We start from the raw sequence: 143,350 nt of genomic DNA, 5'->3' as shown, positions 1-143,350 counted from the left end.
CAGACTTCCCTCAACCTGATCCCAGTCCTTTCTGCAAAATTATAGATTCTAGTTCCTCTAAAATGAGTTTTTATTGGCTCCCCCAATCTCTCTACCACTGTCCCCAACCACATCCTTCAAGAACAGTTTGGGGATTTTGGACATGGGGCAAGAAGAAGATTAGAAAAGGACAGAACTTGATGGGGAGGGGATTTGATCAAAGGTTGTCTCCAGATTGATTGGCTGCCCTTCTAAGAAACAGCTCAAAAATTTGGAAAGCTCCCCCTCTTGAGATAAGCCCCTCTGTGCTCTATATAAACCAAAAGTGCCCATTATAGGCTGCAGCGATGGTGGAAGGGGGTAGAGAGTTGTGGGGTGCAGTAGGGGAGTGATGGGCATACTAGGGAGGACTCAGCTGAAACCCTAAACTTGACCACACATTTGAAAGGTCCAACACTTCCCCAAGATACCATCTCTGTGGTGGTGTTGGGCATTGTTCTTTAGGGACCCAGCTCAGCCAGGAGAATCATAGCAGCATTTCTCATCCTCCATCATGACCACAGTGAGTGCACCAAGGTATATAAGCTTTGTATACAATATAGGCTGAGGATCTAGGAGGGGGAGATTTTCTGGGAAGCTAGGTCTCTGACAAGACCATGTTCCAGAACGAGTCGGGATGCTCTACCCTTCCTGTCTGTATGACTTAGGCTTCCTTTCTCTCTCCTTCCCTATCCCCCTATCCTGATTTTACTAACCCTTGAAAAAGCTGTCCCTTTTATTCCCAGCTTCAGCCTGCACCTGTGGGCTATCCATGGCTACTGATCCCAAGGTCTATCACAAGCTGCTAAATCCAGACAAATCCTGGAGAAAGGGGAACAAGGGGAAAGTGGGAGTTGCCATGAATTAAAGTTAAAATGTCCCCTGATTCTAGGGGCTACATCAGAGTGCAGGTGGGTAGGATGTGGAGGGATTCCCTTCCTGGTGTAAAGAGGGAAAGAAAATGAGTGAAATGGGCCGAGATCGATCTTCTGTCAGAGGGTCAGACTTTCTGGAATGTATGACTGTCTTAGAGTTAACTCCAATCTACCCTGATGGTAGAAAAAGGCTCCATTGAAAAGGAAAAAGCCGGAGATGAGAGAAGGGGTGAAGCAGGAGGAAACTTATTGCTTAGCTCCTTCCAAAGTCTGCCCTTTTAAAAATAAAGCCTCATTAATCTCACAATAATCTTTTTCCTGTTTTCTGGGAACCAACTCAAAAGATTCCCCTTATTCTGCCCTCCAATTTTCTCTGTTGATTTAGGACATGAAGGAACCCCCACATCTGTGCAACCCTGGTCCCCTTAAGTTTCTCCAAAAGAAAGCATTAGAAAACTTTACCTTCAAATTTCTGCCAAAGTCACCCTTGATTCCCTATTCTTCCCCATGCAAACTAGCCTGGAGGTTTCCTAGAACCATCCTGAAATGTGGCTGCTTCCCAATTGGTGCTCTGGGTCTCCTCAGGTTTCAGCCAGTTCTAACCTTACTCTATTTGATCACTTAAGGAAATGGTTGCCTGTAACTTCAAATTACAACTCTGAGGTACCACTTTACATTTCTCAGATTGGCTAAAATAACAGAAAAAATTAATGATAAATATTGAAGGGGGTGTGGGTAAATTGGGATACTGATGCATTGTTGGTGGAGTTGTGATCTAATCCTACTATTCTGAAGAGCAATTTGGAGCTATGCCCAAAAGGCTACCAAACTGTATACCTTTTGATCCAGACATGTCTGTGTCATGAAGAAATCATAAAAACGGGAAAAAAACTCACATGTGCAAAAATGTTTGTAGCAGCTCTTTTTATGGTGGCAAAGAATTGAAAACTGAGTGGATGCCCATCAATTGGGGAATGGCTGAATAAGTTATGGTGTATGAATGTTATGGAATATTATTGTTCTGTAAGAAATGACCAGCAGGATGAATACAGAGAGGCTGGAGAGACTTACATGAACTGATGCTGAGTGAAGTGAGCAGAACCAAGAGAACATTGTACACGGTAATAACAAGATTAACTGTGATAGACTTGGTTCTTCTCAGCAATGAGGTGATTCAAGGCAGTTCTAATAGACTTAGGATGGAAAATGCCAATCCCATCCAGAGAGAGAATTATGGAGACAATATGGATCAAAGCAGAATAGTTTCACTTTTTATTTATTTTTTTCTTTCTCGTGTTTTTTTTCCTTTTATTCTGATTTTTCTTGCACAATATGACAAATATAGGAATATGTTCAAAAGAATTGCACATATTTAACTTATATCAGATGACTTATTGTCTTGGGGAGGGGGAAGATAAGGGAAAGAGAAAGGGAGGAAAATTTGGAATACAAAGCCTTACAAAAACAAATCTTATAAACTATCTTTATATGTATTTGAAAAATAAAATACTACTAAAAATAAAAATAAAACCTTCACAAAATGAAAAAACACCACCACCACATGATTCATGAGCTTGCCCAGAATGTCATGAACCCAGGCCATAACATACCAAAAAAAATGAGAAGGACTTAGAAACCTCCACAGTCCCTGACTACCAATGGGGATGAGGTTTCCCAGACTAGTAATTGCGGAGAAACCTCTGTTATATTAGGAAAAAGAGGGAACTAGATCATAGACCCTGGCAAATCCACAGGCTGGAAATCTACTGAATCCAAACCAGTGAATCTCTGCGTCCCTTTGAGGACCAGCCAAGGAAACTCAGAGAGATCTGCAGGCATGATGGGAAGAGATTGGAAAGGCACTCCCTGGCTCTTCTCTAGGAAACCAGTTCTTAAGCTTCCTCTCATCTGTTCCCCAGTTGCTTCTCCAATGACTCAGAAGAGGAAAGGACCACAAATACGTGCTACTTGGGGTCCATTACTCTTCTCCAAAGGAAAGGACAGGAGAAGCTTAGTGTATCTGCCAAGGTCACCCTTGATCCCCCTGGCGGGCAGTGCCAGAAATTGGCTGGGTGGCTGAGACAGACCTGATTTCCTCTCTGAGCCTGGTTTTTTGAGTTTTGGGTCATAACATTCACTCAGAAAACACTGACTCCCTCTTCTTGAGCAGAGCCCAGCTCTGGGAGAGAGACAGAGAGGAACTGAGGGGGCCCCACAACTCCATGGACAGTCTGGCAGGCTTGTTAACAGGAGGAGAGACTGAGGCAGGCTGACCAGATGCAGGACAGCCAAGAGGACTAGCTTCCATCTTACTGCTGTTTCTTCTCCCCTGATTTCTTTGACCCTGGGGCCATGAGAGGACTCCATCTCAAATTTTGATGCTTCTCTGCTGCCCAATACTACCACAACACATGTAGACACACATAGACACACACACACACACACACACACACACACACACACACATCCCAATTGGTTGATCTTGAGACCCAACTGAGCCAATCAGGCTGGTTCAAACTTCAGGAGCATCCACAAGTGTGGGTCATTGGGTCCTTTCTCCAAAGGGACTAACCAGGGCTGGCATTCATTGAAGCTCCAATTTCTAGAAAGCCAATGAGAGGGGATACCCTGAGTGACAATTTAAGGGGCCCTGTGGCTCCTGGCCAGATTTTAAATGGAAATGGGACCCTGTTCCCCACATGCTGTAAAGGATATGGTGGGATCCTTGACCACTTTGCCTGGGACTGCTTTTGTGCTTGTCCCCTTGCCCCAGGAATTATTTACTAATTTATTTATTAAAGTTTTAAGGTGCTATCAGAGGGGCCACCATGAGCCCTTTAATTGTACCCAACTATCCCCTCCCTAGCTCCCCACCTAGGAACTTGGAACTGAATAAATTTTTATTCCTATGCATGGATATGTGCCCATATCCATGCTGAAGTACTCTTGGGGATGGAGGCTTTCCTCAGGGCTGTCCTGCCCATACTCAGCTGCCCATGTTCTGGCCTACAGTTGTTACTCCCTTCCCCTCAAATGCTGGAAAACCCTGGAGAGGGAGAGATTTGAAAGAAGCAGAGAAAGCTAAATAGAACCATAAGTGGAGGTAGGGCTATGGGCAGGCTACCAAATCTCAGCCTTGAATAAATTGAGTCCTGGAGACATATTAGATCTTACAGAGGCTCCATGGTCATCCTAGATAGGCTGGGTAAACACAGGACAGGTCATCCAATGCCTTATTTAGAGAGAGCTTATTGTCATTTCCTAGGGGAATGGATGACTAGAACCAGAGAACCCAGAATAGGGACAGTCATCAATCAGAGAATTTGGGTGACCACCCAGACTCCCTGTGGCTTCCCTGTCTCACCCTGTAAGGAAAGAGAAGGTAGGAGAGACCTGGCTTAGAATTCTGGCACTGCCCTGCCTGCTGTGTGGCCCAAAAATATCACATGCCCTCATAGAACCTCAGTTTCCTTTTCTGTAACATGGGGCTCATGACCCATAAAGGGAGAGAGGTTTCAAAGCCAAAGTTCTGGACTCAGAAAGGTACCTTTACCACAGGTCAGGTACAAGTAATCTATATGAGCAACTCCTAGAACTAGAAGGAGGTAAAGTTTGCAAAGTACTTCTCTTCAAAGAACATTATATTTTCCCATTTTAAAATTATCTATGAGTGGATGTCCATCAATTGAGGAATGGCTGAATAAGTTGTGGTATTTGAATGTAATGGAATACTTTTGTTCTAGAAGAAATTATAAACAGGATAATTTCAGAAAAGCCTGGAGAGACTTACATGAACTAATCCTGAGTGAAGTGAGCAGAACCAAGAGAACATTGTAGACAATAACAACAAGATTGTATGATCTTAACATATTTAACATATATTGATCTACCAGCCATCTAAGGGAGGGAGTGAGGGGAAGGAGGAGAAAAGTTGGAACAAAAGGATTTGCAACTGTCAATGCTGAAAAATTACCCATGCATATAACTTGTAAATAAAAAGCTATAATAAAAAAAGAAAAGAAAAAAAGATTGTATGATGATCAATTATGATAAAATTAGTTCTCAGTAATATAATGATCCAAGATGATTCCAATAGACTTAAGAGGGAAAATGACATCTGCATCCAGAGAATCATGGAGATGGAATGAGGATCAAAGTATCCTTTTTTCATTTTTTGTTTTTCTTTCTCTTAATCTTTCCTTTTTGTTCTGATTTTTCTTTGCCAACATGACTAATATGAAAATATGTTTTAAAAAGTGATTGTACATGTATAACCTATATCTGATTGCTTCCTGTCTTGGGGAAAGGGGAGGTAAGAGAGAGAGGGAGAAAAAAATTGAAACTCAAAACCTTACAAAACGAATATTGAAAACAATATGTGTATTTGGGAAAAAATAAAATAACATTAAAATAAAAAATCTACTTGATCATTTTAAAAGACAAAATGGTTCATTATACAAAGCACACCTTCATTAATTTTTTAAGATTCTTATATCAGATACATGACTGAAGTAAAGAAAGAAATAGCAAGTGGTATATACAAACATATTCTCTGAAGATTCCAGATTGGAAAACCAAATGCAAAAGACTGTACTAAATTGTATGAAATTTTGTTACTGGCAGATTTTAGCAAAATTGTCTAGGAACCTTCTACAAATATGGAACCAGAGGAGCACAGCCTCTTTCAGAGCTGCCTTGAGAATGAGACCTGTTCCAGAACGTCCAAGAGAAGATATTTCCTGGCACCAGAGGATTACATGAGGCTTTGGGGATTCAAAATATGGTGATTAAATGGACATTGGAAGTGGTTTACTAGGATACAAGGACATTTGATTTTGTTAATAATGATGAGGGAAAAAAACTATGTCTTTGCTCTGGCATTTTGTTTCATGGAGTCTCTTTTTGTGTTGAAGTTTCCTTGGTTACTTTGGTGATATGTATATCTTCCTTCTCAAAATTAGAGTTAGTCAGTGGTTCTCAAACTTTTGTTTTCAGTATCTTTATCTTATTAAAAACTATTGAGGATTTCTCCAAAGAGTTTCTGTTTATCTGGATTATATTTATAGACATTTACCATATTGGAAATAAAAACTATTTTTTGAATTTGTAGACCCTCTAAAAGGGTTTCAGAGATCCCCAAGATTCTCTAGACCATACTTTGAGAACTACTGGTCTAAGTGGTACATAATCTACAACCTGATAGGCAATTCTGATTATGAATTTATGAAAATCCTTATGGATTTAATTTGTACCAGGGAAGAATGGATTTTCCACTTTGGTATCAATTAAAGGGGGAAATGAAGAAATTGAAAGGATTAGTACAGCGAGTGATTAATTCTGGGAACTGAATGATTTACCCTGACTCTATCTTGGTAATCAGTTCTGGAGGCAGCAAAATTCCCTTACTATTCAATTATGGATCTAGTCCATATTCTTCCTCAGGAGAAATTTTTTTTTCCAATCGTGGGGATTGGGAGAAATCTTTGTTGTATAGTTTCAACCTAATCCTCAATGACAGGAAAGATGAACCACCTCTTCCTGATGCTTAGAGACCTTAACTAAAGACCTAATTTGGGCTGACCTGAAAGCTACTCAGATCTAAAGATTAGTGCACAAATTTTCTCACAAATATCTTTCTCAAGCAAACTATATGTCTTATCTGAAAACTGGCCCTGTATTGATCAATCAACACTTGAGGAAGTGGGACATCTCTTTTTCTGAATTCAGGAAATTGCACCTGAAGAATCCCCCACCCAATTTGAAAAATTCCCATTTTTCATCCAATTGGAAATCAGATTACCCATTATGGTATTAATTCCTCTTAATTAATTGACTTCATTTGATTTATTATATTTCATATATAAAAATCTGTCTCCCCACCGTATTTGAGATGCAGTCCTAAAATGAGGAAGCGACCTGGTCCTGGTTTGTTGGGCAATTGTTAGGCAATGTTCAATATATCAATAATCTTGGAAGACAGTTTCTTTGTCTTCTCAGTCAATTAATCTTTCATCCATAACGATGAGGAAGTGGGTTGGGGCAAGGATTTTTATCTCCTTTTTATAGAGAAGGAAACTGAGATTCAGAGTGAGGATATAATATGCCCATGAGTCACACAGCTGGCAGAGCACAGATGTAGAAGTGGTGTGGTACCGGGATTATGGGGGAGCTGAATGTTCTGGAATCAGGCTCAGGATGTGAGGCATTGAGGTTGGTGGGGAGCTTGGGAAGAAGGGAGCTGTGTGGCAGTTCTCTCCCACTTACTTCTGGGAGGTCCCTCCACCTGGTGATCATGTTTTTTTTTTTGTTTTTCCAAACTCTTCTTGACTTTTCGTGACTCTTTACTTTTGAAATAGATAGTGGGAGAAGGAATAGTCAGGGATGTTGGACTTGGGTACCTGAGTTTTGCCTACAAATACAGAAAGACTGAACAGAAAACATTGTACACGGTAACAAGATTATATAATGAATAACTGTGAAGGACTTAGCTCTTCTCAACAATGTGATGATCCAAGACAATTCCAACAGACTTAAGATGAAAAATGCCATCCACATCTAGAGAGAGAACTAAGGAGATTAAATGTGGATCAAAGTATATTTTCACCTTTTTTGTTGTTTTTTTCCTTTTGGTCTTATTTTTTCTGCACAACGTGCCAAATATGAAGATATATTTAAAAGACTTGCATATATTTAAGAAAGGAAGGAAGGAAGGAGGTAGAGAAACAAAGAAAAAGGCAGGGAGGAGAAAGAAATGAAGGGAGAATGAGAGTCCCTTCCTTTTTTTTCTTTCCTTACTTCCTTCTTTCCTTTATTTTCTTTCCTTCCTTTCTTTTTTACTTCCCTCCTTTCTTCTTTCTGTCTACATAAGGTATATACCCTTATTTACAGATGCTCTTAAAAGCTTTTTTTTCTTTTAGACCTCTGAACCCTGCCAAGATATCTTGAGATTTACTGGTTAGACTTCTTTCTTACGGACTATACCTTAAATCAAATCCCTCCGATTCTCATTGAGTGGCTACCAAGGGGTCCCAGGCCAAACCTCATTTGATCATGTTTCCATTACCTCTGAAAGGAAGCAGTTTAAGGTGAAGCTTCCTGAGAGCCTCGAGTTCCCTTTCTCTAATGTCTTCACTTGCAAACAATAAAAGTCTTAGAAATTACTCAAGACTTCAGGCTCAGATAATTGATCTTCAACCTAGTCCTCGAATCAAGTTGACTTCAGAACCCATTCTTGATTCTTGGGGTTCTTTTAATGTGTTGATGATGATAACAGCTGACATTGTCTCTGTTATTGTGATGTAGGGGATAGAGTGCTGGATATAAAGTTGGGAAGGATGGCTGAGTGACCCTGGACAAGCCTCTTTACCTCGATGGTCCTTTGATGACTCTATAAGAGAAGAGTTCTCTATCTGGAATAGATTTTGACTATGGGAGGGGAGGGGAGAATGACATCTTCATTGTCAGAAAATGGTTTTCAGAGCATTTCTTGGTATTTTTATATATTTAAAAATAACATAATTGATCTCACATTGCTTGCCTTCTCAAAGTAGAGGGGAGTGGTAAGAGGGAGGGAGAGATTTTTTCAAATGAATATTAAAAACAATTTTTTTTTAAATAAAATGTTCATAAAATGAAAAAACAACATCAATTCTACCACATTAGTGTGAGAAGTCCACAGGCTTGCCCAGAATATCAGGAGTCCATTATTGGAAGTCTTCAAAGGGAACTTAGTGACCATTTGGGGGAGGAGGATTTTTGAAAATGGGCAAGAAAATCACAGGCTCAGCCTCAGGCACATTTCAGTCTTAGTTTTTTTACAATTTAGGGAATACGGGCTCAGTAAGGCTGGAGATCCCTGGGGAGCTGTCCAAAGGCTTTGAAAAGACTCACTAATCCCTCTGGCCAGATAGAGACCAACCAGATATAGACCAAACTACTTCCATTGTATTGGATTGCTTGCCATCTAGAGGAGGGGATGGGGGAAAGGAGGGGAAAATCTGAAATACTAGTCTTATTCGAGGGTCAGTGTTGAAAAATTACCCATGCATATGTTTTATAAATAAAAAGCTATAATTTAAAAAAAAATTAAGATCAAAAGAAAAGAAAAATTATCCATGCATATGTTTTGAAAATAAAAAACTTGGGGCAGCTAGGTGATAAGGTAGAGAGAGCACCAGCCCTGAAGTCAGGAGGATCTGAGTTCAAATTTGACCTTAGATACTTAACACTTCCTAGACGGTCACAACCCCAGTTGTTTTAGTGAGACAGAGAGAGAGACAGAGACAGAGACAGAAGCAGAGAGACAGAAACAGAGGGAGACATAGAGGAAGGAGGAAGGAAGAAAGCTTTAAAAATAAATTCTATTTGGCAACTGTTAAAAAGAAAAAGAAAGAAAGAAAGAAAGAAAGAAAGGAAGGAAGGAAGAAAGAAAGAAAGAAAGAAAGAAAGAAAGAAAGAAAGAAAGAAAGAAAGAAGAAAGAAAGAAAGAAAGAAAGAAAGAAAGGAAGGAAGGAAGAAAGAAAGAAAGGAAGGAAGGAAGGAAGGAAGGAAGGAAGGAAGGAAGGAAGAAAGAAAGGAAGGAAGGAAGGAAGGAAGGAAGGAAGGAAGGAAGGAAGGAAGGAAGGAAGAAAGAAAGAAAGAAAGAAAGAAAGAAAGAAAGAAAGAAAGAAAGAAAGAAAAAGAAAGAAAGAAAAGAAGAAAGAAAGAAAGAAAGAAAGGGAGGAGGGAGGGAGGAGGAAGGAAGGAAGGAGGAAGGAAGGAAGGAAGGAAGGAAGGAAGGAAGGAAAGAAGGAAGGAAAGAAGGAAGGAAGGAAGGAAGGAAGGAAGGAAGAAAGAAAGAAAGGAAGGAAGGAAGGAAGGAAGGAAGGAAGGAAGGAAGAAAGAAAGAAAGAAAGAAAGAAAGAAAGAAAGAAAGAAAGAAAGAAAGAAAGAAAGAAAAAGAAAGAAAGAAAAGAAGAAAGAAAGAAAGAAAGAAAGAAAGGGAGGGAGGGAGGGAGGGAGGAAGGAAGGAAGGAGGAAGGAAGGAAGGAAGGAAGGAAGGAAGGAAGGAAGGAAGGAAGGAAGAAAGAAGGAAGGAAGGAAGGAAGGAAGAAGAAGAAAGAAAGAAAGGAAGGAAGGAAGGAAGGAAGGAAGGAAGGAAGGAAGGAAGGAAGGAAGGAAGAAAGAAAGAAAGAAAGAAAGAAAGAAAGAAAGAAAGAAAGAAAGAAAGAAAGAAAGAAAAGAAGAAAGAAAAGAAGAAAGAAAGAAAGGAAAAAAGAAAGAAAGGAAGGAAGGAAGGGAGGAAGGAAGGAAGGAAAGAAGGAAGGAAGGAAGGAAGGAAGAAAAGAGAGAGAGAAAGAGAAAGGAAGGAAGGAAGGAAGGAAGGAAGGAAGGAAGGAAGGAAAGAAAGAAAGAAAGAAAGAAAGAAAGAAAGAAAGAAAGAAAGAAAGAAAGAAAAGAAAGAAAGAAAGAAAGAAAGAAAGAAAGAAAGAAAGAAAGAAAGAAAGAAAGAAAGAAAGAAAGAAAGAAAGAAAGAAAGAAAGAAAAGAAAGAAAGAGAAAGGAAAGGAAATCAATCGGTTTCCACGTTGGGTCATGCTCTGATTAGGATTTCCCCCTTTCGATGGACTCTTTGGGGGTCAGGAGGCTGACTGTCAGCCAGACCAGAGCAGGGCCATCCATCTAGAGGGTGGCCCCCGGCCCCTTCCCGCCAGCATCGGATTCTTGGTGATTCTCAAAGTACTTTTCCATTCCACTCGCCCCACTCCCCTCCCCAAAGGATAGTGTTGGGGTTTGGATGTGGGAGAAAAGTCTAGTAAGGGACAGAGCTCGATGTGAAGGGAGAGTCCCCAAAAGCTTGGCTCCCCTTCCCAGAAAAACTTCCAAAACCCGCCGGCCCTGCCTCTGCGATGGCTCCGCCCCCTCCGTGGTCCGTCCTGGGGCAAAGTGCCAGCGGGGAGGACTGGAGGTGTGTGGAGATGGGGCAATCAGGAACCCGGCAGCTATTTGTAGGGTCCCACACCGCCCGAGTTTAGCATCTCGCGGTTGGGATTGGACGTTATCCTTGGGGGACCCAGAGCAGCCGGGAGAATCGCCAGGGCCTTTCTCACCCTCCAGTATGCAGGGAGTGAGTGCATCACACTATAAGCTGTGGATGTTCCTGTCCCGGGTATAGGTTAAGGGTTCGGTGTTGGGGGGGACCTCTGGGGTTGGAGCTTGGAAAGCATCGCGGAAACTTGCGAAGAGCGTGCTCCTAGCTCCTGGCCGGGGTGGGGGTGAGGGGTGCTCTATCCTCGCTCTCTGAATGAGCTGGGGTACCTTTTCCTTCTCTCTAATCCCCAATTCTAACCTCTCCAGCCCTTCAAGGACTGCTCTCCCTCTTGCGACTTGTTTTTGACAAGCTGCTAAATCCAGAGAGATCCTTGAGAGAGGAGAGCTGGGGGGGGGGGGCGGGAATCAGTATGGACTATGGATTATAGATTAATGGATTATGGACTATGGATTAATAGACTCTGAGGGGCAACGTCTCAGACCGTGGGGCTGAGGGGCGACCGGAGGGGGAAGGTGTGTTAGGACGTCGGGGAATTCCCTTCCTTGAATGAAGAGGATAGAACAAGAGGCAGAGTGGGATTGTGGGGTGGGGATGGAAATAGCAAGGGCTCAGACGTTCTGAAATGAATGACTGTCTTAGAGGTAACTCCAACCCAGCCACAGGTAGGGAAAGAGTCCAGCCTGAAAAAGCTCCGTTGGAAAGAGAGAAGGTTGAAGGTGGGAGAGAAGAGATGGGGCACAGGGCCCCAGAAGGATTTTTAGGCTCCCCCTAATTCTAGTCCCGGCCCCTTTAAATATGACTGAATTTACCTATAAATACACTTCTTGTCTCTTTTCTAGGAAACCAGTTTATAAGATTCCCCCTTCCCCTTGAGTACTCCATTGTAAGGGACCACACATCTGTGCTATCCTAGTCCAATGTACTTCTCCAAAATAGGATGAGGGGACAAGAGAAGCTAAGGTCCTTGGCTTTAATGGTTCTGCCAAGGTCACTCTTGATTCCCCCTTCTTTCTGAGTCTCCCCCTTCCTTGCCAACTCCTGTTTCCCTGGACATCGATGGATCTTGTGTGGGACCAAGACTTGGCTGGAGAGAATGGGAGAATCTCTTCCTGAAAACTTTCCCCAGAGAGGAATTACTTTTTGCTTAGTGAAATGAAGAGAGTTCTGGGAAAATTAAAGAAAAGGGTAGGACAGTGGATGGGGAGCATGGGGAAAGCAAGGGAAGATTGAACTAACACAGAGGTTCCCCACTGAGGTACAATGTTTCTCCAAACTTTTGGATAGAAACACTTTGTCCAAATGTTAGGATTCGCCTGATATCCATCTAAGATGGCATTGGCTTAGCCAGTGGGACAGACAGAGCATGGGCCTGGTACCCGGGAAAAACTTGGCTTCCAGTTCAGATTCTGTTGCTCACTTACATCATTTGGGACAAGTTCTTTGTGCCTCAGTTTTCTGATGTAGAAAATGAGACGGGACGGAATCAATCATCTTGGCTAGTTCCTCATTTAACAGATGAGGAAACTGAGATCTAGAAAGATGAAGAGGTTTCCCCAAAGTCACAGAGCTGGGATTGACTCCCATGTTAGCCCTAACTAGCCCAGAGGAGAGTCTGCTTTCCTAGAACATTTGTAAAACATGTGTAGAGGGTGGAATTTCCCCAACTGGAAGTTCTGGGTCTCCAGCTCCAGTCCTGAACTTTCTGTGCGTGGTCTCTTCAGGGCACAGTTTTCCATGATTTAAACCTCTCACCTGGAATGTGCATAAAAATAGCAGGATATATCCTACCGGATGCCAAGCAGTAAGTGGGAGATGGGGAGGAGAGATGCAATTTAGCCCTGGGTGAGAGCTGAGTCCCTTACACACCTGCTTGCCCTTGACCCCCGATGAGAAGCACCAAGCTGATACTTCATCAGCCTCAGAGGCAGGACTCAGCATCAGGAAAAACTTCCCAACCCAAGCTGCCCATTTCCTGAAAGGGACAGTCCCAGTGGACAGTGAGCTCCCAGCTGTCAATCATTGAACAGGGTGGGTTCCTGCAGAAGAGAAGCCGGGATGCTTCAGGTCCAGGATTGGGTGAGAGTCCCTTTGAGGGTCTTCTAGTTCAGGAATTCCTTGAGTGGGGGTTGGGGAGTTAAGGTTCTGGACTCCACGCTAATGACAGAGACATGTTCTCAATTCCAGCTTTAGCATAAACCTGGGAAAGAATGAACTTAACGTTTCCTTGCACTTAAACCCACACTTCAGTGCCTACACGGATACCAATATGTTAATCATCAACTCCCTCGATGATGGTCATTGGAAAACAGAAAATAGGGAAACTCACTTCCCTTTTGTTCCAGGGAACAAGACAGAGGTAAGTCTCCAGAATCAGAGTATGGAACGGTCTACTTGGGGTGGCCCCAAGAGATGATTTCATCCACTCCTTGTATTTGACAGAAGAATATTGGAAATAAACTCTGATGGGGAAAAGATGAAAAGCCAGAAGAAAAAGGGATCAGTGGGTTTCCAAAGGTCAGCAGCAAGAAGTACAACATTGTTTGAGCTAGGGAGAAATTGGGGAGAAAGGAAGGAAGTTGTGAAAGGCAGTGGTCCCAATATGGCTAGAAAAGATTCTGGGATCTGCCAGGATATGTAACAGGATGCTAGAATTAGAGCTGGAAAGAACCTCAACTGTCTGACCTCCTCATTTTACAGAGGAAGAAACTGAGGCCCAGAATAGAGAAATCATTATTTCCAAGGTCGTCTTGTAGTGCGAGTCTTGAAGTCCTGAACCCAGGACTTTCCACCTTCTCCCCATTCAGATTACCATAATCTTTGAGAAGACTCATTTTGTTGTGAGGATGGAGGATGGATATCAATTCAATTATGCCAATTACTTAGACTTCAAAACAATCCACTTCTTGGCAGTGTCTGGTGACTTCAAGGTAAAAGCTGTGACCTTTGACTTACTCTCCCAAACTGACAACCAAAAGTAGAACTTGAGATGTTCTTATTTCTAATAAAAGTGATGATGATGATGATGATGATGATGTGATGACAGTTGACATTGTCTGTGTTATTCTGGTGTGGGGAATAGAGAGCTGGGTCTGGAGTCGGGAAGGATGGCCAGGTGAGCTTGAACAAATCCCTTCACCTCAGGGGGCTTATGATCAACTTCTGGGACAAGAGTTCTTTACCTGGGATAGATTTTCAAATGGGAAAAAAATTACATCTTTATTCTCACTAACTTTTGGTTTTCCAAGCATTCCTTCATATTTTTGTTCATTATAATTCATATTGCTTGCCTTCCCAGCGGGGAAGGGAATGGTGAGAGGGAAATATTTGGGACTCAGAATTTTTTAAATGAATGTTAAAAACAAATTTTTTGACCAACAATGACAAAAACACTACATTATTGTGAGAAGGGGGTCTGTGGGCTTGGCCAGACTGTCAAGAGCCCAGGTTATAATACTAACAGAGGTGACATTTCCTGATTAGCAGTGGGGAAGGGATTTCTCAGAGTAGTAATTGCAGGGGAACCTTTGTGTATCAGGGGAAGGAGGAGTTGCTCAGACCCTGGGCAAACCCACCTGCTAGGAAGTTGCCGAATCCAAACCAGGAAAACCCTGTGTCCCTTTGAGGACCAGCCAAGAAAGCTCAGAGAGATCTGCAGGCAAGATCAGAGCAGAAAGGGAAGACATTCCCTGGCTATGAAATAAGAAGTTTCAGGTTTGAATTTGACCTCTGACACTCTCTACCTAGATGACCTTGGAGAAGTCCCTAGACTTACCCTCAAGGGTAAAATGAAGAGCTTGGTCTCTCAGATCCTTCCAGCTTTCTACATCTATGCTCCTATGGATCCAAGTCATTCTCCGGCCTCAGTTTCCTCCTTTGTCACACAAAGAAGTTGGACTCGATGGCCTCTGAGGTCCCTTTTCTGGCCCGATGATGTCTCTTCTCTTCTTCCAAAGTACAATACATTGATTTGTCACTACCCTAAACTCTCAGCCCATGCCCTTTACACACCTTGGCTTTTAAAAGCACCAGATCCTAGATTTAGAACTGGAAGGGAACTTACAAGGCCCCACCTAAATCCCTCCCTTGATGACTAAGGAAACTACGTTTCCAGGAGGGAAGTGACTGACCTACCTAGCAAGTATCTGAAATGGAATTTGAATCTTGACCTTTCAGATTCCGAGCCCCGCAGCTGCCCACTATGAATCAGAGAACCTGGTTTTGAATCCCACCTCCCAAAAGCCGTAGCTGTGTGGCCACAGACCATTCAATATCCTCATCCGTACAAAGGGGGAAGTCGTATTTCCTAGCCACCTACCAAATTGATGAGGAAATTGATATAGAAACACTAGAGCAAGGGGATCTCTTATGATTGAGAGTTAGGAGAGCTGGATTCAAATCCCGGCTCTGACCTTTACTGCCTGCAGAGATCCATCCCAGGACAGCAATATTCTCTATAATACCTCTGACGAACCATTGTTCGAACATCATTAACAATGCAGGTCTCGAGTAGTTCCAACATCAGGCTCATCTTCCTTATTTTGAGGCACATCGAGCCTCCCTCTATGTCCCACCTATTAGTTTCCCCTCTGAGACCATGAGCAATGAGGATTTTCCAAGGGATATACCCCCCAAATATAGGTATAGCCCAGGTTCTGGGGTCCCTCTCACACTTAGAGCAGCAGGTTAGGTCCCTATGGGGTGACTACTCTTTCTCCCCTCAAGATTCTAAGGGTACCCATGAGAAGTTAAAGGTTTGAGATAATACCCTCACTATCACTGCTCTCTTGTTCAACTGAACTGAGTCAAACAGGTGACTACTCAACTACTGCTCCTGGCAGCCCTGCTCAATGAGAGAACCATTTCTAGATGGCTCTTGCCTCCTTTTCAAGTTCATGAGATGATAACAGGCTCCATGCTGTCCCCCTTCACTCCTTTGCTTACGATCTGGAAAGATTAAACACAAAAAGACAAAGGAGACAGACCTTTGTGGTTGAGGAGGGAGATGAGGCAGTTGTGGCTGACTGTGGCCATTGATACCTGTCCTTTGATTCAGGATGCCCACACCCACCAGTCAGGGAAGAAAGAAAGGGATCAGTTTTCAAGCATTATTATATGCATAACTGCTACTGGCTCAACACCGCCTTAAAAGGCTTTTTTATCCCCATGAAGTAAATCCACAGTCAATAATCAAGTCCTCTGAAATAGAGGACTGGGACCCTCCAATGTGTATGCTCCAAGATGGGTTTACCAAATCTCCATGCAGATTGGGATCAGACAACGCCAAAAAGAATGTGCCCTTGTTGGCCACTCTCCAAAACACATTTAAAAAGTTATCCCCAATCTCTACCCAAAGTCTTCTCCAGGTTAAACACCTCCAGTTCCTTCACCAATTCAGTGAGTCGATCAATAAGCATTTATTAAGTGATTCCTATTTGCTAGGCCCTGTGCTGTGGACTAGGGTTACCAGAAAAGCTCACAATCTAACATTTGAAGACAACATACAAACAAGCTACCTACAGGACAAATAGGAAATAATTAAGAGAAGGGAGGCACTGGAATCATGAGTGATCAACCATTCTGGAGAGCAATTTGGAACTATGCCCAAAGGGCTATCAAACTGCAATAATCTTTGATGTACCAGCGTTTCTACTGGGCTTGTATTTCAATGAGATCATAAAGGAGGGAAAGGGACCCACATGTGCAAAAATGTTTGTGGCAGCCCTTTTTGTAGTGGCGAGAAACTGGAAACTGAGTGGATGCCCATCAGGTGGAGAATGGCTGAATGAGTTATAGTATATGAATATTATTGTTCTGTAAAAAACGACCAGCAGGATGATTTCAGAAAGGCCTGGAGAGACTTAGATGAATTGATGCTAAGTGAAGTGAGTAGAATGAGCAGATCATTATAACAGCAACAACAAGACTATAGGACGATCAATTCTGATGGACGTGGCTCTTTTCAACATTGAGGTGATTCAGGCCAGCTCCAATGGTTTTGTGTCGGAGAGAGCCATCTTCACCCAGAGAGAGGACAGTGGGAACCGAGTATGGCTCACAACATAACATTTTCACTCTTTTTGTTGTGTTTGCTTGCATTTTGTATTCTTCCTCATTTTTTTTTCCTTTTTGATCTGATTTTTCTTGTAAAACATGATAATTGTGACAATATGTATAGAAGACTTGCACATGTTAAACCTATAATGGATTGCTTGCTGTCTAGGGGAGGGAGAGAGAAAAATATGGAATAACAGGTTTTACAGGCATGAATGCTGAAAACTATTTTGCATGTATTTTGAAAAATAAAAAGCTATTATTATTAACAAAAATAAATGCAAAAAAGTTTGCAAAAGGTATGTACACATAGAAAGTATGGGTATAAACTGATGGATATAAAATTTATAAATTATAAATTGACTGATGTGATAATATTTTTAAAAACTAAGGGATGAGAAAGAGAATTTCATGAGGGGAAGAGAGAATGGAAAAGGAGAATGAGGAAGAGGCACAAAAGACCTATTACAGTTGGAGGAAAAAAGGGAGAGAAATGAGCATCATTTGAATCTAATTCTCATTGGATTGGATATTTTATTCAAGAGAGAATAACATATACACTCAGTAGGATATAGAAATATTTTTTACTCTATAATGAAATAGGACAGGAAAGGAACAAGGAAAGGTGGAAATAATAGAAGGGAGAAGAGATTGAAAGAGGTAATTTAAAGAGAAAGAAAGAAGAAGACAAAATTACCAGTATCAAAAATGAAAAGAATGAATTTATCACCAATGAACAAAAAATTAAAACAGTTATTAGTGGCTATTTTGTCCAATTGTATGCTAATAAATCTGATAATCTATGCAAAATGGATCAATATTTAATATATATGTATAAATTATCCAAATTAACAGAAAAGAAAAGAAAATAATTAATATAATAAAAATATATATTTTATATTGATATTGATATTCAATAACCAATTGATAATCAATAATAATATCATTGAAAATGATACAAATTAAATAATTCCCTATGGGAAAATCCCCATGACTAGATGTGTTCTACCAAACATTTAAAGAACAATTAATTCCAATCTATATAAATTATTTGGGGAATTAGGCAAAAATAGAATCCCACCAAATTTCCTTTATGACACAAATATGCTGCTGAGATCTTAACCAGGAAAAGTCAAAACAGAGGGGAAAAATTCTAAACCAATTTCTCTAATGAATATTGATGCAGAAATTTTAAATAAAATAATAGCAAGGAGATTACAGCAATATATCACAAGGAACATACATTATAACCAGGTGGGACATAGGAATATAGGGCTGCTTCGATATTAGTAAAAACAATCACCATAATTGATCATGTCAATAACAAAAACAACATAAATCATACAATTATCTTAATAGGTACAGAAAAAAATTTTGACATAAAACAACCTATTAAAAACACTACATAGGAATAAATGAAGCTTTCCTTAAGATGATAAGTAGTATCTAAAACCATCAGCAAGCATTATCTGTAAAGGAGAAAGGCTAAAAACTTTCCCAATAAGGTTGGGATAAAGCAAGGATGCCCATTATCATCACTATGATTTAATATTGTACTAAAAATATTGGCTACAGCAGTATGGGAAGAAAAAGAAATTTAAGGAATTAGAATAGGCAACAAGGAAATAAAATTTTCACTTTACAGATGACAAGATAGTATACCTAGAGAATCAACTAAAACACTAGTTGAAATAATTAACCACTTTAGCAGAACTGCAGGTTAAAAAATAAGCCCCTATAAATCATCGGCACTTCTGTACATTATTAAAAAAAATCTAGTAGCAAAAGATAGAAAGAGCAATTCCTCTTAAAATCACTGTAGACACTATAAAATACCTGGGAGTCTGTTGAGATAAACCTGGGGACTATATGAACATAATTACAAAACACTTTTCAAACAAATAAAGTCAGATCTAAACAACTGGGAAAACATCAATGGATTATGGATAGACTGAGCCAACATAGTTAAGATGACAGTTCTGTGACTTACTTATTCAATTCTATGCCAACCAAACTACCAAAAACTTATTTTACAGAGAGAAAAAAATCATAACAAAATTCATTTGTAAGAACAAAAAAGGGAATTAATTAAAACTAATGCAAACTGAACCAGATCTCAAACCATATTATAAAATGGTAATCATGGAAACTATCTGGTATTGGTAAAGAAATAGAGCAGTATATCAGTAAGTACATAAGATTCAGTAGTAAATAACCATAGTAATCTAGTGTTTGATAAACATAAAGATCCCAGCTTTTAGCATAAAAACTGATTATTTAACCAAAAACTGCTGGAAAAACTGGAAAACAGTATGGCAGAAACCAAGTATAGACTAATATCTTACACCATATAACAAGAAAAATCAAAATGAATGCACAATTTAAACAGAAAAAAGTGATACCATAAGCAAATTAGGAAAACAAGGAATAGTTTACCTGTCAGAACTATGGAGAAAGTAATAATCTATGACCAAATAAGAGATAGAGAGTATTTATTACTAGATACAAAATAGACAATTTTGATTGTATTCATTTAAAAACTAAGAGTAGAGAAATGATTTTTACACTGTCTCTGATAAAGGCCTCATTTCTCAGAAATACATAGAATTGAATCAGAGTTTTAAAAATACAAGTCATTCCCCAATTGATAAATGGTCAAAGAATATTAATAGGCAGTTTTGGATCAAGAAATCAAAGCTATCTATTAGAGTCATATGAAAAAAAGTTCTCTATCACTATTGATTAGAATATTTTAACAAATTAAAACAATTCTGAGATATTACCTCACATCTATTAGACTGGCTAATATGACAGAAAAGGAAAATAACAAATGTTGGAGGGAATGTGGAAAAATGGAGACACTAATGCACTGTTGGTAGAATTGTGAACTGATCTAATCATTCTGGAGAACAATTTGAAACTATGCCGGAGGAGTTATAAAACTGTGCATATCCTTTGATCCAAAATTACCACTACTAGGTCTGTATCCCAAAGAGATTTAAAAGGACAGGGGGAGGGGCAGCTAGGTGGCACAGTGGATAGAGCACCAACCTTGAAGTCAGGAGGACCTGAGTTCAAACCTGGCCTCAGACACTTTAAAATTTCTTATCTGTGTGACCCTGGGCAAGTCATTTAACCCCAATTTTCTCACACACACAAAAAAGCAGGGAGAATCTATTTGTATAAAAATGTTAATAACAGTTCTTGTGGTGGCAAAGAACTGGAAATTGAGGGATTGTCTATCAACTGGGGAACAATAATTATAATAGAAATGATGAGCAGGTGGATTTCAGAAAAACTTCCACGAACTGATTCAAAGTGAAGTGAGCAGAACCAGAACACTGTTACGTAGTAAGAGCAATATTGTACAATCATCAACTATGAATAACTTAGCTGTTCTCATCAATACAATAATCCAAGACAATTCCAAAGGACTCATAAGGAAAAATACTATACACCTCCAGAGAAGGAACTTCGAGAGTCTGAATGCATAATTGAAGCATACAATTTCTCACTTTCTGTATTTGTGTGTGTGTGTGTGTGTGTGTGTGTGTGTGTGTGTTTTCCCTTTGGTTCTGTGTCTTCTTTCACAGCACAATTAATATAATAAAAGGTTTGCATGATTGAAGATGTATAACCTATATTAAATATTAATATTTATATTATATATATAACTTATATAAATAAAATAAATATAAATATTAAATGTGTCTTATTCTCAAGGAGAAGGGAAAGAGGGGGAGAGAAAAAATTTGAAGCTCAAAAACTTTTTAAATAAATGTTAAAATTTTTCTTTACTTGTAATGGGGAAAAGTTTTTTTTTTTAATATTTAAGAAACAAACAAGTAAATAAACAATATTCCTAACAATTATAGTAGTTCAAAGATAGAATGGTCTGCCTAGGAAACACATAGGTATTGCTCCTCAAATTGAGGATCTCAAGCAAAAATCAGGAGATTCCTTGATATGGGCATATGCCTACTCAGGTATGAGTTGGACCACAAAGATAAAATGATATCACCTGAATCTTTGAATGCTCAGCAGAAGAAAAAAAATTCTCAATCTTTCCTTGTTTGATCTTAATATTTATCGAAAGATCAGCAGAAATCCCCATCTATTAAGAAGAGGACATATGACATATTTTTTAAAAATTTTCCCGAAAATTGAATGGAAGGAAAAATAAAGTGTTTTTCTTTGTATAACTGAGTGTGGATCACAACATAGTATTTTCACTCTCAGCATCAGAATTGGCTGGTCATGAGGCATTTTAGTATCTGGGAAGAATCAATTATCTAGGTTTGAATCAATAGCTACAGATGGCAGAGGAAGGGCTATTTAAATGCTTTATTCTTTTTATGTTCAACAGAATATTTGTTTTTGCAAAAATAACCAAAAGGACAGGAGAAGTTCTTGTTTATTGGGAAAGTGAGTTTGTATCAGAATTGTCTGGTCATCTGAGCATTTTTAGTGTTTGGAGAGAAATAATCTTTCTTGTCTGATCTTAAAACTTATCAAATGGGCACTGGAAATTATTGTTTATTAGGAAGTGAGTTTGTATCAGAATTGGCTGGTCATCTGAACATTTTAGTGTTTGGCCAAATATAATCTTTCTTGTCTGATCTTAAAACTTATCAAATAGGTACTGGAAGTCCTTATTTATTGGGCAGGTGAGTTTGCATCAGAATTGGCTGGTCATCTGAGCATTTTAGTGTTTGGGGAGAAATAATCTTTCTTGTCTGATCTTAAAACTTATCAAATGGGCACTGGAAGTCACTGTTAATTAGGAAGTAAGTTTGTATCAGAATTGGCTGGTCATCTGAGCATTTTATGTTTGGGGAGAAACAATCTTTTTTTGTCTTATCTTAAAGCTTATCAAATGGACACTGGAAGTCCTTGTTTATTGGGAAGGTGAGTTTGCATCAGAATTGGCTGATCATCTGGGCATTTTAATGAAGGGGAGAAAGAGGTAGTCTTTCTACTAATGCTTTGGTTTAGGACAATAACTATAGATGACAGCGGACAGGCCATTATATATGAAGCATCTTTTATGTTCAACAGAATAGTTATTTCTGTCAGAATATCCCCGCTGGGCAGGAACCAAGATGACAGCAAACAGTCTTTCAAGCAATCAATCAATAAACATGTATCGAGTGCCTACTATGTGTCAGGCACTGTGCCCAGCACTAGACGAGATCTTGGCCTCTGAGTTTTTATCTGCTTTTTTAATTCACTTCTTGCCTTCTCATCTCTCATCTGGCTGCTCTACTTTTAGATTTCAATGAACAGATTTCTTCACCACATCCTAGGAAGTTCATGATTGGAAGCACCTCATCTTACTGTATTTCCTAGCTGTATGACCCTTGGCAAGTCACTTAATCCTGTTTGCCTCAGTTTCCTCATCTCTAAGATGGGGATAATTACATTACTTATCTCCTAGGTTGTTATGAGAATGGAATGATATATTTGTAAAGCACTTAACTCAGTGTGTAGCACATAGCAGCCACTTAATAAATGCTTATTGCCTCCTCCAGTCTCTCCCTTATCTTTGAAAACAGATGTCAGTGAAAAAGTTTTCAGAGATAGGTTTTTCATTCATTTCTTTTGTACTTTGATGTGAAATATGTGCACTACAGGGTTTGCTCTAACAGACCAATCACTCATTTGTTTCAGGAAATATTTTTTTTAACCTTTTAGACTATGTAAAGATCCATGATTTACAGTGCTATATAATATCCCAGGACATTGAGTAATAAAATCCAGAAATTCCATAAGTATAGGTTTAGACACTCCAGCCCTTTATGGTATTTTCTTCTAATAAATCAAAATGCACAGACCTCAGAGGGCTGTCCCTCTCCCTGAATACTGATAAGGTTGTTCAATTACAGGCAAGCCTAAAAGAAGGAGGCAAATAAAAAGGAACCTGTGCCATCACTTTCCCTCAATGGAAGTAATTTCATGAAGAGCAAAAATTTTCTCTTTGCCACATTGTGGCAATAAGCTATAACATTATTATTATGATGATGATAGCAATTTATTATGTTATTATAGCAATAGCTAATTATTAGGCATTGTTTCACTTCCAATTTAGACAGGGTTTATGACTGCTGGAATCATCCAAATATAACAATAGCTCTTCTGATTTCAGTATGAAGCTTCAATAATAAACCTACACATACACATTATTTCAATATTTCACAATAAAAAAGATCCTCCTCAAGGCTTGATATGTCTAGTTTCAGAAGTTAAAATATTAGAAAGAAACCAGGAAACTGGGAGGGAAAATTTTTACAGCAAGTTTCTCTGATTTAAAAAAAAAAAAAAAAAAGGCTTCATTTCTCAAAAATAAGAGAACTGAGTCAATTTTATAAAAAGAAGAGCCCAGCTGATAAACAGTCAAAGGATATGAACAAGCATTTTTCAGAAGAAGAAATTAAAACTATCAATAACCAGATAAAAATGCTCTAAATCACTACTGATTGGAGAAATGCACATTTAAACAACTCTGAGATATCACTTCACATCTATCAGATTGGCCAATATGGGAGAAAAAAGACAATGACAAATGTTGGAGGGAATGTAGGAAAATTGGAACTCTAATGAACTGTTGGTGGAATTGTGAACAGACCCAACTATTCCAGAGAACAGTTTGGAACTATGCCCAAGGGGCATGAATTTCCTTCCAATTTGTCAGGAGATAACCCAAAGAGGAAAGCTGACCAGATTCCATATTGGGAGTAGATTAGAGAAAGAATGGTTTAGTTTCCAAATCTATAAGCAATTGCCACAAATCCAAAATCAAGAAATAAACATTTATTAAATATCTATTACATGCAATGCACTCTGGGGTACAAAAGGAAGTGGATCAGATTTATCAGAAGCTGAAAGCTTTAAGGAAGAATTCAGTCAGTCTTAGGTCAAATTTACTATTAATTCTCCTTATTCTTTGATTCCACATTTGCAAATTCACCTACTCACTAAAATTTATTTATAATCCCTAAATCAATGCTCTATTGAGGCTTTTTAACAATGCCCCCCCTAGGACAGTGCTGTGTAGATTTCCTAAACCCAAGAAGGTAGTGAGGTGACTCACAGAGAAAATACTCATGGTAGATAAGCTTCCTTCAGGCACTAAGCATTGAGTCGTTGGTCATGAGTTCACTGTTAATGAATCAACAAAGCAGTACATCCAGAAAAATGAAAAAGAAATTCTAGATCTGTACATGAGATTGTTCTGGGAAGTGCTAAAGCAAATGTTGCGATCAGAGATTTATAGGAATTCAACCTTGCATTTCTTTCAGGAATGATTGTTTAGTGTTTGCTATATCAGTATTTGCTGCTATAGATTTTATAGAATGTAATCAGGAAAGAACAGAATCAGCCATATATCATTAATGATGGGGATCCTACTGACCACTAGACTATCAGATCAGATCAAAATTGACAAGGGATTTAGACAGGGAAGATGGCAAAGATAATATAGTAATTACAAATGACCATCAGATTTTTTTCTTATTATCCCCAGGGGAAATAAGATGAAGAGACAAAGAGTTTGGAAGAATCTTAAAATTAGTCCAGGTATTCAGTCCAAAATAAAGAAGATCCTCCATTAAAACAGAAGGTTCAAGTCATCAGAATCCTGACCCGTAACACCAATGTTTATCATGGAATCACCTAGCTGATCACATCAGGATTTAACGATTTACATCTAATAGATGATTCAAGTGCCAGATGGACAAACAGGAAATACAGACAATATTAGCAACATTAAGCCAACTCTATGATTTTCTGAATATCACAGACTTTATCAGCTAGTTGATTTTTTCTACCCAGAAATCTCCCAAGATCAAAGTACTGGAACATTATCTGTCTGAAGAACTTGAGTCTGATGTGATCTATTTGATTCCTTCATAGTCCCCAAGAACTGGGACAAAATTGCTTGGGGTTGCATTAACTGAGTACTACTGCCAATGACTAATCAACAAGCAGAGGCAAGAGAGGAATACAGTTTATCCATTCAAGCAAATGATATAAATGTGTGACTTTTATAATGTGATATACTCTTATTTATATAAATCTATCATTCACCGATCCCTCCTGGATCGCTGCCTTGTCATGGCAGAGAGGCTTGTGTAGCTCAATGAAACCATGAGTTACGCCACTGAGGGTTACCCAAGATGGATGGGTCACAGTGAAGAGTCCTGGCAACAGGTGATCCACTAGGGAAGGAAATGGCAAGCCACGCCAGTATCTTTGCCATAAAAACCCAAAAGAGATGACATCGGATGATGAGAACCTAAGGTCAGAAGGTGTCCAGTACACTCCTAATAAAGCAACTGGGACAAAACCAAAAATAAATTCAGCTGTGGATGTGTCTGATGATGAAAGGAAACTTTAATGCTTTAAAGATCAATATTGCAAGAAGCTGGAAACTGAGTGGATGCCCATCAATTGGAGAATGGTTGGGTAAATTGTGGTATATGAATGTTATGGAATATTATTGTTCTGTAAGAAATGACCAGCAGGATGAATACAGGGAGGCTTGGAGAGAATTACATGAACTGATGCTAAGTGAAATGAGCAGAACCAAGAGATCATTATATACATCAATAACGATACTGTATGAAGATGTAATCTGATGGAAGTGGATTTCTTTGACAAAGAGACCTAATTCAGTTTCAATTAATCAGTGATGGACAGAAGCAGCTACACCCAGAGGAAAAAAAAAACACTGGGAAATGAATGTAAACTGTTTGCATTTTTGTTTTTCTTTCCGGGTTATTTCTACCTTCTGAATCCCATTCTCCCTGTGCAACAAGAAAACTGTTTGGATCTGCACACATACATTGTATCTAGGATATACTAGGGCATATTCAACATATATAGGACTGCTTGCCATCTAGGAGAGGGGGTGGAGGGTAGGAGGGAAAAATCGGAACAGAAGTGAGTGCAAGGGATAATGTTGTAAAAAAAATTACCCTGGCATGGATTCTGTCAATTAAAAGTTACTATAATAAAAAAAAATGAAAATTAGAGAACCAAAAAAAAAATCAATATTGCAGAGGAATCTGGGATGTCAGGTCTATGAACCAAGATAAATAGGATGTGGCCAAACAGGAGATGGAAAGTTTAAACGATGACATCTTGGATGTCCATGAACTCAAATGGACAGGAATGAGTGAATTTAATTCGGGTGACCCCTACATGTACAGATTTGGACAACAATCCCTTAGAAGAAATGGAGTAGCCCTCATTGTCCATAAAAGGGTGAGAAAAAGTACTGAGGTATAATCTCAAAAAATAAGATTCTTATTACTGTGATGTTGAATGGTTTGCCTTGAATTCAAACAGGTATCACTCTGCCATTTTTGGTCTGTGATTTTGAGTATGATTCTTATGATTCTAACAATCAAGCTCATAGAACTGAATTACTCTTCTGAGTTTGTGATTGTTACTTGTTTCAATATCCTCATCTAGGAAGCTAGGACAAAGCAGTCCTTACACATGCCATCCCTTTATTCACTGGCTTCTTAGTTATATATTTCAATATAAGATTAGGTCCATAGAGTATCCCATCTTTTTGATATGAAAGTAACATATATCCTCAAAAGAGGGAAGGTGATAAAGATATAAGTGCTTTAATTAAGTAGTAAATTTTACTTTGAAAAAAGCAACAAGATCAGACATTTCCCCTTGGTAAATAAGATATATGTGGCTGACTTCCAAATGTTTTCAAATGTTTTCCATTAGGTAAAATGATATACTTACAGGACTCAGATAGCTGTAATTAATTGTTTTGATATCCTTGGGACTTCTGCTGTTGTTCTAAAAAAAACAACAACAAAGAGATTAGTAAAGTTGATGGTTCTAAATGGTATATATTCTAAACATGATCCTAAAGGTAACAGATAACAGGACTGAAAAATACCAAACCAGCTCCATTTGAATATTCACAGAAGTCTTTCCAAACAAATACTGGACCTTTAGATTTATTTTATTAACTATCTATAAGATCTTAGGGGTCTTAACAGAAGATGATAGAGTTGAAGGATCTGGAGGTGGATAGCATGTACATTACATTCTTTGTTCTTTTGCATATATAGTTATTTTATTTTTGGACTTAGTGTTTTATTTTTCTAAATATATGCAAAGATAGCTTTCAATATTAACCTTTGTGAAACCTTTTGTTCCAAATTTTTCTCCCTCCCTCCTTCCCTGGACAAGCAAGCCATTTGGTTCGCAAAGGAACTTTAAAATCCCATTTTTCTTGTTTGATTTCTAATTTTATAAATTAAATGCTCTCCTTTAGATCTCACTAAAATTCCGTCTCCTACAGAAAGCCTCTCCCAATCTCTCTTAATTCTACTGTTTTCTTCTTCTGTTGGTTATTTCCTATTTATCCCGCATATAGTTTGCTTATGTTTGTTTGTTTATTGTGTCCTTCATTAGATTGTGACCTCCTTCAGGGCAGGACTGTCTTTCCCCTCAATTTTTTTTTTTTTTTTTTTTGCCATTTCTGGCATGATGTAGGTGCTTAATAAATAGTTATTGATTGTTGATTGATAGACATATAAACATATCCATCAATAACTAAATCCATAGTGTGTATAGATATATCAATAGTTGATTTGTAAGGCATACATTTCTATTAATATATTATTATATATAAACATATATAATATAATACAATAACATGTTATATATTTATTAAACATATATATAGTAATATATGTATTGTGCACATATCACATATTGTTATATATAATGTATGTATATATCAGCCAGGGCTGGAGTCAGGAAGACCTGAGTTTAAATGCAGCCTCAGACATTTACTAGCTGTGGGACACTGGGCAAGTCACTTAAGGTGTTTGCCACAGTCCACTGGGGAAGGAAAAGGCGATCTGCTCCAGTGTCTTTGCCTAGAAAAGCCCATGGACAGTAGTAGTGTGCTAGGGTCTAACCAACAAAATCTTCTGGTTGTCTTTTATAACAGACGCACATTTCCACTAATATATTATCATATTATATACACGTTAATATATAAAAAGCACACATAGTGCACACATCCATGTGGGTGTCTATAGACAGATTTAGATCTCGGTTGCGGAGTGTGACAGACACATCGACTCATAGTGTCATGTGACAGACACCCTTTATATCGTGACAGACACCCTTATATCGTGACTCATGGAGTGTCATGTGACAGACCCTTTTCAGCATGATTCATGGAGTGTCATGTGAAAGACCCTTTTCATCGTGACTCATGGAGTCTCATGCGACAGATACCCTTTATATCATGCCAGACACCCTTTATATCGTGACAGACACCCTTTATATCGCGACTAATGGAGTGTCATGTGACAGACACCCTTTATATCATGACAGATACCCCTTATATCGTGACTCACGGAGTGTCAGGCGACAGACCCCCTTTATATCGTGACAGACCCCCTTTATATCATGACTCACGGAGTGTCATGTGACAGACCCTTTTCGGCATCGAGCCCTGGCGCGGGTCACAATCTTGAATGAATCTTCCCTCCCTCCTTAGCATCGTTGACTAGTCCTAGGCAGCAGGGTCCGATCAAGGAAGCCCCGGGGACTTAAGAAACTACTGTCCCGTCTCTGAGGTCATGGACCAGTTCTAAGCCCGTGGTCCTGCGGCGTCACTTCCCCTCCCTGAGTCTGGTTCCTTCTCCGAGAAACAAAGGCGCGGACTGCGTCTTCGTCAGCTCCCTTCTGTCTCTAGGCCTGCGGCCCTGGCGCCCATTTCCCCTCCCTGGGCCTCAGCTCCCTCCTCTGCCCGAGGAGGGATCCCTCCCCTCCGGGTCCCTCGCTAGGGGGCGTGGCTAGGTGAGCCCTGGGACCTCAGCCCGCCGGGCCCCGGGTGCTAGACACAGCAGGCGCGAGCTCGGCGCTGTGACCCGTCCTTCGAGTTCTAGTGCCTCTCCGGGCGGGGACCCCTGAGCATGCTCCGCGCCTCCCCCCCCCCCCCCCCCCCCCCCCCCCCCCCCACCGAGCGCTTTTCCGGAGCTTCATTTGCATAACAGAACCGGCCACGCGAGGCGGACGTAGAAGACCGTGGATCCCCGCGAGAGAGTGGGTTCCCCCGCACCCCACGCCCCGGGGGAGCGTAGGTCCTCGAGGAGACGCGAAGCCCCGCAGGATGGGCCGGGGGCAGGGCCGGCCGCGGGTCACCGTGACCGCAAAGGCGGTCTGTGCCCAGGACCCGGGTGCCCGCGGGGCGGGGCGGAGCGTCAGCATGACTTCCTCCGAAGGACCCGTGCGAGAGCTGCGCACACAAGAAGGGTTAAGACTAACAGAAGCGTGTTGTGGGGGTCTTCGGGGACTTCTGGACCTGCTCTTGAAGACGATCCCCGACTAGCTAGATTTATGAGCTGGTTTCCTCGAAAGGACGACGCTCCCTTCCTTCAAGAGAACAGGACTGTGGCATGGGTAGTATACGGCGCAGGCGTGAGGAGCCGCCGCGGCTGCGGAAACCAAGGGCTCGGGTGCCATCTGCTGGAGGAGAGCCGGACTGTAGAAAGGGGCCGAGTCGCGGAGTGGAGAAGAAGCTGGCGGAGCGCCTGCCACGAGCCGCCTGCGAGCTGCAGACAAGTCCCGAAGCCGGGCGAGGTGAGCGGAAGCGCCCCGAGCTCCGAGGCTTTTTGTACGAGCTGCAGAACGCCCGAATGGGAAATATCGTTTCAGTACGCTCAAAGCACCTGATCTCTCTGCCGCTTGACTCCGTCGCTGGGCCGCCTTTCCGGCTTACCTGCTATACATATCAAGAGAAGGGAGGCGGTCCGCTGGACTGGAGCGAGTGCTGTATCGGACGGGACTTCTGCTGTTTGACTCCACTATGAGCTGAACTGGTACCGAAGCCCTCTGCTTGGTGATGGAGTGGAGCCCCTCCGAAAGCCCCGTGGCTCGCACACGCCCCCTGGTCTGCTACCCAAGCGCGCGTTTCCCGGGCCGGCCCGTGCCTCGCCTGGGAGCCGATCGTTTCGCCGGGCTCCTCTATGAGTTGGACTGATACCGAAGCCCTCTGCAAAGACGTCTTGGCGGAACCAGACATGTTGAGAGGACTACATCGAGCCCGAACTGAAGCAGACTGGAACCTCGCCCTCCTTTGGGATTCTACTGTGAGCTGGACTGTCTGCCCACGGCCTTCGATATATGGCCAAACTCTGCATTGCTCATGAACAAACGGGAGAGCTACTCTGCGGCCTGGCCTGCCCCGGAGAATCCCGTGGAAGCAAAGTAGTTTCAAGGAGCACGGTTAGAATGGAATGGACCGTCGCTGGAGACCTAGCTCGGAGACCGGGGAGGCCGGCAGTGGGGGGCACCCTACTATCTAGGACTGCAAGACACCCAAACCGGGGGGGGCTGGGGGGCGCCGATGGAGCCCCTAAGGGAGACTGGACTTGGACCGCTCTGGGATTGTAGACGCCGAGGATCGCTCCCCCGGGCTGCCGAGAGGAGCTAGACTGGGGGGCAGGGGAGAACGGACCCGCTAAAGTATTACAAATAATTATCTATGTCTTTGCTTTATTGATTGCGATGACAATAAACTGCCAGGAGCTTGAACAGTTTCTTTTGGTGTGCGGTGCTTGGGTTCTGAGGGGGGGGGGAGACTATCGCGATAGCGGCCGATGTTGTTACCGTGTTCGGGCCCTAAAACTCTCCCTCCCCGGGAGATGTCGGGCACGGGCCCTGGCCGCGACGCGGCTTCAGTTTAAGGAATACAAGTTACTGCTTTGGAGCGAGGGTGAGAATACTCCGGGGGGGAGGGGTCTCGGAGCCCCTTCAGAGGGTTTATATTTACTTTTGTGTGAATACGGTAAGTTAAGTACAACCCCCGTCTCAGACCCTCGCCTTGTACAAGATAACCGGGAAACCGGTTCCGAGAACCACTGACCTGGATCGGCCGGATAACCTGCGGCCCGGAGTCCCGCGCTCGAGTTTGGGGTGCAAACCTTGGTCTTAGGCGCCTCCCACCGTGCAGAGCTCCGCCCGCGGGGACCCCGCAACGTCCCCAACCCGAGGGGGGATCCGAGCAAATGGGTTTATTGATGTACCACGTGGAGACTGAGGGAAGGCAGAGAACGGAGAGGCCGGGGCAGGCTCCCTGGATGCAAGGGGGGGCGGGGATCAAAAAGGCCCAGGGGGGAGGAAGCGGTATCTCGTCAGGGGAAGGGCCCGAGTCCGTGAGGCGGAGGGCGGGCCGGGAGGGGAGGGGGCGACAGGGAAGCGACGGGGCTCTGGGACGGAGAGGGCCACAGCTTGAGTTTCTGCTTTTCGCGGGCGGGGCGGGAGCCTCCGGGGATCGGCGAGCAGGGAGGGACTGGAAGCCAGAGGCTCCGCCAGCATCGCGGCAACCGCGGGCAGGCAGCCGGGGGGCGGGGCTGAGAGGGAGGAGTCTGGAGGCGGGGATCCGGGGAGGGAGGGAGTCTGGGCGGGATCCGGGGGGAGGAGCCGAGGCGGGGATCCGGGAGGAGAGGCGCGGAGGGGGAAAAGAGGTCTGAGCCGGACCTCCGGCTCGCCGCGCCTGAAGGGCGTCGTGCGGCGGGGAGGACCCGGATCTGAGCCTCAGTTTCCCCATTTGTCAGGCGGAGGAAGGGCCCGGCTCCGAGCACCGCTGGGTGGGTGGGGCCTGTCTGAAGCTAGGCGGGGGCGGGGCCGGGCGCTCACGGCGCTTCGCCAGGGGGCGGGGCGGGGCGGGGCGGGAAGCCGGAAGCGGAAGTTTCTGCGAGAGCTGACGTCCGGTCCCGCCGCGCCGGCCCAACCCGCCGCCCGCGCCTCCGGTATGGCCCGCAAGAAGAAGGCCAAGAAGAAGGAGGGCGAAGGGCGCCTGGTGCTCACCTTCGATGAGGAGAAGCGGCGGTGAGCCCTCCTTCCCTGGCCGGCGGGGCCCCGCCCGGGCCCTGGGCTCCCCCAGGAACCACGTGGTTTCCCCGCGCCCCCCCGCCGCCCCCTGTCCGGGCCTCCCCCCAGGCGCCCCGCCCCGCCCCCAACAAAAGCCCAGCTCCCAGTGTCCCGTGCGGGGGGCCTCCCCCGGAGCCGGCCTGGCCGTTGGGCGGGCCCCGGGGCGGAAAAGGAAAAGCCCCGGGGGCCGAGGTGTCGGGTATCCAACGGTACCACACGTGCCCGAGGCACGCCCTCCCACCGGCGCCCAGAACCGGCCTCCTCACACTTGTCCCCTGGGTCTGCCCCGTGAGAGCGCGGCCCGGCCGCCCTGGGAGCCGGAGAGCCCCCTCGCCAAGGCCCCCCTCTGTCCCCGCAGGGACTACCTGACGGGCTTCCACCGGCGCAAGGTGGAGCGGAGGAAGGCGGCCCTGGAGGAGATCCGCAAGAAGCTGAAGGAGGAGCAGCGGAAGCTCCGGGAGGAGGTGCGGGGCTGGTCAGGGAGCGCCCTGAAGTCATGGGAGCAGGAGGTGCTGGGGGAGGGGAGGGGGGCCGGGGTCAGCGGGAGCGCCCCGGGGTCAGCGGGAGCGCGAGGTGCTGGGGGGGGGAGGGGGCTGGGGTCAAAGGGAGCGCGAGGTGCCGGGGAGGGGAGGGGGCTGGGTCAAGGGAGCGCGAGGTGCCGGGGGGAGGGGAGGGGGGCCGGGGTCAGCGGGAGGCGCCTGGCAAGGGAGGGAGGTGCTGGGGGGAGGGGAGGGGGGCGGGGTCAGCCGGAGCACGAGGTGCGGGAGGGGGGGCTGGTCAGGGAGCAAGAGGCCCTGGCATCCCATGGCCACCCCGGGTCAGCCCCGAGAGACGGACGGGGAGGAAGGACCGCCTCCTGGCTTGGGGGCTTTCTTCCCCACGGCCCGGGGGTGGGGGGTTGGCGCCCCGCTTTACTGAGGCCGGGGCACCTACGGCAAGTGTTAGGTGTGAGCCCCTGGGGGGCACCTCGGCTGTGGCCGCTGTCCCAGAGCCCCTGCTCAGGCCCCTCCCCCCCCATTTCAGCGCCACAAGGAGTATCTGAAGATGCTGAAAGATCGGGAGGAGGCTTTGGGTAAGTCCCAGAGTGGGGGGAGGGCAGAGACCCCCGAGGCCTGCAGATAGGAATGGGGAAATCGTGGGGTCCCGGATGGCGGGGGGGGGGGCTCTGTGTGACTCCAGCCCCCTGCAGAAGAGGCGGATGAGCTGGACCAGCTGGTGACCTCCCAGACGGAGTGTGTGCAGTATGACCACCCCAACCACACAGTGACAGTGACCACCATCAGTGACCTGGACCTCTCGGGGGCCCGGCGCCTGGGGCTGCCCCCCCCTGGGGTGAGTGCGGGCAGGCCAGAGCCGGGAGAGGCGGAAGGGAGCTCGGGCACCAAGCCCAGCCTGGGCGGTGGCGGGGGGACCTTTGCTGCGACCCCCACTCCCCGTCTGTAAGCACTCCCGCCTGCCCCTCCAGGGAGAAGAGGACCCAGAGGCAGAGGAAGCCGTCAGTGCTCTGCCCAAGAAGTCTCGGAGCCCCTTCCTGTCTCAGAGGTGAGCCCCCTTCTCCCTGCCCACCCGGGACACCCCCAGGTGGGCCCCCAGGAAGGGAGGTGCCTGACCCGGTGGTACCAGCAGAGGGCACCAGAGGCACGTGCATTTGGCTCCAAGGGTGGGGGGCTGAGGAGGACATCCTGGGCTCCCAGGGGCCCCCAGGGCTCAGGTACCAGATGGGGGAGGGGGGTGAGGGCACTGGCTGGCTTCATGCCCGGGGGCAGATTCTGATCAGTGCTCCCTCAGGCCTGGGCGGACTTGTGGGCACCACGAGTCAGGGTAAAACACAGATTCTTGTTTGTGGGTGCTTCCAACCATCGTTCCTGTACTTGTCCGGTCCTCGGGGTGCCCCTGATACTTTAGAGCTTCCTTTGCTTGGGGAGCATTTGTTGATGTCCGTCCTTGCCCCCTTTTGGATCTCCTTCGGTCCCCATAAGACAACGTTCAGGCCCATCTGCCCCTGGCAGGGGCTTCAGTCAGCGGCCTCCCCCTGGAGTACAGGGGGCATGTTGTGCCCGCCTGGTGGGAAGCGATCCCCCCTCCCCCACTGCTTGTGGGAGTCGTAAAGGAGGCACAGCTTGTGATCCGTTGTCCTGTCACTGCCCTGATCTGCCTGTGACCTCTGACCCCCGCCTGACCACCTAGGCCCCCTCCTGCCCCCCTCCCCCCCTTCAGGTTCTGTGTCCCGGGGAGGGGTCGTCTGGTCCCAGCAGAGCTTTGTGGACCGGAGGTCATGTCCCCTGGTTTCTCCTGGACAGGATCTCCTCCCTTACGGCTTCCCTCCACGCACGGAGCCAGAAGCGCGCTAAAAAGAAACGCCCGCGTCCACATCGTGGTCTTGACTCCGCCAAGAAGCCGCCCAGCACCACGCGGACCAGCAAGACGCAGCGCCGCAGGATGACTGGCAGAGCCAGGAGCCAGAGAGACGGGGGCCCCGGGTAGCTGGGGGCCCCCACGCCTCCCTTGTGGCCCCCTCCTCGAGGCTGGAATCTTCCAGAAGTAGCCGTGGAGCCCACGCCGCTGCCTTTACCCCAGCTGAGGGGTCTGGGTTCGAGTGTCCCCACCCCAGACCATCTGGCCCGCCTGGGCCCCAGCCTCTGAGCAGCCCCTCAGCCCCTTCCTATTTCTTCTCGGGGTGAAACTGTGGCCCCCAAAGAGTGATGACCACCAGCCCTCGAAGGCAGGGGTGGGCCTGGCTCTGGGACTTCCCTGCCCGCCCCAACATTCGGTGATCTTTAGGGGGTGTGGCCAGAAGCCAGTGGCCATTTATGAATCGCTTGCTGTGTGCCTCACCGGGGGTGAGCGGACGGTGATTCCAAAGCCACCGGCCACTGCTCTGGGGGCCCTCCGGAGAGAGCAGGGGGCCGGGGACCAGATCCCAAGAGTTTGGAGGGAGGGACTTTGTGGACCCTAGGAGGCGCCCTCGGGCCGATCCAGGAGCAGAGGACAGAAGCCATCGGGAGACCTACAGAGTCTGAAGCGGTCACTGAGCACAGGCCCAGGCACCAGAGACACAAGACTGAGGGACCGAATCTTGTGGGAAAGGATTCCCAGCAACCGGGGCTCCCAGGGGCCCCTGTGGCTGGAAAGGCTGGACGGCCTTTTCGCCTGAGAAAACTTCACATGTGCTGGTCTCGGATCCAGACCAAAGAGCCTCTGGCAGTGTGTGCAGAGCCAAGGCCACGGGGAAGTCCCACAACGCAGTGCACAGGTGCTGCCGGAAGCACCTCGGAGTCACGGCGCATCCCATTGCGGAGCCGCTCTCACACTCACCCTCCTCCTCCTCCCGCTCCACAGAGTCAGAACCACAGATGGAAGAAGCTTTGGCCTCCAGGGTGAGGTTCGATGACACCTCCCCTCCCCCCCCAGGATCCACATCTGCCAAGTTGGGGTTGGGGGGATGGCTCTGAAGGTTCCTCCCACGTCTGTGCTGATCCGCGGTGGGGGTGGCGGCCTGAGCGTCTGCGTGGGGCCCCCATGACCAGGAGGGAGAAGAAACTTGGGGCAGCCAGAGGGGAGCCGGGCAAAGCAGAAAAACATCAGCTCAAATTCAAGGAGAACTTTAAGCACCTACTGTGTACCCGAGATATTGCCAGGCCTTGGGGGGGAGAGGGAGGGGAGAGAGACCAGAATGAGACTTTGTTCCTCATGGTGCTTACCACCTGATGCAGGGAGGAAGCGCGTGGATACAGGGGCCTCCAGAACTGGCGGTGGGAGGGAAGCATGAAGGATGAGGTCTCCTGGAGGGGCTGCTGCTGGAGTCAGGCTTAAAGGGAGTTAGGGATGTGAGGAACAGAAGAAAGTGGGGGTCCTGGGCAAAGGCTTGGAGGTGGGCACCGGGAACAGCAAGACCGCTTCACTGGAGGGTCAGGGCCCCAAGTCAGCCTGGAGCAAGCTTCCGCCTTGGCTCTGAGCTTCAGAAAAGATCAGCCTTGGGTTACTTTGTCCACACTGCTTTATGAAATTGGATTTCTAAATCTATTTTTATTTTATTAAATGTTTCTCAAGTTTTCTTTTTTAAGTCAAATTACATTCTCCCTTTCTCCTGCCCCTTCCCCATGCCTGGAGAAGGCAGGAAATATATGGATTATGCAGAGAAAGTCAAGCCCCATTGGGCAGTCATTTAATGCACTCTAGCACTTAGTGGGGATCCCACATCTCTGGGAGGCGGGTGACGCTGTTCCCATTTTGCGGGTGGAGGGTAAGTGACTTGCTCAGGCACAGCACAAGGTTGCTTTTGAATCTGGGCCTTCGTGCTACCAGGCCCAGTGCTGCCCCAGGAGACTGTGGCGAAGGCCCAAGCAATGAGGGTCTGCCCTAGATGGGTGGGGAGCAGAGAAAGGGCTTTAGAACTGTGGAGGGGAGAGGTGGGAAGTGGGGACCAGGCTGAGGAGGACACAGGGGCTGCAGGCCGGGTCCTTGCAGGGAGGGCATTGTGGGTACTTTGTTTTTCCCCTGAGGGAATTGGGGTTCTTGCCCAGGGTCTCACAGCTAGAAAGTATTAAGGGTCTGAGGCCAGATTTGAACTCAGGCCCTCCTGACTTTAGGACCACTGCTCTATCCACTGCGCCCTCTTAACTCCCAGACTACACTGACCACACTGGGCACTGACCACGGCAAGGTGCCAGCCTGCGTGAACCCCACCAGCCGCTTGCCAGTCTCCCTCCAGGTTTGACCCAGCACAGTGCTCCCCCCCAACTCCAGACAGCTTTGCTGTTGGCTTGAGTCTGCGGGATAATGTTCCCCATCTCTGTGGAGAAGGCAGGAAGTATTCTTTGCTATTTCTTGACATTAAACTTGGTGGTGAACAGCAAAAGAAAAAAAGAAAAGCACTTTCCCCATGTTTAATCTGCCCTCTGACCCCTGGGTAATGGTAGCTTGACAAATGTCAGAATTGCCCCATTTTACAGATGAAGAGACTGAGACCCAGGGTTTCTGTGAGGTTCCATGGTTAGTCACTGAGTATCTCTCTCTTCTTCTCCCCGCATTGTTCCAGAGGACTACAACCCCCAAGTTTTTCCTCATTTTTCACAGCTTCAGGTGTTTTGACTCGGTAACATCTATTACTTTCCTAGAGCAGCTTACTTGGCCATCCCTAGTCAATGGAGTCTATACTTTTTAAAATATTGTTTTATTATTTTTTCTGGTTATATGTATATGTTAATATGATATGTGTATATTTTTAATACACTAATCATATTGGGGAGACAAATCAGAACAAAAAGGAAAAACCATGAGAGAGAAAAAAGTGCATATAGCATGTATGGATCAGAGTCCAGTTTTCAAAGGTGGCGGGCCACGGGAAAACCAAGTAAGGGTTGGGAGGGGAGGAGCAGAAGGAGCCTTGGATGGGGTCACTCTGGACGGTCCATGGTCGGACCCTGCTCTTTCTTCATCTAAGCCCGGGACAAACGGCCTTCCCAGCAGGGTCTCCGAGCTGCTGCCCGAGCATGGCTCCTCGTGACTCAGTGGTGCCTTCTGTGGCCCTGCTCAAGTTTTCTCACCACATGAAGGGGCTCCTCTAACCCTGAGGATCCACGGCTGTGACCATCCTGGGAGCCCCTTCCCCCGGATTCTCCCAGCAAGTAACTGGTCTGAATCCCTTGGCCCTTTGGGCACCCACACCCACCCCGGCGGGGTGAGAGACAATGGGATCCTCTGTACTTTAGCCGGCCTCCCGAGGCTCCTGTCCGATGAATGGAAAAAGCCACGGCCCTCCCGAGAAGGATCATCTTGCCGCTAGAGGTCCCAGCCTTCCACAGCCCGCCTGGCTCGGGCTCCTGCGGTCTGGCCGGACCCGCTTCCCTTCTTTCTCTGGGGCCGGGGCCGGCCAGCAAAGCGGGGAGAACCCACGGACCCCCATCACAACCTGCCTGGGATCCAGCAGCCCCGGCCAGCGCCCTGGGGCCAGGGAACATAGGAGAGGGCAGAGATGGATGGGTACCGGCCACAGGGGAGAAGGCCTGACCGCAAGAACCCAGGAAGCTGTGGGACTTCCAGCAGCCGTGTCCGTGTGCAGGACACACAACCAGTGGCCTCCAGAGCTGGAAGCACCGAGTGTGGGCTGGGGCAAAAGATCTGGATCCGAATATCACCTCAAACACAGGGGAAGTCTCAGGGTCCCCATCTGTAAAATGGGTGTGGGGGTGTGATAGGTGAAGGCTCAGTGTCTCCATCTGTAAAATGGGTGTGCGGATTTGATGATTTCTAAGTCCCTTTCAGGTCTAAATCTGTGATCCTATTATGGGGAGCGGGGGCTCTATTTGGGCCAGAAGGGAGAGCTGTTACCCTCTTGCAGCCCTGTCTCTCCCAGCCTTTGTGTCTCCCCATCCTCGAGGTGATGATGGAGATGCTTTATCTCCTGGTCAGGATGGAGGGTGTGGTGAGAACTCGCACATGAAAGGAAAATCTGGGCCGGGCTGGGGTAATTACTGGGGCCGCACATTAAATGAGGTCTGAGCTCAGGTGCAGGGGACGCCCAGAGCCAGGGGAGGGCCGGTGCTGAGGGGAGATCCCCTCACTGTGTGACAGCTTGACCTCTCTACCCTTGACCCCTCCCTTTTATATATATTTTTTTTTTTTACTAGTAAATTTTTTTTTTTTTTATTTAATAGCCTTTTATTTACAGGATATATACATGGGTAACTTTACAGCATTAACAATTGCCAAACCTCTTGTTCCAATTTTTCACCTCTTACCCCCCCCACCCCCTCCCCTAAATGGCAGGATGACCAGTAGATGTTAAATATATTAAAATATAACTTAGATACACAATAAGTATACATGACCAAAACATTATTTTGCTGTACAAAAAGAATCAGACTCTGAATTATTGTACAATTAGCTTGTGAAGGAAATCAAAGATGCAGGTGTGCATAAATATAGGGATTGGGAATTCAATGTAATGGTTTTTAGTCATCTCCCAGAGTTCTTTTTCTGGGCATAGCTAGTTCAGTTCATTACTGCTCCATTAGAAATGATTTGGTTGATCTCGTTGCTGAGGATGGCCTGATCCATCAGAACTGGTCATCATCTAGTATTGTTGTTGAAGTATATAATGATCTCCTGGTCCTGCTCATTTCACTTAGCATCAGTTCGTGTAAGTCTCTCCAGGCCTTTCTGAAATCATCCCGTTGACCCCTCCCTTTTAAATCTAAAAACAACAGCTGGACTTAGTTTACACTATGGGATTCACCCTGTAAGGCAGATTCATTCCCATTTTAAAGATGAGGAAACTTGGCCTGCAGGACTTCCTGACGAAGCCTTCCACCTCTAACCACTGATCTACCTGAGCTGCCTTTCCGTCCTCTGGAGCCCCCTTGCCGGGCTCAGTCCGAGAATTGATACTATAGTTGAGCTGAGGAGGGTCCAGAGGGAAAAGGGTCCAGAGCCAAGCCCTGGGGGACACCCACGGAGAGGGGGGAACGCCGTGAAAGAAGCCGCGGCAAAAACTTGTGAACCCAGTGCCGGGCCAGTGATAAGCAATTAATGAAGGCTCCTTGATTGATTGATGGGAGGGATTTCCCTTTAAGTTAATTGAAATAAAGGATCCCAGGGCCCTTCCCTGTGATCATCCCCATTCAACTCCTCCTCTGTCCACTAACGGACAATGATGACCTTGTGAAAGTTTGGACCTCAGTTTCCTCATCTGAAAAATGGGAGAGAGTGGACTTCAGGTCCCTGAGTTCTCCAAGCTCTAGGTTCAGGATCTAGAGTTATGAGTCTAAGTCATTTAACCTGTCTGTGCCTCAGCTTCCTGATCAATAAAGGGAGAGCTCCGTGGCTGCCTCCGGTCCCGTGTATCCTGATAACCATCGTGCTTCATGGTTTGCAAAGAGCGTTCCTGACAATCCCTCCTGCAGGGAGCGTCTGGATTTTAGGACGATGTCTTCCCCATCCCCTGAGACTTTGGGGGAAGGGCTGAGAGGAAGGGGCGAACAGAGGTCCCTTGGGTCTCACAGGTCTGCCAGCTGTGTGACCTCCAGCAAGTTGCCTCCTCTCAGGGCCCCACAACCCCTCCAGTTTAAAAGAGACAGATTCTGAACATCTTTGCTACCCAGAAACAAGCCTGCCCTATTCCCGTGGGTGAGAGGGCATAATCAGTCACCCAGAATTACAATGACCAAACCCCCCTCTTTCCAACGAGTCCAAATTCTAAAAAGGAAGACAAAAAATAGAATCATCATCATTATTGTTATTTGAAGGAGTCACCTCTTTATTTTTTTAAAATGTATTTTTATTGGGGCAGCTGGATGGTGCAGTGGATACAGCACCAATCCTGAAGTCAGGAGGATCTGGTCTCAGACACTTAACACTTCCTGGCTGTTTGACCCTGGGCAAGTCACTTAACTCTAATTGCTCAAAAAAAAAAAAAAAAAAAGAAAAAGTCAAAAAGAATAATAATAAATTTATTTTTTTATTATTTGTTTATTTTAGAGGGTTAAATGACTTGCTCAGTATCACACAGCTAGTGTCTGAGGCCTCCCTTGAGCTCAGGCCCTCCGGACTCCAGAACCAGTACTCTGTCCACTGTGGTACCTAGCTGCCCCTATATATTATTCTAATTAGCAGGAGATTCATGGCTGCTGTTGTTTTTCAATCCTATCTAATTCTCCATGATCCCATTTGGGATTTTCTTGGCAGAGATAATGGAATGCTTTGTCATTTCCTTCTGCTGTTCATTTGACAGTCAGTGTGAAGTGACTTGCTCAGGGTCACACAATAAGTGTCTGAGGGTAGATTTGAACTCAGATCCTCCTTATTCCCCCTTAGCCACTGAGCAACCTAGCTGCCCTTCTTGAAGAAGACAGGGATTATCTTTTTGCCTTTTTGTATCCCCGATATATTTAATACAATATCAGGTATATAGTAAGTGCTTAATAAATGTTTATTAAATTGAATTGATATATATTGTTATATTGACTTGATACAGAATATATAAGTATACACAAAACGAATAATTTTTTGTGTCAAGTTTTTCAGAAGAGAAGATACTAGCAGTTGAAGGACTCAGAGATCTCATAAGATATAAGTAAAGATAGAATTCAATCCACTGGCTGTGTCACAGCCAGTGCAAGAGTGTAGAGATAGGAGATGAGTGCAGAGATCAGAGAGGAAGCCAGTTAGGCTGAATCCCAAAGTTCAGGAGGGAAAATCTTGTCCAAAAAGTCTGAGGAAATATATTGGGACCTGGCAGCTAGTTGGCGAAGTGGACCCAAGTTTAAAGCCAGTGTCAAACATTTCTTAGCTGTTTGATCCTGAGCAAGTCATTTTACCCCATTTGCCTCAGTTTCCCCATCTGTAAAATTGGCTGGAGAAGGAAGTGGCAAAGCACTCTGCCAAGAAAACCCTAAATGGGGTCACAAAGAGTAAGACACAATTGGAAAACAACTGAGCAACAACAATGTGTCAAATAAATATGGCAGTTGGGGGGGGGGTGGTGGGAAATGCAACTGAAGAGATCCGGGGGCTTCATATAAGGGGTGGCTCTTGACCTAAACTTTGAAGGAAAACGAGGGATTCTTAGAAATGGGAGGTGAGGAAGGAGTGCATTCCAGGCATAGGGGTCACAGCCAGGGCAAAGGTATGGTGATGGGATAAAATGGTGGATGTAGGTTGTCCTGGCTGAAGAACAACAGAAAATCAGTTTGACTGTATTGTATCGAGGAAGAGAAGGCTCTCACAGGGAACGATTGATCTAGGAGCCAAGGTCCATCTTCACATTCCATTCATTCCCAATGTTTCATTTTTTTATTTGCAATGTTTTCTTTTGCTGCTTTATCCCTTCCTCCACTGTAGCCTCAGATGGACTCACTGATTTCTATGACATCATATGCCCTAGGGCAAGGGGCCAGCTGTAGGTGGGGAGAGCATGGACTAAGAGAAACAGGAAACACATTCCACTCAGCAACTTCTGGAGCATCGATTTCCCCATCTGTAAAATGGGTTAATAATACCTCTCCATTACCTATATCACAGGGAAGGTGTGAGGCTCCAGGAGCTAAGGGTGCCTGGGCCTCCCTGCTGAGAAGGGATTATTATTTTTCTTGTCATAATCATTATTCTCTTGTTGCCCTGCCTCTGCTCACAGGTCTCTAGGATCTGCCCTGGCTTGCCTGCTCCCTCACTGCATTTTGGATAGCCATATCCTTGCTTCCCTCTCCCTCTGATATTTGGAGATGGAGGGAAGGGGGAAATGGAAGGAAGAGTGTGTGTGGGGGGGGGGGGTCCTTAACAAAAGACAAACATCAACTCCCTTTGAATCTAGACATCCTTGTGGTATCACAGGCCTTAGGGATGAAAGGGACTTTGAAGATCATCTTGTCCAGTTTCCTCATTTTACAAAGGAGTCCCAGAGAGGGAGGACTTACCCGAGATATAGATAGATAGATACATAAGGTTTTTTTTTTTTAATTTTCAAATCAAAATCTGTTTTCTTTCCCCTCTTTCCACCACCATTGAGAAAGCAAGAAAAATGAAAGAAATCTTCTTACAATCACATACAATCAAGAAAAACAAATCCCCACATCAGCCAAGTTAAAATAAAAAGTTCCTATCTGCATGGAGCTGAGCATTTTGTCTGTCTGTCAGGAGCTCATACAGGTTCATCAAATCATGAGAAAGAAAGAAAGAAAGAAAGAAAGAAAGAAAGAAAGAAAGAAAGAAAGAAAAAGAAAGAAAGAAAGAAAGAAAGAAAGAAAGAAAGAAAAAGAAAGAAAGAAAGAAAGAAAGAAAGAAAGAAAGAAAGAAAGAAAGAAAGAAAAAGAAAGAAAGAAAGAAAGAAAGAAAGAAAGAAAGAAAAATGAAATATTAACCATGTTGCAAAAGAGAAGGAAAGAAAGAAAGAAAGAAGCAAGGAAGGAAAGAAAGAAAGAAATGAAATATTAACCATATTACAAAAGAGAAGGAAAGAAAGAAAGAAAAAAGGAAGGAAGAAAAGAGAAAGAGAGAGAGAGAGAAAAAAAGAAAAGAAAGAAAGGGAAAGGGCATTATTCTTTGATCTGTATTCAAACTTCATCAGTTCTTTTTCTGGAGGATAGCATTTTTCATCCAAAGTCCTTTGGAATCATCTTAGGTCATTGTATTGCTGAGAATAGCTAAGTCACTCAGAGTTGATCATTGTATGATATTGTACTATGTACAATGACCTCCTGGCTCTGCTCTCTTCACTTTGCATCAGTTCATATAAGTCTTTTTCTGAAACCATCCTGCTCATCATTTCTTACAGCCCAATAGTATTCCATTATAATCATATACCACAACTTACACAGTCATTCCCCAATTGCTAGATAGCCTTTCAGTTTCTAATCCTTTGCTATCAGAGAAAGAGCTGCCATAAATATTGTTGTGCAAAGAGCTCCTTTTTGGGGAGGGGACTCTCTTTAGGATACAGACCCACTAGTGACACTGTTGGATCAAAGCATATGCAGCGTTATAGCCCTTTGGGCATAATTCCAAATTACTCTCCAGACCGGTGGAATGAGTTCCCAGCTCCACTAACCCAAGTTTTAGTGCTTAGCCAAAGGGCAGCTGGGGATTCAGAATGGACACTCTTCATTTCCCTGGGTTTCCTGCTTTGTTTGGCCAAACTCTATTCCCTGATTATTGGAGAGGACTTTGGGCCCCGGGTTGTTTGGAGGGGGGAGTCACAATGATCTTTTAAAAAGAGGATGACTAAGGCTAAAGAAATGCTTGGGAGGGAAATGAAGTATCCCGAGTTTTGCTGCTTTTTAAAAAATATATCCTTTTCACTTTCCAAGGACTCACTGTCCCCCAACACAACTCTTCCCTGTGTTTAAAACAAAAAAAAAAAAATACAGTTAAGCAAAATCAATTAAATACAGGGTCTAGCTGCTGGGATATGCTGATAAATGTTTAACAATGGTGTGGTTTGGGTTTGTTTTTTTTTTTTTTTTTTTTTTTTTTTTTTTTTTTTTTAATATTCCCAAGAAACATTTTAAGCTCAATCCACATCATTACCATTTTCTCAGTTCTTTCTTAAGTCTAGACAATTAACAAGACAATAAAGCAAGTCCAGCTTTGTGTTGTCAGCCCGGGTGCAAATGCCCACACAGGAAGGCGAGCAAGTTCCACAAGTTCTATGCACTTGGGGCTCCAGCACACCCGCTTCCTATCTCCATGAGAATACTGAGGTCTTCCAGGGGCAGCTTCCTCACTTCCTTCTTTCCAAACGAGTTTCCCATTCTGCTCTCTCATCCTCCACTTCAGCCTCGGGAAGAGTTCCTTCCTGTGCCCAGGAGCTTTTTTCATCCTTTTTTCCTTCATCAGGTCTTTGCTCTAACGTTCATCTCCCTCCCAAGCATCTCTTCAGCCTTAGTCATCCTCTTTTTTTTTAAAAGATCATTGTTACTTCTCAGTGACTCTCCCTCTAAAAACCAGGAGCCCAAAGTCCTCTCCAGTACTCAAATTTTAGAGTTTAGCCAAAGAAAGCAGGGAACCCAGGGAAATGAGGTGTGCCCATTTTGAATCCTGAGCTGCCACCTTCCTGCCCCTTGGCTAAACGCAGGCTTCACCCTTAATCTTCTACAATCCTATTTCTCCTTTATTTTCAAACTCTCCTTTTTCACTTTCTCCTGCCCATCTGTCTGCAAACACAGCCTTGTCTCCTCAATCAAAAAAGAAAAAAAAAAAAAATATTACTTCCTTCCACTCATTCAAATAAGTACCAAATTTAACTTTCTCTCTCTTAAGTTTATTTTGCGCATTTCAACTAAAAATACTAGAATCAAGAACTAATTTATATTTTCCTTCCAGAAGAAATCATTAAAATCCCAGAAAGTCCATTTCCTTGAGAGAAAAATTTTTTATTTAAAAAATAAAATACAAAGTTGGAGGTGCTTCCTCATCACTCAATCTCCTCTCACCTCATTGCATTGTGTCTGAACTTTCTCTCTTTGAGGTTCCTAAAGACCTCCCAGCTATCACTTCCCAATGCCTTCTTTTTTGTTTTTCTGCTTGTTTACACTCCTCTGGACTTTTCCACTCCCCCACCCCACCCTTGACCTTTACTGTGTATTTCCCCTTCTCTCCCCATTTTCAGCTTTCCTTTTTATTGTTGTCTGTCCCCATTAGATTATAAACTTCTGAAGGGCAGGAGCTGTCTGTCTTTTTTATTTGCCTATTTAGCACAGTGCCTGACACATAGTAAGCCTTTAAGAAATGTTTATTGACTCATTGAAATCCGGTGGCCTTTTTTGAAGCTCTGTCTTTATACCTTTGACACACAACTGATCACCCACTCCCCGGGGGGTATTCTCCTCTGCTTAGGCTTCAGAAACATCACTCTCACATGCTTGTCTCCTATCTCTCTCAATGAATTTCTCATTTTCTTCCATTGCTCTCTCTTCCTTTTCTGATTCCATCAAGTGGATGTTCCCCAAATCCCTGTCCCTTCACCTCCATAACAATCATTTCTATTCTCAGGGTTTCAACCACTACCTCCACGCAGATGTCTTCCAAATTTCTCCAATCTGGCCCTCTTTCTCCTCTTTTTTTTTTTTTTTTAATTTTAAACTTTCTTTTTATTATATTTCTTATATTTCTATTTTATTAAATTTCTTATTATTATAATCACAAAGAAGCTTCAAATTTCTGTATCATTCAGTTTGTCCCTTGAAACTGTATATTAAATTTAAGAAGGCGGTAACAAAATTGCTGTTTGTTATTCCCTTCTGAACATTTTGTTTTCTTTTATGTATCTTTATTAATGTTTCACTGATGCTTTTTTCTTCTCCCTTTCTTCTGCCCTTCATTCCTTTCTTTTTTCTCTCTCTCTCCCCTCTCCATCTGTCTCTAATTACTAACTCCTTAACTCTCTCTTACAACAAATAAATATATAGCCAAGTAGGACACGCAACTCATTGAATATATTCTTATCTCTCTTTTGAGCTCAACGGCCACACCTGGGTGCCCCACCCTCCCTGCATCTCAAATTCGATAGCTCCGAAACTCAGCCCCAATACAGCTCTTCCTCCTGACTTCCCAGTTCCTGTGTATGGTACCCATCATTCACTCTGTCTCCTGTGTCCATTCTGCCCTTCCAGCCTTTGAATTCTGATTCACAACTGCAGGAAGAGAGATCACAATCTCTATAAGGACATGGTCTCTATGAGCTTCTGTGTCTGAAAATTTCTTCTTTCCTTCTCTCCCTCCCTCTCCCTCCCCTTCTCCCCCTCCAGCCCCAGGCTGATCTGCTGTATCTTCCCATCTGAGGAGGTTAGTCCTAATACCACAGACAGACAGTCCTTGGCTGGAGTCCTCCTCACAGGCGCTCCAGCTCAGTGAGATGAAACGGGGGAGTGTGTTCTGAGTATCCAGGATCATCCCCATGTCAAGCAAAGAAGGCATTTACCTCCTCCAGGAACTGTCCTATTCTCACAAATGGTAACAACCCGTTTTCTCTCACTGCCTCCCATGGCACTGTCCCTTCCCTCAATGCCCTCATCCCCACTAGATGTGAGCTCTACAAGACCATGACTTAAATGGACTTTTCCCCTCCCCACCCTACTTTATCTAGTAAAGGGCTCTGTACTTTGTCCCTGCTTTTGTCGAGTCCTCCCTCCATTAAAGCAGATTCAATCCTCCTGCCCCCACAGCCTGGCCACCATATTAGCATGAAATTATAAATATGGAGCCCAAAGGACCTCAGAGGCCACCTAATCTAACTTTTTTATTTTACTGATGGAGAAACAGAAACCCAGAGAAGGGAAGTTTTTTGTCTAACATCGTTCAGGTAATAAGGAACTGAACCTGGATTTTATTCAGGTCCAGTGATTTCAGTCCAAGGTTCTTCCCATCGCCCCATGCTGCCTCAGTGATGAAAATTTGTAACCATTTCTCCGTCAGTGAAATTACGATGAGTCTTTAGCTGAACTTGATTGGCCAGCCTGCTCTGTCCTGGGCCACATCTGGAACTTTTTATAGTATTAAAAATACTATAAGCACTTACTTACTAAATTGATTGTTGAATGAGTTAAATACAGGTCTGGGGAGGCTTCCTGGAGGAGGTGAGTACTGAGTGAGGCTTTGAAGGAAGAGCAAGAATTAGAAAGGAGAAAACCATAGAATATCAGATCTGGGAGGGACCTTAGAATAGGGATTGTTGGAAAATAAAATATCAGAGCCTGGAAGGGACCTGGGGATGGTCCAGCCCTATTCCTTCCTTCCTATTACACCTAAGGGACCTGATGACAGAGCTGGGATCTCGGCACTTTCCCCTACACCTTCCACACGCGCCCCCCATGTTTTGTTGGTCAGTGCGGCCGAACTTTAGATGTAACTTGGTCCTACTTCTTCCATTTTACAGAAGGGGAAGTCGAGGCTCAGAGAGGAGAAGGTAGCTGTCCATAGCTGTGCAGATGGTGTCATAGCCAGAGTTTCAGCAGTCCTCCCCTAAACCCAGAATCAGCACACACCTCCCCGATTATGTAGAGGAAAAACAGTGGCAGAGAACTGAGGCAAGGGGAGGTCAGGTGAACAGACGATTACCTGGACAGGTAAGGAGATCAAAGGGATATCAGGCTGCCTCTGGGGGGGCCCTCTTCCCCCCACCCACTCCTTCCGCTGGGGGACCCCTCGGGTCAAATCGCAGCCACCGGACAAGCAGTCTGGGCAGCCTGCCCACTGCCCCGAGGCCAAATTAGCTGCCAGCCCGGCGCCCCTGAGGCGGCTTTCCGAAGCCCCGCCCCCACTCCCGAAAAGCCAATAGGGAGGGCTTCATGCAAATGAGTCTCCTAGATGGAGCCTATGGAAGACTGGCAAGGGGAAGCGGCCTATCTCCTTCCCCTCCTAGGGAACGTTCGGATTCATTGTGTTTAAAAAAAGAGAGAGAGAGAAAGAAAGAAAAAGGAAAAAGAGAAGAGAGAAGGAGTCCTCGGCTTAGCCGGAGCGCGCACTCCCAGACAGATGCAAGGTACGGGGGCCCGATGGAGGGAAGGAGGGATGCAGGGATGCCGGGGTGCAGGGATGCAGGGTGCGGGATGGAGAGGTGCAGGGATGCAGGGATGCAGGAGAAAGTGAGCGCGTGCATGCTGAGCAGAAGGAGCCGGGGCGCGGAGCAGCGAGTGCACTCACTGCCCAGGATAATGCTCCCTCCCGCCAGTGTCCGGGACTGATTTCTCCCCGGGAGCCTTTTGAATAATTCATTGCAAATCCCAGGTCCTCTGCAAAGGTCGCTTAGCAGCCTGGGTTCCTTGCGTGCAAGGTCTTTAATCTTTTTTTCTTTTTGAAATCTGGGTGGGGATGCGTGGTGAGGGGCCCGCTCTGAGTGGCCCCGGGAAGCCGGGATTCTTTATTCTCTCCGGAGAGGAAAGGACGGGGAGTGAGCCTGCTTTCTGCACGCCGTCCTTGTCAGGGCGAGAACTGGGACGACGAGGAGGGAGAAGGGAGGAGGAAATGGCCTTCCAGCCGAGGAGATCGCTCAGTAGGGGGGAGGGGGGGAAATGGCAAGGCAGATCCGGGGGGCCAGGAAGACCCCCCAGGGAGGACTGGGGTCCGGCTCTGCCAGAAAAAGACCTCGCCCCTCCCAGCCCAGCTTCATCCATCGGCCGGAGGCTACCCCGGGGATCCTAGGGAAAGAGGCTAGTCTTTGGTCCCTGGGAAGGAGGCTAGTCCTTGGTCCCTGGGGAAGGAGGCAAGTCCTTGGTCCCTGGGGAAGGAGGCTAGTCCTTGGTCCCTGGGGAAGGAGGCTAGTCCTTGGTCCCTGGGGAAGGAGGCTAGTCCTTGGTCCCTGGGGAAGGAGGCAAGTCCTTGGTCCTCGGGCCCAAAAGCTTGCCCTGAAATTCATCAGGGGCTTGTTGGGGGTACGGAAAAGGTCAGGAGAGAGCCGAGCTGCACTTCTGCCCCTGGCACCCCTGGCACCCACTGGCAGAGCCGTCCTGGGCAAGAGCTGAAGGGAGCGAAGAGGATTCGGGTCCGATTCCTGTATTTGGCACGTGGGGTGGGAATCTGGGTTCCAAAGTGGCTTCTCGGGCCACCCCCCAGATGCTAACGGGAGTCGAGGCTGGAAGCCAAACCTTCCGACCCCAAAGACTCCGCTCTTTCGCCCTAACTTTAAACCAGTCCCGATGAGCTTTGCTCTGCTCGCTTCCTTGGCCTGAGTGAGCTTTAGCGCTCTTGTAGGGCTAGGGACATAGAAATTAGTGTTGTTACGGGGGCCTTCCAGCTCCAGGGTAGGCAGAGGAGCTCGTCTTCCCTGTGCTCGGCTCCCCGAGGTCTGGGGGGACTCTGGGCCACTCTGGGTGGCCCAGGCTGGCAATGGGGCAGGGCTCCCAGCCTGGCTCAGTTTGTTTGCAAGAGAAAGGGTTCTATAAACTCTTCCCTTTCCCTTCCTGTGAGCTGCAAGAGGCAAGGAGAAGGAGCCCATGCTAGGGGCTGCCTGCTGCCTCCGGGAACCGGCTAATAAGATAATTATACATAACAGATCGGCTCAGCGAGTCTCTGAAGGATTCCTAAGTTTCTTCTTGGGCCTTGTTGGGCAATGACCCTGCCCCTGATTCAGACCGAGGCTAACAGTGCAGAGAGGAGGACGAGGTTGGGAGGGAGGGAGGCTGCTGCTTGGGAAACTCAGCTCTGGAACCGTCTGCTCTCTCTAGGACTTCACACTGTTGGGCCTCAGTTTCCTGCTGTGTAAAATGAAGGGGTGGGAGGGGCTGTTAAAGAACACCTAAGATTCCTTCTATCTTCAAAATTCCTTGTTCTAAAATCCCTCCTGGCTCTGACAGTCCCTCTTCTGAAGCCCTCTCAACTCTGAAACTTTACTATAAGGGATTCTTCTCCATTCTCAGGCCCCTCCCAGCTCTGGTATTCCCTGTTCTATGTCCTCTCCCAGCTCTGACATTCCTTATTCTAAGGGCCCTCCCAACTCTGATATCTCCTGTGCTAAACTCCCTCCTAACTCTGATATTTTCTGTTGTAAACTCCCTCCCAGCTCTGACATTCCTTATTCTCAGGCCCCTCCAGCTCTGACGCCCCCTGCTCTAAACCCTTTCCCACTTCTGACATCCCCTGTACTAAGCCCCTTCCCATCTCTGACATCCCCTGTTCTCAACTCCCTCCCAGCTCTGACACCCCCTGTTCTAAGTCCCCTCCCAGCTCTGACATTTGCTGTTCTAAGGTCTCTCCAGCACAGATCTCTGTTCCATGATCTCTTCAAGCTCTAGCTCTAACATCCCCTGATTCTGTAGAGCGCAGTTCCTTTTTTTTAGACTTTTTACTTTCAAAGGGATTCTGGATCTAAACAACCTACAAATCTGTTCATGGGAAGGATGTAAGTAAAATCTTACCATTCTTGTCTAGACTGTGTCTCTGTCCATGGGCCTGTTTATTCCTCCCTGGAGTATCCCCCTGATTCCTTATCACATCCTGGAAGTGAGCCTAGCTGTAGAACGCTCTCCATTCTATGTACAAGTGTTGGCTGATTCCCCCAGGTCTGGTTTGTCTAAGTGTGGAAAACCCCACTCCATGGATGACTGGCTACACAATGGTTTTTTCTTTTTCTTTTTTGGACGTAGTGATTACCTTTTAAATTGGCTATCATTGGCAGTGGTGAAGATTATACCTTTGATGGTCCAATGGAAGACCAGTTGTGTGTGTGTGTGTGTGTGTGTGAGTGGAAGGAGAGCACTTGGGAGCAGACATAGCTGACATCTGTCTTCTTTTTTTTGATTCTAGGTGCCTGCCAGTGAGTGGGTCCCATCCTAGGCCCACAGTCCTGGCCTAGATCTTTTCCATGATGGAGAAGGTGACAGACAATATCTCACGGAAGCACTCTGAGGCCAGTGTGTTTGCGGAGAGTCACTGCCAAAATTGTTCTGAGGTCCAGGAGGCCCACTATGACCCCGGCACACAGCAGGTAAGCCAACCGTATCAAGTCAGCTGGGTGAGAAGGATTGAGGATGGGGAATAAAGTCAGTGACTGATTCAGAAGGCCTGGAACTATCACCCATGCACAATATAACCTTGGACAAGTCAGTTCTCCAATTTAAATTTTCTCATCTACAAAGAGAGAGAGAGAGACAGAGAGAGAGAGAGAGACAGAGAGACAGAGAGAAACAGAGAGAGAGAGAGAGGAGATTGGGAAGATTAAATTAGGCAATCAGAGAAGTTTGAAAAAACAATCAGAAATGACACCAGAGATCATGTGGTACAACCCCATCCCCAAACTCAGATATAAGGTCTTTGAGGGCAGGGAGCGTTCAGGGGTTTATCTTTGTAAAACTAATCCCTGCCCAGTGCTACATACTGTAGGTGCTTAAAAACATGTGATTGATTTGGGTGAGTGATTGACCACTACCCCCTTTCAAAACATCCCTGTCTCCATCTCACTGACTTCTCAGCTGTCTGTGATACTGCTATGACCCATGCCCTTGGGGCTTGCCAAAGTCAGCTGGGACTTTTGGCCTAGGTTCCAACCCAGGAGGTGTCAAACTTCCAAAAAATCATGGAACTTTTGTAGTTTTTGTTTTTAAAATCCATTGAGAGAATCTAGAGCCAAGCACTAAGTGTAAAGAAGGCCTGAAGCTCTTTGCTGTTGTTTATGGTCACACTTGGGAACATTGCACAAAGTTTTAGACAAATGGTCCTTGAAGAAGGGAAATTAATCTGATTCTGGAAAAAAATTAGTTTCAGGGAAACTCTGAACAGAAAGAAATTGGTGCTTTTTACAAGGACACAGACAGAGCTGCATGAAGAGCTTCTTCTAGAATGCTCCGGTGGTTCTGGGAAATTCCAATGAGTTTTTATGTATCTTTGTTTTTTGCTTTGCTGAGGCACTTGGGGTTAAGTGACTTGCCCAGGGTCACACAGCCAGGAAGTGTTAAGTGTCTGAGACCAGATTTGAACTCAAGTCTTCCTGTCTTCTGGGCTGGTGCTCTATCCACTGCACCACCGAGCTGCCCCTTTCCCGATTTGTGTATGTGTGTGTGATCTTGGTAAGATGCCTTGGGACCCCAGTCAGCTCCCATGGAATCAAGGCCAAGTCTGTAGGACCCTGACGACTCAGTCGTTCAAACCCAATCAGAATTCTATTAAGCACCTTCTGTAGGGTTGTAAGGCACCGTGCTCCAAGCCAGGGAAGCAGAGATTAAAAAATGACTCAGCCCTGCTAGCAAAACCACACATAAACATGATAGAAAGTAGAGAGGGATTGGGGGATGGAAGAATTCCACCAATGGGCCCTTTGGAAATTTGAGGAGCCTTCTAGGGAAATTTCAGCAGAAGGGAGAAGTGGGAATCAGGAAATCAGCTCAGAGGAAGTGACATCTGATAAGGATTCTGAAAGCCCCAGGTGTGGAGCAGGGCTCGCTGGGACGGAGGGATAACCTGGGCACATGCTCGGAAGAGGGAAATGGCAAGCTGAGGTTAGGGAATAGCAAATGCCGACAAATGGGATGCGGGGCAAGAAGGAGAATAAGTTGCCATAGAGCTACGGGATCTAAGATCAGCCTGAGAAATCCTACTCTCACCCTCTGGCCGAAGCCACCACTCACTAGATCAAAAAGGAGATTTGGGTATTGAGCATGGGGGAGAAACTGAGGCAACCTGCATCATGGGACCGGCCCAGGAGCGGGAGCTATCGCTGTGGGTTCTCAGATCCCGGGGTAGGAGGGCGGATGGAGATAGAGTGAGGGTGTGTGAGAAGCCAGCTTCTCTTTGGGAACTGGGTCATGGCCCCAGAAGGGATTTGGGTTGTTCTGTGAGGGGAGGGAGGGGAAACAGAGACAAGAAGTCTGAGCACCAAATCAGAGAGAGAGAAGCGAAGGTCCCCTTGGGCGCGACAAGGGGGAAGGGTAGAGGGAGAAGAAAGGGCAAACATCGCCTGAGCTGTGCATCTGGTTAACCTCCCCACCGGCCCCTGGGGACAGCCTCCACCCACTGACCTGCTCTGATTCAGATCTGGCTCCGGTGAGGACACTCTGTCCCCAGCCACAGGCCCTCGTCCCCTCCTCCCCACACTGGGAAAGCCTGGAGCTCGAGCTCCCGGCTGTGGAGCTCCTACTGGGTCCCAAAGAGCCGGACCCTGGGAACGGCCCTCACGGGGGCTCAGGCATCCGCGGCTCCTTCTCCCCATCGGGGTCCGGAATAGAGACCCAGGGGGTTCTGGGATTGTCCTCTGGCCCGGGTCGGTCCCCGCTCACTGCCCTGTCCTCCCACCCCGGGGAGGCCGGTGGGTCCGGGGCACCGCGAGGCGCGGGCTCCGTCCCCGCGGGGAGCCGCGGGGTGTGTGGATCCCTGGGCCCCTCTCCCTGCTCCCTGGGGCCCTCAGGTGAGCTCGGCAGGTGTCAAGTTCCGGCCGGTTTCATTTGCGGCATTGTTCTTGGCCCGGCTCCGGCTTATGAAAGAGTAATGAGGGCCCTCGCTCCCTCCCGGCCAGCCCCTCTAGGGTTACTGCCGCTTCGCCGGGGCTGGGAGTCAGGGCCGCGGCGCGGGGGCCCGAGCATCGCGCCCCCCGGGGGGACAAGGGTGCTGACAGCCGGCCTGCCCTGCCCTGCCCGGAGCCCTCCAGCCTGCCCTCGGCACCGAGGTAAGCAGAGAAGGGGCGGGGCGGGGATGGAGGACGCGGGAGCCCGCACTTCCCCCACTCCTCGAGGGCTTGCGACGTGGTGGGGGAGCCCGGGCGGGGGAAGGGCGCTGAGCTGCTTCCCCCTGGCCCGGCCCAGAGCCGCCACACCCCGGGCCCGGTCAGCGGCAGGGGAGCCCCCGATCTCCCTCCATCACGCTCCCATAAGGCGCCCCCTCCTCATCCCAGAGTTCCCCGTTGCTCTCATCTTCCCTTTTTCTCTGCTGGCTGAGTCCCAGTTCCTTTATATTACCTCTCCTATACCCGCCTGGGGCCCTGCGGGGAGCCATGGGTCACCTCCAGGTCCGGCTTTGCACCTGTGGGATATTCTAGAGCAGGGACTGGGTTCTTGGAACTTGTTCTAAAATGCTCTTGGATCCTGGATTTCAGCATCCTCACCCTATGTCGTTAACGCTCCTAAAACCTGCTTCTGGGAAGGGCCAGGGAGGGACCCAGAAAGGGTTGAGAACCCCTGAATTAGCCTCTCTCCAGCTCTCAACACGCCTGGGTTCTAACGTTCTATGTCCTCAGCCCCCTTCCGGCTCTGGTGATACAGGCTTTGACATTCTGTGTTCTAAGATCCCTGCAAGTTTCAACACTCCGACTTAACAGTTTGATGTTCTTTGCACTCATCATCTACGTCCTAAAATTCCATGTTCTCTATTTCCCAGCTTTCCCATTTCCCATTCTGACATCCCTCTTAATCCTTCCCTTCTAAGTTCTCCAGTCTCTTCCAGTTCTGACACGGTTTTCTAAAGTTCCTCCTAGCTCTGGTACTTTAAGACTCAGCTCCTCAAACTGTAGTTTTCCACCCTATATAGGTTCCAGTAACTGAATGTGGGAGTTGCAAAATTATGATTTATTATTAGCAATTGTTTGGTTTGCTTACTTATTTTATATCCTTTTTTACCGAGGTCACCGGGGGCAAAAAGGGGTGTCTGGAGGAAAATAGGCCCAGTTCTAATTTATGAGTACATATACTATGAATTGTTATTTTATTATTTGTTAGCGTAGATTCTAAGTATTAATACTCTATGTTTTAACATCCTACCCTGATTTTTTAAAGTTCTAATCTCTGACATTTATGTTCTAAGGTCCTGCTTACTTCTGAGAGTTTGTGTTCTAACATCCTAAGGGTTCCCTGAGTTCTGATATTCCAAATCCTAAGAAATTTCTTCAATCTGACATCCTATATTCTAACATTCTATGTTCTGAAGTCTCTTTCAACTTTGATGTTCTACATTACTAACATTTTCTTTCGAAGTCCCTCTCAGGTTTGACATTCCCTGTTCTATCCCCTGTTCTAAGCTCCCTCCCAGCTCTGACATCCCCTGTTCTAAGCTCCCTCCCAGCTCTGACATCCCCTGTTCTAAGCTCCCTCCCAGCCCTGGCATCCCCTGTTCTAAGGCCCCTCCCAGTTTTGACATCCCTTGTTCTGGAGTCCTTCTGACATTCTGAAATCCCATGCTCTTTCTTTTCCCTCTTCCCTCCTTCTGTCCTTATTCCCTGTCTACTTTCTTTTGTTCTTCTGCACCCCATATCACAAGCACATCTCTCCACCCATGATAACAGCACACACATTACAAGGCACACTACAGGGATCTGTAAAGGATAAGCTCAACACTGACTTTTTAGCAACAGGAGTTAAAGCCGGAAGGACCATCCAGTCCAATCTTCTTATTTCACAGAGGGGGGAAAGTTGCTTTCATGCAGCCCCCCCCCCAAACACACAAAATCTCGCGTTTGCCCCCATTGAGGGATTAAAACAAAGTGGAGGAGCCCCCACGTTTGGGTATCTGCTCCTTCGTGTCTCAACAGCTACTCCTCTCCTTTTCCAGGAGACAGGGACACCTCTGGGGGCCGAGGTCCCTTACTGTGACCTGAAGCGAGGCCCGCAGCACCCCAAGGATACCCTCTGCATCTTGAGCCCCAGCTGTGAGTTGGTGGTGGCCACTGCTCTGGGGCATAAGCCTGAGAGGTAGGTCCTGGTCCAGACCCCTGCATGTCACTTTGTAGAGGGTGGAGGAGGAGGGTGGCGGTCCTCTGCTGGTCTCAAGAAGCCTTCTTCTGAACCTTGAACCCTGAACCCTGGCTGGCTCCTCTAGGCTTGCCCTTTGGTGACAGAGGCTCATCCTTGGGTGTGAAGTCCTTCCTATGCCCTCACCCCGTGGGCGCCAGAGAGCCCTGCCCTGTGGTCCGATTCCTGCTATCAGAGTTGTCATGCTGCTCCTCCCCCACTCTTTTCCTCTTCACCCCCTTGCCACCCCTTTGGGAAAGGTGATGCTGTACTGAACACATCCCTGGACTTGGAGACCAGAGACCTGAGTTCAAATCCTGATGTTTGCTTTCTAACCCTCTCTGTAGAATAGCGAGAACACTCTTGGTCTGCCCATAGCCGTCTTCCAGGTAGATCTTTCCTGATCCAGGTCACTATCTCTCCACAGAGTTCCTCATGAATTGTTGTGGCCAAAATAATAATAATGATGATAATAATGAAGACAATAATTCTCTGGAGGTATCATGATAGACTGGAGAATGTCCTGGACTTGGAACCCAGAGAATGTGGGTTCAAATCCTGTATCACACACTTTGTTATATGATCTAGATCAGGTTTCTTATTCTTAACAAAAAATGAGGAGAGAAGGGCTGGATTCAGTAGCCTTGGTCCATTCTGGCTCCAGAGCCATGGGCCTACACTAAGCTTGTCTCAAGATGGTGATGGGCTTTTTCCTCTGGGTAGGACCTCCCTGACCTGGAGTCCTACTGAGTCTTTTGGAGCCCAAGGTCACCTCTCCTGATGCTGAGCTGGGCTGCAAGAGAATTCTAGGATCCTCTCATCCAGCTCCCCATTTAATAGAAGAGAAAAGCAAAGCCCTGTCCAAGGTCACACAGCTAAAGTAGTAAGTGGTTGAAGCCGAATTCGAAGCCAGATTCTAAGAGTCCACAGTCAAATCCTTTCTTTCACACCTTTCGGTCTCCTTTATTATGGTTGTTACTCAACCAGTCTGTGGCAAGGCTAAACTTTCTCCAGGGTGAGGGCATTTCCAGGTGCAAACTCTAGACAGCCCAGGTGTCTCGTACAGTCCGGATCATATTTCTGCATTCTCCTTGCCCAAGTTCACAGCATCAGACGGCTCTCCCAGCAGCTCCTGGCCCCACTTCTTTCGGCTCTTCTGTTGCCCAGAAGCCCCCAGGGCTGAAATGTCTACTTGTTGGGTCTCTGCAGGCATTTGATCCTTTCGTTTTGAATTCTGGGAACATCAATCCCACTATTGACCTCTCCTCAAAACTAAAGGATTTTATCTTCACACTTCCAATTACTCAGCTGACCCATCCCAGATTTTTTTCCCTTTTTAGAAGGAAGGAAGGAAGGAAAGAAAGAGAGAGAGAGAGAGAATGGGAGGGAGGAAGGAAGGAAGGAAGAAAGAAAGGAAGAACGGGAGGAATGGAGGGAGGGAGGAAGGGAAGAAAAAAGATTAGTTTTCATGATAGATTTTTTAATATCACACTCATTTCAACTGACCCTTCCCAGAAAAAAAAAAAAAAAAGTTAAAGCAAAACCTGGGTCTCCTGTCCCAACACTTCTCTAGGCGACATTCCCCTGCCAGTCTCCCTCCTCCCTCTCTCCAAGAAAAGTGAGGTTCCTTCATGAATCTTTATCTGGAATTGGGTCATTTGCCATATTTAATCTGGGGTTGGCTGCCATTAAATATTGCTTTCCCGTCCACCATTGTGATCCCACAGTATCTTTTCTCTTTGCTGACTTTTCTCCTGTCTATGAATTTCTTTTCTTTTTCTTTCTTTTTTTCTTTTTCTTTCTTTCTTTTTTTTCCTGAGGCAGTTGGGGTTAAGTGACTTGCCCAAGGTCACACAGCCAGGAAGTGTTAAGTGTATGAATTTCTTACAGTGGTTATGTCTTCTGAGGCCATTGAATTCCATTCTGTTGTGATTCACACAACTGATGGGCATCTACTAGGTTTCTAGTTTAAGGAGTTGGAGGGTTTTTTTGTGGGGGAGGGTCTACCACAAACATTACTGCTATAAATATTTTGCTCAATGGGAACTTTACCTTCTATTTCTACTCCCCAGAGGATATGTGCCCACCAAGGAGATCTCTGGGTCAGAACCTCTGAACAATTTGGGGACTTTTCTCACACAATTCCCAAAAGTTGTATAGAAATATCAGGCTGACGGGCATCTCCAACAGCATCCCACCAGGGCCCTGACTACCCAGAGCCTCTCCAGGGTGGCTGGTTCCATCTTTTAGCCCCTTGGATCATTTGTTGGGAAGGGTATGACCTTTCTCAGGACTAATGATCCGGTCTGTCTTTCCACATGGTTATTAGTGATGTGCAATTCCCAGACATCCTGGGAAAAACTTCTTAGTCTTATTCATTTTGTCGGATGAGACTTCAAATTGTAGACTTATGGGGTCCCCCAGTCAAACCCCTTCATTACACAAAGGCGGAAACTGGCAGACAGGCTGGTGAATTAAATCCATTCAATACCCACTCTGTGCCAGGCACTGAACCAAGCAGCAAAATATCAATACAAATAAAAGAAAGGGACTTCCAATTAAATTATCACAATTATTATAATTAATAAGGAGCTTAAAATTAATAGGGGAAGACAATACAGAAAAGGGAGGAGGGGAAGGGAAGATGCCCATATCTGATCACAGCCTAGTTGGGAAGGGAAGGGAACATAGCTGGCCTGCCCTCACTCCCCAAAATGGAGGTCCCTTCAGTAATGGGACAAAGGGAATGGCATGGAGGAGGGGCGAGAAGGGACAGTCTAATATGGGCCATAAACAGCTGACATAGGAAGATAAATAGACATATTTCTAGTAGGAAAGTGGCAGGTGGGGCTTAAAATCTGGAAGATCTGATTTCAAATTCTGCTCCAGATACTTACAAACCTGGAGACACTAGGCAAGTCCCCTTCTTTTCTCTGTCTGCTTCCTCATCTGTGAAAGTCAAATCTCTACTGTGACCTTTACTAGCTTATGTGTCAGACAGGGGCTCCCCAGCCCTCGGCTTGTTCCGAGATCACTTTATTGAGCTTTCCAACAGGTCATTGTCCTGACTCTCTTTCATCGGAGTTCCCCTGTGGTCATATGAACATTATCATCCCGTCTGAATCTGAGATTCAGGGACAGAGATCATTACATGTATACATCTGTAACACACAGATTTCTGGCCCCCTGTCTGTCCGTTTCTCCCAATTCACCATCTCTTTTGGGGAAGGAACAGTTTCTGATTTAGAACGAGAAGGGAATCATTGAGTCATTTTACAGCTGGGAAAACTGAGGCACAGAGAAATCTAGTGATTTGTTCAGTCACATAACTATTCAGTGTCTAAGCTGGGATTTGAACTCTGGTCTTTCTAACACCCAGTCCATTGCCCTATACATTATACCGTAGTGACTTGCGCGTCTCGGCAGCAGCTGTTGTGTCTGTCTTTTCTAGTTTGGGGGTTCCAGTGGAGTGGCCCTCAGCAGAGAGCCCCGTGACCCAGCCTGGGTGCCAAGAGATTGGGAGTGGGGTACCCTACCTAGAGAGCCTCACCTGCACACAGCTGAGAAACTCCTCAGAGGCCAGCCAGGCCGGCAAAGTCGCTGCCAGCACCAGCCCTGACTGCAGCCCGGGCTCCCACTGTCCTGATGAGATCAGTACCCCAGACGCTGTGGTGAGCAGGGGCAGGGAACTCCTAGGGGGGCAGAGTGGCCCATCGGACTCACCCCAGCTCCCCAGACTCAGCCTGATCTGGTGGACAGAGCCCTGGGCTTGGCTTAGAGGGAAAACCAGTGACCACAGACAAATCCTTGCTTTCCTCGTCTCTAAAATGGGTGTGATAGAATAGACAAAGAGAGGATGGGGGCTCAGAGTTAAGAGGATCCAGGCTCAAGTCCCTTCAGTAACACCCACTGGCAGAGGGCACGAGCAGCAAATTGAGTAATTTCTTAGTACCCAAAATTCCAAGGGGAGGCTGATCTGCCATGGGAGAGGGAATTTCCTCACCCAGGAGTTCCCTTTTTTGGTGAAATCAGATCTGTGCCTAAGAAGCAATTTGCGCCACCACCTTACCAGGTTTGGTGTAGGTAGGTGATGAGCAATATAGACATCCTTTGAAAAAATGCTCCAGAAACACGAGCTCCTGGCCGAATCCCAGAGCTGACAGGGCTACCCGATGGGATCCCTGCCTCCTGGCCAAGTTCATTCTTGGGGCGAGCCTGTCTGGTTCCCTTTGGCTTTGAATTCTGCGTTTAAAATTAGGGGCTCCCTCGGGTGCCCAGAAGAAACTTTCTGTTCCCATTTTGGTCTGTAGATGGGATGGAGTTGGGGGCAGAAGCAGTAGGACGCTGAAACCCTTGGCAGAACTTTGCCCTGTGGCACCTGAGAATCAGGGCAGGTACTTAGAGGATCTTAGGCTCATCCTTTTAGAGGACAAAGGAAGCTCAGAGATCTTCCAATCTAATCCCTTCATTTTACAGATGGGGAAATTGAGGCTCAGACAGTGAATTGCCCAAGATCACAAAAGTAGCAAATGTCAGAAGTTGGATTGGATTTGAACCCAGGTTCTTAGGTCTGAGCTCCTTCACACAACATGATGCAGTCCTCGAGGGGTGCTTAGGTTTAACCTCATGATGGATCATATAAACATTGAGAGGTGTCCATGATTCATCTTTTATGAGAGAAAGCCAAATGACTATCTTCTAATTAATTATTCACTAACCAAAATTAGTAAAATGATTACCCCCAGAAAAAAAAAAGTCTAGGAATTTATTTCTTTCCAGTTTTTTAATTCTTTTTTGGTAACTAGTTTATTTTTCATTTAATTTTTCAGATTTTTAATTTACATTGGTATGTCTTGTTTTTTACATCATCCTTATTTTCAAATATATCCCCTCTTGCATCTATTACCCACCAAGCCATCCCTTCTTAAAAAGAATTTAAAAGCACTTCAGCAAAACTAACCAGAACATTACTCGAGTCTCTACACATGTCCCCCACCTCTGTGAAAGATCATAGGATCCTAGTTCTGGAAGAGATTTGAAAAGCTTTTAAGTACAACTCCTTCATTTTACAGATAAGGAAACTGAGGCACAGATTAAGCCACTTGTTTAGGGTCATAGAGCTAAAGAACAGAGATGAAATTTGAACCTTCGTTTTTCCGATTCCAGTGTTCTTCCCATTGTGCTACACTGTTCTGAGAGAGGAGGTCATTTTCTCATCCCTTCTTAACACTCCAGGAGCCCTAAACCCCTGCTTAGGCATTGCTCCCTAACCCCATGAGACCCTGGGATCAGGGCTCCTTGGAAGTATCCCCCTTCCCAATCTCTCACCCCTTGTGTCCATGTAGGACTTGGATGCTGCCGACTGGCTCAATAAGCCCCGGGACTCTGAGAGGCTCATCATGATGTTTTCTAGGCATCAGGAGCGTGCACAGGCTGATAGTCCCCGGAAGGCTCCATCCTCCATTTCTAGGGCATCAGCCTCAGGTGATACTCCGGGACTAAGGAGGGAAGGTAAGTTCTCTTCTATCCCAGGCTCAAGGAGTCCTTCTAGAGAGGGAGAGATGCCTGAAGTGCTTTTCTGAAAAGGGACAGGAATCCACCTTGGGTGGGTGGTTCTAGATCAAGATGGAAATCTGGGGGTGCAAGAGCAAAGAATTGCAAATCTGGGAAGGATGTCAGAAGATGACAAAGCCAGACTGGGCAGGAATCTTGTGACATCATCTATGAGAAGTAATCACTATGTCTTTGGGTTCTACAGGGTTTGGGGAGAATCATTAGTTCATATGGATCAGGAGACAGGAAATGTCAGAGCTGGAAGGGGAGTCAGAACAGGGAATGTCAGAGCTGTGAGAAGGGCCTTAGAACAGGATATATCAGAGATGGGAAATGTCAGAGCTGGGAGGGAACTTCAAACAGGGAATGTGAGACCTGAGAGAAGCCTTAGAACAGGGAATGCCAGAGTCAGAAGGGGCCTTAGCACACGGGTGTTGGGGCTGGGAGGGGCTTAGAACAGAGGATGTCAGAACTGAGAAGGACTTCAGAACAGGGGATGTCAGAGCTGGAAAGGAACTTAGAATAGGGAAGGTCAGAGTGGGGAGGGAGCTTAGAACAGGGGATTTCTGAGGAAGGAGGGACCTTGACAAAGAGAATATCAGTACAGTCAGTCTGAAGATCTTTCCAACTCTGACATTTTCTGTTCTAAGGTCCTTTTCTCCTCTAAATCCTATGATCCTAATATAGGAGCCTGTTTCTAGATGTGGATAATACATGAAGATGGTGAAATCAGGTCAGCCTCACCCGCTAACATGGAAGAACCATGTTCTAATCTCCTGCCTCCCAACCCAAAGTCTTCAGCAGCTCCAGAATGAGCTAGTGGGACTCTTTACTAAGAACTCACCAGGGTAAAAGGTGTTAGCTCATCAGCGATACAGCTCGATGCCTTACCTTGTTGTACCTTTGGTGTTCCAGTGTCCCCCCTCTTCTCTTTCCAGATTCTAGTCATGGGAACCAGAGTTCTAGGGAGAGCCGAGTTAAGTCTTGTGGAGAGAGTGGTTACTTCTCCTTGGAACGGAACAAGTTGGATTCAGCCCAGACCTCCCAAAGTCTACAAAGTGGATTTAGAAGTATATCACGAAACCCTGGTCCTGCAAAATCTGTATATCATGACACACCCCAGACCTCATCCTCGCAACGATCCACCCAACGGGACACTACCAGGTCTTCATCTCCCCATCGCTCTGCCCAACGGGACACTACCAGGTCTTCATCTCCCCATCGCTCTGCCCAACGGGACACTACCAGGTCTTCATCTCCCCATCGATCCAGCCAATGGGATACTACCAGGTCTTCATCTCCCCATCGATCAACCCAACGGGACACTACCAGGTCTTCATCTCCCAATCGCTCCGCCCAACGGGACACTACCAGGTCTTCATCTCCCCATCAATCCACCCAAAGGGATGCTCCCAGGTCTTCATCTCCCCATCGATCAACCCAACGGGACACTACCAGGTCTTCATCTCCCCATCGCTCCGCCCAACGGGACACTACCAGGTCTTCATCTCCCCATCAATCCACCCAAAGGGATGCTCCCAGGTCTTCATCTCCCCATCGATCCACCCAACGGGACACTACCAGGTCTTCATCTCCCCATCGCTCCACCCAACGGGACACTACCAGGTCTTCATCTCCCCATCAATCCAGCCAACAGGACGCTACCAGGTCTTTATCTCCCCATCGCTCTGCCCTACGGGACACTACCAGGTCTTCATCTCCCCATCGATCCACCCAAAGGGATGCTCCCAGGTCTTCATCTCCCCATCGATCCACCCAAAGGGATGCTCCCAGGTCTTCATCTCCCCATCGATCCACCCAAAGGGACGTTCCCAGGTCTTCATCTCCCCATCGATCCACCCAAAGGGATGTCACCATAGCCTCTTCTCCACATCAGGCCACCCAAAGAGATACCACCAGGGCCTCTTCTCCTCATGGATCATCGACCCAAAGAGATACCACCCAATGCTCTTCTACCCAACGAGACAAACCTAGACCCTCTTCTACTCTACGAGACAATCCCAGGGCTTCCTCTCCCACCCAGCCCACCCCAAAGGACAATCCTCGAGCTTCTTCGAGCCAACGAGATAATCCTCGAGCTTCTACTCGAGACAACCCTGGCACTTTTTCTTCTGCCCGATCCATCCAGCGGGACAATCTTCAGGCTTCCTCCGGCCAACGGGATAACCCCAGAACCTCTTCTACCCGAGACAATCCTTGGTCTTCCTCTCCTGCCCGGACTATCTCAAAGGATAACCCTCGGGCCTCTTCCACCCAGCGGGATAATCCTCGATCTTCTTCTATTCAGAGAGACAATCCTGGGTCCTCCTCTCCCATGCGATCCAGCCAACGGAGCAACCCCCGGACCTCTTCTTCTCACCGCACTAACCGTGACATTCCTTGGGCCTCCTTCCCCCTCCGCCCAATCCAAAGTGATGGACCTCGGGCTTCTTCTCCAGCCCGCTCTAAACAGAGCGAGGTCCCCTGGGCCTCCTTTCCTCTCCGGCCGGTCCAGGGTGACAGTTCCCGGACGTCCTCTCCCACACGCTCATTTCAACTTTCCTCCAAAACCAGCCAATGTGACACTCTAACTCGGGGTTCCAGTTGCCAGAGCGGCCCTCGAAGCTCCACCCCACCTCTCTCTTCCACACGTACTGCCTCCCAGACCTCGTCCCTCTCGCGTTCCACCTCCCTCGATTCTCCTAACCCCCCCTCAATCGTGTGCATTGGGCACCGAGATGCACCCCGGGCATCCTCGCCCCCCCGAGTCTCTCAGCATGACCCATTCTCATTCTTCCCTGATCCCCCTGATGATGAGAGCCAATTCCCCCATCACGAACCCCCCTATATCCCTCCAGCTGTCTGCATCGGGCACCGGGATGCCCCTCGGGCCTCCTCGCCCCCTCGCCACTCCCAACACGACCCTTTTCCTTTCCTCCCAAATACCTCAGACACTGCAGAGAGCCAATTTCCTCAACATGATCCTCCCCAGATGCCACCTCCCGTGTGCATCGGGCACCGGGACGCCCCCCGGGCCTCATCTCCCCCACGCCAGTCCCAGCAAGAGCCTTCTCTCCTCTACCAAGATGTCCCTGGAGCTAGCTCAGAGAGCCTATCTCCCTCCACAGGTTCTGTGCACGAACCCCCCCACATGCCACCTCCCGTGTGCATCGGGCACCGGGATGCCCCTCCCTTCTCTTCTCCCCCACGCCACACTCAGCATGACCCTTCCCTCCTCTACCAGGACCCCCCCGGGGCCAGCTCTGAAAGCCTGGCCCTCTCTATGGATTCCCAGCATGAGGCCCCCCAGATCCCCACTCCTGTGTGCATTGGGCACCGCGATGCCCCGCTTTTTACTTCCCCTCCACGCCAGGCCCACAATGACCCTTCCCTCCTCAACCAGACCCCTCCGGGTGCCAGCTCCGAAAGTCTTACCCCTTCTGTGGACTCCCTCCACGATAGCCTCCAGCCCACCCTCCACGTATGCATTGGGCACCGAGATGCCCCACGTGCCTCCTCCCCACCCCGCCACTGGGACCCCCCGGGGGCTGCCAGGTATTCCTCCCCCCAGCCAGGGCCCTCTGGTTCCAAGGGGGCTGGCAATGGGGAGGGCAGACATAACCTAGAACGGGAGGAGTACACGGTGTTGGCTGATCTCCCCCCTCCCAAGAGACTGAACCAGAAAGAGGCCGTGGGCAAGCCAAACGGCAGTGCCAGCAACCGCACCCGCAGTCCTGGGCGGACGGAGGTGGAGCGCATCTTTGGATATGAGCGCAGGTGAGTCCTCAGGGTCTGGGATCCATCGGGCCTCTCTGCCTCCTCAGAACAGGCGAGCAGCCCCAGGCCTGAGCCAACCTTTGAGGGAGCTCTCTCTCCAGCATGGAAGGCAATAGCAGGTTTTCTCCCTGCGTAGAGAACTGAGCCGGGGGATGTCCTACACCCCTGCTGGAGGGAGCCAGAAAATTTCATCCTTCTGAACTAGGGAGGTGAAATAAAAATCCTCCTCTTAGGTTCAAAAAATCAACGAGAGAGGGGCAGCTAAGTAGTACCATGGATGGAGCGCTGGCTCTGGAGTCAGGAGCAGGATCCGGCTTTGTTTCCCCCCCCCCCAAAAAAAAGAGAAAGTTGGGGGTGAATAGTGGTTTAGCAGATGACAATTGTAATCAATATGATAATGATTTGTATTTTATCTACTACAGAGCAGACACCGTACTAAGCATTTTACAGATATTATCTCACTCGATCTTTACAACAACCCCTGGAGGAGATGCCATTTTACAGAGAAGGAAACTGAGGCAGGCAGCGGTTAAGTGGTTTATCCCAGGTCACAGAGCTAGAGAGTATCTGAGCTTGGCCTGGAGTTTGGTCTTCCTGACGCCAGATGCTGATTGGTCACTAGCATGACAAGGTGGCCTTCAAGGCTGGCTCGAGTTCCCCTTTAGAGAGCAGGACCCCCCAAGCCCCCCCCCCCCGACCCTGCTCAGATCACAGAGTGAGCATCAGGCACTAACTGAGCGCCACATTTTAAAGGGAGCCTGGGTAAATTGGAGCTCAGTCATAAGGGACCTGCACGGAGAAGGGTCTCAGGACCACAGACTGGTGGAGGGATGGTTATCTGAGGGAGGGACCGGGTGGAAGGTATGGATTATCCCGCTTGGCCTGAAGGGAGCGAGACTCTCAGGGCCGGGAACTTTGGGGAGGAAGTTGCAGACAAAGGGATTCTGGCTTGATGTGAGGGTAAACCTCCTCACGTTGAAAAGTCACAGGTTTATAGGAACCTAGATTTAGGATAGATTATAGGAACCAGAGGGGGAAACTGAGGCTCAGAGGTGTCCTATGATCCCAGCTAAGATGTATGAAGCCATCTAATTCTTTAAAGTGGAAAAAACAGAGATTAGGGAGAGGGGATAGGATTGTAGACCCAGAGCTGAACAGGACCCCATCCGGCCCAATGGGAGGGAGCTCTGAACACAGAGTCTAGATCACACAGCCCCTGCCTGCCCAGTTGGGTGAGCTGGACTCGATTAAGGTCCCTGAGAAGCAGGGAGCTAAGAAGGGGGGGTAAGAGGAAGGGCTGGGCAGAAGGGTGTTGGAAATGGGCCCCAGGGGGACCTCAGAGATTGTGGCTGCCCTTGGTTTACAGGAAGTCTGACGCCCTGGAGACATACCAGGCTCTGGAAGCAGGGAGGTCCCCGAGAGGCGGTGGGCGAGCAGCGGGGCAGCTGCAGCGCAGACAGTCCAGCCCAGCTCTGTGCCGAGAGGTGAGCTGTTGCCCAATTCTCCCTCCCCCCCATATGTCCCTCATATGATCACAGTATCTCCGAGGCAACCAGTATTAACACTGCGCATTCTTGAGATGGGGGATGAGGGATGCAGGGAAAGATAACCTGGACACATTTCCAGTGATTGTATTGGAGGTTTCTGAGATACTCACACATGCCCTCTTCCTTCACCTGGGGCAAGATTTGTAGTGTGGCCAGGACCCTGGGCAGCCGGAGTGGGGATGGGGCCCCCGGTGAGCCCTCTCCCTTCCCATCAGTAACCAGAGCCAGCTGGGTTCTGACCACAAAGTCTCTTTAGTTGTAGGGAGCCTTCCATGGCCATACGAATAACGACCTCCATCTCTGAGTCCCATTGAATGGTGTTGTTTATGAACCATAGAGTCTCACTTGATCTAGACCCCCACTCTCTCCTGGCCAGGGGGTGCCTCCCAAAGAGGGTCATGTGATGAAAGTAAGAAAAATCATCAAAGATGGAGACCTGCTCTTAAGGGTCAGAAAGTCCTGTTTAGAAGCACCTTCTTAGCTTCTGGGAATGACATGGATAGATATGGGAGCACTTGCACTGGTCTGCTCCCAAATACAGAGCCAGGAGCTCAATTGGTTAATGGTGGGTATTACTGGGAGCATCCCAATGGCCCTCGCATCAATCCTACAGCCCACCAATCATATTAAAATAGAGTCAGGGTCGTGTAATGGAAGCTAGCCTTAAAGTAAGGAAGACAAAGATTCAGATCTCACTCTGCTACATGTCAGTTGTGTGGATCACTTAATCTCTTAAAAAAAAATAAGAAGAGTTCAGGGACCCTTGGGGGTCATGAGACCCTTTCAGGGGATCCTCAATGTCAAAATGATTGTCATACTAATATGTTCTAATTTCTAATACAGTAGCCCATAATAATAAAAAAATGTTTTAATTTCCAGTATCAGTAGCCCATATAAACAAAAGCTTTATGTGGAGGAGGTCCTCAAAAATTTTAAGTTTGTAAAAAGATCCTCAGACCCCAAAATCTGAGAACCATTACTTTAATAAGTTATAGAGAGAGAGCCTGTCTGCTGGGTTGTAATATGGACTTTATATGGATAGATGGAGTTTCTTCATTCCTTATAGCAACAAAAATCACAAGCCCAGTCCCTCTCACCCCTAAAGGAAAAGGAAAAGCTCCCGTCAGCTATCTAAGAGGATGACCTAAAGGCTAGAATAAAAGATATATGTGCATATATATCTACATATACCAGAAGCCAGACAAGCAACAAATCACAACACTACAAATACAAGCTTCAAAATATTGCAAGAATTCAACAAATCAGTGGAACTACAACGTGACTCCAGCATGGGCTGCTCACAGTCACCCAGGTAGATCCACAAAAAATATAAGGACAGTGTTTTTAACGGATGTCACCCTACCAAACATTGATAATCTCCAAACTCCATGGGATGAAAAGTTTCTAAAATAGCGAGACCCAACAGCTGAAAGCAAAACAGGTATCGGAGCAAGAAATGGTCCATGTCAAGTTCATCCTCCTATCTGCAATATGGAGTGGTCCTGAATGTCTTCATACAGTTAGAATTTACGGTCATTTTATCCACATAACATTAGGCATAAAAGAACACTAGCAGCGCAGCAAGTTGTCCCAGCATAATTTCTATGTGAACCTCATTGAAAAAAAAATGAGATAACGATGGAAATCCCGGCAGCGTGATGGACAAGAGAATCCGCCTTGAAGCCGGGCTTCTGATACATTCAGAAAATTTTCTTGACTCTTCAGTGTTTGCAAGTTGCAAAAGGATGCCGATGTGTACTGGAAGAAGGAGTTTCTGGGAGTTTGCTATAACAAACTTGCCAATTTATATATAACTATATGATATATATATATATATACAACTGTTATATAAATATATGTTATAAATATGTTATAGTTATATATATGCATATATAACTGTTATATAAATATGTTATAAATGTTAGTTACATATAACTATATATACTATAGTTTTAGATATAACTATATATATAGTTATATATATGTATATATAACTGTTATATAAATATGTTATAGTTATATATATAACTGTATCTATACTATAGTTATATATAACTACATATATATAACTGTATAACTATAGTTATATGTAATAAATAGTCCAGTCCCTAACTCTAATAGTCACATATTTATGTGATTATTGAACATTAAAGATTAAAGAATAATAGCAGGAGAATGGTTTGTTCCAAGACCATTTCTACCTGAACTCAACTGAAAAAATAAGATAACAATAACAATAAGTGACTTTATGTAGCTAAAGTCTGCAAAGCCTTTGGGGCTGTCTCTCATTTGAGCCCTGAAACAATCTGTACCATAGACAGAACCATCTTGATAGGGAACTCGTCATTGAGGAAATTCCCTCCTCCGATGCAAGTCAGCACCTTTTTCTGTGCTTTATAGTCTTGGAACTGTCTGAAGCTCAGAGTGATTGAGTGATTTGCCAGGATGAGCCAGATGCTCGACTTGAACTGATCAAATCAACCAATCCATCAATTAAGCATTGATTAAGCTCCCGAGAAGTCCCAGACACTGTCCCGGATGTTGGCAATAGAAATACAAAGAATGAAATAATCCTCACTCGAAAGGAGCTTCTATTCCCAGACCTTTCCAGCTCTATCCATCATACTATGTGCCTCTCACCATAGATATTATATACCCATTTAATAGATGAAGATCAAATGAATGAAGTCCCTTGTCTAAGGAGGTGAGGTAGAATTCTAATCTGGGTCTTTCGGATCTCAGTATCTGATTGCTTCCTTCTGCCCAAGATCACATGGCTTTTAAATGGTAAAATCAGAATCTGAACGTAAATTCTATGACAGCCTGAGTCCTGCCTCATATAGGACTACATTCAAGGCTTTGCTTTAGACCACAGGTTCTTAATTTTTTTTTTCTCTCATGGAGCCCTTGGGCAATCTGATGAAGCTTGCAAACCCCTTCTCAGAATTGCATAAAATTGATAAATATATAAATTTATAATATATAAATATATTAATATTAATTAATTAAACATCAAATTAATATATAAATATATTATAAAATATATTGAATATATAAATAAAATAAAAGTATATGAACATATATAATGTATATGTATATTATATGAAATAGCATAAAACATATAAACTTCTACAGGAAAGCAGTTAGATTAAATGCAGTCATAATTTTTTTTAAAATAAGTTTGCAGAGCTCAGGTTAAGAGCCCCTCTCTCCATTCAGCCGGCCCCTCCTGGGCAGGGTTCGAGTCAGGAGGGGGAATGGGGCTGAATGGTGGCTTCCCTGTATCCCAAGCCTTGCCAAGATGCCGGCTCTGAGCCCTCAGCCTGGAGAAGGGCCATTTGTCTCTGTATGTGGCGCCCGCATCTCACCTGCCTTTCGCCCCATCCCCAGGTAACCAAGAAGCCCCCCCAGACTCCAGAACAGACCCGGAAGAGGGAACCTCCTCACAGCAAGAGCCCTGAGAGACACCCCGAGGGAGACCGGCGGAGCAAAGCGGGGTCCGCGCCCCCCAAGAATCTGGTCAGACTCCCGGAGAGGGAATGCAGAGCCCGGGGTCAGCTCGTGCACTCCAAGAGCCTAGACATCCCCCCCGAGAACGAGCGACCGGGGCAGAGGCAGCCCCTGGGTCTCAGGCACTTGGGAAAGTCAATGGAAGAGGAGTGGGGGCCTGCAGAGGAAGCCTGCGTCCCCAGGTCTCCCAGCAGGCACCCGGACAGGGACAGGGCCCGTGCAGAGAGGGGCCTGGAGAGGAACTTCCGAGGCCAGGAGGGCCACTTCTGCACCAGGCCTCTGGACATGTATCCAGACAGCCAGTGGAGAGGCCCCACCAAGGAGATCTTGGGCTGCTGGCGGGCGCTGGCCGAGCAAGTGTGCTGCCGGCGGCTGGAGCGGCTCCGCCAGAGCGGGCAGCTGGGGGACTGGGAGGAGCTGGCCCAGCCCGGGAGGGCCGTGTGGGACTGCAACGGCCTCGGGGAGCTCGGCCCACCCCCTGTCCCAGACAGGCCCGCCAAGGTATCCTGGGGAGGCCTGGGGGAGCTTCCCGGCTCCCGGAGGCTGGAGAGAGCGGACGAGATAGACTGGGCAGGCCTGGCGGACTTGGACCTCCTTCACAGGCCCGAGAGACCCTCGGATGTGGACTGGAGGGACCTGGGAGAGCTCCCTCATCCTCGCAGCCCTGAGAGGCCTGTGGGGACCGACTGGGGGAGTCTGGGGGAGCTGCTCGGACCCAGAAGCCCCGACTCCTACCGAGAGATGGACTGGGGGGGCCGGGGGGAGCCCATGCTTACAGAGGGATGCTGGCTGGAGAATGGGGGGGCCAGGCCCCCCAGGGTCCCCAAGGAGGCCCCGGAGAGGGAGTGGCAGAGTGCCCCAGAGCCCGCCGGCCTGGTGATCCACGACAGGCAGGCGGAGGTGAACGGGTACAGCCCCGGGGAGCGCCTCCTCAGCCCCATTCCTTCAGTGGAGGAAAACGGGGCTGACTCGGGACAGCCAAGCGGCTCAGCCCCGTGGCCAAAGAGCAGAGCAGAGAGCCTTCCGAGAGCCGCGGAGCCAGCTGCTCTGCAGGAGGACCAGGACAAGATGGCCAACGAGCTACCGCCCGGCCCCCGCCCGTCTGAGGAGGTAAGCCAGAGACCATCAGGGCTGCGTCCGAACCCTCTTCCCGCCCCCCAGGGTCCTCCTAGAACTCCTGGTTCCAGGAGTGATAATTTAACGAGGTGGTCTGGGGTAAGCCAGTGTGCCTCAGTTTCCCTCTCTGGACACTATAGGCTTATGATTGCAACATACCACCCTCCCTCCCTCCCTCCCTGATGACACTTTAGTTTCCTTTCAATTCAACAAAAATGTGTTTTTAAATTTATAATGGGTAGCTTTTGTTGTTTGGGGTTTTTTACATCATCTTCCCTGGCCACTAGGTGGCTCAATGAACCAGCCTCAGACTCTGGGCAAGTCATTTAACTCGTCTGCCTCAGTTTCCTCAACTGTAAAATGGGGATAAGAATAGTACCTACCTCACAGGGTTGTTGTGAGGATCAAATAAGATAATATTTGTGAAGTGCTGAATACTGCACTTGGCACACAGTAAGCGCTTAATAAACATTTGTTCCCTTCCCTCCCCACCTTTTTTTTTCCTTCAAATTGATCCCTCCCTCTTCCCCTACCTGGAGCCATCCCTTGGAAAAAGTAAGACAAAACATAATTTAGCAAAACTAACCAAGATACCACAACACACCAACATAACACAACGTGACAGTGTATCCAGTGTTCCACACCCAAAGGCTCCTATCTCGTCAGGGTCAAGGGTGATCATTGCAATGACACAGGACTCATTTTCCCAAGAAGCATTTATTAGGTGCTTACTGTGTGCTAGGTGCCCAAAGAAAACTGTCCCTCCGTCCCCTTTGCGGAGCTGTATTCTGCTAGGGAGAGACAACATGTAAACAAGAAAATGTGACATTTACCATGATTGATTCGGAGAGGCCATCGTTCCAGGGAGGGTGGAGGGTGGAAGGGACGAGGAAAGGCTCAGGTACCACTCTGAAGGGAGTCATGGGTAGACTCTGGACATGGAAGGTCAATCCCCATGAGGAACTGGAAATGGGGAGGGGGGCTCAGAGTGGATATTTGAAGGGCTTTTCTGTGGGCGAGGGATAATTTTGTTCTATTTGACCCCCAAACAGCAGAGCTGGGAGAGGAGGGGGACAGAATTGCAGAAACAAAGATTTTTGGCTGGGCTTTAGGAAAAACAATCATCGGAACCAGGAGCGGGGCGCTTATGAGGTAGTCAGTTGTCCGTCGCTGGAGGTCTTCAAGTGGAGGCTGAATGGAGCATTTATGGGAGCTCTCGTTAGCCATAGCCTGTTATATAGGATTCAGTGATCACCAAGAACCCCTACGGCAGCAACTCTGTGATTCTCTGAAATACTTAAGATTTGTCGGCATGGTTCCTAGAGCATCTAGGGAAATTAAAAACCCTAAAGGCATTCCTAGCAAGTCCCAAGGCAGCCCCTTCCACAGCTGCCAGAGTCAGAGTTTTCTTATTTCGGGCCTAGTGGGGCCTGAGACAGATTGGTCTCAGGAGGGGTGAGTGGATGTGCAGGTGTGGATGTGAGAGACACAGAGAGACAGAGACACAGAAATAAATTCAGAAACAGAGAGAGAGAGACAGAGACACAGAGAAAGAACAGAAACACGGAGACACAGTAATGAAAACAGAGATACACAGAAAGACACAGAGATAGAGGCAGAGACACAGGAATAGAGAGAGAGACACATAGAGACAGAAAGAGACATGAGAATAGAGATAGAGAGACACAGAGACAGATACAGAGACAAATATAGAGACAGAGAAACACAGAGATAGAAAGAGACACAGTAATAGAGACAGAGAGATACACAGAAAGAGATAGACACAGAGATAGAAACCGAGATACAGAAAGAGACAGAGAAGACCAGAGATAAAGACAAAGAGAGATACAGAGAGAAAGACAGAGACAGAAAAACAGATACTGAGAGACAAAGACACACAGAGAGAAAAACAGAGAGAGAGAAAGAAAAATGAGAAGAGATATTGAAAGGGAGAGGGGGCGTATTAGACCCATTTTACTGATGAGAAATCCAAGAATCCCAGATTCACACAGAGCAGAAAAGTCACCTAAGGCAGCCCCCTCATTTAACAGACAGGGAAGCTGAGTTTTGAAGACTGAAGGAAAATGAGTACGGCTCCTCAGTGATTAACCAGCAAGAGGTCCAGTGCCCATGGCAGCTTCTGCCCCTGCCCAGCAGGGCCGGGGGGATGGAAGGCCTTCCCCGGCCTGAGAACGGTTTTCTCTCTTGCCGTAGCCTGAAGCGGAGAGCAGTGTCCTCCCCAAGCCCGGACCTCCGGGAGCAGCCACCGGCCAGAAGACCCCCTTGGAGACCCCCTTGGAGACCGAGCAGGAGACGGCAGACACGGTAGTGGGGGCCCCGGCTTGGGGAGGGGAGCAGAAGGGAGACATGGGATAGTGGTAGAGCAGGTCCTTCCAGAACAGGGGCTCGCTCTTTGGGCCCTACAATTTTTAATAATTATCTCAATATAACTTGTTTCCTTTGAACTCCCAAAGTGCACTATTTAGTGCACACAAAAACACGATTCTAAGACGTCCACAGATGCCTGTTGCCCAAAAGGTTGAGGACCCCTGGTCTGGATGGGAGGTGGGGAGCTGATCAGCCCCACCAAGGTGATGATGTCACCTCCAAAAGTATGTGGGGGAAACTACTGTAGACAGGACACTAGCTCTGGGGTCAAACAATAGCCCTGATTTCCAATCCAGGCTCAGCTACTTCAGGTGGGACCTTTGGTGGCTCATCGCCTCAGTTTCCTCTTCTGACAAATGAGAGATTTGGACCAGACAGGTCTCTGAGTCTCCTCCAGCTGGAGACCTGGGCCTGTGGTTCTTGTGAACCCTCATTCCGCAGCTGCTTGTTTAAGTGCCAGGGCAGAGAGCGGTCACAAAGCTTAGCTCATGCCCTCGTGGAGTTTATGGGCTAATGGGCTCTGTTAGATTTCTTGAGCTTAACTGAGGTTCAAAGGTGGCAAATTGTAGAAGGGAACAATTGTCCCTAATCCTCCTGCTGGGATCACCTGCAGAGCGAGCCTGGACTGGGGAGGGGACAACACCCACTTTAGCCCCAGAACTAGCTGGCTGTAACCTTGAGTGCAACCCTTCCTGTTCCCTGCCTGAAAAGTGGGTGCCTTAAGCTAGGTGATCTCTAAAGGCCCTCCTAGCCTTGACATCCCGTGTTCTAAGCTCCCTCCCAGCTCTGACATCCCCTGTTCTAAGCCCCCTCTGAGTCCCCTCATCCCCAATCATGATGTTCTTCATTCTAACATTCCCTCCCAGCCCTTCCTTTCTTTGCTCGTCGCTCCATCCTGCTACCCAGGACTCCCCAACATCCTCTTTTGATCTCTGTGGTTATTGCTTCACACTTCCTGGGGCCCACCTTTGGCTGGGCCCCAGTGCAGAGCCCCAGGGACAGCTGAGCTCCCTTTCTAGCAGAACCAGGCTCTGTGGGGTGGAAGATGGGCAGGGGGAGATGGTCCCCAGGAAGGCAGCATCAGAGGGCCAAAGGGAGCCCTCTCCTCCCTCCCGCCCTTTGCCAAAGAGTCCTCTACAAGGGGCTCTTCCCCAAAGGGAAAAAAAAACAAAACACTCTCACCCTCCCATTTACTGCATGCTAGAGTGGATAGAACGCTGGGCCTTTAGTCTGGAAGACGCAAATTCAAATTCAGTCTTGGGTATCTTGGGTACGGACTAGCTGTGTGACTCTAGGCAAGTCACTTATAAGATTTCCCTTTGCCTCAGTTTACCCTGTTGACATGGTGGGGAGTCACTTAAATTCTGAACCTCAGTTTCCTCATCTATAAAAAGAGAGGGTTAGGCTGGCTGACTTCCAAGACCCCTTTCAGTCCCCAAACTAATGTTCCCTGGCCGTTGAGTTTGGATAAAATGGGAATAATAACAGCTCCTATCTCCCAGGGTTGTTGTGGGGCTCAAATAAGAGAACCTATGTGAGGCCCTTTGTAAAGCTTAAATTAATATATAAAGTTATTGTTATTATTATTATAAAACCTCAGTGTCCACAAAGGGATCTCTCTCTCCTAACATCCTGGAAGGTATGCAGATTAGGAAAATAGCCCATGATGGTAGGGCACCTTCTCCCTCACCTTTACCCCTCCTCCCACTTACCCTCAGGGAGACTGAGGCTCACTCTCCTGAGTTCTGAGCTTCCGTGGGCACAGCTGGCAGGCAGTCTGCCCTACCGCTGGCACCAATGTGTGGAGGCGGCAAGAGGGGACCAGGCTGCCCTGGGGGGTAGAAGGACAGAGAGACAGAGGCAGAGAGAGAAGGGGGGAAAGAGACAGAGAAAGAAATAGAAGGGGAAAGAGAGAGGCAGACATTCAGAGAAAGACAGAGACAGAGAAGGGGAGAAAGACAGAGAAAGAAAGAGAAGGGGAAAGGGATAGACATTCAGAGACAAAAAAAGATAAAGACAGAGAGAGAAGGGGAAAAAGAGAGAGAAAGCAGCGGGGGGGGTGGGGAGGGAGAGAGACAGACATTCAGAAACAGAGACAGAGAGAAGGAAAAGAGAGAGACACATAGAAACAGAGAAAGGAGACAGAGAGAAAGAGAGATGGAGACAGAGAAAGAAGGGGAAAGAGAGAGAAAGAATATACAGGGAAGGATCTGTGATTTTACCAACTTAGGAATGCCTACTTCTAGCCCACCTAAGACCATTAATAGAATACTGTTCTAGGGCTGGAAAGGACCTCCAAGGGTGCTTACCACAGTACCTGGCACATAGTAGGTGCTTAATAAATGTTTATTGATTGAACTCAGAACTTCCTGGTTGCAAGCCCAGAACTGTCTAACCACTGAGCCACAGTGGGCCATCTTTGGATATCTCTTGACTACCACACCATAAGTGCCCTCCATTCCTCTCCCAGAATCCATTCTGATTGAGCAACAGACCTGTAGCTTCATGGGATCATTTTGGTGGCTCCTCTCCCTTCCCCAAAATCTCCTATTTGTTGAAAATTCAGCTTCAGGCATTTGGCTTAATTGAGCCTTAGCCCGACACAATGTGGTCTCTCCCCATTTATAGAAATAAGGGTTAGATTTAGTTTTTCATCAATTAAAAAGAAAGCCCAAGTGAGGGAACTTCTACCACTGCAAAGTGCCACTCTCTCTTTAATTTAGAGGCTTGGAGTCTAGAGAACTGAGAAATTGGGGGATTTGCCCCCGGTGACACAGACAACAGTCCTCAGTCAGAACTTGAATCTTGGTCTTCTGGCCTTCAAGGCCAATTCTCTCTCCTCAGTCATTTAAACTATAGCACAAATGACTTCTAGCAAGTGCCTGTCTTTGAATGAGTTTTCATCAGGTCGAAGGGACCAAAAGGGGAAGTTCCTGAGGGTCCCAAGTGTTTTGGGGAGCCACCAAGGGCCAGGGAAAAGACTCGGCAAAGAAAACTTCCCTGACTCCCCAGTATTTAGATCCTGCCCCCTCCCAGAGTGGAGATAAGAGGGCAGCTACCTTTGGACCAACTTGACCCTGTTTGACAGGCAAACAACGTCCAAGCGAAGGGAAAGGCTGTGAGCCCCTCCAAGGGCCGACTGGTGACTTCATGGCGCATGCCCGGAGACCAGCCCACGCTGTTCAACCCGTTCCTGATTTCCCTGGGGGTTCTCAAGTGGCGAAGGGTAGGCTGGCCTCTGGCCTTGTGGGGATGGGAGGGAACGGACCAGGGATGGAGTCCAGACCCTAAATATCCGAGCTTTAACAGGGAGCATAGGGGAGCTGGAAGGGGGGCGTCTGGGCCTTTGGCCTTGAGAATGAGGTTGCATTCGGCCACAGGCCGGACTGGGTGGCCGGCACCTAGAACCGCAGTCAGAGGCCCCGATTCCAGTCCCCGATCGGTGTGATGCAGCAGGGAGTCACTGAAGTTCTGAGCCTCAGTTTCCTCATCTGTAAAAACAGAGGGTTGGGCTGGCTGACTTCCAATACCCCTTTCAGTCCCCAAACTAATGCTCCCTGGCCGTTGAGGCTGGATTCAATCCTGCCTCTGTTGACCCCCCCACATGTGACTTGACTGGGTCTATTTTCCCGGCCTGGATCAGTGATGTGTGAACCTTTTATACTTCCACTCCTGAGATTCTGTGCAGCCAGTTAGGAGGCTTTCCCTAAGGCCAGAAAAAAAAGTCAGGGTTGCTCCCCTCCTTAGTCCCCTCCTTCCTCCCCGGCCTCCCAGGTAGGGGAGTCGAGGGGGGAGAAGGGAGGGAAGGAGAGCCGGGGTGGGGTGCCCCATCCAGCTGACCTCCTCACCCCGTTTTCCAGCCAAGGAAGGCCAAAGCAAGGGGATCTCAACGGAGGGAAGGGCAGAGAAGACACAGCTGATGGGGTGGGGGTAGGGAGGGGGCAGACTCCAACCTGGGCCTAGGCCAATTCTATAAACATCTGGCCTTACGTAATCGCTCCTGCTCAGGGAAGGCTGTAAACACTCAAAATGGACGTCTGGAGCGTCCTTGAGGGAGGAGAGGGACGGGCTGGCTTTGCGGAGAGTTTTGTTTTCTTCTCACTAAAAAAGGAGGGGAAAGAAAAACTGGAATCAGCCCAGTTCCTGGGGCAGGCTAGCCTTGGAGCAGATGTTCAGCCTCCTGGGGTCAAGCCCGGACAGTTATATCCCGGGGGATGACAGAACAGCGTGTCTCATGCCCTGGATTTAAAGCCCCCTACTCCCAGCCTTCCCCAATCTTTTGGACAAGATGGCAAAGGTCATTAATGGGCAAAAATGGGGGGAGAACATGCCATAAAAACCTGAGCAGGGAAGAGTCTCTAATCACCTGGGACAGCAGTGCTGGGGTGATGGAGGCTGGGTAGTGAAAGATGGGGGATGGAAAGGGCGGATCACCCCATGGAGGCCCCTCACTTGGCAGATGTGGGAAACATAAAATGGTCCTGACAGTCGAGGTGGGATTTGAATCCGGGTCTCCGGGTCTCAGAGACAGCAGAGTTCTTTTTGGCTCCCTCCAGGAATGTGCCCCATCAAGTTAGCTAACAGGATAAACGGGGCGGGTGCCTTCTTAAGCGTCACAGGATATTAAAGCGAGAAGGGCATGGAGAAGTCACAGCGTTCACCCCCTCTCCATTTACACCTGGGGAAACTGAAGCCCACATGAGAGTCTGGAGACCAGAATATTTAGAGTCTGTTTCTTGACCTGAACCAAGAAAGAAAAGGCCTACTTTCTAGCCCTGGCTCGAGCACTCGCTAGCCCTATGAACTTGAGCAATCTTGCCTCCTCCTTTATGGCCCTTTATTTCCTCATCTGGGAAATCATCTGTGAAATGGGAAATGATAGAATCATATCTAGAAAGGATTTTGCAGGTCAGCTGCTCCAACCTCGGAATTTTACAGAGGAGGAAACTGAGGCACAGGGAGGTTAGGTGACTTGGGATCCTGGCTTTGGAGGACTCAGACGTCTTCATTTTACAGACTAAGGTCACCCAGGTGGGACCTTGCAGACAGGTCTGGATTAGACTGGACTCTCAAGGGCTCTCCAAGTTGGGAAAGTCCATCGCCCAGGCCGGCTAGGACACAGATCCATCAGCGAATGGCCCCGTGGCCTGAGGGTGGCTCCCAAAAAAAGGTCACAGGAAACTTCATCAAGGGAAAGGATGCTGCAGGGCTTAGAGTGTTACCTTATCTGGAGAATCTTGGTTTAGCAGCCAGCAGGAACAGCCCTTAAAGATCCAGGAATCTTCCCTTCCAGGAACTGAAAAGGGCCTCAAAGGTCCCCAAAGAGCAGGCCCGAGGGGAAGCCAGTTCCATTAACTCCAAGGCTTCTTAATTCTAAGGTTCTTCCCCTAACACCATCAGAGGGTGTGGGAGAGTTAAGGGGGCCCACTTCCTTATTTGTGTCAGAACTTTCTGAAGCACCTTTGAGAGGCAGAGCTGTCCTTTAATTGTCCCAGCCTCAGATATGTCTGAGAGCCCAAGGCCATTGTTTCCCCTCCACCCGCCTCAGCTTTCTCAACTTTAAAAGGAACAAGTTGGACTATGGTTTCTAATGTCCCTCCCAGCTCTGACATCCCCTGTTCTAAGCTCCCTCCCTGCTCTGACACCCCCTGTTCTAAGCTCCCTCCCAGCTCTGACATCCCCTGTTCTAAGCCCCCTCCCAGCCCTGACATCCCCTGTTCTAAGCTCCCTCCCAGCCCTGACATTCACCAAAGCACGCTTCACCTCTAAATCTCTGATCTTCAGGCAGTCCTAAATGCATGTGCACACACAGTATGCATCTCTTGCCACCCTGAGGGTGGGCTTCAGGGCACACATGACTTGAACCTGTCCCCTCCCGGCTGCCCCTCCGGGCCAGCTCCTTTGCTAGTGCTCTCCCATCAGCTCCTTCCTGGCTCACCCTCAGCAGGCACCTTGTAAACCTCATTCTTATACGCACCTGCCAAGATAAGCGTGAGAGGTCCAAGGTCCACGGAGAGGGCCCAGACAACAGTGTCACTGCAGGCCCGGACAGGCCTTCCACCAAGGGGGCCGTGCACACTTACGGCCTTGGACAGGGCAAGTCCCTTCCCTGGGCCTCAGTTTCCCTTTCTTTAAAATGAGGGAGTTGGGCTAGATGAGTTTTAGGGACCCTTGGGTTCTAGGCTTATGCCTTCCTGACCTCCCACTTCTGCCCCATGGTTCCTCTCCCCAAGCTCTCCAAAAGAAATCTAGGATTTCCAGCAGACTAATTTATGCTTAGTTCTGCACCAGGCAGGGAGGAAATTAGCCCCCAAATCTCAGAGGTGTCAGAAACCAAAACCCACTTGGCTTCCTCAGAGCTTACCTGACCTACGGGGGTCATGGAGCTGAATTCAAACTCAAGTCCAGTGCTCCACAGTCTGTTGTTACCCTTCTTAAAATGCAGCACCTACTAGGGACCCAGGGCGGCGTGGAGCCGGATCCCCACCTCCTGACTCGTGGACGCCTTGCCTCTCGGGGCAGCCTAAAGTGAACTTGCGCTTTTGCCTTCCCTGTCATTCTCACATGGAGCTGGCAGTCTACTCAGACCTCAGGATCCTTTTCATAGATGTAGTCCATCTATAGCTATACCTCCTCTGCCTTGCTATCATATAACTGCTTCTCTGAACCCACTTGAAGACCCTGATGTTTCTCTTAAATTTCACTTTATTGGTCTCATTTCAACATCTTGGCCCTTCTATTTTGCCCTTCTTCTCTCCCAGTTCTCCGTCACCCATTCATCTGATAAACATGTCAGATCAAATTGCCAAACAGCACAGGGTTGAGGGAGCCATCAATGGCTCAGTGGACTCAGGAAGACTTTCCAAATTCGAATCCGTCCCCAGGCAGGCGTTTACTAGCTGTGTGATCCTGCTCAAGTCACTTAATCTGTTTGCAGAAAAAAAATGGCAGACCACTCTGCTAAGAAAACCCCGAATGGGGCCATCAAGAGAGACACCTGACTGAGCAACAACAAGAACACAGAGTTAAGGATGGCTCCCATGGACACCCCAGTAGGGGCTCTCCTTCCGGTGACCCAACACTAACCACTATCCCAGGCCCTGAGCCCATTCTGAATCTGCCTAACTGTATCTCCTTGACCACATCTGTTTATTTTCCCCATAAAGATGGCAGGGGAGATTCCGACAAATGGTATCTGCTGTCTGCCCCGTTCCTCTGGCCTCCCAAGCTAGTATCCCTATTATTAAAAGTAAATGAGGTTGGTCTGGATTGACCTGCTGTTGATGGGGCCACGCCGACCCTGACCCATAGCCATCCCCTTTTCTAGGTATCCACAGACCTTAATAACACGTTCTGCAGTTTAAAACCATCTCTTTAATAACATGTCCCAGAATTCTGGGGAAATCAAGGTCAAGTTCATTAGCCTGTACCACGAAGACTCCATTCTTTCCCCTTGAAAACCAGGCCATTTATTCTCTAGTTCTGTGATCCCTTTGCTATTCTGGATGAGATTTGTTTTTTGTTTTTTGTTTTGTTTCTTTCTTAAAAAACAAACAAACAAACAAATAACTTAAAAACAACAAATTTTGCTTTGACAAAACAAGATTTAAGACTCCTCAGAAGAGTTGAGCAACTATTGAGTCTCCAGACTCAAGTGAGCAAGCAGCCCATTAGGCGATGCTACCCCAACCCTGAGATAGGGGTTATCTGGGTCACAGAACTAAAAATGCATCCAGGGCAACTCAGCCTTCTCATTGTTTTCTTCCTTATTTGGGGTTTCAACTCCCCCTAGGCCATTTTTCATCTGTCCTTTCTAGGGAGGTATCAGGTTATAATGAAAAGGACTGAGTTTTTTTCCCCCTGAGGCAACTGGGGTTAAGTGACTTGCCCTGAGTCACACAGCTAGGAAGTGCTAAGTATCTGAGGTCAAATTTGAACTCGGATCATCCTGACTTAAGGGCTGTTGCTCCATCCCCTGGACCAAAGGACTGACTTTTGACTTGGGTTATATTCTAACTGTACCTATGATTTACATGATCTTGGGCAAATCACACCACTTTTTGGGAGCTCAGTTTCTCATATATGTTAGACTAAATGACCCGAGGCTCTTTCTAGCTCCAAATCTATGCTTCAGAAACAAAATAGGATTCAGGGAGTTCTATTTTCTTTCCACCATCCATGTTTACCATTAGATCCTCTTGCCAAGTTCAAGTCCTTTTGATCTTTGCACTGCAGGTGTTATTCTTCCAGATCCATATCATACCTTTCTATCCACTCATCATTGCTTACATTTTCTTGATGTGTCTTTTTACATAATAGTTAATCAAAGAGTCTCCTGTGCATCCACATCTGCCTCTTTGGAGGGATCAACTTCTTCCTTGTCGGAATAGTTTTTTGGTGAGGATCTCAATCTTGAGAGCTTTCCATCCTTTTTGGGACAACTTCCTCTACAGAAGTTTGGAACTCTACATGTCCTTTCTTTGAATTCAGCCATCCCAGATCTAGGACATCTGCCAAATTATATCCAACTTCCTTTCTTCCATCACGCAGTCTATGATGGGAGTGCTCACTCCTTGCTAAGGTTTCCATTGTTTTTACTTTGTCATCCAGTTCTTCCTCATGGCCTACCTTTCCATTTCCCCTCACCTTTTGAAGGATAAAGTTATAATTAAGGGAAGCAAGAATTCATTGGGTGGCTTGATTTTTATCAGGGAGAAAGCTATACTTAAATGCTTGAAGTCCCCAGTTACATCTGTATTACTGTGTACTCTTGGCTTGTCATCTCTTTATGCTTTTCTGAGCTCTTCAACTATTTCTTTCTTCTGCCCAGGTGGTTTGTAGCATATTCTCATGACAATATTACTTTCATTTGATCCCTCTGTTCTTTATACAAATGTATTCTGCCATGTTTCCTCTAATTCCCGGATTTCCTCTATCGAAGGATAAAGTTATAATTAAGGGAAGCAAGAATTCATTAGGTGGTTTGATTTTTATCAGGGAGAAAGCTATACTTGAATGCTTGAAGTTCTCAGTTAAAACTGTGTACTCTTGACTTGTCATCTCTTTATGTTTTTCTGAACTCTTCATCTATTTCTTTCTTCTGCCCAGGTGGTTTGTAGCATATTCTCATCACAATATCACTTTCACTTGATCCCTCTGTATAAAGAATACAAATGTATTCTGCCATGTTTCCTCTCTCCAATTCCCGGATTTCCTCATTAGTATATTCCCTTAAATTACCAAGTGCTCCGTTATCCTGTCTTTAATTATTCCATTTCTTCTATTGAGCCATAATCATGTGGTCAAATGTGCCTTCCTGCATGAGAATCTCTAATTCCCCTTGCATTTGATTCCATGAGTCAGAATCAAGAGAACCTTAGAATCTATTAAAAGACACGTCATATTCAGAATGAGGGAGATTAAAAAAAAAAAAAAAAGTAATGTTTAGAAGGGGAAGTGTTGCCAAACCTTAAACCTTTAAAGGTCATCTAGTCCAACATCCTCATTTCATAGATGAGAAACTGAGGCCCAGAGAGAGAGAGCGGTTAATAAGTTGGCCCAGAGTCACAGCTTAGAGCAGTGGTTCTCAAAGTTTGGTCCAGAGCATCCTGGATCTACAAATTCATAATTAGTTTTTATTTTTATTTTTAATGTGATCAATATCTATAACTATAAACCCCATAAACAAAAACTCTTTGGACAGATCCTCACTCGTTTTTAATAGGATAAAGATATTGAGAACAAAAGTTTGAGGCCCACTGGCTTAGCGCATTGTAGAAATGGAAAGGTATAGAGGGTTAGAGTCTTCCCTGGAGTATTATGATCAGTTGGGAGCCTCGAACTTTTGGGAGGATGCTGTCAAATGAGCCGGAGGGCGATGATCAGGATGATAAAGAGTCTAGAAACCGCAGCGGTCGGGAGAATGGCTGAAAGAGCTGGGACTATTCAGCCTGGGGAAGAGAATAATATTTCAAATATTGAAAACTATTTGTAGGAGCAATATTCTGTGTTGTAGAGAGCTGGGTGGCTTTCTATAGGACCAGTGGCTGCAAGAATCAAAGACAGATTTTCTTTGCTTTTGGGGAGAGCCTTTGACAGGGAGACAGTTCTCAATGAAAAGCTCATTAGGGGACTGAGGTCCCCATCACCCAAAGTATTCAAGACAATCTGCCAGAGTTTCCTTGGGGAGGATTCCTTCTTCGGGGAGGGGTTAGACCAGAGGCTGAGGGTCCCCAATAGGAGATGAAGGATTCTGAAGTCTCTTGACTAAGTTGACTTCTTTATAGTGGGACAAAGGGGGAGGGAGGAGAAAGCTTGCTACGGGAAGCCAGAAGGACTTGAGGGGAAACGCGGAGTTTCAGTTAAATTCAAATTTAAAAAAAAAAAAAAAAAAAAAAAAAGCATTTTCAAAGTGGAAGGAAGGGCCTGGGTGGGGACATTGCGATGGAAGGGGGAAAATAATGATAACAAAATCCAAGCCTGGGAAGCCCTGGGCAGGCCCTAAATGGCTACTGGGGGGGGGGGAGGAAACTAGGGTTGTCTCCCGGCTTCTACAGTTTGACGTGTGTGACTTTGGGCAAGTTCCCGGATCTGGGCCCAGTGTCCCCGCCTGTAACAATGCGTGGGGGAGGGCAGCCCCAGATCTGGGATCAGACGGGCGCTAGGCCCCGGGGGGGGGGGTCAATGGGAGGAAGATCCTCTATTAAAGCAGGCCAGCCTCTTTCTGAAACTAGAGTCTTTATGCCCGGAGGAACGCGCTTAAACTCCAGTTTAGAACCGGGGGCGTCCCCAGGGAGGGGCCTTCTGGCTCTAACCCCCAGGCTACAGACGGGGAAACTGAGACCCGGAGTTAAGGGGCTGCTCCACGTCACGCAGGTAGAAACCGGCAGGTTTGGGGGGTCGCCCCGCCCCTCCCCCCACCCAGGGCGCGCGCGCCCGCCTCCCCTCCCCGATTTCGGGGCCCGGCAGTCCCGGGGATGGGAGTCACCTGCGGCCGCCTTCCGGCCTTACTCAGCCCGGGGCCCCGCCCTCGCCCCAGCTGGTCTCCGGCCCCCCCCTAAAGCCCCGCCCCCCCCGCGTCCCCATTGGCCGGCCGCCTCCCCTGCGCCCTCCCCTTCTGGGGCCCCCTCTCCCTCCCCCCTCGCGGGCTCCGCGGGCCCGGGGGCTCCCATTGGCCGCCTCGCCCGCCTTGGCCGCTGCCTGCTTGGACCGCCCCCGGCCCATTGGTCCGGCGGGATCCTCCCAGGAAGTTTGAAAAAAAAAAAGCGAGGAAAAGAAAAAAAAGTTTTCTGGGGGCTGGCAGAGGCTGCGGCCGAGCCCGGGCAGGCCCCAAGACGCGGCGGGCGGGCGGGCGGGCGGCGATTGGCCCGGCCACTGACGGGCCGGCCCGCGGCCCCCGACCCCGGCCTTTCGGCCCAGGCCGGCGCCCGCCTGGGGCCCGGGCCGTCCGGCCGCAGTGAGGGAGCCCCTTCCCGTCCCCGGCACTTCCTGAGAGCCCCGGGCGGGACGGGCGGGGCCGTCCCCAGGGCGCGGGGCGGAAGGGGGCGGGGGGGGGGTGCGCCGTCCGTCCCGGGGGGGGCAGGGCCCGCCGGAGCCCCCCGTGCCGGCCGGGCCAGCCCCAACGCCCCTGCCGCGGGCGCAGCCCCGGCCGGGAGACGGGCCGCCCGCCGCGGAACGGGCTGCTGGGCGTGGCCCCCGCCTCTCCCGGACCGCTCCCCCCGGCGGCGGAGCGCTGGGGCCGGGCCGGAAAGGACGGCCGGGCTCCCGGGCTGGGAGACTGAGGCCGGGGAGGGGGGTTTAGCCCCGGCTGCTCGGGGCGCCCGGGGTGACGCGGGCGGGGGCTCCGGGGGGAGGGCCCGCCTCCCCCCCCGCATTCCCGGAGGGGCCCCGGCGCCTGCCAGGGGCCCGCTGGGCGGAGCCAGCTGGGGGCGACGGCCGGTGAGGAGGACTCGGGCCGGGCCCGTTCCTCCCGGCCTCCTCACATCCTGCAGCCTCTGGGGCCTTCCTGTTGGCCCGGAGACGCCCCTTCCCCGGCCGTCTGACAGCAGCGCTGGGGAGGCTGACAGAGACCGGTGAGTCAGCCTCCCCGAGGGGGCAGGGCAGGGGGCAGGTGGAGCACGGGCTCCCCGGGTGCCGGCCCTCGGCCCGGGCTGGTTCTTTCCGGCGGGGCCTGACTAACCTCGCCCTCGGCTCCTACCACCGCCGGCCGGAGTGGGGGGAGCCCTGGGAGTCCGCTCCAGCTGCAGACTCCTAGCAGCTGCCTGGCCCTGGGCAGGTCGCCTGCCCTGCCTCAGTTTCCTCCTTCGTAAAATGGGCTGACGTAGGCTCAGCCCGGTGCCGGGCACATAGGTCACGACCCCTGCCTCAGTTTCCTCCTTTGTAAAATGGGCATCTACCCCTCAGAGCTGTAGGCTCAGCCGAGATATTTGTGAAGCGCCCAGCCCGGTGCGGGCACACCGGGCATTATCCCCGTGTCAGCCGGTTATTATTTAGTGGATCTTGCTTCAGAGGGGCAGCCCTCCAAAGGTAGCTGTGGGATCTCTGACCCACTCACAGGCTCGGGGTCCAGCCAGGATCAAGGACCTGGGAAGCGGGCTCTGAATCCCGAATCCTCAGCAGAAGCCAGGGGACTGGAAGTTCTGGAGGCGTGGTTGAGGGGACAGAGCGCGGGATCTGAATCCTGGCTGCATCCTTATTGCCTGGGTGCCCTCAGCACCCAGGTCGGTCCCTCTGTGCCTCAGTTTCCTTATCTGTAAAGTGAAAGGTGTGGGAAGGGACCTTCCTAGTCCAAATCCAATTATCTCCGATTGACCTCTTCACTCTTCCCTCTTGTCAGAACAGTCCCTCCCTTGCCTAGAATTCCAGTTTTCTGATGAGATTTTTCCTCCTTCCTAAGCTGGAGAGAGCTTAGAATAGTGAGAGGTCGGGGTTCAGATTCTTCTGTCATTCCTCTTGTGACCCCGGGCAAATCCCGTCACTTCTGCCTCTGAGAAATGAGGGAAATGGGCCAGGTGACCTTCTGAGGGCCCTTTCTGTCTGGGATCCTGCTCCGTGGTAGTAGACAGGCTGCCCTGCAGCGCGGGGCCCGGAGCGAGAGGGGAAGAGCGGGAAGCCAAGCTGGGCTAGTTGGCAGCAAAAGCTTTTTAACAATTTAGATCTGGCCACAAAAAATAGAGCCGTGGTGGAAAACCCGGATCTGAATCTCCTTCTGCAGTCATCGACTAGCTGTATGACCCTGAGCGAGTCATTCTACCAGAGTCCTTTCCCCATCAAGCCATTCAATCTGCTCTGAGCTCGCAGCCAGACAAGGGGAAGATGCTGTAACCTGAGTAGATGCTGAGGGACACACGGTCCTGACTAGGCCAGGGAAGCTGGCTTTGGCTTTGGGAGGGAGGCCAGAGCGGGAGGGCCTCCCCTTCCCCCACCTGTTCTGGGTCTGGTATCAGGTCCCTCCCTGCTCCTGCCCCCTTGGGCATCCTCTCCCTGGTGGGAAGGAAAAAGAGGAAGAAAAACTGTGTGAATGTTTGAAACCAGTCAGGGAAAGAAAGAAGCCCCCAGAGAAGAAAACGGGGGGGGCCGTTTTCTCCATTTTTTCTGGGGGACTCGAGACACAGCATGCTCTATCAAAGGGTTCAGATCCTGACTCTGTGTGATCCCAAGCAACTTGCATTACCTCCCTGGACCTCAGTTTCCCTGGTTTGTAAAATGAGAGGGGTAGACTGTGACTTCCTAGGTGTCTGAGCACCAAGTCTGATCTTTTGACAGCTAACAGATCATGGACAGGGATGGCAGTTTCTCTTCTGACAGTGTTTTTTAAAAATAGTTTGGACAGCCTCTGCCTTTGGCTGATTGAACTGTGGCCCTGCCTGAAGGCAGGGGAGTGGAGGAGATGAACCCAAGCAAGTCGGGTTACTTCTCTGAGCTTTGGTTTCCCTGGTTTGTAAAACGAGAAGGGTAGACTCACTTCCCAGGTGTCTTTGAGCACTAAGTCTGATCTTTTGGACAGCTAACAGATCATGGACAGGAACGGCAGTTTCTCTTCTGACAGTGTTTTTAAAAATAGTCTGGACAGACTCTGCCTTTGGCTGATTGAACTGTGGCCCTGCCTGAAGGCAGAGGAATGGAGCAGATGAACCCAAGCAAGTCGAGTTACTTCTCTGAGCTTTGGTTTCCCTGGTTTGTAAAACGAGAAGGGTAGACTGACTTCCCAGGTGTCTTTGAGCACTAAGTCTGATCTTTTGGACAGCTAACAGATCATGGACAGGAACGGCAGTTTCTCTTCTGACAGTGTTTTTTTTTTTTTTTTAATAGTCTGGACAGACTCTGCTGTTGGCCGATTGAACTGTGGCCCTGCCTGAAGGCAGGGGAGTAGAGGAGATGAACCCAAGCAAGTCGGGTTACCTCTCTGGGCTTTGGTTTATAAAACAAGATTGGTAAACTCTGTGATTTTCCAGGCGTCTTTGAGCACTAAATCTGTGATCTTCTGACAGCTAACAAATCATGGACAGGGGCGGCAAGCAGTTTCTCTTCTGACAGTTTTTTTTAAACCCTTGGCTGATTGAACTGTGGCCCTGCCTGAAGGCAGGGGAGTGGAGGAGATGAACTTTCGGGGCCCTTTTTAGCCCAGGGATACCGGACACGCACACTGCACCACAGCTGAGAAAGCAGGAGTGACTTGTGGTATGTTCCGGTCCCAGGATGGTAGGTCACATTTCCCCTTTCTACAGGCAAGCAGCCTGAGACGGAGGCTCGTGTCGGGGAAGAATCGAGTTTTCCAGGTTTGTCACTTGATGGCAGACCATTCCCCGTCCCACCTCCGGCCTTGGCCGTCTCGTCTGCAAAGAAAGTGATCTGTAAAGGGGGCCCTTCCATCTCAAAATCCTTGCAGGGAAGAGAAGGAAGGGGCCCGGCAGGGGAAGCCGGCAGCCTGGCAGGAGAGGTGACTGAGGGCTTTCTCATTAGATGGGAGGGATCAGGCCATCCTGGCATTCTGGGGCGTGAGCAGCAGTCAGCAGATTTCACGGTTTTGCCACTTCTGCTGAGTGGTGACTGGGACTGGGCTCTCTCTCCTGCTGCGAGCAGGGAGGGGCAGCCCCTAGGGTGGGCACCAGTCAGAAATAAATAAATAAGACAATGGAGACAAGGGATTGATTCATACAAAATCTGCCAGCCTGGTGCAGAATGGCTGGGGCGAGGAAGGAAGGGTGGAGGCAGAGGAGGGCGAATATTTGAATCTGATTTTGGAGTCTGGAGGATGAGCTTCCTGGGGGAAGGAAGAGCCGGGAAATGGAACCCGCTCCAGGACCCAGAGGGAGGGCAGAATCGAGCCAGATCCAGGGTAGACATGAGAGACCTTTACTTAGGTTGTAAGTTCCACCAGGATGTAAGTTCCACCAGGATGCAAAGTGGGACCCTTTGACATTTTGATTTATTTATATCCCCATTCATTTCCCTACAGCCACCAGCACTTGTGGCCATGTGCTCCAGAAGGTTGTACTAGTTGAGGATCCTGGCTCTGATATTTACTGACTGTGTGGATTATCTCTCTGGGCCTCGGTTTCCCTGATTTGTAACATGAGAGGGGTAGACTACGTGACTTCTCAGGTGTCTTTGGGCACAAGTCTGATCTTCTGACGTGTAACAGGTCACGGACAGGGGCAGCAGTGTCTCTTCTGATGGTGGTTTTCAAAAATAGGCTGGACAGCCCCTGCTGCTGCTGATGATGATTTAACTGTGGCCTTGCTTGAAGGCAGGGGAATGGATGAGATGAACTTTGGGAGCCCTTTTTAGCCCAGGGATACCAGATACAGCTGAGAAAGCCCTCCAAGCACAAAGGCTTCTGGTCTAGGACTGGGGAGTATTTGAATCTGTCCTGCAGGGATTGATGGGAAGAGATTGAATGATGGGCAACTCATTAAACTGCCTTCATCTTCATTCAGCACCAAGGACCACCAGGATGAGATTAGGAGTTACTCAATGACTGATTTGATCTCAGATGATGACCCGTATTATAACAGTAGCTGAGCACCGTCAGGGTGTGTATAAGCCTCCTGAAGGCAGGGTCAGGCCAGGGCCTGGTATCAACATTTGCTTGTAAATGAATGAATGAATGGGCTGCCGGAGCCAGGATCCATGCTTGGAAGAAGGGATTAAATGGCCCCTGTGTTCCTTTATATCTCTGACTTTTTTTTTTAATTAAGTTACATTTTGTCAGTTGGCAAAAATCTATTTTATGTTTCTTGGCCCCCCTAGTTGGGAAAAAGAAAAACAAAATCTTTGTAATAAATGTGATGTTCTCTTTATATAAAAGATCAGAGCAAGGGGATGTCTTGTCTGGAGCACAGTGTGGTCCTGTCCTGGCTCCAGAAAGGGCAGTAGATACTAGATGTGGTCCATGGGGATTGAATGAGCCCAACCAGGCCCACCCCCTCAAATGCCTCTGGGTGCCCCATGTGGGTGTACTTGACTGAGCCCTCAGTTCAGATATCTCTGCTGACACTGACCACCGAGTGACTTTGAGCAGTCACGACACTCCCTGACTTGGTTTCCCTAATTGTAAGATGGAACTGCATGGTTTTCGAGTTCATTGCAGCTCTAAAAGAATGAGATGAAGTTAGTTCTCTAATTTATTTTTTTCTAATTCATAAAAATCTATTCTCTGTGGCTCTCGCTTCTCCCCCCAGCCTCTGAAAAACAAGGCCTATGTAACCAAAGGCTGGTTCTCAGGTGGGTGGGTCTCGGGGGCCACGGTTCTGTCAGTGAGGGCGCAGAAGCCCCGATCTCCGAGGATGGAGCGGGTCTGTCCTTGTGATTCCGCTGGGGAGGCAGGAGAATGCAGGGGAGGCTGTCCGGGATGGGACCCCTTGGCTTCCCCTAGAAACATTGGCGTGATGTAGGAAAGAGTGTTGGTTTTGGACTGTGCCTCAGTCTCCCTCTCTGTAAAAGTGAGAAGGCGGCCTGACTTGCCTGTCCTGTCTCTGCAGGAATGACCCCGGGAATAGGGTTGCCGGCTTGTCTTGTTCCTCACCCCTGGCTTTCCAGGACCATGCTGGGAGGAAGCCCTGCAAGGAGTTGTTGGGGCCCTGGGATGTGGTCAGGGGCCTCTTGTTGGCCACTTCCTCCGCCTAAGGCAGAGCAATGGCCTCTGGGAAAGAGGCAGGAGTAGGAGAGCAGGTCAGGCAGCTCAGGTTTCCAGCTGCCTCGGGAGGTCTGGCCAGCCAGCCTGCGTGCAATTGGACACCTTGGCCCAGGCCGGCGATGCTGGGCCCCGATAGGCTGGGCTTGGGGCCATGGCAACAGGTGGCCCGCCCTCCCCCGGACCTGGCCCCCGTCCTGGGGCTCTTCTCCTCTAGCAGCCAGTGGGCCACAGGCAGAGCTGGCTCCCCTGCCCCAGGCTTGGGTAGCACTCAACGGCGGGACCCACCTGGAGAGCTTTCCTGGGCTGGGGGAGGAGGCAGCAGGGCCATGCTGAGTGGGGTTCCAAGCCCAGCATCCCCTCGTGTGGGGAGCCCAGAGGCCTGCTGAAGCCCTCCCAGCAGCCCCCCACCCTGTCAGAAGATGTGGCAGGTAGGAGCCCCCAGCCATCGGGCAGGGCCGGCCCCCGGCAGCAGCAGCCAGGTACGGTTCTCACACCCAGCTGCCCCCGTCTCCCCCCTGGCCCCCGGCTCCAGGGCTGGCTGAGGGATTGGGGTCACGCGAGCTCTTCCCCTGGCCCCCTTCCACTGCCCCGGCTTCCGCCTCAGGCAGCTGGCTCCTGTCCCCCAGGGACCGCTCCGAGACCCGGGGAAGGCAGATCTCTTTGGGACGAGGGAGGCCGGAGGCAAGGGAGCGTCCCCCTTGTCCTGCTGTCCTGGGTGAACCCCTCAGCCAGAGGGGGTGGAGGCAGGACTGGGGCATGTGGGAGAAAGAGTGGTGGGTGTGGAGTGAAGGGACTGAGTTCAAATTCTGATTTTGTCACTCATTACCTGTGTGATCTGGGGCATATGATTTCAACACTAGGCTGTGTCAGTCTCTTGGTCTGTAAAATGGGTTGCACTAGATGATCCCTAAGCTAGTTCCCTTCTAGCTCGGTCAGGGGGATTCTAATCTTGCTCGACCGAGAAGCACCACTTTCAACTGGGATGGGAATTAAGAGGGAAGCCGAGAAGGGGCATTTGGAACCCCGCAAAATACTCTCCTCCCAGGAACCAATCACGGTCCCTTCCCTCTTCGGAAGCATCGAGGAAGACTCAGGCTCTGGGTCTCACAGTCAGTAAGATCTGGAATAAAAACCAGTTTCTGTCTCTGTATCGTAGCTTGGGTGAGCCATGGAGGCCAGGCCTGGGATTGTGGTGGTTAAGAACTAACTGGCACAGCTCCCGCTCTCCCCTCTCCTTCCCGCCTCCACCCATTTTTTAAACAAATTTAACAAATAGATTAAATTAATTATTAATTAAATAAAAATATTAACAAATATAACAAGCATTTATTTTCCCTCTCTCCTACCTTCAACTCTCCCCTCCAAAAACAAACAAAATCCCTGTTTCTGACATAGACAAGCAGAACAGATGTCCACGTTGACCCTGCCCAGAAATGGGCATCTCCTTCTGTACCTGTGTCTCTCAGCTGTTGTCCATTCGGAGGTGGGCACTCTGGTCAGTTCCTGCCCCTACTAACGCTTCTCTCCTGTCTCCTTCTCCCCAGCCCGATCTTCTCAACTTTAAGAAGGGATGGATGTCCATTCTGGATGAGCCGGGAGAGGTAAGAGATCCTACTGCGCTGAGGGGGGGTTCCAAAGATTCAGGACTGGGGTCTCCGTGTCCCTCCTTCTCAAAGCAAATGATCACCGTCTTCCCTCTTCTTCTATCGGCGGAAAGAGCATGGAGTTGAAAGTCAGATAGAGTACCTGCCTCTGTATGATCTTGGATAAGTCACTTCACCAGGTTTTCTCTTCTGTGCAATGTTGGGCCTGAACTCTTGGGTCTCTTCCAATTCTAAATCTAGGACTGTGCGATCTGGGCCATGTTACTTGACTTCCTTGGACCTCAGTTTCCCTATTTCTGTAAAATGAGGGGATTGAGATAGATGGCTTCTGAAGTCCCTAAATCTCTCTGTGCCTCAGTTTCTCCAGCTGCAGAATGAGGGGATTAGGCTAGATGGCCTCTGAGATCCCTTTAAGCTTTCTCTGTGCCTCAGTTTCTCCAGCTGCAGAATGAGGGGATTGGGCTAGATGGCCTCTGAAGTCCCTCCCAGCATGCTCTGTGCCTCAGTTTCCCCACCTGTAGAATGAGAGGGTTAAGCTAAATCCCATTTCTAGATATAGGATTCTAGCGATCATGCGTGTAAAAGTGCTTTTAGCTACACAGATGACTTTTCCTGGGTAGAGTCTGTAAAGAAACATTGCAGGTAGGGGGAGAATGTTCTGGGCAGCCAAAGCCTGGAATGCTTCTCTGCCAGATCCTCACTTCTCCAGATGCTTGGGGCTCGCTGGGGATGGAATGATCGAAATGCTCACGAGATAAATAGCAGCCACGATTCTAGTCCCTCCCCAGCTTCCCCGGGGAATCTGCCGCGTTTCCTGCCATGTGGTTCAATGAGACTTGTGTGGGGAGATCCAGCATGAGGTCTCGGCTCAGCTCTCTGTTTGCCAGCTAAGGCTCCGGGGCAAGGCTCTACCCCCTCTGCCCAGGGTCTCGGTTTTCCCATATGTGTAATGAGAGGGTTGGACTAGATCATGAGCGCTTCCATTGGAGTGGGGCAGAAATTTGTCCTGGAGCTCTCTGGCAGTCTGCTTGGAATCGTGTTTTTAAATCGAGATTATGCAAGATTACAAAGGAAATCAATCACACTGCACTGCAATGATCCAGCTGCTCCCCTAGCGCGCTCCCTCCTGAACGGTTCTTGGGGAGCCGCGTCCCCCGCTGGCCTTGGCTCACCCCGCCAAGAGGCAGAGACGGGAGTGGGGGGTCCCTGAGCCCGGGACAATGGCAGGTCAGGTTTAAGGGATCCATTACATATCAAAGGCACTGGCAGCCGGCCAGACCCACCGGGAGACTTCGAGAAATAGTCTCGGCTATCTCTCAGTGTGAGTGCAGTGCCCCGCTCCTTCTGCCCCACAAGGGCCCTGCAATGGGGACTGAGCTTTAGAAGGGAGTGCGAGGGACGGGCCGAGCATGGGACCGGGGCATTGACAAATGGAGAGACGGGGTACTGGTCCCGGAGACAGGAACGGCCTCTGGGACCTTTGGGGATAAATGCTCCGGATTTTTGCCCAGCTGGTGAATGAACATGGTCCCGTACTTCGGCTCTCTCTCGCCGCCATCTCTTACTTATCTCTCCATTCTTCTAATATTCTCCATTCCCCAAAAGAACACACACTTGATCAGCCTCTCCTGCTGATCGGTTAACATAAAATCTCAGACTGAGAGAGCTCACAGGGCCGCTACTCTCATCACCTTATTTTTACACATGGGGAAACTGAGGTCCGGAGAGGGGGATTCCTCAGTGCCCAAGGCCAGATGGCCACTTAGTGGCACAGGGGAAGTCACTCTGCCTCCAGTTCTTTCTGTCCACTTAGTCAGAAGACTTCAGTTATATGCACTGAGCTAGCCACTTCCCCTTCTCTCCTGTGCCCTGGTTTTCCCCTTCAGAAAAAAAGCCAACCAACCTGACTGGGGGAGATGAAACCCTGAGCTTTCTAGGGCAGGAGGAGGACTTGACACGCTTTGCCATCTTAGCTTTTTTTCTCCGATTTTTCATCTGTCAGGAGACCTGAATTCAAATCTTACCTTGGTTACTTACTTGCTGGATGGCTTTAAGTGAGTCCCATAAATTGGATCCCTTACTTGGTGGATGATTTTAAGTGAGTCCCACAAACTGGATCTCTTATTTGCTTGATACTTCAAGTGAGTCCCATAAATTAGATCTCTTAACTAGTTGATGACTTTAAATGAGCCATAAACTGGATCTCTTAACTGGTTGATGACTTTAAGTGAATCCCTAAACTGAATCTCAGTCTCCTCCCTTTTGTAAAATCAGAAAAATACATGATTTCTTACTTACCTTCCAACTCAAGATCTAGGATCCTTTGGACTTAGGGAATGTCGCTTCTCCGGCCTCAGTTTCCCATCTATGAAATGAAAGGGTGGTGTCCTCTTACCTGTTCCAGCTCTTGAATTCTGATACTATGACGTTAGAGAGTTGTTCTGGGAGCAATCTTCTGCTCTCTGACTCTGCTTGCCCCTAGGCCAGGGCCAGAAGGATGCTTGTTCTGTGACTCCTTCCCACTTTATTTATCCTCCCCATACCTTTCCCCATGACTCTGCCCTGACCCTATTTCCCTTTGCTTGGCCCAGTGCCCTGGGAGGCTTTCATTACCATCACGTACTGCTCTGGTCTTAAGGTTCTAGGACTCCCAGCACTTGTCTGGAGAGGAGGGAGCTGGAGTGAAAACAAGCCCAGATTGTTAGTTGGGAAGCTCTGGGTTCAAATGTGACCTTGGCGGTCCCTTTCACTGGGTCTTACTTCTCTTAGAAAAGAGAAAAAGAGAGGAGTTAGACCCCATAATCCCCAAGATCTGGGACCAGGGGAGATGAAAGGAGTCTAATTTCTAGCCCATTTGGTGTGTTTTTCCAGGCCTGGAAATGTTGAGCAATCCCCTCCCCAAAGCTTGGTCTGGATATTCAGTGTTTCAAAGTGGAGTTAGGGCAAACTCATCCCAGTCCATCAGATATGCACTTCAGGACCAGATATGGGTGTGAGCACAAATATACGCACATATGTGCATGACGTACCCCAAGAACAACTGTCACTTCTGAGCCTGGAATTTCAAGCCCAAGAAGATAGCACAAGGCAGAGCTGGAAGGGGCCTTGGGATCCAAAATGGAGAAGCTTACCTCTGACCTCCTCAAAAACATGGCGGCTAGTCTCCTGTCTCACAACTCTCAGCCCTCCCTCACGAGCCCCTCTATCTTGGTTTCCCATGGAGACGTGGCCCCTGTCCTGCTGAGCTCAAGCCTTCCATCCACTCCCATTCCTTCCCACTATCATCCCCATTGTCTCTTCGATCTCTTCTTGGCCATTTGATCCCTGTCTGCTACCTAAAAACATACCCATGTGTCTCCCATCCTTAAAACTTGATCTGACCATCCTTACTAGCCAATGACCTACATTTCTCTCCTTTTCTCGTCTAAACTGCTTAATAATTTCATCTGTAACTAATTTTTTTCTCTTCTAATCATTAAACATTTATTTTTATTAGGTTTTTTAAATAAAAGGGTTTTTTTTTTCAGAGTAGATACAAAGATAGTTTTCAACATTCACCCTTGCAAAAATTTGTATTACAAATTTTTCTTCCTCCCTTCCTCCTGGTCCCCTCTCTTAGACAGCAAGTAATCCAATATATGTTAAATATGTGTGATTCTTCTATAGATATTTTCACAATTATGCTGCATAAGAAAAATCAGATCATTCCAATGATCTTGTGATGGAGAGAGCCAGGACTGTGGGAACTGAGTGTGGATCACAACATAGCATTTTCACTCTTTTTGTTGTTGTTTGCTTACATTTTGTTTTCTTTCTCTCTTTTTTTTTCCTTTTTGATCTGATTTTGTGTGTGTGTGTGTGTGTGTGTGATGTGCAACACCATAATTGTGGAAATATCTATTAGAAGAATTGCACATGTTTAACATATGCTGGATACTTGTTATCTAGGGAAAAGGGGGGGGAAGTTTTGTAACACAAGGTTTTGCAAGGGTCAGTGTTGAAAAATTATCCATGCATATGTCTTAAAAATAAAAAAGCTGTTTTAAAAAAAAAGAAATCAAATTTCAAAAGTGATTGTTGAAAATTGTTTTTACTTGTAATTGGGAGAAAATAATTAAAAAATAATTAAGAACAAAAAAAGAATTCCATTCTACTACTGGTGCCTCTATTTCCTATCCTCTTTTTTTTTTTTTTTTTTTTTTTTGGAGCCAATTTAGGGTTAAGTGACTTGCTTAGGGTCTCATAACTAGTATGTATCTGAGGCGGAATTTGAATTCAATTCCTCTGAACCACAAGACTGGTGCTCTATCTACTGTACTATCCAGCTGTTCCCTCTCATTTGTTTGTAAAACTTCTACAAAATCTTGCTTCTGAACTCATCATTCAAGTGAAAATAATCTCTCTAGTTATCGATGATTTAATGGCCAAACCCAATGGCTTTTTCTCAATCCTTTTGGACCTCTCTGCAGCCTTGGACCTTGCTCATCACTCTTCCCCTGAGCACCCTCAGCCCTCTTTTCTTCCTGTGGTCCCTATCATCTTTATGTCAGTGATTCTACACTTGATAGATACATCCCGAGCTCCACGTAACCCGCATTGCCTTTTGGACATGGCGCATGGACATAGCTACCTTCAGCTCATCACATCCAAAACAATTGTATTTCTTCCAAAGCCCTCCCCTGTTACTGAAGAGGACAGCCCATCTTCCTAGTCTTCCCAGGCTCTTCATCAACCCCTCATATCAAACGTCCCCTGGACTCCCCTTCTCTCCTTATACCCTTGGGTGTTGGGTGTTTCATATGGAAACGTGGGAAGGGAAAGGAATATTCTAAGCTTGAGCCGTCATCTTTGTCCTTGAGTAGATAAGACCTACATATCTGGAACAATTAGTCAGGAATATATGATTAAGGGTACAGGTGCATGATTGAGGGCCTTCTGAGAAGGAAAAGCTTAGCAGAAATGGAGGAAACGGATCAGGAAGAAAATTGGGCACATTTTCCATGTAATGCTTCCTTTGACATTTGTAGCTAGATGTTATGCTAGATAAAGCCTTCCTTTGTACCTATGTACCTATCTATTTAATTATATATATATATATATATATGTAATTTAATTATTTAATTATATATATAATCCAGTGTCAGGATGTTGAGTTCAAATCTAGTTTCCAGTGCTTCACCTTGTTCTGCCTCAATTTCCCTCTCTGTAAAACAGGATGAGATGTTTAAGCTGTATTGGATTATTTGCTGTCTAGGAGAGAGGTAAGGTGGGAAGATAGGGAAAAAAATATGAAACAAAAGGTTTTACAGGAGTGATTGTTGAAAACCATCTTTGCATGTATTTTGAAAAATAAAATTATTGTTAAAAACAAACAAGATAATATAGTATTTCCCAGGGTTAATGTGAGGATCAGGTGAGTTGATATTTATAATGTAGTTTGCAAGCTTAAAACATGATTGTTGTATAAGATCTTTATCCTCTCTGGCATATTGGGAAGCTGAGGCTCAGAAGCACAATGACTTGCCCAGGATCTTTCAGATAGAAAGAGCTCAGGCAGGATCCGAAGTCTTGAGGTGCTGTGTCCCTATTTCAAGCTCTCTTCCTTATCTTGGGCCAGGCCCTTGCTGGCTGTGGGCTTCTGGGGCCTTATCTGTAAAACAGGAGAGAAGATCAGTCCTGAAGGATTCCCGAGCCTTTCCGGCACATCACTAGTCTAGAACTTAATCCACGAGGTCCTGGCGCGGCCGGGGAGTGAGTGTCCCAGCCCTGGAAAGAGGCTCCCTTGCCATCAGCTCTGACACTTTTGGCCTTGGCGTGGCTAGACCTGGCTGCTGTGGTTAGTTCTTTAGCCAGGCTCCATGGCCGGCCCTGCGGCCCTCCATTGCCCTCTAGAGGCTAATGGCCGGCCTTGGTGACCGATGGGTAGTAGATCCAGGCAAGAGCTAGAAGGGAGCTGCCTCCGGTCTTATTTTACTGAGGTTAGGAGAGCGGAGGAGAGGTAGAGCTGGCAGGGGGAGCCCTCCGAAGCTATCCTGTCAGACCCCCTCGTCTTATAGACTCCGTAAGGATAAAGTGAGTAAACTGAGACCGGAAGGACTGGCTTATGCAATAATGCAACAAAATCAGACTTGGAACCCAGAACTTCAAAGCTCTAATCCAGCTTCCTTCCATGCCACTTCCCTATGGAAGATTTGGAAATCCTTACTCCTTGCACCATAGTTCCCTCTGCTATAAATTGAAGAAGTTAAACTCAATGTTTTCTCAGTCTACGTTCCCGCGATCCTTCTCTCTGATCCCTAGAGACCAGCTCTTTTTCCTTCTCCTTTTCTTTTTTTTTCCTTCCCCTTATTTTCGAGGGGATTCGAACCCAGAAATCTTAACTTGAAAACCCACGGTTCCTCCCTGGCTAAGGACCTTTCCCTTGTGATCAGTCTCTGAGCCCTGAGAAACGGGACTTGAGGCGTTAGCCCACTGTCTCTTCAGCACTTAGCACAATTCTAGGCTCTTGGGAAGTGCTAAATAAATGCTCTCTCATCCCTTCCTTTGTCGTGGCACTTAATTTACTAGCAACCCCCCCCCCCCCACCATGGTAGAGCCTGGGCAGATCTGCTCCCCCTCCTCCTGCCTCTCCCCCCACTCTCTAACTGCAGCCACACGGAGACTTCCTGGCGGCTGCACCCCCCCATCAGTCATTGAGTAACCCAATCATCCCAAGTCGTTCCATTGCTGACCTCTGGCTTCTCCCTCCCTCCAGTGGAAGAAACATTGGTTCGTGCTGACTGACTCCAGCCTCAAATATTACCGGGACTCTAACGCTGAAGAGGTAATATAGATGGCCTGGGAGCACCTCCTGGGGTGCTCCCCTCTTAGGTGGGGGTCTTCTTGGAACTTTCGTTGAAAAAACAGGAAGAATCAGTCAGCTCCTTTCCCTTTTTTTCTGAGGCGGGGGCTCCGAATAGGAAGGGCATTGTTCATGATGGCAGATTGAATTACTGACCTTTGGTTTTACTCAGTTTCCTCCTCTCATTCCAATCTTTGTTATAAGGGATAACTCTTATTAGGGAAAACGAATATTTAAACATATTAAGTATTTAATCTTTAATTATTAAATTAGATTTTTAATTAATAATTATGTTAAATTAAAATAATTTCATATTTAAAGTATAAACAAAATATTTTATGAATATATTTATACAGTATTTATTTATATATTTAATATTAATATATAATATTTAAACAAAAACTATGGAAGGGCTGGGAAAAATGGATAAGAAAGTTTGATTCCCCCTTGCTCCCTAATCCCAGACTAAGACTCGAGTAGCTGCCTTGGAACTGAATTGGGAGAGTGAGCATTTATTAGGAGGGACGCTGATAGATTATCTGCTCCCTGGCACAGGGCCTGAATGTCAGACAGGTTGAGGATGAGGGTGGGGAGGGAGCATGCTGATTCCCTGACCTGTCACCTTCTGTCTCAGGCCGATGAACTGGACGGAGAGATCGACTTGCGTTCCTGTACAGATGTGACGGAGTTCGCCGTCCAACGCAATTATGGCTTCCAGATCCACGTGAGTGTGGGAGGGGACCCAGACCCAGCAAATCCTGGAACCTTAAACCAGGAAGAGACACCTTATGATCCAAGAAAACTGTCTTTGGAGGCCCAGGGCCTGGATTCAAATCTCACCTCAGATTTGCTACTTGGGCAGATTTCTTAACCTTTCAGAGCCTCATTTTACTCCTCTATTAAAGTCTAGACCGGATGAGCTATAAATTCCCTTCTAGCGCTAAATCTGTGAAGGGGATGTCAGTTAGTCTCTGCTTGAATACTTCTGGTGATGGAGAGCTCACTACTTGATGAGGTAGCTATGAGAAGACCAGCCCTAGTCTTCATGATCTTAGGAAACCCAAGCACTTCCCTGGGATGATGCCAAGGGACCTTGCCTTTAGCCTTTGGGCTTTCTCCCTGATTACTTTTGAAACCTCACTGATTACAAGGCTCCTCGCTCTTTCATTAGCCCAAGGCCAGCTGGTTCCCTGTTACTGAGGAGTGTGTAAGAGATCCCCAGCCCTCCCCTTCTCCTCTCCATCCCCCCAATCCCCCTGCTGCTGTCGCCTCCTGTAACCAGATCCCCGACTCCGGTGTCTGCTGCCGCTGCTCTCCCCACAAGCGCCAAGCCTCGGGAGAGTTTCTAAGGGTTCTTTGCAAGGGGAAGGTTCTGAACCGTGAGACCAGAGGCAAATGTTGAAAGTAGCAGGGCAGGGGAGGGCACGGCATGGATGGGGCTTTGGAACAGGTTCTGCGCTGCTAGGGAGTGCAGCAGGGAAAGCACCCGGCCTGAGATTTGGAAGACTGGGGCCTCCTAAAACAAAGTGACCTCCGTGACTGAGCTTTTCTGCACTACCTGGGATTAGATTGTAAACTTTGTAATCCCAGGACGTGTAGTTTTGTTGTTATTCACTCTTTCCACTTGCGTCCGACTCTGTTGGCCCCACGGGGCTTTTCTTGGCAGAAATATCAGAGTCATTCATTTGTCAGCTCACTTCGCAGATGGGGAAACTGAGGGAGGGTTAAGTGATTCGCCAAAGGTCCTGCAACTAGGACGTGTCTGAGGCTGCGTTTGAATTCAGATCTTCCGAGCTCCAGATCTGGCGCTCTAGCCACTATATCACTAGGTTCTTGACAAGTATTCGTTGACTGCTCGTTGCTTGCTTAGTATTGAACCCCAAAAGTAGGAGAGAAATTGCCCCCCCCCCCCATTCCAGAGCTCCCTCGACAACCCTGAGGAGACATCTTGGCAAGCTGGGATCCATACAGCAAGGGGATGGGACTGGGCTTGGGCTAAACCGTTTCTGGGGTCTCCTTGCAGACGAAGGATGCTGTCTTTACGTTGTCCGCCATGACTTCAGGCATCCGGAGGAACTGGATTGAGGCTCTGAGGAAAACCGTACGACCGGCCAATGCCCCAGACGTCACCAAGTACGTGCACAAGCAGGCAGACAGGAGGGAGGTCTGCATGGGAGGAGGGCAGAGGTCGTCTTCTAAAAGCAGAGTAAGCTGACCGCGAGGTCTAAATTCCCAGAGCAGAGAGACCCCCGTTTGTACCTGGATGTTCCAAAGGCACCGCGTTCTTTCCTCACATCTCTGGGAGCTAGAGAGGGGACAACTGTCCCCATCTCAGAGGGATGGGGATTGAGCCTACGATGCCATTGGTCCAGGGAATGCTGGGGAAGGAAGCTCCCATGCCTTCTGGTACCCACTGGGGCATTTATCTTTTAAAGAGTTCTCTGGGACACCTGCCAGTTGGGTAGATAACCTGGCCAGAGTCCCACAGCCAGGATATGTCAGAAGCAGGACAGGCTCCATCCCGTCAGGCTGCTCTCTGCCTGTCTCAATGATCACCAGCGTATTAATAACTTCCATCAATATAACACCGAAAGGCAGCGGGAGCCACAGTGGATGGTGTCAGGAAGCCCTGGATTCAAATCCCACCTCAGACACTCCCTAGCTGTGAGACCCTCGGCAAGTCATATCACCCTGTTTGCCTCCATTTCCCCAGCTGTCAAATGAGCTGGAGAAGGAAATGGCAAACCCTCTGGTATCTTTGCCAAGAAAACTCCAAAATTGGTTCACAAAGAATCAGACATGACTGAAAAAAAGAGAAAAACACATAACACCTTAAAGTTTGCATACTGCCCTAAGCACATGGCCTGACTGAGTTTCCCGGTAATCCTCTGAGGCTGCTTTGATTGTTAGCCCCATTTTTTTAAAATAATAGCTTTTTATTTTCAAAATACACGCAAAGATAATTTTCAACATTTACTCTTGCAAAACTTTGTGTTCTAAATTTTTCTCCCTACCTTCTTTGTCCCCTAGACAGCAAGCAATCCAGTATAGGTTGTTTTTTTCCAGTATAGGTTAAACATGTATAAGAATAATTAATTTTAAGAGTATTTTATTTTTCCAAATACATGTAAAGATAGCTCCAGTATTCATCCTTATAAAAGCTTGTGTTTCAAATTTTCATTTTTTTACTTTTTTAACAATAATAATATAAAAATATTTAATATAATAATAAATAATACCTTTTTATTTTCAATATACATGCAAAGATAGTTTTCAACGTTCTCCCTTAGAAAAGCTCATGTTCCAAAATTTTCTCCCTCCTTCCCCACTTCCCACCTCCGACAGCAAACAATCCAATATAGGTTGGTTTTTTTTTTTTTTTCCCGTATAGGTTAAACTTGTGCAAGAATAATTAATTTTAAGAGCATTTTATTTCTCCAAATACATGCAGAGATAGTTTTCAACATTCACCCTTGCAAAACCTTGTGTTTTCAAATGTTTCTCTCTACTTCCTTCCTTCCCCGTTCCCTAGACAGCAAGTAATCCAGTATAAGTTATTTTTTTTCCAGTATAGCTTAAACATGTATAAGAATAATATATATATATATATATTTAATTTTAAGAGTATTTTATTTTTCCAAATACACGTAAAGATAGTTTTCAACATTTACTTTTATAAAATCTTGTGTTCCAAATTTTTCTTTTTTACTTTCTTTTTATCTTTTTATTTATTTTTATTTACAACTTTTTATTTTATTTATTTGTTTGTTCGTTTTCCTGAGGCAATTGGGGTTAAGTGAGTTGCCCAGAGTCACACAGGCAGGAAGTGTTAAGTGTCTCAGGTCCTCCTGACTTCAGGGCTGGTGCTCTATCCACAGCGCCACCTAGCTGCCCCTCAGCTTTTTATTTTCAAAATACATGCAAAGATAGTTTTCGTCATTTACCCTTACAAAAGCTTGTTTTTTAATTTTTCTCCCTCCCTTCCCACCTCTTTTAAGCAATCCAATATAGCTTAGAGATGTTCAAGTATATGTTTTTTTTTAATTTTCCCATAATATTTTCTTTTCCCAAATATATGTGAATATAGTTTTCAACATTCACCCTTGCAAAATCTTGTGGTCTAAATTTTTATTTTTAACTTTTTTAAACATTCTGAGCTCCTTTTAGCCCCATTTTACTGATGAGAAAACTGAGTCTCAGAGGGGCAAAATGATTTACTCAGACACACAGCAGGATCTGCACTCTGGCCTTGCTGACCCCAAGCCCAGCCTTCCATCTGCGACCACCCACTTTGTTGCTTATCTCTATATTTCTCTAGAATACAAAACTAGAAATTTGAATGCATTTTTTCTTGGTTTTGCCCCTTTGAAACAATGACGTGCTTCCGTTTTGCACTGTGGGACTTAAAAGAGATGAATTTGATCCTTTGTTTTTTGTAATAACTAAATATAATTTTTTAAAAATTTAAATTTTTAATTTAATTTAAATTTAAAATTTAAAAATTGTGATAGGGGGAACTTAAAGATCCCATAGTATGCTCCCCCCCTCATTTTACAGATGGGGAAACTGAGGCTCAGAGAGAGAAAGGGTCCCAGAGACCATTGGTTGCAGAGCAACATTAGAATCCATGCGGTCCTGACTCTCAGAACCTAGTTCTGACCATCCTCCCATTCTTTCAGGCTGTTTATTTTGATCTGTGGGGAATGTCACAAACCTGAGAGAAAATTCACCCCAGGGGAGCTTATTAAGTGCTTGGTATTAGGTCCTGGGCATGGGCAGACAAGATCCCTGCCTCAGGGAGTTGCCGTTCCCCAACGGAGGATTTCTGCAAATTTAATGGAATCTGAGGAAGGAGCGCCCTGACTCCTGGGAAATCAGGGAAAGCTACCTGGAAGGGGTGGCTCTGAGTTAATAAACGAGGTAGAGATGAAGCAGTTCCTTCCGGGCTGGGGGCACAGCCTAGGCAAAGGCGCAGGGCGGGAAATGAAAGCCGAGCGCGGTTCTGGCTCATTTTTCCTCCCTCTGTCCCTCTGTCCGGGCTGTGCTCACTCCCCAGGCTCTCCGACAGCAACAAAGAGAACACGATCCACGGTTACAGCTCCCACAAGGGCTCCCTGAAGTCCGAGGAGCAGCGGCCGGCTTCCGAAGTCATCGGCCGGGGACCCAACCGCAAGGCTGATGGGCAGCGCCAGGCCTTCGATTACGTGGAGCTCTCCCCGCTCAGCCTGGGCACCCCGCAGCGGCGCGGAGGGAGCGTCCGCGGCTCGGACCGAGGGGCCAAGCAGGACGAGCTCGAGCGGGACCTGGCCCAGCGCTCCGAGGAGCGCCGGAAGTGGTTCGAGGCCACCGAGAGCAGGGCCGGGGAACCAGGGGCAGGGGAGGGGCCCCGCAAGGTCCTGGGGGGCCCCCTCACCGAGGACCAGCAGAGCCGGCTGAGTGACGAGATCGAGAAAAAGTGGCTGGAGCTGGAGAAGCTGCCCCTGAGGGAGAACAAGCGGGTGCCGCTGATGGCGCTGCAGAGCAAAGGGGAGCAGAAGGGACCTTCGGGAGACTCCACGGAGGCCCTGGAGAAGGAGGTATGGGCCTCTCTGGCAGTCCCGGCCTTCTCCCGCTGCCAGCAGGGCCCCAGCACTGACCACCCTGCTCTTCACACAGGTCCAGTCCCTGCGGGCTCAGCTGGAGTCCTGCCGCCTCCGAGGGGACAGTTCCCGGGACACACCCAAACCTCACGAGGACGGCCACATCCCCCGGGGCTATATCTCCCAGGTAAAGGGCGAGGGGATGTGAGCAGGGCGCGCATGGGGGGAGATGGCGGAGCAGTCGGACGGCCTCTCTCCAAGCTCTTCAAAGAGCGACTGTGTGGTGCTGGGAGCCCAGCCGCAGGCCCCGCTGGAGCCTTGCTGGCAAGGGGTCCTCCCAGCGCAGGGGTGGGGGGAGCAGTGGGCTTTGGAACTCTTTACCCCTGGATAGCCGCCCAAGGCCCGGCAGATTGAACGCCCTTATTCAAGCCTCATCCCCATATTTCAGATGAATAAAACTGAGATGATGTGACTTGCCCCTATCCCTCTACTAGTACAGCCGTGAGATTTGAACCCGTCTCCTCATTCCACCACACTGAGAATACAAACACTAACTCATAATCCCTGCCTCCATTTACTCTCTTTGAACCTCGTCTGTTAACGAGGATCTGGGGAAGAGAGGAGGAACTAGGCTAGGGTCATAGATTTAGAATCCAGTTGCCTCATGTTACAGATGAAAAAAACTGAGGCTGTGAGAAGTTAATTAAGCTCCCCAAGGTCATTTGAATTCAGGTCTTTCTGATTCCCAGGACAGAGACCCTAACCACTACCCCATACTGCCTTTCAAGCTAACCTCCAAGTTCCCTCAGCTCTCCTTTGAAGTAGATGACCTTGGTGGGCCTCTAGGACAAAAGCGTGATGTTATCAGACTAACCAGGCAGCCCTCCTGATTTTCCTCTTCCTGTGAGTCACCCACATTTCCAAATGAGGAATCATCCTTGACCCTTCTCTTTCAAGCCCTCTTCTCCTCCCCATCAAGCTCTTTGAGTCTTGGGGATCCTTCCAGATCCCACTCCTGGACTTCATCCCAGTTCCACCCTCATTCCCTTTCCCCAGACCATAATCACGAGGCTTCCTTCCTAATGGTCTCCCTGAATCCAGTCTCCTTGTTCTAACTCCTCCTCACCTAGCCACCCGGTTGATGTTGTTTTTAAATTATGCAAATGAATTTCCCTTCCATGCAGCTTCCTTTTTTTTCTTTCCTGAGGCAATTGGGGTTAAGTGACTTACCCAGGGTCACACAGCCAGGAAGTGTTAAGTGTCTGAGGTCAGATTTGATCTCGAGTCCTCCTGACTTCAGGGCTGGTGCTCTATTCATCGCACCACCTAGCTGCCCCTTCGATATTGTCTTAATCTTCCAACCTCCAGTAATCTTCCAACCTCCAGTAATCAGAGCTCTCCTGCCTAAAGTTACTTTGTATTTCCTTAATGTGCTGTATCTCCCCATTTTGTACGTGTTTGACTTTTCCCGTAGAATGGAAGCCTCTTCTGGGCAAGATCTGTTTGTTTCTGCATCTGTATCCTCAGGGCTAGCACAGAGCCTACCGTGGAGCAGACCTTTATAATAAATGTGTGTTGAGTTGAGTTGAATTGAATTGGATTGGAATAAATGGGGAGGAAAGACTGGAGTCAGGGAGGCCAGTCTAGAGGCCACGGCCACAGGCTAGATGTAGAGTAACAAGATGCTGCACTAGGGTGGTACTAGCAAGATGGCGAGAAAGCACAATTGGGTGAAAGACGGGTTTGGAACAGAGAGAGGAAGGAGTTGGGGCTTGGAGGCTGCGTGATGGGAAGGGAGGACTGTCAGCAGGAAGAAGGACATCGGAAATGGGAGCAGGAGTGGTGGGAAGTTCAAAAATCTGCCTTCTGCCCTGTCCTGGAGCCCACAGCTCTCCATGGGGAGCATCTCTCCATGTGAGACTGCTGCGTGGGGTAGGTGGCCAGCTGGATTCTGGGGGGTACCAGCCTCAGAGTGGTGCCCTTGGAAGGGACTTCAGTCGCCGGCTCATGCGATGCACACTGCACGAAGATCCCTTCTCCAATGTGCTGGACAAGAGCTTATCTGACTGCCGATGGAAGACCTCCAGGATGGGGACGGAGACCCCACTGCTCTGGGCAGCCAGGTCCACTTTGGGAGAAGTCGGGTAGTTTTTTCATTCATAGAATCTAAGTCTGTTCCCTTGTAGGATTCACCTTGAAGGATCTACCCAGGATCCTTCTCTTCCAGGCCCCCTCTGGGGCCTAGTATAACGACGCATTTTCCTCTTTCATGTGACAGCCTTTCACATACTTGATGACTGCTCTTTACTTTTCTCCCCTCAATTCCATGTCTTCTCTTCTCCTTTCTCTCCAGATTTTCTTTATTGAACAAACATGAGTATCCTTACACAAAGAACAAAAGAGGAGGATTATATACGAAACTTTGACTCTATTACCTAGACATCATTTCTCTCCTCCGGCTTCCATTTGCCCGGTTGCTCCAGCTGTTCTTGTAAGACCTAGTTTCCCATCTGGTACCTTTCTCTGACTATGCCCTTGTCAATGGGCATCCCGAAATATGGCACCCAGGTGTGATCTGGCCAGGGTAAAGGGCCCTAGAGTGTCTGGCAGGTCCATCAGCCACTTTGTTTCTTGTAGAATGCAACTGAGTGCCCCTCCTGTGACTCCGACAGGTCTCGGGACCTGTTTTTCTACTTGGTAACAGATTACAATTGGGGTCAGTGGAAAAGGCTTCCACACTGACAAAATTATGGACTCCTTGCATATTAATACAAGATGGCCTTGGTTTTGTTCATAGTCATCTCACTGACCAAAGAGATCATGACCCTTAGCATAGTGTCTGGCATATATAGTGGGTGCTTAATAAATGCTTATTACCTATTTCCTTCCTCACTGTTGACTCATTGAGGCCTCTGAGACTGATGAGTCTTTTCATTCACTAATTTCTTTTTTTTTTTCTTTTTTTTTCCTTCTTTTCTTTTTCCCTGAGGCAACTGGGGTTAAGTGACTTGCCCTGACTTCAAGGCTAGTACTCTATCTACTGCGCCACCTAGCTGCCCCACACTAATTTCTAACTATGTTCCAATCCATCAATTAATAAGCATTTATTAAGTGCACATCTCCCCTTTCCACTCCTTACATAGTTCATTTTTCTTAATCCAAATGTAGGATTTTTCATTTAAGCATTTGACATCTCATCTTATCTTTCACTTCTTGGCCTCAGTTTCTGCATCTGTAAAATGGAGATAATAATAGCATCCCCCATACAGGGTTGATGCAATGAGATGATCCACATGATTTGCTTTGCAAGCCTTATTATTGTAATTTGATAAATTTTTTAAATGTTTCCATTGTCCAGTTTTATTTATCCCTTTCATCTTTATCTCTTCTAAATCTTCAATAATTATCATATTATCAAGTATTCCTCCCTGTGCCTTCATCCGAGTCCCCAAATTGTCTTTGTTTTAGTTTTGTATCCCTGATGTTTGGTATACAGTAAGCACTTAATTAATGTCCATTTAATCTTCAGTAAAAATATTAAACACCATTCAGTGGGACACAAGATTAAAGACCTCTCTCTGGTCTGGTGAGATCTATGGATCCCTTCCTAGAAAGTTGTTTTTTAAACACCAAAAATAAAATCCATGAAATTTAAAAAGCAATTTCTGTTGAAATTAATTTCAATGAGCCCATCGTTCCCAGACCCATCAAACCTCAATATCATCCAACCGCCATCCTTCCATCTTGTCCACGAGAGAGAGATTTTTGCTGCCAACTTTACTAAAAAATCAAGGAAACTGTGCAGATTGTGGCTGTGTATATCCGCAAAGATGGAAATTACGTCCATCCAGCGTCATTCATTCTTAACCATCCCGTTCTGACTTATAGTATTCCTTGTATCCCAAGCCATTGGTCTCATTAATATTAGTAAATCTTAATTGGTGATTAATAATATACTAATTAGTAATATGCTAATATTAATAATACAAGAAATAAGGCCTAGACCACTACCAATGTATGTTGACACAAGTCTGAAGCTCACAACCTTAGCTGTCTAGGGCACACAATCGGGGAGTGAATCCCGATTCCCCCACTCATGAGACCAGCTCCCCTGACTACACCGTACTGCTTCTTACCCTTGATCCCATCTAATAGTATTAATCCTCCCCATAGTATTTTTCCAGAAAGATCTTCAGCACGAATCTTTTCAGCATCCCCCATCTTCCCCGTACCTCAAGGCGTTCGCTCTCCATTCCTGCCGCCTTTCTCTGCTTCTCGGAGATCCCGATAGCCGCTTGGCAATCACATCCGCCTCTGCTTTCTGTGCCCTGGGATGTAATTCAAATGGGACCGGGTGACTCACCCTAGTGGAGGATGGCCAGGTGTCTTCTTACCGGCTCCTGCTTATCTTGGGTTAAATTCCCTCATTAACCCCTTTTCATTCGGTCCTTTCTGGTCGGAGGATCGTTCGCCTTGGTGAGGGAGATTAGGAATGGAGGGCGTCATTTTCTCTCTGTTTTCCGCCATTTACCTCCAGTCATGGTCTTGACCTTTCGATTGGGTCTTGAGGCTTTGGGGAGGTTATTTTTTGGCATCTGGGGAAGCTATGGGTCAGCCTGGGCTCCGGGCTCCATCCTGATAAAACTCTGGTACTTTTTCATATTCATTCTTGGTTCCGTGTCCTAACTACCATTGTTTGCTTATAATTATTTTAAAAATTGCTTTATATCAACTTCATTTCCCCTACTTCTACTCCCCTTCTCTACCCAGTGACCCATCTCCAGAATAATTTTTTTAAACAGAAAAACAAAATTCACTAAGACCCACAAATACATCATTGTATTAGTCTGAGTACATGAGCCCTCTACCATCCCAAAGAAGGAGGAAGGCTGTTGTTGTTAAGTTGTTTTAGTCATGGCCAACTTCTTGTGACTCTATTTGGAGTTTTCTTGGCAGAGATATTGGAGCAGTTTACCATTTACTGCTTACAGATAAGGAAACTGAGGCAAGCAGGTTTACGTGACTTACTTAGGATCCCACAGCTGATAATGTCTGTGGCTGGATTTGAAAATGGGTCTTCCTGATTCTCATGTTCTGCTCACTGTTGTTTTCCCAATTCTTTTCCAGATTCAAGTTTCAATTTGTATTCTTTCTACTTACATTATTATAATATATATTATATATTATTACATGTACATAATGTATACTTTAAATTATTATTATATATTATATATTATTTTCCTGGTTCAACCTATATCAGTTCATAGAAATTTTCACATGCCTTTCTTAAGTCTTATTTCTTGTGGTACAGTAACATTCATGGTATTCATATTTCATAATTAGCTGAGCCATAATTGACATGGAGCAGCTATTTGTTGCTAATTTTCCTCTATCACAAAAAGTGCTGCTCTGAATATTTTGATGTAAATGGGACTTTGGTTTCTGTCTTTGCCCTTTTGGGGGTATAGGTCTAGAAATGGGCTCTCTCTGGGTCAAAGCATATGATTATTAGTCACTTTCTTAATGTAACTTAATTGCTTTCCAAGATGGTAAGACCCCCTTCACAATTCTGTTAATGTGCCTGTTTTGCCAAAATCCCTCCAGTATTTGTCATTTCATTTTGCTGTCAGAATCGCCCAGTTGAGTTGAACCCTCGGAGTTCTTTTTGTTTTTTGCTGAGGCAATTGGGGTTAAGTGATTTGCCCTGGGTCATACAGCTAAGAAATGTTAAAGTGTCTAAGGTCAGATTTGAACTTGGGTCCTCCTGACTTCAGGGCTGGTGTTCTATCCACTGCGCCCCCCTAGCAGCCCCGGAGTTCTTTCAACACATACTTTTCTTAAAACCTGCAATTTGGGGCATTCTTCCATATGGTTGTTGATAGCTTCTTTGAAAAGTGTTGGTTCATGTCCTTTGACGCCTTATTTATTAAAGAATTAATCTTCTTATGTCCTTAAAACATTTTTATGTACCTTGAATAAGTTTTACTGAAATATTTGATGCAGATTTTTCCAAGTTAACCATTTCTTGTCTCATCCTATCTGCAATGATTTTACGCTTAGGGGGAAAAAAAATAACCTTTGTTTTCATGTAATCAAAATGTAGGTCTCTCTCATGGATGTCCCATAAGCATCTCTAATTCTTTTTTGAAATGAAGAAAGACTATTCTTTATTTATTTTATGAATTTCACTTAAAAAAAAATTTTTTTGAGTTCCAAATTCTTTCCCTCCTCCACCCACTAAGAAGACAAACAATATGTTATCAATTATGCATGTGAAATCGTGCAAAACACATTTCCATATTAGCCAAATTGCTTTTTAAACAAAAAAGAGAGTTCAATAGTTCTCTCTCTGGATTTCGATAACCTTTTCTAAATTGGATCATCCTTTTCATCATTACTTGATTTTTCCTAACAACTCTCTTGATCTGTTTGTAGATGACTCACTTCATTTCCAAATATGGGGTAATTGCATCTATTCATGTCTCAGACTCTACTGATGGGCCCTCAAAGCTTTTCAGTTCAATGTTTGCCTCATTCTAGTTCTCTTAGTAATGTCTCTTTCATAGCAGCGGGAGGTGTTACTCTTCAAACTGGAAGAAAAGCTAAATCTTTCAGTTGATCATTGTTACAATATAATCACTAATTCAAGATGTCCAGTATGGAGCTCGTTTCCCTGTAACGCTCCATTCTGCTTTTCCTCCATACTTTGAGAGAAGCAATTTTCTAATCACTCAAGAATCATCCTATGAAAGATATTTCCTCTTCCCTACTTCCTCCATCCCATCCATTCCCAGAACTTCTGCCTTCATAGCATCTGTAGTATTAGTCCCTTCTCCACCATCATCAGAGCACTTTACTTTAGAGTAGGGGTCCTCAAACTTTTTAAATAGGGGCCAGTTCACTGTCCCTCAGACTGTCGGAGGGCCAGACTATATAGTAAAAACAAAAACTTTGTTTTGTGGGCCTTTAAATAAAGAAACTTCATAGCCCTGGGTGAGGGGGATAATGGTCCTCAGCTGCTGTATCTGGCCCATGGGCCATAGTTTGAGGGCCCCTGCCTTAGACCATGTTGACCTTTTCCTTCCTTTATCTCTTACTTACATTATTGCAATAGATTTCTTTTTTCTTTTTATTTATTCATTTGTTTTTTATTATAGCTTTTTATTTACAAGACATATGCATGGGTGATTTTTCAACATTGACCCTTGCAAAACCTTCTGTTCCAACTTTTCCCCTCCTTCCCCCACCCTTTCCCTTAGATGGCAGGTAGTCCCATGCATGTTAAATATGTTAAAATATATGTCAAATCCAATATATGTATATATACATCTTGCTGCACAAGAAAAATCAGATCTAGAAAGAAAAAAAAAACCTGAAAAGGAAAACAGAATGCAAGCAAACGTCAACAGAAAGAGTGAAAATGCTATGTTGTCGTCCACATTCAGTTCGTTCCCATAGTCTTCTCTAGGTGTAGATAGCTCTCTTCATCCCTGAACAATTGGAACTGGTTTGAATCATCTCATTGTTGAAGAGAGCCACGTCCGTCAGAATTGATCCTCATATAGTATTGTTGTTTATTGCAATAGATTTCTAATTGAGCTCTCAGTTTCCATTTTTGCCCTCTTTCTAATCCTTCCTCCAGTTGTACCTTCAGCGCAATATTCCATATTGTATTTTACACAAGACTGTTTCACATACTTCTGAGGGGATATGACAGATATATATACATTTTTTATTTATTTATATTTATTTTATAAATATATTTATAAAATATGGACTATGCAGAAAGATGTAAAAATCACTATTTCACATTGTTTTTAATAAGAATTTTTTTATCTATTTCTAAATTGTAAATAGTTAGGAACTACTTATAAAATAAACCAATTTTATAAGTTGTAAGCCATGTATAAGTAATAAACTAGTTAAATACATTCAGCACTTGTAGGCATGTACTACAGAACAAATGCAGGCCCTCTTCTCTACCTCTCAGAATTCCCTCTGCCTGCTCCCAGAAAATCCAAAGGGTCATTTCCCAGAACTCAGATAAGGAGAGTTCTCTCCTCCCTGCCCCTCAGTGACCTCTCTGCTCCGGCCTCTGCAGGAAGCGTGTGAGCGGAGCCTAGCGGAGATGGAGTCGTCCCACCAGCAGGTGATGGAGGAGTTACAGCGACATCACCAACGGGAACTGGAGCGGCTACAGCAGGAGAAGGAGTGGCTTTTGGCAGAGGAGACGGCAGCCACAGCCTCTGGTGAGCTCCCCTCCTCAGCCTTTCCTGCCCTTCCAGCCCTTAGATGGGAAACCTAGAAAAAGTTTGGGGACTGAAAGGAATCCCTATTTCACTGACTGTCGAGATGAGGAAGGGATCTCAGGGAGATCATGTGGGCTAATATTCTAATATTTGACAAATGGGGAAACTGAGGCAGAGGAGGTAAATGATTTGTGTAAATCAAGGCAGTGAAAAGCAGAGCCAAAGGTACTCTTGACCTTGATCATTAAACATGACATCATAAAGACCAACTACCTCATTTTCCAGAGAGGAAAACTGAGGCTTAGAGAGATCATACATTTATATAGGAAAGAACTTGCATCTAGTCCACGGCCCTTGTATCACAGGAAACTGAGGATCAAAGAATGATCAAAGTATGTCAGTTACATACAAGATCGTAAAAGCCAACATCCATTCCTATTAACACTTGAGAGTATAGGAATAAATGGACTTTTCCTTAAAATAATCAGTAGCATCTATTTAAAACCATCAGTAAGCATCATATGTAATGGGGACAAACTGCAACCATTCCCAATAAGATCAGGAGTGAAACAAGGTTGCCCACTATCACTGTTACTATTTAATATTGTATTAGAAATGCTAGCTTCAGCAATAAGAGTTGAGAAAGAGATTAAAGGAATAAGAATAGGCAATGAGGAAACCAAATTATCACTCTTTGCTGATGATATGGTGGTATACTTAGAGAATCCCAGAGATTCTACTAAAAAGTTATTAGAAACAATCCACACCTTTAACAAAGTTGCAGGATACAAAATAAACCTACATGCAGGATCGTATGATCGTAGATTTAAAGTTACAAAGGATCACAAAGTCCTTATTTTTCCATTTGAAGAAACTAAAGCCCAAGAAATTTGTGGCAAAAAGCCTTCCTCTGAATGGCTTGACACGTTATTTAAAATATAAATCTTTTTAAAAAATTATTTATTTAGGGGGCAGCTTAGGAGACACAGTGGACAGAGCACCAGCCTTCAAGGCAGGAGGACCTGAGTTTAAATCTGGTCTCAGACACTTAATGCGTCCTTGCTGTGTGACCCTGGGCAAGTCACTTAACCCTCAGCAAAAAAAAAAAAATATTCAGTATTTTATTTTTCCCCAATTACACGTAATTTAGCGTTTTGAGCATCCATTCTCAAAGGAAGGCTGGCTTGGTGTCTAACGGCTGCCTCTTGCCATCTTTATTCTTTCTTCTCCAACAGCCATAGAAGCCATGAAGAAAGCCTTTAAGGAAGAGCTAAACAAGGAGCTGGGAAAGACAAGGAGTCTTCAGCAAGGTCCAGAGAGTCTCCGCAAGCAGCACCAGTAAGTGAAGGAGGACGTGGAGTCCATTAGACAATGCGACTGGCTTCCGCCGGGCAGCCCTTTCTGAGGGGGCTAAGCAGGGGAGCGGGTGACTGTTTGACAGCCAGCTCTCTGAGGGGAAGCACTTCTGCGTCCAGTCTGTGTGACTCAGGCTTTCTCCCATCCTTTCCTTAAGTTTAGACAATTAACCAATAACTCTGACTCTGGCTGTGGGATCTGCTGATTTCTGAGGTGGAAGGACAAGCAGTGCTAGCCGTTCCCTTCCCCATATTCAGGGAATCGCCATCCCAGCCTTCCTCTCCCTTACCCTAGAGACCACCCAGCCTGAAAGTGGGCTTTAACCTCCCAGCCTTAATAGTCCCCAAACTCACCCCATTGCAGATTGCTGCAGTATCACACTTCACCAGTAGATGCCACTACTCAGCACGGATGCATAGCTGAATAAGGGGAGGGATCCTAGAAAGGGGATGTCAGAGCCGGGAGGGAGCTTAGAACAGGGAATGTCACGTCTGGAGGGGGCTTAGAACGGGGGATGTTAGAGCTAGGAGGGATCTAAGTACATGATCTAATCCAAGGGTCCTTAACTCTTTACAAGGCCCCCTCTAGCAGTTTGGTAAAACCCATCAACCTCTTCTTAATTAGATGAATGTTTTTGAAAGCGTAAAATAAGGAAATTTTTAAAAAATTTAAAGGGAACCAATTCTATTGAACTATAGTTAATAGAATCTTTTAAAGAAAAGGTTCATGGAACCCAATTAGGCTTTTAATCTAGGGTAACTCTTCTGTTTCAGATGAGCAGGTCCGGCAGTGATGATTTGCCCTTGAGTAGGGTTAGCTTGACTAGCTAAAATAACATCTGTGTTACCTTCACTTTCTTGACAACTGTCCCTAACTTATGACTCTGCGGAGGCCAGGGAGCCTTCTGTGAGGGCCTCAGGGAAGCTGGGCCAGAGGAAGGAAGTGCTTCTTAGTGGTCAGTGGCCTCTTGAAGGTCATGAACCCCTTCCCTTCCTTCTAGGCCTCTAAGATCTGATCACCCGGGAGAGGTCTTGGCCTGGAGGGTTGGGTGGCTGGCAGATGGGATGTGACTCATGCTCGCTCGCGCTCTCTCTCTCTCTCTCTCTCTCTCTCTCTCTCTCTCCATCTCTGTCACTCTCATTCTCTTCCTCCCTCTTTTTCTCCTCTCTCTCTCTCTGTCTCCTCTCTCTCTCTCCCCCTTTGTCTCTCTCTCTCCTCCCTTCACCTTCTCCCTTGCCTGTAGGTCCGACATGGATTCCTTGAAGCGAGAATTGCAGGTTCTCTCAGAACAATACTCCCAAAAGTGCTTGGAGATTGGGGACCTGACCCGTCAGGCTGAGGAACGGGAACGCATCCTACGGCATTGCCAGCAGGAAGGCAAAGGGCTCCTGCGGCAGAACCAGGTAGGCTCACAGGCTGGGGGATGGGGAGAAGGCGGAGAGAGGGGTTGAGCACATGGAGGGTGTCCCAGCATCTCCAGGTGTCCTCTTTGGGGAAAATCCCCCAGCTTAGCCCTAGGAGATCCTGCCTTACTTCTGGGATCAGGATGAAAGCTTGTCAGCAGACACCCTTGGCCCCTGCGAGCTCTGTGTCCCCGAAGTCTGTCACTTACCACCTGGGTGACCTTGAACAGGTCGCTTAAATTCCCCGTGCCTCAGTTTCCTGCACTGTTCAATAAAGGGTTTGGACTCCAGGACTCTAGGGGTCCCTTCCAGCTCTAACACTCTGATGCTGTGGTTGCCAGGAGCTTCACTCCCGCCTGTCAGAAGAGATCGGCCGACTGAGAAATTTCATCGCCTCCCAGGCCTCCAGTGACGGCCTAGGACGCAACAACGAAAGGAGTTCCTGTGAATTAGAGGTGAGACGTCCCTCCCCCCCACCCAGCAGCTTTGGTGAGTGGCAGGAGCCCTGGGTCCCAGGCTGGTTTTGGAGAAAAGGCAAGCATTATTAAACTCCTACTGTATACTGTATACCAGCATGATCTTAGACAAGTAATTTCCTCACTGTAGGCCTCAGAAAGTGAGGGTTGGACCGGATGACAGCCAAGGACTCTTCCATATTAAATCCAAAGATTCTAACAATCACAAACTTCTCAACTGGGGTGACCCTAAAATCTGTCACATGTGTTCACTCCCGAACAGTATCCTATCAGGTTTGCCTGAAATTGAGAAATCCAATTAACATGTGCTTATCATAATCATTAGTAGTAGTAGTAGTAGTAAAATCCTGCCTCAGTTTACCTTTGTAGCCACCTCTCCGCACCCCAGTTAACTTGGACTAGATGGCAGCTGAGGTCCCTTCCAGCTCTAGACTTGGGATATAATGAAGACTTTAAACGCATTAAGTACTATTAGCATCCCTATTTTTTATTTAATTGTTTTGTTTTGTTTCTGGTTATATGTATACAATAGCTATTTTAATAACATTTCTTTATGAATCATGTTGGGAGAAAAAAAAAAACAAAAGAGGAAAACCATGAGAGGAAAAAAAGGAACAAAAAAGTGAACTATCGCTCCTGTTTTTAACAGAAGTGACTTGCCCAGGGTCACACAGCCAGGAAGAGTTAAGTGTCTGAGATCAGATTAGAATTCAGGTCCTCCTGACTTCAGGGCTGGGGCTCTGTCCACTGTGCCCCCTCGCTGCCCCGAGAAATACATTTTATTCACACATTTTTTGACTTATATCCGTCATTGTGGAGGGGTGAGGGTCAGGGAATGAGCTTTCGCCTCCCCCCGGTCAGAATCCCCCTTGTAACCAGGAAGGAAATGGAACCATCGGACTTTCGTCTCCTCCTTCTCAGATTTTTTGTAAAGAAAAATCATTTTGCGAATAAGCTCAAAGTGGGATGAATGTGTTCTGGAATTCGGAGACCCTCGGCCAGACTCGGATAGGGAGGGGAGAGTCATTAGAGCCTTGAATGCCAAGCAGAGGCTAGACTGTGCGCTGGAGGGCACCAGCAAGGAAGCAGGGCCTGGCTCTCCGAGCCTGGGAGCCCTCATGGCTCCCCCCAGAGCCGAGGAGTCAGGGCTGTCCTCCCTCCTCAGGTGCTGCTCCGGGTAAAAGAGAACGAGCTGCAGTATCTCAAGAAGGAAGTGCAGTGTCTCCGGGATGAACTGCAGATGATCCAGAAGGTGGGACCGCTGGCGGGGGCCCAGGGCGGGCTCTGGGGCATGGGGGGCAGGCAGGGGCTACGGAACCGGCCTTGGTGGAGAGGCCGCTGAGCACTGTGGGAGGGCCGGGAACCCTTCACCCCACCCCCAGCCCTGACACCCCCTGTTCTAAGCCCCCTCCCAGCCCTGACATCCCCCGTTCTGAGCCCCCTCCCAGCCCTGACATCCCCTGTTCTGAGCCCCCTCCCAGCCCTGATATCCCCCGTTCTGAGCCCCCTCCCAGCCCTGATGATTCATACTCTCAGCATGTCCCCACCCTCACTGCCCGGAGCCCCTGCTGGGAGTCAGAGATAGAGAACGTAGATAAGATGCCCCGGTCCTGCTTTACTCCATCAGTGATCAGTGCCTGAGGGAGGGTCACCACACAGTCCACAGGGGAAGGTCAGGAATGACGAGGGGAATCGGGGGGGCTGCTGGAAGCGGTGGTTTGAGGCGCTCTTTCCAGAAGAGATGGGAACTTGGGCCTGGGAGAGGGAAGAGGAACAGAGGCCAGAAGCCTCTCCAGTCTAATCCAGCCAGAGAGAAGCTCAGAGCAGGAGGCTTTGCATGCCGGGAAGGCCTTGGATGCCGGAGAGGCTGGGAGCCTGTGGGAAGGCCTTGGATGCCAGCAGAAGAGTTAGGACTTGGCTAGCGAGATCGCTTGGGGCCACACTTGCATTTCCTGCATCGTGGCCGCCTCATCCCCCAGACCCGAGACTCTCCACGGCCTCAGACCCAGGCCCATCCGGGCCCCTGACCCCGAGCAGAGCCCCTGCCCCCCAGCTGCCCCCCTGCTCCCCGGGAAGCTGGGACGAACCTCAGGAGCCTCTGCCCTGTGCAGGACAAGCGCTTCACCTCAGGGAAGTACCAGGATGTCTACGTGGAGCTGAACCACATCAAGTCGCGGTCGGAGCGGGAGATCGAGCAGCTGAAGGAGCACTTGCGCCTGGCCATGGCCGCCCTGCGGGAAAAAGAGTCCATGCAGAACAATCTGGACAACTAGAGGTGAGCGGGGGCTCCTGGGGAGGGACCCCCTGCTCTCTGCGGCCCCCATCTTAGCAGGAGACCACTCGCAGGGCCCTCCAAGAGACAGAGCAGGGTGGAGAAGGGCCAGCACCTCAGGGAACTGGGAAGGACCCCCAGGGGTGGGATGGGGCTCGGTGCTTAGAGCTAAGGATTCTCAGGAAGAGCTGAGACATGGGGGAGGGACGGGGGCCCCCGGGAGGGGAGGGCGGCAATATTGACAATGACCATGACCTCCCTCTGACATGTTCATGAGCTTGTGAGCTGTGTAAGGGCAGGGGCTGTCTTTTGCTTCATCCCCACACTTAGCACAATGCCTGGCACACAGTAGGTGCTTAGTAAATGCTTATTGATGTGCTGTTTTGGGCCTCAGTTTCCCTTTCTGTAAAACATATTTGGATTGGATGATCCCCTAAGGGTTTTTGTCACTCTCCCAAAGCACCCCTTCAAGGCGGACCAGGCAGGGACTATTTAATAGATGAGGAAAGAATGGAGAACTAGGAAATGGGAGACCCAGGCTGAGCCCAGCTTTGCTGTGTGACTTAGGGGAGCCGCTTACCTTCTCTGTGGTCCCTTCTCTCTCCCGCCTCCTGTCCCGCAGGTTCCAGTTGCCCCACCCCCGTTGGATCGGGCCGCAGAAGGGAGACGTGGTCTCGCCACTCCCGAGGAGACCAGAAGCCAAGCTTTCTCACCACGCCTTCATGGGCCGCGCGTACACACACAGACACACACACAGACACGGAAACACACACACTCTGCAGATCTGAGCGCGCCCGTCACACTGGGTCTTAACTTGCACCTTCTTCGGGATTTTATATGTGAAAAGATTTTTATATAGATTTTTTCCTCCCCTCCCCCCAAAGAAAAAACACTTTATGTCCTTTTTTGTTTCGTTTTGTTTTTTAAGAGTGCCTAGGACCGAGTGGGCCCCTCCCACCCCGTGGCCCCCAGGCCGGCAGCCTCGGCTCGGTCCCGGGGTCAGGCGGCCCCCGCGGCTCAGTCTGGAAGAGGAGGAGTCAGCTTTTCCCTTCCCTTCCCTCCCCTTCCCCGCTCCCCACCTCCTTCACTGGCTGCCCCTGCCATCCGGGGCCTGTGCATGGACAGACAGACAGATGGACATTGGGAGGGAGGAGCTGGGACCCTGACGTCCTGAGCCGGACCGCGGAAGCCAAACAGTGAAGGCAGGGTGCCCTCCCTGCACAGCAAAACTTTTAACTTAATAAAACATCCTACTTAGCTCTGGGTCCTTGGTCCCTGGGAGAGGGAGGTGGACATTGTGAGGGAAGGGGGACTGGCCTTTCTGGCCCTCTACGTTCCAGTAGTACATAGGATCAGAGATTTGGAGCCAGAAAGGGCCTTCGAAGTCACTTAACCCATTTAACAGATGAGTAAACCGAGGCCCAGAAAGTGCCAAAGCTAGTATTGGCAGTGGGATCTTGGGAATGAATTTTTCAGCTGAGCAAATCAAGCCTCAGGGACATTGTGGTATTATTTGGCTTTTTTTAAAAATTGACTTTAAGTTTGCTTGATGAGTTTAGGGATTTGGATTTTGTTTTATTTTTACATCACAGCTTCAGATAGAGACCTCCCTTGTGAGCACAGCAGTTCGGCCAAAACTGACGAAGGCCAGGCAACGGCAGGTTCCAAACGGTTCCCGTGGTCCCCCATCTCTCTGGCACGTTCCCCTCTTAAGGCCCCAGAATGACCCAACACTTGTTTGGGTGCAAGGCAGCGGGAGGGTTGACAAGAAGAATATAACCCTCCAAACACTGCCCTCGGTGAGAACTATAACACTTCGAACCCTCTGGTCATCAGAAAAGTACTCGATCACTTTGGGGACGGATCTTGGGGAAGCTGTTAAAAAAAAGTCTGGGCTGTGGGGAACTGTAACACGTTGAACCCTCGGTTCATTACAAAGTACTTGGTTTTGGGGGGATGGATCTCAGGGAAGCCATTTTAAAAAAAAGGCTAGGCTGTGGGGAACTAACATATCGAACCCTCTGTTCATCAGAAAAGTACTTGATTTGGGGGGGATGGATCTCAGGGAAGCCGTTAAAAAAAGTCTGGGCTGTGGGGAACTGTAACACGTTGAACTCTCGCTTCATTACAAAAGTAGTAGATTGTTTTGGGGACGGATCTTGGGGAAGCCGTTACCTCAGTTGGGATCAAATATGGTTTGAACAAGGCCACAGGCTCCGAGATGAGGGACTGTCCAGCTCCAAGACCCTATGTACAGAGCAGAATGGAGCCTCAGAATCCAGGGCCTTCCTTTATGCCTGAGAGCCGGGACTGGAACCCAGCTCCTTCCCCGTGGAGACAGGAAAAGACTAGATGAGCTCCATCTGCTAAGCAGCCCTAAACATTAAGCACTTGCTGTGTGCCAGGCAATGGTGACACAAAGATGAAATGAACTCGGAGAAAGGGAAATCCACCTGGAGTGAAGAAAATATCAATTACTGATATAAGCTTCAGTGGAGAGGGAACTGGGCTTGAAATCGGGAAGACTCGGCATGGGTTTAAATCCAATCTCAGAGACTTGGTGGGTGACCTTGAGTGAGTCAATTAACCCTGGTTGCCTCGATTTCCCCATCAGTAAAATGAGCCGGAGAAGGAAATTGCAAATTATTCCAGTATCTTTGCCAGGAAAACCCAAAATGAGGTCATAGAAATTCAAAAACTGAAAACCACAGGAGCAGAAATAATATATTAATTTTATTAATATAATATATTAATTATAATGTTCAGTAGTTTGACACTTTAATGTTTCAAAGTCTTTTACAAATGTCTCGTTAGATGCCCACAGCATCCCTGAGAGGACATTTTATAGTTGAGGAAATGGGTTAAGTGACATAACCACGGTCACGCAGCTGAAAAGTTTCTGAGGTCACCGAATATAGAGCTCTATCCCCTGTGCCGCTTAGCTACCTGGGAATGGGGGCCATATGTGAGAACGCTGGATGTGTAGGCTAGAGCCAGGTGGAGAGCCCTGAATGCCAGGCTGAGAATGTCGCCCCTTAGTTGGTAGGCAGCGGGGAGCTTTTGAAGATTCAAGACAGGAGGAGTGACGTGCACGCTGGAGGCTGACAATGGTCCCAGTGAGTTAGGGAGAGGACTCGATTGGAGAGAAGGGGGGATGGACAGGGCTGGGTGCTCCCCACTGGCCTGTGGGAATGCGAGGTGATTTTAAGGGGTCTCCGGTTTTCACAACTGGTATTTGAGCCCACAGGACATCACTGTAGTAGGACGGAAGGACACTTGTTGGGAATCCTTCCCTAAGCTTGTGTCCACTGTGATGAGAGACCCCCCCAGCCTCCACCCCAAGACCGCCAGCAATGGGCAGCTCACTACCTGTTGTGTTGGCCCATGCCCCTTTGGGCTTTTTCCCTGATAAACAGCGTCTTAGGAGCTTGCCCTGGTTCTGCCGCTGGGCCAGGGCAAGAGGAAGGCTGGTCCTTGTTTGCTGCTCCACAAGGAAGCCACCATGGCCCCTTGTGAGTCCTCCCAGGCCTCCAGTTGACTCACTGCTGTCTCTTCTTTGTCCTAGTATCTTTCCATCAACCAATCAACAAGTCCCCTCCAGGGGGAGAACAGGGGATGTCAGAGCTGGGAGGGGGCTTAGAACAAGGGATGTCAGAGCTGGGAGGGAGCTTAGAACAGAGGATGTCAGAGCTGGGAGGGAGCCTAGAACGGGGGATGTCAGGGCTGGGAGGGAGCTTAGAACAGGGAATGTCAGGGCTGGAAGGGAGCTTAGAACGGGGGATGTCAGAGGTGGGAGGGAGCTTAGAATGGGGGATGTCAGGGCTGGGAGGGGGTCTAGAACAGGGGGTGTCAAAGCTGGGAAGGGCCTTAGAAAAGTGAAAGTTCTTTCCCAGAAACTTAGAATATAAAATGTAAGAATTAGGAGGGCACTTATATATCAAGTTCAAATCTCACTGTCTCCCCCTCCCCATTTTGTAGAGAGTCCTGAGAAAATGGAATGTTTTCAACTCAGAATCACAGTCTGGATTTCAGTCCATACTCAGCTTCTTCCATGCTGTGTTACTGTGGGCAAGTCCCTTTAGGTCTCAGCCTCCCATTTCTTCCTCTGTAAAACAGAGTTGACGATATTTGTTCCCGTCTCAAAGAATTTATGGCAATCAGTAAGCATTTATTAAGCGCCTACTGTATGCCAAGCACACTCTAAGCTCTGGCTTTACAAAGAAAGGCAAAAAAACAATCTTCTGTACAGCTGAAGGGGCTCCAAGTAATCTCAGTGCTATTGGGAACTCAGAAGTTCAAATTCAGCCTCAGATTCTAAACAGTAGTGTGACCCTGGGTTAACCACTGTCTGCCTCAGTTTCCTCAGCTGTAAAGTGGGACTAATAATTGCACCTCTCTCCCAGGTTATGAGGATGATATTTGTGCTATAGAAATGCTCATTATCCTCCCCTCTTAAACCTCCGTTTATTCATCAGGCCTGGTGTATTACCGCAGGGCGGGGCAGGCGGAATACTGACTTTGAAATCCAGAGTTCAAACTCCCTGTGTAGATTTGAGCCTCAGTTTCCCCATCTATAAAGTGGGAAAATGGGGCCAGATCAGTTCTCAACCTTTTTTTGAGCTTGGCCCATCCCTTCGCTTCTCAGCCTCAGTTTCCTAATCTGTAAAATGGAATAATAAGAATCCCCACCTTGGAGTTGTTGAGATAACAGGTGTACAGCGCTAGACCAAGAGTCCTCAGTCCTGGACTAAAGTCCCTATCACCCAAGTGACCTCTGCTAAGTGAGTTCACCTCTCTGATCCAGTCTGGGATCAGCTGGTCTCTTCTCACCTCCCACACCTGGTAATTACCAGCAGCAATAATGACAAAAGCTCAAATGTCTAAAGCCCTGGATGAAGCTTCACAATGACCTCATGAAGTCAGTGAGATGATTATCCCATTTTATAGCCAGAGAAACTGAGGCTCCAAGGGTGAGATGACTTGATTCTGAGCCACGTCCGAGCCCTGGGCTCTGGGGCCCCGATGCCCTGCCTCACCCTGCTGCTGACTCATCCTCTCTACCCCCTCATCTTTCCTATAAATTCCTAGCACCCGGCCAGGCCCTCCACCCAAAGATTGATGAATGTTCACCCAGAGCTCTGAGCCAAGCTTATAAAAGACCCTGGATCAAAGCCCAACCTTGATTACCCTTCTTAAGGTGAGTAATTAAGGTCCTTGCATTTTGTAATGACCTTAATGAGGGGGCCATCTGGAGGCCGGAGGAAGCCCGATCTTCTCGCTTGGGGCTTCCAGGGATCCACCCTCTGATGAGCTTCCTAAGGGTTGAAGTCCAGCTCTATTTTTGCTGACAAAGGACAGAGCCACTCCACCCTTTGCCTCGATTTCCCCAGTGGGTTAAGTACGGTCTACTTGTCACAGTATCGTCAAAGACCTTCAAGAGGCCTTTTGAGAATAAAATTCACGATGTGACACAAACATCTTCCTCATTGCTATCCCTGAGACTTGTTCGATGCAGGGATGTTCCTTATCCGAAATTACTAGATCAGATAAGAGGCGTAAAATAATATTGTTCTAGAGATATCCCTATGAGGGAATACGAGAAGGAAGGGCGAACCCCAATGGAAACCACGGAAAGGAAGATCGACTGAAAAAGAATCAGCAGCAAAATTGTTGCCGGCATGCGCTACAGACTGCCGAGACGGAGGGAAGAAATGGATGAAGGGAGAGACCCGGTCACCGAGCCATTGCTGAGAGGCCACAGACAGCTCTGAACCCCTGCTGGAAGTTTTCTGCTCGGGGCTGGCAGCTAATTAGAGCCTGGCTCCCTTCCATGGCCATTTCATTCACAATACAGCAGAGCCAGCCTTGACTCTTCAGTCAGATGACCTCAGTCCCAGCCTCCGTCATGTAGCATCAGTATGACTTGGGGCAAGTTGTTTAATCTCTAAAGGCTGTAATAATCACCTGTACTAAAAGGAGGTTGGGTTTGTTGTCCTCTGAGAGCCCTTCCAACTTTAGAGGTAGAAATCTATAGATTTTCTGAGCCTCCGTCTTCTCCTCTGTCAAATGAGGGCGTTTGCCTAGATGACCTGTGAAGATCGTTACAGATCTAGACTCCTCAAATCTGGGATAAGAACAAAGAGAATGTCTACTCTGGACCTGGTTCTGGTCAACAAAGAAGTTATGGCTGAAGGCGAATTGACGAGAAGTTCCATAAGATGTGACTGAGCCATCTCAGAAGCTAGTGATAAGTAAGGGGAGAAAAATCAGGCAAAATGTGGCCTAAAATTTAGATTTAGGGAGAACAAGTTCAGACAAGGTAGAAGTTGGCTCCCATGGAGTAAGATTCACAGGATAAGTTAAGTCCAAGAGGGCTGGAAAACTCTCAAGAGTGAAACCATTCAAATGATTCTGATGAGAGTGTCTCTAAAAAGATAACTACAAGGACAGCTAGGATCTGAGTTCAAATCTGGCTTCAGACACTTAATACTTCCTAGCTGGGTGACCTTGGGCAATACCTTAATCCCAAAACCTATAATCCCTTATAGAGCTATAAGAATGGTATCAGAAATCCTTAACCCTCATAGAGAATGTGGCCATAGATCAATGAACAATTATTAATTAAGTACCAACTCTTGCTCCAGGATTTCTGTACAAGGCACTGGGGATACAAAACCGAAAACATAACAATTCCTGCCCTCAAGGTGCATACGTTCTATTGAAGTAAATAACATATACACATGATCTAATTTATGTTTAAATATATTTAACATCTACTGGTCATCCTGCCATCTGGGGGAGGGGGTGGGGGTAAGAGGTGAAAAATTGGAACAAGAGGTTTGGCAATTGTTAATGCTGTAAAGTTACCCATGCATATAACCTGTAAATAAAAGGCTATTAAATAAAATAAAATAAATAACATATACACATGTAAGCAAATACAAAATAAATTAAGAGTGTCAAGGGATTAATTAGCTGCTAAGGGAATCAGGAAAAGTTTCTGGTAGGAGATAACATTTTTACTGAACTTTGAAGGAAGCTAAGAAATTTTTTTAATAGTTTGACTCATTTTATTTATTTTTTTAATTAAAGATTTTTACTTTCAAAATATATGCATGGACAATTTTCAGCGTTCACCCTTGCAAAACTTTGTGTTCCAAATTTTTCCCTCCTTTCCCCCCCACCTCCTGCCCTAGATAGCAAGTAATCCAATATATGTTAAACATTTGCAGTTGGAAGCTAAGAATTCTTAAAAGCCAAGGAGAGAAAGGGAAACATCCTGGGTACAGGGAAGGCAGAACCACTCAACTCTTACTTTGTTTTTCTTTGCTGAGAACAATTTTCAAATAAGGAAAGATAATACAAAAAAAATCTTTAACATGGAGTTAAATCCCAAAGAGACAGTTAGGTCGTCTCCACTTTGCTCAGGTTTGCTACAGACCAACAAATCTGAAAGAAGAAATAAATGAAATGAGGGATTTTGAGGGTATCATAAAAGCATGATACAATGCTTAGTTAGCTAAGTGGAAATAAAATCTCCAAGGCCTGAGAGGAGCCCCCATCGGTGATCTTTGAAAAAACAGGAAACATGAGGGAAAAGTATGGAATTTTCAAACCTATAGGCCAATGGCTTTGATTTCAGGCAAAATTCTAAGATATATTATTAATGGGATGGCCTATGGGCCTGCAGAAAAAGGAAGTGATAATGACTAAGATCCAGACGGCATCATCCAAGACAAGCCATGCCAGACTAACCTCATTTTCTTTTTTGATAGGGTTACTAGACAGGTTCATCAGGAGAATCGGCCACATGCAGAATGACTGGATTTAAGAAACACATCTGACAAAGTCTCTTTTCTCATCCCTGTGGATAAGATTGGAGTGAAATCAGTTGGATTCCATATGTTCCGATGTATTCAAAGCAGATCCAAGTGTGGAACCCAAAAGAATAGTTAATGAATGGATTGATATTAAGATGGTGGGTGATGTCTAGTAGAGCGTTCTTGCTATTTTTCCTTGTCCTGAAGCTGCTGTCAGACATTTTTACAAATGGCATAACTATCAGATCTGGAGATGTTACTAAGCTGAGGGGAATGATGAATACAGCATGAGAGAGTCAATATCCAAAAACTGTCCAATAAGCCTAGAATAAGGGACTCGATCAAATTAGTTGAAACTTAATCTGAATTAATACATATAGTTTTTAAATCAACTTCTTTATTACAGGATGCAATGTTGGCTAGTGGCCAGGGAGCAGTTCATATGAAAAAGATCTGGTCGTCTTAGTGAACATTCAATGTCTGTGAATAGTATATTGTGGAAGCCAAAAAAGCTGATGAGTTTTTAAACCGAATTATTAGAGTCAATGTTTGAAATGAAAGATGTGATGTCTCAACTGTCGTTTGCCTTGGTAAGACACATCTGAAGGACTGCATTCAACTCAGAAGATCATATTTTAGAAAGGATATTAATAAACTGGAGTATCTCCTAAAGTCAAGGACCAGGATGACGAGAGTCCATACAAGACTGTGTTGAAGACACCAGAGTGTTTGGAGTAATGAAAAGAAGACTCTTGGAGGAAATGATAGACTATTTAAGTATTTGGGGAGAGGAATTAAAGTGCTCTATTTGGTCCTATGAGACAAAAGAAGTAGCAACAATGGGAGTCACAAGGAGAACAATTTAGGCTCTTTATGAGAAAAGACTTCCTAAGGAGCAATCCAAGCTCAGTCCAAGAGAACAGGGAGCTTTCTTAAGGATCATGGATCTAGAGCTGGAAAAGATCACCAAGCCTTATTTCCTCATTTTACAACTAACTTTACAACTTGTAAACATTCGAAGCGGGATTCAACCTCAGGTCTTCTCTCCTCCAAGCATTGTGCTCTATTCATTGTACCACCTAGTTGCAAGGAAGTGGACACCCCTTCATGGAGGTCTTCAGGAAGAACATCCTTCCTCACCAAATTCTTCCTCTCTCCCTAGGATTTACAGGACTACATGGTGGGAAGGTGGGATGTGAAGACCAACATCAACCATAGCATGTTCTATTTCTTTTGAAGGCACTTCTACCCACCCAGACTCACCACCTCCAAGTCCCCCTTTTCTTTTTCCCATTCCTTCCATATTTAATCAGCTGTCAAAGCTCACTAGCTCTATCTCCACAACAAGTTTCCAATCGATCATCCTCTTCTCTGGCAAATTTTTCCTCTGTAGACCTCAGTTTCCTCATCTATCTCATTAGACCTCTCAGATATTCCTATAATTCTAAATCAACAATCCCAAATTCATCAGTTTAGGATGGGAGAGGGGAAAGCTCAGAGAGGGTTGGCCATATTCCCCAAGGGCCCTGAAGATAAGAGACAAAGAAAGAGCTTGATTATGCTTCTGGGTCTTGGAGGAGTTTCACTCTGGACAGGACCTTGGTCAGCTCCTGTGACCCTGAGGGGCTATGTCCCGGTTTCCTGCTGTAGGACCCACACAGGGAGGGGCCATGTGTGCTCTCCCAAGTGCTGAGGAAGTGAGGTGGAGGCAGAATAATAAGAGGGAGGGGAAGGAGTAATGATCCCGACAGCCAAGCGTTTCACAAACAACTCTCGGTGACTAATAGCTGCTACAGGTGCCGCTTTGAGCTTACCATGCCCAGTTTGATTTTCAAGAACCATTGGGATCCACCGAACCCCCGGAGTCACTGAATCCAAAGCCAAAAAGACTGGGGTTTAAATCCTGCCTCAGGGACTTCTAGGTCTTAGCTGGCTCCGATCATGGCAGCCCTGGGCAAAAGAAACCCAATCCCAGGAAGCCAAGGGGGACAGAACAAAGACATGTGTCCCTGAAATCTCCTTTCTGTCTGCTCCTGTATGTGGGCGTGGATGTACGTGATAATGTCTGTGTATTCCTCTGATAAAATGTGAGTTCACCAGGGGCAGGGACTATGTATATTTGTCTTCCTCTCTCAGGTATCTGACTCATAGGAGAAGCTTGAATAAATGCTTCTTAACTGACCTCTCTATTTGTGGCCATATCAGGAACTTGAGTTGTAGAATCATAGATAAGCTGGAAGATATCATATAACTCAACTCCCCCATTATACACACTGAGCAAAGGTGATGTGACTTACCTAAGGTCATACAGCTGTAAGTATCCGAGAGGTAGGATTTGAACTATGGTTTTGGCTTCAAGTCTAGTGTCCTAACCACTGTGATTCGCCATCTCTAACAGTGTTTGTCTTTAGGTGTTCACATTTGGGTATTCGCAATAAGATAAAAAATAAAAGGAGACTGAAGAATGAGAACCAGAAACAAAAGAAGCAAAATGACCCAGACAGAGCAAGGTTTCTTCTTCTTCTTCTTCTTCTTCTTCTTCTTCTTCTTCTTCTTCTTTCTTCTTTCTTCTTTCTTCTTTCTTCTTTCTTCTTTCTTCTTTCTTCTTTCTTCTTTCTTCTTTCTTCTTTCTTCTTTTTCTTCTTCTTCTTCTTCTTCTTTCTTCTTCTTCTTTCTTCTTCTTCTTCTTCTTCTCATGTAGAAACAACAATTTTTTGTTACACATATACGTTTTTATATATTTCTTTATGAATCATATTGGAAGAGAAAAATCCGAACAAAAAGGAAAAACTACTGAAGAAAAAGGAGAAAAAGTGAACATAGCATGTGTTAATTTTCATTCATTCTCCATAGTTCTCTCTCTATATTTGAATGAGTTTTCCATCCAAAATTTATTGGGATTGCCTTGGATCACTGAACCGCTAAAAAGAAGCAAGTCCATCATAGCTGATCCCCACACAATCCCTTTTTATCTGTGAATTTTTACATGACCCTGAGTGTATTAGGATGCAAAATAAATATACAAATCAAATATTTACTGATAATAAGTCATAATTTCATGACTCCCACATTCAGTTTAATCCCACAATTTTGACCTAGAGAGAACCTTGGCGAGTCGACAAAAAAATTAACCGAAACAATAAGTTCAGCAAAGTTGAAAGAAATGAAATAAAATCACACAAATCATCAGCATTCCCATATAATCCCAATAGAATCCAGCAAGAGATATAAAGAGAAATCTCATTCAAAATAATCACAGAATGTATAAAATAAATATATAAATATTACGACAAAGCACTGTTTACAGAAATAAAGACAGAGCTAAATAATTGGAGAAATATTAATTGCTCATGGATAGGCGGAGTCAATATAAGAAAAAATTACAATACTACCTAAATCAATGTACCCATCAAATTGTCGAAGGATTAATTTATAAAGTTAGAAAAAATAATAAGAAAATTCATCTGAATGAATGTCAAGAAATTCAAGGAAAATAAGAGGAAAAAGTAGGGTGGAAATTCGTCTGGTTTGGGTACGGGTCTCAAAATGGGTTACAAAGCATAAACAATCAAAAGAATTCGTCATTGTTTTCAAGAGTGCAGCTGAACAATAATTGTATAAACCTGTATGCATACATTAGATTTAACATATATTTCTACCACATTTAACATATATTGGCCCACTTGCCATCTAGGGGAGGGTGTGGGAGAAAGGGGACAAAATTGGAACACAAGGTTTTGTAAGGGCTAATGTTGAAGAATTGTCCACACATATGTTTGAAAAATAAAAAGCTTTGATTTAAAAAAAGTGCATCCAATTAGATGTACAATCTATAGAAGCAAACAAACCTTGTAACACAGGGTTTGATAAATATGTAACCCCCAGAGCTACCGGGGAAAAGAATCCCTGTTGGATTTTTTTTTTAAGCAGCTAGGAAAATTGGACAGTATGTAGAAGAATTAAGTTTCAACCAATTACTCGTACCATAGATAATAATAAGGTCCAAATGAAGGCAGATCTAAACAAAAAAGATCATGTTATAAATAAATTAGAGAAACAAGGAAGGAAGTCCCTCTTTTGATCTCTAAATAGAATAGGTTCAAGATCAACAAGGGATTAAAGGATCATAAAATGAAGAGTTTTGATTACATACTATTATAAAAGCTTTTGCAGAAACAAATCTAATACTCCCTCTCTTAGCTCTGGGCATTTTTCCTACCTGTCCTCCCTGCCTTGGAAGGCTCTCCTTTCCCATTCTCCCATTAAGAGAAAAGACTGCTTTTTGCCTCTTTTTGTATCCCTTGTATTTAGCATAGAGCCTGACGCACATAGACACTTAATAAATGTTTCTTGACAATGCAATTAAGCTTAGAAGGGAAATTAAGAGAAAAAAATCTTTGCACAGTTTCTCTGATAAAGATCTCATTTCCAAAACACATCAAGAACAAATTCAAATGTATAAAAATAAGTCATTCCCAATTGATAAATAATTTACGCATGTGAACAGGAAATTCTAAAGGGAGGAAATCCAGGCTCTCTCTAGCCATATATTTTTAATATTCCAAATCACTAATAATGACAGAAAAACTAAAGGCATTTTGAGGTTGTATCTCACGTCATTAAAAATGACAAAAAATTTTAAAAGGCAAGTTTTGGAGGGAAGAAAGAAAGAAGGAAAATAGACATTGTTTGATGTATAGTTTGTGGAGCTGTGAATGGGTCCAATCATTCTGGAAAGGAATTTAGAATTATGTACAGAAAGTTTCTAAACTCTTTGATCCTGGTATATCAGTGTTCCATCTGTATCTCAAAGAGATCAAAGAAAGAGAAAAAGGGCCTATAAATACAAAATTATCTTTGTGGTGTCAAAAAACTGGAAAACAAGGGGGTGCCCAGCAATTGGGGAATGACTAAACATACTGTGGTATATCAATGTGGTAATATATAAATTCTATTGTGCCAAAAGAAATGACAAAAGGCATGGTTTCCTAGAAACCTGGAAAAATTTGTGTGGACTGATAAAAAACAAAGTAAGCAGAACCAGAACAATTTATATTGTAAAATCAATGTAAAAACAAGCAATTCTGAAAGACTTTTAAGAACTTTGATGAATTAAATAATCAATTATGATTTATTTGTTTGTTTGTTTGTTTTTGGCTGAGGCAATTGGGATTCAATGACTTGCCCAGGGTCATAAAGCTAAAAAGTATTAAGTGTCTGCAGACAGGTTTGAATTCAGATCCTCCAGACTTCAGGGCTGGTGCTCTCTCTACTGGGCCACTTAGCTGCTTCCAATCAATCATGATTTTAGATCTTTGACAAAAAATATCAAGTTCATGTCACAGAGGCTATGGACTAAGGCCATGCAGAGTAAGAAATATATTTTTTGTTTAGGATCAATGTGGAGATTTTTTTGCTCAATTGTGCTTATGGCATTTTGTAATTCTCCCTCTTTCTCTCCTTCCTTCTCTTTTTTCCCTTCCTCCCTCTCCCTTCTTTCTTTCCTTTCTTTCTTCTTTCCTCCCATCCTCCCTCCCAGTCTCCTTTCCTCTGTCCCTCCCTTCTCCTTTCCTCCCTTCCTTCATTTCTCCTTCTTTCTTTCCTTTCTTCTTTGCATCCTCCCTCACTCCCTTGCTCTCTTCCTTCCTCCCTTCTCTTCCTCAGATTCTTTTTTCTTCCTTCCTTTCACTTTTCCTCCCTCCTTTTCTCAGTTTTTTCCTTCTTTCCTTCCTTCCTTCTTTTCCTTCTTCCTTTTTTTTCCAGAGAGATATAGGAAGGAAAAAAAAAATCTAGATAACTGAAAAATAAAAGTTTAAGCCATTTTAGAGAAAACAGGAAAGATTTATATAAAGTGATAAAGAAGAAAATAAACAGAACCAGGAGGACGATTTATATAACAACATCATAAAGACAAATAACTTTAGAAGATTTAACAACCCTGAGCAATGCAACCTTGTTCTAAAGAACCAAATATGAAATCTGCTGCCCATCCTCTGGAGGGAAAGAGAATGGAACAAAGCAACAGAATCAGACTTACATTTCCAGACACAACCAAAGTCAAATTTTGTTTGACTTTACTAGGCTTATTTGTGATAAGAGACTTTCCTTTGTTTTTTCCAGAAGGAAGAAGTGTTTGGGGGAGAGAGAGCAGAATTGAGAGAGAGAGAGAGAGGAGAGAGGGAGAGAAAGGGAAAGGGGGGGAGGGAGGGAGGGAGGGAGGGAAAGAGGAGGAATGGCGAGAGAGAGGAGGGAAGGAGAGAGAGACTCATTGAATCATTTTTAATGTTTAAAAGAGCACAAAAAGAAAGTCAGAAAGAAACACACAAGTAGAATAGCTTTGAAAATTATGTGTTGAATGATTACACATGTATAATCTGTATCAGACTACTTGCTGTCTTCAAAAAGGAGGAAGAAAGAGGGGGAAATTTGGATCTCAAAAATCTTACAAAAAATGAATATTGAAAGCTATCTTTATATGAAATTGAAAAAAATACTATTAAATGAAAAAAGTTATTTGTTGAATTTATCACGTACTTAAAAGGGAAAAAGAGCTGTACATAATAATTTCCTTTCATATCCAATTATCTTTCGTTGTTGTTGTTGTTATTTTGTATATGGAAATTCTCCTGTTGGGTTCAAAAATTTTCTTTAATTGGAAAATAACTCATCCTCAAGCAACTTACATTCTAGTAAGGAATGCTGTTTTCATTGGTTTATTTACTTATATAATTATACTTATATAAATATTATTTATATATATTACACTCTATCTATAATTATACTTAAATAAATAAATGCTTGTGTTGAGATACCTCCAGAGAGATGGGAGGTGACGTCCAAGGAGAAGGTCCCAGATTCTGGGGAGAGGGGAAGGAGGAGGGGAAGCCGGGAAAGGCCCCCAGAAGAGCTGTTTCTGAGCCGTTGTGTTCCGAGCTGGTCTCCAGGTACTTTCTGTACCTTCAGCTATATTAACACAGACCCTTTTGCACGTATACACGTCCCAGAGCTCTGGCTCGAGAGTCTTGCCTTATAGATTCATGTCACAGGCCTGCCCTAAAATCACCATAGATAATTAGGCGAATCCTTTTTCCTCTCTGGTGGTAAAACTCGAATTTTGACAGCAGGATTACAAAGGTGGCTCCAGGCTCTGATGTTCTAGGACTGGGTGACTCCAGTCTTACAAAGAAGTTTGGAAAAACCTGTCTGACCACCGGCCCCTGCTCAACCAGCCCCTCCGGCCTCTTGGCCTTTTATTCAGTCAACCGGAATTTCCTGAGCACCCACAAGACCTGCACTAATTGGCATTCGTAGGACCGATGGCCTCATGTGGGTAGAGTCTGTGGGATACCAGGATTTAAATGTGTAGGCTATAATTTCAGAGTGGCAGGGAAATCCCCAGAAAAAGATCTCCCTTCAGACCTTGCCTGAAGCCTGTATGGGTCAGTGACCCAAAAGGAGAGTTTGGGATTAGAAAGAAGCTGCATAGGAAGAGTAAATTGGGAGAACTGCAAAGGAGCTTAGAACAGGGAGTGTCAGGCTGGGGGAACCTTAGAACAGGGAATGTCAAAACTGGAAAGGAGCTTAGAACAGGGAGTGTCAGGGCTGGGGGAACCTTAGAACAGCATTTAAATAATTTTATGTATCATAAAACTTGCTTGTCATATAAGGGAGGGGGTGGGGAAGAAGAGGGGAAAATCTGAAACACAACTCTATGTTGAAAAATTATGTTTTGAAAATAAAAAGCTTTTAAAAAGAGAAGGTAGCAGAAGCAAAAGAACCAATTTATGTAAAATTGCATACTCATGGTTTTTTTAAAAAAGAAAAATTAAAATTATACAAATAGAAACTAAAAAAATGAAATAATATTTAATAGTTAATAGATAAACTAGGATAAAAAAAGAGATAACAGATAAACACTGAAGTTTATTGAACTGGAGATGGGGAGACTTTTGCTTTAGGAAAATCACTCTGGCAGCCCAGTGGTGGATGGATTTTTGTGGGAAGAGCCTTGAGGCCATAGTTGAGGAGGATGCCATAGTCCAGGTATGAGATTATGAGGACCTAGAACAAGGTGGGTGCTATTAGTGAAGGCGAAAGGATGCAAGAGATGTTGTGGAGGTAGAAAGGATAAAAGCTGACTATGGATTGGCTGGGAGAGGGAGAGGGAGAGTGGGAGATGAGGTCCCAACCCGGGAGATGGTGTTGAGGTTCCCTTCACAGTCACAAGAAATCTAGGAAGAGCAGTGAATTTTGGCAGAAAATTCATGTAATTATATCTTGGTCCACATCTCAACCCATCCAAGCTTGCTCCTCCAGAGTGACTCACTCCATCCCATTCCAAACAAAGGGGGTGGGAAGGCAGACAGGGCTCTGACTCAAGAGGTGATCAAGATTAGCAGGAGGAGTTTGAGCCAGATTTTCCCAGTGGCACCTGCGGTTGCTATGAGTAACAACTCATTCAGATTCTACCCACCCTGAGGGGCCATCACTGGACTCAGAATGGGATGGGGAGGTGGGGGCTTGCACAGCAGAGAGAGGAAGAGAAGTGGAAGAGTGCTGGGAATTAAGGGAAGGTAGGATTGTCCCTGAAGAAAAAAAATGGGAGAGCAGGATGCTCTCAGTAACCTGATTTTGGGGACCACTGCTTTAGAACAAGGAATCTCAGAACGGGGATGACCCTTAGAACAGGAAATGGGAGAGCTGAGAGGGACTTTCAGACACAGAAGGTCAAGAGTTGGAAGGGGTCTCAGAATGGGAGGCAGATGTGTTAGGGGGATGGGAAAGGTATAATAACTCTCTTCTGAAAATGGTGTCTGGGAGACATTATTTCTTGGTGGGGAAGGGAGACGTAATTAGGAAATAAGGAAGGGCATTCTACATCCCCGAGAGTGGAAGGGTATATAACTCAGCAATTATAATACCATATCTTTAAATTCATAAACTAAATTAAATGATTTTAAAACTATAGTTCCAGTTTATTTTCCTTTTAGGCTGAGTGGAGATTGGGAAATAAAGGAGATAAGACACACAAGAGAAAATGAGAATACTCACTAATTGTGATAAATCTATGAACTATTCTATAATACTGATTTTGTATTTTAATTTCTGAACTGAGGAAGTTGGAGGTAGAGTTCCGGGGTGGGAGGTGCACTGGTCTCTTATCTTCCCCATCCTTCTTTGTTTGGGGATCATGTAAGGGGGTGGTAAGCCCGGCCCTCCCACTTGGAGAACCCAATTCCTCTACACTAAGAACTCAAATCAAGTTCACTGACTTGGTGCTTGGAGACTCCATTCTTGCTTCAAAATCAGGAAATGTGATGCTCTCCAGCATTGACATATCTTTCATGTCTCTTCCTGAAAAGGGGGTTCGTATAGAATAGGGGTTCTTGAGCAGCTGGGTGGTGCAGTGGATAGAGCGCTAGCCCTTAAGTCAAGAGGATCTGAGTTCAAATCCAGCCTCAGACACTTAATACTTCCTAGCTGTGTGATCCTGGGCAAGTCACTTAACCCCAATTGCCTCAGGGGCAAAAAAGAATAGGGGTTCTTAACCTGGAAAGTCTGTGAACTTTTGGGATTTCTTTAATAGTTGATTACTGTATTAATCAACATAACTGGTTCTCCTGCAATCCCCTAATGAATTTTAATCAAAAGCAGTCTCTAGACTTGACTAAACAATCTAAGGAGTCTGTGACACAGAAAAAGATAAAAATACGCAATTATTTTAAAAGCTCGTGGTTTTATTGAGACAAACTCCCCAAAGGCTATCACATAGATATCCACCAATTATCTCTCTGCTTATCTTAGATACCAAGTCCTTATTAGCCATTTCTGTTCTTTCTGTGCTTCCAGTTCAAAGACCATTGTTCCTAAGCAAGAAGACAGAAGTCAAATCACATCTTCCCTTGCCTTTCTTTGTCAATTGTTATCTTCATTCCACTGTCCCCAGCCTGGGGGGCAGGGGTCTTATCTCTTCATTTCCCCAATATGGAGATTTTCAAAATAAATTTTGTTATGTCCTCAGGCTTAGCTTAATCTGTGCTTTAACCTCCTGATTTTATTCTTAAAGGACCATGGTGGGCATATTGTAGGTGCTTAATAAATGCTTATTGACTGTTTTTGTGTGTGCTTGTTGATCCTCAATAGAACGTAACTGCAACATTGTGTGCATGATGATCACCTTTGATAGACTTTGCTCTTCTCAGGAATGGAATGATCTAAGACAATTCAAAAATACTCTTGATGGAAAATATTCTCCATATCCAGAGAAAGAACTATGGAGTCTGAACCAAGATTGAAGCATCCTATTTTTACTTTTTTGTCATTTTTTTATTTCTCATTTTTTTGTTCTGATTCTTTTTTTGCAACATGACTAATGTGCAAATATGTTCAATATGAGTGTATATGTATAACCTAAAAAAAAATAGAATGTAAGCTCCTTGAGGTGAAGGATGGATTCATTTTGTGAATGTATGTTTATATGCACCTAGCACACAGTAGGCACTTAATAAATCCATCCAGTTTAATTAATCATCTGTTAATTCCTCTTGCTTCCATCTTTTTAAAAATTAAAGTCAAGGGCAGCTAAATGGCAAGTGAAAAGAATATTAGATTTTAATATATTTAACATCTACTGGTCATCCTGCCATCTAGGGGAGGGGGTGGGGGGGTAAGAGGTGAAAAATTAGAACAAGAGGTTTGGCAATTGTTAATGCTGTAAAGTTACCCATGCATATATCCTGTAAATAAAAGGCTATTAAATAAAAAAGAAAAAAGAAAAAAGAAAAAAAAAGAAAAGAATATTAGTACAAATCCAGCTTCAGACACTTAATACTTCCTAGCTGTGTGACCCTGGGCAAGTCACTTAACCCCAATTGCCTCAAGAAAAAAAAAGAAAGAAAGAAAGAAAGAAAGAAAATTGAAGTCAGCCATTTGTTGGTTTAGAGCTTTTCCCCCTCTGACTCATTTTTCTTTGGGTCTTCAGAATTTCATTCTTGGAACTTTTCCTACCTCCTCAGCTGACTTCCCCTGGAGAATTTGAGGCCATGGCTTCCTACTTTTCTGTCATTTTTTGGAAACGCAATTTCTCTCCAGCACAAGAATTATATCAGACTAGGCCTGGCCTTCCTTCCCTCAATCATCAATTCTAAGATTCAAGTCTCACTGTGCCCCCCATTTCCCATTTTCACCCCCCAAATCAGCTCCTTTTTGTGGGTGACAACCAGAACCAAAATAAGTCCCTCTTATCGTTTTCCTCCACTTTTTAAAGGATGGCATAATTTTTAAAAATCAAGTAATCATTAATTTCTCCGCTTTGAGCAGAAAAAGAGAAATCCCTGTAGATATTCAGGTAACTGAAATCTACAGTCCCCAGGATATGTCCCAGAATTATGATCTTTTTTTTGAATCCCTCAACTATTTGCTCTTTCTGTCCAAGTGGTCTGTGGTACACTGCAATGACAATATCAGTTTTACTTTTTCCTTTATTGATCTTCACAAAGCTTCCTCCCTAATACTCACCACTGGCTTTGGGTCACAAGATTCCCACATATATAGTACTGTACAAATAACTGGAAGTGAAATAAGCCCCTTTCAATTGAGGGACAGCTAAACAAATCCTAGAAGAGCTATGATAGAGTATGACTATATCATTAGAAATTATAAATGTGAAGAAAGGAGGAAGAACTAAGATGAACTCACATGAAATAATGTCAGCAGAACCAGGAAAACAATTTGCACAATGATTTCAACGATATATATGTGAAAAGCACCAAACCAATACACGACTAAATGTTGTGCATTTATAAGGACCAAATCTGGAGTAAAAGAAGTAAATGTACCTCTCCCTAGTTTTTTGTAAAAGTGGAGGATTGTGGGTATGGAACCTATTAGGTTTTAACATCTTAAAACCGAACAAAGACTTTTGGAATCAGCCTGTATACTACCTATATACTAACAATTGTATACTACCAGATTAAGTTGTTTTATTGATTAATTTTGCTGAATTGAGGTGATTCTTTCCCCTTCTTTTTTCCTTATTCTTTGTTACAAAGTTGATTTTCTAAGGAGGAGAAGGAAAAGGAACATATTTAGAAATGAAGTTCATATAAACACAATAGATGTTAATAAAAATATAAATTATACACACATGGATAGATGGATGAGTGGATGGATATGAGAATGGCTAGATGGATGGATGGATATGTGGGTAAATGAATAGATGGATGAATATGTGGCTAGATGGATGGATGGATGAATATGTGATTGGATGGATAAGTGGATGGAGGTAAGGATGGACTGATAGATGGGCAGATGGATATATGGATGGATGTTAGATGGATGGATATGTGGGTGGATGAACAAGTGGATAAAAGTCAAAACAGATGGATGAATTGCAGAACAGGTGTGTTTATATGTTTGTGCTATTCTACCCTTTTAACTGTCCTGCTCCTTTTGTAGAGAGTCATAAATGTAGACATGGGTACAACCTCACTGAGCCTCAGTGAGATCTGTGATGTCAAATGGACTTCCTTGCATAGGGTCCCTAGTTCATCTTGCTTATTACTCATTACCTGATTATTTGTAAATAGACAATCGAGGTATTGGGTTTTAATTGTTTGCTTCTTTCTTAGATTTGGCCTCTGGCACATCTTAGGACATTTTTTTTTTTTTTGCTGAAAGAATTGGGGGGACACTTTTGTTATTTTTTCCCTAAGATCCCCCCACCCCGATTTTTGTAGAGCCCCAGGGTTTTTAACTCAGAGGGAGCTTGGATTCTTCCTTGTCTTTCATCTGCCTTCTCTAGTATTCTCAGAAGAAGGAAAGTCATCTTCCAAGCCCTGCCAGTCCACAGAGGAAGGCTTCCTGAAGGAGGTGAGGTTTTTTTTTGGGGGGGGAGGGGGAGAGGGGAGAGTGAAAGTGTTTTGTTTTCCAAAAGTTAAAGGGTCAGGACTCTGTGTACTCCGGGGTCTTTTCCTGGAATGCCTCCTCATTGTGATCCTCCTCTCCCCTGACCTCCCTCTCAGGGCCTCTTCTTATCTCCACGTCCAAACCCAGCGGGCGTTGATGGCCTTAACTGATAGGGTGGAGTTGAGGGCTGTTTTAAAAAAACAACAAAAAAGCTAGTATTTTGAACACAGGAGATTGACTACTGGGGAAGGGTTGGAAAGGGGAGTTCTTAGGGTGATTCTTTGGGGAAAAAAAACAGACACCCTAACTCCCAGTTTTACTCAAGACCTCTCGAAACTGAGTATAAAAAAGCTCAGGGCTTGGCCCAGAAAATGGAGTACTATACCTGAGTTTCCAGGAGAAGTTACTTAATATCTGCTTGCCTCGGTTTGTAAAATATAAATCTGTAAAATGGGAATGATAATAGTACTTACTTCCCAGAGTTGTTATGAGGATCAAGTGAACTAAAAATATAAAGTGTTTTTCAAACCTTATAGGATTATAGAAAGCATGATGATGATGATGATAACGATCATCATTTAAGGAACCAGAGCAGTTGCCATGATGCTTTAGGCCCCCAGTAGTAAAAAACATAAACAATATAGCTTTGTTATAATTATATTCTAAAGCGCAAGACCTACTTTTTCTTTCATTTATAGACTGACGCAATTTTAGATAGACTGCCAAAATTTGAAGGAATATGAGAACGGTAATCAATAGTATGAACTCATTTCAAGTAGGGATTGTTTCATTCTTTGTTTAGGGCCACCATCTAGCATGGTGTTTGCCACAGAGAAGGAGCTCAATAAATACTATTGATTACCATTCTCATATTCCTTCAGATTTTAGAATATAATTATAACAAGGCTATATCTGGGTACGTGGGATGTCAAAGATGGGAAGAGAACCCTTGGAACTTTGAGATATTAGCACTGAGAGGGATCTCAGAACACAGAATGTTAAAATATAGCATCTAACATGTTTCATTTTCCTTGAACTCTATGCAAAATGGCACCCTAATGTTTGTTTCCCTTTTTCTGATTGTAGAACAGTGGAAAGAGTGCTTGATGTGGGAAGATCTAGATTCAAATTCCAGCTCTTTAAGATCTCCCCTCCTCCCGCAAGGGTCTTCCCCCATTACTGTCCATTTCCCACACTCTGCATCAAAAAGCTGCATCATTTCCCTATTTAATAAATTCAGTGGCTCCCTATTACCCCTAGAATTCTTGTTCGGATCTAAAGCCTGGTAAGACCCTTTCCAAATTTATGACACATTTCTCCTTTTTGTGTGTTCTATAATCCAGAAAAACTGCTCGTATTGCTGGTTCCCATTCTAATTCTCCCATGTCTGGTCTCAGTGTCTACATCCCCTCCCCAACCTGAAATCCATTTGCTCCTTACCCCCACTCTTAGAAGTCTTCCATTCCTTCCCAACTGGGCTCAAGAGCTGCTTCCTACACAAGGACTTTGCTGACCTCCCCACCTCCAGAAGCGAGTGCCTCCTCCACCGAGAGATCATTTTGTACTCTTGTGTGTATACAAGTTGTTTTTTTTCAACTCTGGAGAATGTAAGCTTCTTGAGTTGCCCTCATTGCTTCATTTGTTGTTTCATTGTGTGTTTCATTGAACTCTTTGTATTCCTAGAATCTTGCACAATATATAGGAATAGAGTCATTACTTAATAAAGCTTTTTCTCAACCTCAAAAAAGATGTATTTATTAGAAGGCATTTCCCTTCTTTCTTTGCTGAGTGAGGAACTCTAAGTATGGAACACTATAGATAATGGCAGACTTTTCTGATATTTCTCCATCCTCCTTCCCTTTTATATACTTTTTTAAGGAGGGAAGAGAGAAAGGATACACTGAGAAATAAAAGTCGATTGATTCGGACATATATGTCTCTTTCTTCTTTTTTCCTTGTAAAATCCTCCTTCCTTTGCAACTTCAATTCAAACTCATTTTTTTACAGTTTCAACTATTCCTTCCAAGAAGCCTTTTTGGGTTCCTTCTCCTATGAAATGACAATCTTCTTCTCACTTCACATTTACACATCCTTTGGAGGTACAATGGATAGATTCATCTTCCTGAATTCGAAACTGGCCTAAGACATTTATTAACTATATAACCTCGGGCAAGTCACTTCACCCTATTTGCCTCAGTCTCCTTATTTGTAAAATGAGTTGGAAAAGAAAATGGCAAACCATCCCAGAATTTTTGCCAAAAAAAGACCACTCCAAATAGAATCACATAGAATCAGACATGACTGAAAATGGTTGAAGAACAACAAATTTCCCTTTGTGAGGCACTAATCATATATTATTGCACTATCCGTATGTGCATCTCCTCTGCTCAAGAATCTTTAATGGCTCCCACTTACTTCTCGGATAAACTGCAAGCCTCTCAGCTTGGTAAGTAAAGCCCTTCACAGTCAATCTCCTTTCCAGACTAATTAACATTATCCGCTTTCCCAAATTGTACATTCCTGCCATACTGGTTTTCTTGCTTTTCCTCAAACTCAAAACTCCACCTCTTGTCTCTATGAATATCTTAGATTTTTTTATCTTCCTTCCCAGATCAACTGGGCTACTTTTCCTCCCTCAAATGATCTTATATTTACTTGTTTACACATAACATATCCCAAAATTTTATAAACTCTTGGAGGGCAGAAGCTGTTTGCTACTGCTTTGCCATGGTGAAGTCCCTTGGATGTACTACTTTTTTTAAGGGTGTTTTGAATGGAATGGAGTAGCGTTATGTATATCCCAGACCCCTAAAGACAAAAATTACATCTTCTCAGGATTTGAGTCTTCCACAATATTGGACACAAAACTCAGCATATAGTTGGAAGTTAATAAATGTATGTTAATGTGCTTTAATATATTTAATATGTATTGGACTACTTAACATCTAGGGGAGGGGATGGGGGGAAGAAGGGGGAAAGTTGGAACAGAAGGTTTTGCAATTGAAATTGCTGAAAAATTACCCATGCATAGATCTTGTAAATAAAAAGCTATAATAAAAAGTAAACAAATAATTTTATTTGATGTAAATTTGAAAATAATTGAAAAATATGTTGATAGATATATTTTAATCATTACTAAAATGAGAGAGGGCATGATTTGGAGAGAAAAATACAAAAGAGACTTGGAGTTACAAGGTTAGGGTGGGAAGCTCACATTGGCCACTACATAAATCAGTTCCCATGTAAGCCTTCAGTATCTTCACCTAAAAATTGTCCTTCCTTCTCGAAGAGGTCCCGTGACATCAGGAGGGGACACCTAGTCAAATCGCACTCTGTGAAAACCAGGACTGATGTTGAAAGGAGTTGATAATACATTTGCAAATTCAGCTCAACTCCATTGAAATGAAAGGAAATTAGGGGAGAAAGGGGGTATTTAAAAGCTGATGGAAGCAGTTAACAGAAATATAAGCTTTCATTGTCATGGGATATAATGGAGAGGAAACAAAGGGAATCCTGACTATTTTCTGAGACAAAATTTGCTTAGGGGATCTCTTTTTCTAATCAATAACTAGTATTGATTATTATTATTATTATCCTTACAGGAAGACTGCAAGCATTTGTTCAGAGATTGCTATGTGTCGGGTCCTGTGCTAAGTACTAGGGACAAGGAGAAAGGTAAAAATACAATCCTGGTCGGACCCTCAAGGAACTTCCATTCTAATGGAGAAGCTGGCAGGCCGAGTGCTATGTATTTAGCAGACATGTAGATGGTAATGGGAGGTAATTTCAGAAGGCAAGTCCTGCAGAAGAGTGGGGACCCAGAAAGACAGAAGGAAAGACCTGAGCTGGGTCTTGAAGGAAACTGGGGAAGCTGCAAGTCAGGGGTGAGAAAGTACAAGCCAGTGCAAATGGCCAAGACGGGGATGGGAAGTCGGACAGGAGGAAAGAGCCATTAGGCCAGAGCGATCCCAGAGTGCTTAGAGAGCAGTAAGGGGAGGAAAGGAGCAGGTTTTGAAGGATTTCAAAAGCGATTTAGAGAATTTTATATTTAATCCTGAAGGTAATCGGGAGCCACTGTCCAGTCATTTCAGCAATGTCCAATTCCTTATGATGCCATTTGGAGTTTTCTTGGCTAAGATATTGGGGATGTTTTGCCATTTCCTTCTCCAGCTCCTTTTACAGAAGAGGAAACTGAGGCAAACAGGATGAAGTGACCTACTCAGGGACACACAGCTAGCAAGTGTCTGAGGCCAGATGTGAACTCAAGGTGAGTCTTTGTCAC

General features: G+C 46.2%; 2 protein-coding genes across 3 annotated transcripts; both read left to right on the top strand.

The window, feature by feature from the left end:
• The first annotated feature begins 31,704 nt into the window (after positions 1 to 31,704).
• On the top strand, positions 31,705 to 35,952 carry NOL12 (nucleolar protein 12). Its single transcript, XM_031938126.1, has 6 exons — positions 31,705 to 31,856; positions 32,257 to 32,362; positions 32,922 to 32,970; positions 33,088 to 33,230; positions 33,364 to 33,440; positions 34,199 to 35,952. The coding sequence occupies exons 1-6, from the start codon at positions 31,780 to 31,782 to the stop codon at positions 34,380 to 34,382; spliced, it is 636 nt and encodes a 211-aa protein (XP_031793986.1). The 5' UTR covers positions 31,705 to 31,779; the 3' UTR covers positions 34,383 to 35,952.
• Positions 35,953 to 47,794: 11,842 nt separating this feature from the next.
• On the top strand, positions 47,795 to 119,599 carry TRIOBP (TRIO and F-actin binding protein). 2 transcript variants are annotated; one of them, XM_031940958.1, is made up of 23 exons: positions 47,795 to 47,871; positions 50,631 to 50,811; positions 55,356 to 55,495; positions 58,986 to 59,205; positions 60,880 to 61,045; positions 62,026 to 64,864; positions 66,231 to 66,348; positions 69,802 to 71,031; positions 73,252 to 73,362; positions 76,514 to 76,651; positions 92,107 to 92,163; positions 98,921 to 98,989; positions 99,642 to 99,731; positions 101,031 to 101,140; positions 104,064 to 104,583; positions 104,663 to 104,773; positions 112,688 to 112,835; positions 114,071 to 114,173; positions 115,435 to 115,594; positions 115,936 to 116,049; positions 117,236 to 117,322; positions 118,182 to 118,345; positions 118,965 to 119,599. In XM_031940958.1, the coding sequence occupies exons 2-22, from the start codon at positions 50,689 to 50,691 to the stop codon at positions 118,341 to 118,343; spliced, it is 6,816 nt and encodes a 2,271-aa protein (XP_031796818.1). In that variant the 5' UTR covers positions 47,795 to 47,871; positions 50,631 to 50,688; the 3' UTR covers positions 118,344 to 118,345; positions 118,965 to 119,599. The 2 variants fall into 2 exon arrangements, with proteins under 2 accessions (XP_031796818.1, XP_031796819.1); XM_031940959.1 differs by lacking the exon at positions 76,514 to 76,651.
• The last annotated feature ends 23,751 nt before the right edge of the window (positions 119,600 to 143,350 follow it).

The sequence above is a fragment of the Sarcophilus harrisii genome, chromosome 5 (genome assembly GCF_902635505.1).
Source record: "Sarcophilus harrisii chromosome 5, mSarHar1.11, whole genome shotgun sequence".
Lineage (NCBI taxonomy): Eukaryota > Metazoa > Chordata > Mammalia > Dasyuromorphia > Dasyuridae > Sarcophilus > Sarcophilus harrisii.
The sequence above is the reverse complement of the archived record's forward strand: the minus strand, read 5'-3'. Positions and strand labels throughout refer to the sequence as shown.

Coding starts and splice junctions, on each gene's coding strand:
- TRIOBP (XM_031940958.1), top strand. CDS start 50,689: ATGATGGAGAAGGTGACAGACAATATCTCACGGAAGCACTCTGAGGCC. Junction 64,865..66,230: donor ATCTTTGGATATGAGCGCAG/GTGAGTCCTCAG, acceptor CTTGGTTTACAG/GAAGTCTGACGCCCTGGAGA. Junction 116,050..117,235: donor GGAGTTCCTGTGAATTAGAG/GTGAGACGTCCC, acceptor CTCCCTCCTCAG/GTGCTGCTCCGGGTAAAAGA.
- NOL12 (XM_031938126.1), top strand. CDS start 31,780: ATGGCCCGCAAGAAGAAGGCCAAGAAGAAGGAGGGCGAAGGGCGCCTG. Junction 32,363..32,921: donor AGCGGAAGCTCCGGGAGGAG/GTGCGGGGCTGG, acceptor CCCCCATTTCAG/CGCCACAAGGAGTATCTGAA. Junction 33,231..33,363: donor TGGGGCTGCCCCCCCCTGGG/GTGAGTGCGGGC, acceptor CTGCCCCTCCAG/GGAGAAGAGGACCCAGAGGC.